This window comes from Microcebus murinus, chromosome 10 (genome assembly GCF_040939455.1).
Source record: "Microcebus murinus isolate Inina chromosome 10, M.murinus_Inina_mat1.0, whole genome shotgun sequence".
In the NCBI taxonomy this organism is placed as follows: Eukaryota; Metazoa; Chordata; class Mammalia; order Primates; family Cheirogaleidae; genus Microcebus; species Microcebus murinus.
The window spans coordinates 7,181,310-7,288,716 of NC_134113.1; the positions used below are offsets into that span (position 1 = coordinate 7,181,310).

At 45.7% G+C, this 107,407-nt stretch overlaps 3 protein-coding genes and 2 pseudogenes across 4 annotated transcripts; all 5 read right to left on the minus strand.

Annotated features, from left to right (window-relative positions):
* Positions 1-617: 617 nt before the first annotated feature.
* CCDC134 (coiled-coil domain containing 134) lies at positions 618-19,494 on the minus strand. 2 transcript variants are annotated; one of them, XM_012741776.3, is made up of 8 exons: positions 19,345-19,494; positions 16,671-16,762; positions 14,296-14,414; positions 12,452-12,573; positions 12,160-12,244; positions 9,785-9,966; positions 9,408-9,479; positions 618-1,214 (listed from the first exon to the last, which is right to left on the minus strand). In XM_012741776.3, exons 3-8 carry the CDS (start codon positions 14,396-14,398, stop codon positions 1,089-1,091), a joined length of 690 nt encoding a protein of 229 aa, XP_012597230.1. In that variant the 5' UTR covers positions 14,399-14,414; positions 16,671-16,762; positions 19,345-19,494; the 3' UTR covers positions 618-1,088. The 2 variants fall into 2 exon arrangements, with proteins under 2 accessions (XP_012597230.1, XP_012597229.1); XM_012741775.3 differs by lacking the exon at positions 16,671-16,762 and having other exon boundaries at positions 19,345-19,493.
* MEI1 (meiotic double-stranded break formation protein 1) lies at positions 18,183-94,359 on the minus strand. The gene is made up of 33 exons (XM_076007829.1): positions 94,192-94,359; positions 90,887-91,010; positions 89,991-90,041; positions 87,090-87,163; positions 84,666-84,771; positions 83,948-84,184; positions 81,598-81,728; positions 75,654-75,853; positions 74,640-74,806; positions 73,683-73,890; positions 73,424-73,594; positions 70,815-70,841; positions 69,143-69,293; positions 68,229-68,320; positions 67,465-67,606; positions 65,357-65,468; positions 61,152-61,212; positions 60,023-60,120; positions 56,920-57,088; positions 54,166-54,313; positions 48,979-49,254; positions 41,010-41,175; positions 39,176-39,280; positions 35,087-35,197; positions 34,620-34,780; positions 30,134-30,215; positions 29,770-29,945; positions 23,964-24,045; positions 23,392-23,498; positions 22,338-22,469; positions 22,031-22,143; positions 19,345-19,449; positions 18,183-18,249 (listed from the first exon to the last, which is right to left on the minus strand). Exons 1-33 carry the CDS (start codon positions 94,357-94,359, stop codon positions 18,183-18,185), a joined length of 4,320 nt encoding a protein of 1,439 aa, XP_075863944.1.
* LOC105858556 (3'-5' exoribonuclease 1 pseudogene) lies at positions 62,031-63,122 on the minus strand (annotated as a pseudogene).
* Positions 94,360-102,275: 7,916 nt separating the features above from the next.
* LOC142873323 (uncharacterized) lies at positions 102,276-103,477 on the minus strand (annotated as a pseudogene).
* On the minus strand, positions 103,403-105,881 carry LOC142873430 (uncharacterized). Its single transcript, XM_076007830.1, has 2 exons — positions 103,554-105,881; positions 103,403-103,486 (listed from the first exon to the last, which is right to left on the minus strand). Exons 1-2 carry the CDS (start codon positions 105,879-105,881, stop codon positions 103,403-103,405), a joined length of 2,412 nt encoding a protein of 803 aa, XP_075863945.1.
* Between the last annotated feature and the right edge of the window lie 1,526 nt (positions 105,882-107,407).

Below are 107,407 nucleotides of genomic sequence, written 5' to 3' on the forward strand. Positions count from 1 at the left end.
CAAGGTCAAAGAGGCAGAGCTAGAATTCCCACTGAAGCCCCCTCCCTCCTCTACTTGGGAGGGGCAGGACTGAAGGGCAGCTGCCCCCACCCAGGGCCACAGAAACCACACCACCCACTCAGAGCTAACTCCCCAGTAGCTTCCATGCCCTGAGGCCATCAGTCTTGCACACCTCCTGGGATGGAAGCTCACTGTCGACCACTCCAGCTCAGAGCAGCCCAGCCATTATAAAGCAGCCTCCTGCAGGGCTGCAGCCCAAACCCCTACAGCCCCCACCTACAGGTCGAGTGTCCTCTAGCACTGCCAGAGAGGACAAGTTGACTCTTTCCTGTGCCTGCTCAATGACTGTCCCCAGATACCTGAGGACAGAGATCACATTGCTCCAAGGTCTTCTTGGGCTAAACACCCTCCCAGGACACTTCCAAGTCCCTTCACAACACTGATCCTTTGTCAAGGACAATGCTGAGGTAGGAATAGGAGGCCTGAGCCAGCCCTGTTTTTCTGCCCTGCTAGGGCCTGAGGCTTCTCCTGATGAGGCAGAAACAGCCTCTAAACTGGTTTCTACATCCCTAAGGGATCCTGGCCCCTCAGTCCCCTCACCAGCCTTGGTCAGTCCAAAGGGTTTGCTGGCTTTTATTGTGTCTCTGTAGAGGGACTGGGACCTGTGCGGGGCAGCTGAGTGACACAGTGGGGCCAGCAGCAGGGGTGGCACTTTTACCCATGGCTCAGAACCTGGTTCTGCTGCTTCCCCACAAAGAGTGACAGCCAGACGGCCAGTGGTCCTAATCCACCAGGAAGGTCCAGGCCAGGATCCCTCCACCGCCCCCAGCAGTCTCTGCAGGGTCCTGTCTGCAGCACAGTGTCCTGGAAGGCCCCTAGGAGGAAATCCAGCTCTCAGGTTCAGTCCCTTCAGCTGGAGCTGACCTGGCTCCAGGGGGCTGAGCAAACAGCCTCCATGTCTGGAAGTGGCTGGTGCTCACCACCACAGCTGACGCTGCTGCACCACAGCCACACCGCCGCCTCCTCTTCCTCCTCTTCCTCCCAACTGGCCTCCTCCTGGTGCCCTTGAGCCCGGAGCTGCTCCAAGGCTACAACTCAGACTGGGATCTTGAGATCCTCGGGCCTTTTCGGATCTCTTTCCGCTTCTCCTCTTTCTTCCGACGTTTCTCTTCTTCTCTCAGGGCCTTCTGGAAAGGGTCGGTACTGGGAATGAACTGAAGGGAAGAACAGAACGGTCTGATTTAGTCTGCCAGCAGCAAAGAGTCTGCTCTGAGCTAGGCTGCTGGCGGGGTGGGGTGACAGCAAGGTTGCTTGGACACAGGCCTTCCTCCACACATGGGGCTAGTAAATGGGCTTGGGGAAAAATGCTGAGTGGGTCTTGAAAGATAAGCAGGAGTTTGCCAAGCAAACAGAGTAAGAGAAGAGAAAGGCATTCCAGGCAGAGGGACAGATGCTGAGGTGTGACTCTTCACAGAGCATCTGAGAAACAATAAGGAGGCAGCCCTTCGTCCTCCATAAGGAAGCACAAGCACGGCCTCCTGCAGGGCTGCAGCCTGCCCCCTACAGGTTGAGTGTCCTCCAGACTCCCCCAAGGTGAGGGGGTAGAGAGAGGGGCTGAGACCATCATAGACCCCAGGGATGCCACCTGCCATAACCTTTAGCGCAGTTGTGGGGGAGGCCAGCGAGAGAGAGTCACAGACAATATGGAAGAGTCACAGACAATAGGCGGGCTGCCACTTGTGAACAATTTGCAGTCTCTGTGAGGAGCCCAGGCAGGCATAGGTGTATCAGAGGTCAAATTGGCAGGCCTGAGCAAGAGGTGGGACAAAGAGACAGGAACACAGGGTGAGCAGGGGTGGCAGGGGTAAGAACTCTGGGGGTGGGGGTGGCATTCTCCAGCTGCAGTCCCAGGCCTTTTGCTCTCCTACACAGCTTGTTAGCCTATGTGGCCACTTACCCCTCAAACTGGCCTCTCCCTATCTAAATAACTGACACCTCCTTTAGGATGTTCCAAATGCACCCCAAACTTGGCATGGTTCTGTCTCCCCAAAGCCCAGTTCCTCTCCGGAGTCTCCATTTTGATGAGCAGCAGTGCCCCATTCTCCTGTCTAGGCGAGAAGGGCAGAGGGAGGAGCCCCCAGCCCAGCTGGCACGCCCTCTCCCTCCGCACGAGTCCACACCAAGGCCTGGCTCGTTTCAAATCCTAAGTCTCTCACAACCTGCCTACTTCTCTCTGTCTCTACCCCCATCACCACCTTCCCTCTCTGCTGCATGACTCTAGGAGCCCCCCAAGGTCTCTCCACATCCACTTTGGTCCCTCTCAAGCCATTCTCCTTACTGCAGTTAGAACTTTTCAAAACGCAAATCTGGTCATGTCACCTTCCAACATCCAAACCTTCCATGGTTCTCCAGGATTCTCAGGACAAAGTTCCACCCAGTGCATCTGCAGGCCCACCCTACCCACCTCTCCGCTCCTGCCTCTCACTCCCCACCTTTCTGCTCTTGGATTCCCAGTTTCCTCCCACTGCCAGGCCTTTGCGCAGCTGTGGCCTAGGTCCAGAATGCACTTTCCAGCCCCCGCCCCTCTGCCGCTCATTAGGTACAGCTCAGCCGTCACTGTTCTGACTCCCAGCCAGGCCGGCCTCCTCTGTGGGGTGCTCTCTCTCTCTCAACTTTGCGCTAATTCCTTCTCAGTGCTGTGATCACCCCAAGACAGCACCTGTGACAGGAGGATCGTCATCAGGTGTTGCTCGCAAGCCCTCAGCTTAGTCGACCTGACTTTTCAAGAGCACCCAGTATGTTTTTTTAATGACTGAGTGAGCCACGTTAGAATATGAAATATAGTACAGCAGATCCAACAACATCATTTCATTCAAGGTTGTGTCACTATCATGTTGATGAGGGAAAAAAAACAATTCCTGGCTGCAGCCACTCTCTGTGGGGAGTTTGCATGTTCTCCTGTCTGCATGGGTTTTCTCTGGGTGCTCTTGTTTCCTCCCACATCCCAAAGATGTGTTTATAGATACACTGGCACGTCTACACTGTCCCAGTCTGAGTGTCTGTGCGTGTGCATGTGTTGTGTAAATGTGCCCTGTGATGGGATGGCGTCCTGCCCAGGGCTGGTTCCCACCTTGTGCTCTGAGCTACTGGGAGAGGCTCTGGCCACTCGTGACCCTGAACTGGAATAATTTGGTAAATAATTATCTTAATTTGCTTTTATTAATCTCTCTTAAGTGTATGTATATTTCACATTTATTTCAATGTTTAATAAGTGTTTGTCTTTATTTAGAAGTGTTTTTTTTGTTGTTGTTTGTTTGTTTGTTTTGAGGCAGAGCCTCACTCTGTTGCCCCGGCTACAGTGCCCTGGTGTCAGCCTGGCTCACAGCAACCTCAGACTCCTGGGCTCAAGCAATCCTCCTGCCTCAGCCTCCCGAGTAGCTGGGACTATAGGCATGTGTCACTATGCCCAGCTAATTTTTTCAATGTATTTTATTTTTATTTATTTTTATTTTTTTGAGACAGAGTTTCACTTTGTTGCCCAGGCTAGAATGAATGCCATGGCATCAGCCTAGCTCACAGCAACCTCAATCTCCTGGACTCAAGCAATCCTCCTGCCTCAGCCTCCCAAGTAGCTGGGACTACAGGCATGTGCCACCACGCCCGGCTAATTTTTTTTCCTATATATATTAGTTGGCCAATTAATTTATTTCTATTTATAGTAGAGACGGGGTCTCGATCTTGCTCAGGCTGGTTTCAAACTCCTGACTTCAAGCAATCCACCCGCCTTGGCCTCCCAGAGTGCTAGGAATACAGGTGTGAGCCACCACGCCCAGCCTCAATGTATTAGTTGGCCAATTAATTTGTTGCTATTTTTAGTAGAGACTCACTACTAGGGGGTCTCACTCTTGCTCAGGCTGGTTTCAAACTCCTGACCTTGAGCAATCCTCCTGCCTCAGCCTCTGAGAGTGCTAGGATTACAGGCATTAGCCACCACACCTGGCCTTATTTAGAAGTTTTTATGACCAGAAATATGCTATAGGAACTTAACTCTTGCTTACATCAATTAGCCAGCCTACAAAAAAATTGGCTTTATTACACATTATTTCGCTTAAAGGCACAGTTTCCGAGAACCTATGAACAACATTAAATGAGGACTTACTGTGCCCAAAACTCAGATTGTTACGTTACAAACATGCTTTTTTTTGTTCTTAGGGCAAATATGACAAATGTTTGACCAAGGTAACCATTAAAAACAAACCAAGAGCTCCACCTTGTGGAGTAATCTACCTGCCGGGTTAGACTGGGTCAAGCCTCTAAAAGATAGGAGGAATCACAGATGTGTGGCCCACAGAGGGTAAGTCACACAGCACTAGGCCCAACTAGGAGCCCTGCCCCCAGGCCTCCCACTTCCCTGCCCAGTGCCTCCCCCACCACACTCTGCTCCTGTCTCTGTGATTGAATCCTGATCCACTGAAGAAGGGGAGCTGGGAGATGCCCCAGGCCACAGAGGACCCCACTCTCTGACTCTGGCTAGGGAAGGGCAGGTCAAGAGATCTCAGCCCTTCCAGCCTTCCCCCAACTAGGTTCAGCCCAAACCTAGTTGGGTCAGAAGAGAAACATGCCCTTTCTTTCCCTGCTCCCTTCCCCACCTAGGCCTGGCAACACCTATTCATCCCTCAAGTCTAGCTTAGATGTCTCCTCCAGAAGTCTCCCCTGGCCATCCCCAACAGTACCTGACTGGCCTGGGCCAGGTCATCATGCTGATGGTCAACACAGCACAGAGGTCAAGAGCATGGCTCAGGAGGCAGACCGCCTGCATTTGAATCCTGGCTCCATCACTCACCAGCTCTGCTGTTGCCACCCTGGTTCAAGCCACCATCGACTCCCTAACAGACGAGCACAGCAGTGTCCTCACCTGTGCCCTGCTTCCACCCTGGCCCCACCATGTTCCTCATGGCATACAGGTGATCCTTTGAAAGTGCTAAGCCAGAGCCCCTCAGCCTGCTCTCCCGGTCTCTCTCAGCAAACGCCACAGCCCTTGCAAAGACCTCTGAGGGTCTCAGGATCTGGCCTACAACTCTGCCCTCTTCTTCTCACCACCCCCTTCACCCTCTGCCATTTGCTCTCAGTTCAGAGCCTTTGCACTTGCTGCTCCTTCAGCCTGGAATGTTCTTCCCTGGGATACACAGCTAGCTCACTTCCTTCAGATCTCTTCAGTAAGGCTACGCCCAAGCCACGTGAAACAGCAACTCTACTCCCACCTTACTGGGCATTCCTTAACCACATTCTCCTGCTTTTTTTCTCCACAGCCCATGTTACCACCTACCATATTAAGTTTTTTAATTGACTCTCTGTCTTCCTCAGTTAGAATGCCACTCCCAGGAGAGCAGGGCAAGACTGCTTCCCCAGGGGCTGGGATTCAACAGATGCTCACTAAATGCTTAGTGAACTCACGTGCTATGCATCTCAGCCTTTGCACAACCTCGTCCCTCTGCTGAAAGGCCCTCCTTCTGCTGGTCCACCAGCAACTTACTCATCCCACAGCCTCCACTGCCTGCCTGCTGAGGCTGGGCTAGGCTCCCCCCTCAGGGGTCCCACAACTCACTATGCTTCCCTCTCCACTGGGACAGTGACCATGCTGGATTGGGACTGCATTTTCCTGCTGCCTCCCCCATCAGACTGTGAGCATCTGAACAGCAGGGACAGGGACAGCCCCCAGGACACAGCCTAATTACCAGTTGGCTCTAGTGATGGCTCCTACAGAAGAGAGGACTCCCAGAACACTCACCGGCATGGACAGAGTGTATGAGGGGAGCTCATACAAACCTGGGCCTGCTGCTACTGGACAGGTCCACAATGAATATAAAAAAGTGACTAAATCTCAGAACTGTCCCCAGCCAATGAGAAGTAAAGGAAGTACACTGTTGCTATGGGTATGTCCAAGTAGAGCACATTATAATGAAACTAGATTCAAGTTGTCCTGGCACCCATGTTCTCACCCTCCTCCTGTGTAAGTGAAGCATGCATGACCTGCAGGGTGAAAAGAGCCAGCCAGCATCATAGGAAAAAATCCTTCTCCGTGGGTGACCCCTTCTTGGGAAAGGCAACCTGCCATGGCCTTGAGTGTACCCCATGTTTTCTTGCTGTGTATACCAAGAATGCAAGGCCCCAACTGTTCTTGACCTGGGTCATTTATCAGGGTTACGATTGCAGCAAGCAAGCTTGAAGGATGTGTCATCTCAGTTCTGCATGAAGGGGTAGCAGCTACCCCAGTGGGGAAAACCATATCCCCCATTCAGCCACATAAATGAAAGCCACTGGCTCAATATGGCCCTTGATTCAGAAGTTTCCCTAAATATTCAGGCCTGGTCCACTGTAGTTCAGCTAAGTTAAAGCTAATGGTGTTACCAAGGATATGTGCACAAGGAAAAAAAAACAAAACAAAACAGAGATTTTATTTAAATAAATAAATAAAGGTAATGGTGTTGTAGAGAAAAGAGTTAGCATAGTCAGCCTGACAACTATCCTTTGAAAGGCCAGCTTCAAAGGCTAGCCTTAGCTTGGTGTCTTGGAACTTGCATTTCAGGAGGGCTCCCACCACCCTAACTGATAAGAGTGGTTCACTGTGCCTAACTGTGCAAACAGTATGGTTTATGCTGAATACCTGCTTTCATTCTGGGAGTTTGCAATGCTGATACAAGTTAGGTAGAAAGTGCCCACATGACCAGCTCCCAGTGAAATCCAGAGCTTTAGGTCTCTAAAGAACTTGGCTGGTATACAACATTTTACGTATGTTGTCTCAACTAGTTCCTGGGAGAATTAAACACATACTGTGTGACTCTACTGGAGAGGACTCTAGAAGCTGTGCCTGGTTTCCCTAGACTTTGTCCTCTGTACCTTTTCCCTTGGATGATTTTGCTTTGTATCCTTTCTCTGTAGTACATCACAGCCATGAATGCGACTGTATACTGAGTCCTGTGAATCCTCCTAGTGAGACATGAAACCTGGCAGTGGTTTTGGGAACACGGGTATCTATGGGCAGCAGCAGCCATCCAGCCCCAGTGACAATGCTGGAAGACTAACAGCCATAAAGGCCAGTTAGATAATGACCTGAATTAAACACCATCACACTTGCCTACACAACACTCCTAACAACCAGGCATGTTATATTCCTCCTGCTCACTGTTGTCGGTGTCCTAGCCACCCGAAGACTACAAACTGGCAGATCAAGACACTCACCCCTCTTTGGGGCCACAAACAGTAGAAACAAATTGTGGCTACAAACCAGACAGTCCAGGTCACTCATTTAGATGCCCGTAGTAAGGCTCATTCTCTGATGGGATCAACTGGAATCAAATTGCTGATCAAGCCTATGCCATCCGCATCACCTAAGTGTATCATTGCACCTAGTGTATCATCGCACATATAGCCACCTAAGTGTATCACTGCACTAGACATGGCAACACACCCACCACCAAGGACTGGCACAGAGTAGAGGACTATTTCTGGTTCCACCACCTGAGCCTCTGAGTGGAGTGGCACGGCCCAAGATCATGAGGATTGCGACCACTTGGTCGAATATACTACTTGCTGATCCCCTTGCAGTGGCCCATGTGGGCAAAGACAGGAGACATAACAGGTCTCTATAAATCCATAAAAATATCCTGGTCCCAATCATACCTCACACTTCTGAATGAAAGGTCCAGGTGAGAGCAGGAAATGACTGGAGAAAAAGTGAAATTATTGGTGATGGGATGGAACACACAGATTTTATAGCAATAATCCTGGCACCTGGACAGGAATGCCTTAGATCCCAGAAAGTGTGGGGAACAATTAGTGTTCTCTTTGCCCTAAGAGCCATCACTGCCAGTTGGCAAAACAATCCTAGTGGTCTACCTAAGCCTCGTGGCAGCTGCGGCGGTCAATGTGGCCAGCTGCTGGGTGTGTCGATCCAGTCCACATGATATGAAAACTCACAAGGAAGTGCCAGCAGTGAACTTTTCTGCTGCGCCTAACGTCAAAGGTGGCTGCCAACAGTGACCCTGTGCACGCTGGCCAGCATGACTTGCTTCAAGCTGACTGATATAAATTCATCAGCTTCTCTTGATGCCTCAGTAGCCTTGGATTATGCCATGTAGGGCAACTAAGGCTTAAGCTAGGACTCAGTCAAAAATTGTTAATTTGGTGACCCAAATCAAGTGCAACACGTGGGAGAGAATGGGCCATGGAATCTCTCCCTGTGGGGGATGAGGGTTGCTTGGGCCCATCTATACCCCTGTAATTAGTGGCAATAACATCAAAGATTGGCAGGTCAATCTAAACTTTCTTATGTAGGTGGTAACAGGTAACAGATTGGTAGTCAGATTAACCAGACTGAATAGCATATTCATGTGAAAATTTGAGTTAAACCAAGTAGGGTAGGCAATCAGCCACAGCCCTGAGCATCCCTGCATGTTCTTGCTGGGTAAACCAAAAAGGTAAAGCCCACTCTTTACCTGGGCCATATCTCAGGATTGTGTTCAGAGTAAGCCGCCTGGAAGGCTGGGTAATGTCTTCTCCCAAACAAAGAGCAAGTTTGCTTCTGTTCACTATAAAAATGGTGAATGTCCCAAGCTCAGCGGTTTCTAGCTGTGATGCAAACAAACCCACTGCACGCACAGCATCCACCTGGGCCCCTCTGTGTTGCTGCTGTGGAACTTGGGCAACAAGGCAAACCAACACAAGTGGGCCACCAGTCCGGCTACCACTTTTGTTGTAATAAAGTCTGATGTCTCTGACCTGTGTCAGTGTCTATGAAACAGTAGCAGGATGGCTTGAGGGCCTGTAAGCACTGTAAAATCCTAGACCCCTCACAGACCAAACACCCCCCTACACACACACCAGGGGCCAGCCTGTGATTTGACAAGGCCAGACCTCCAGCCACCATGCAGCCCTTTCTTCCTGCCCCACCACCTCTGACCCTTTCCCCCTCTACTGTATGTGTCCCTATCTTTCATCCCAAACTGCAGCCTCTAGCCCTCAGAGCCCACTTTAGCCCCTTAGAATGAGAGTGTATGCAAGAGTGCAGGATAGAAGCCCAGAAGGTGCTCAGATGCTCAAGGGCAGGGAAGAGAGTGGACCTCCCCTGGCTGTCCTGACACTACCATGAAGTGGGGTGCCTATTCTGTGCTGGGATGGGTGTGTTCACAGCCTTGTGACTGCTGGGGTCTATACCCCTTGTATAGACAGGGAGCCTGAGGCTAAGTCAAGAAGCAGTGATTTGTTCCAAAGGCTCCAGGGAGTGAGTGATGGTTTCTGGACCCAGACCCAGGCATGTCTGGCTCCAAGCCCAAAGCCACCCAAGGCCTCCAGCCTCCTATGGCCCAGCAGAGACAAAGCAGACATAGGCATAGACCCCGGCAGCTCACCTCTGTGCGGTCTATTTTATATGGGTTCTGGAAGTCGGAATCTTTCTCACTGATCCCCAGCTCCTGGGACATCTGCAGATGAGGAAAAGCTGGTCATCCCCTGCCTTCTCCCACCTCCTGCTCCCCAGAGAGCCACTCCCTCCATGCAGGACCCCAGGTCTTAGGCTTGGGCAGATGTGGGCCAGGGGATGACCCCAAGGGACCCAGGTCAGCACAGAGCCCCTTGAAATGGGGCCTCTATGGTCCATGGTGCCCTGAAACTCAACAAAGAAAACACAACCAAGCACTGGCATTCAGGCCCAACTGAAGGCAGATGTGAGGCTCCTGGCCCACCACCAGACAGAGGGCTCCCGGACTTCCTACGCCCTGGTCCTTACCAGGCTAAGGATGGGCGAGTGGGGTCCCTGGTCGAAGACGCCCGTCTGGTTGCAGAAGCTGATGCCCCAGCGGATGAGGAGGTTCCAGTTGGAGTTGTGGTCAAAGTAGTGGTGCACAATCCTCGGGAAGCGCAGCACCACATCGCCGAAGAAGGCCGTGTTCTCCACCACGTGGGAGAAAGCTGGTGAGAGGACCCTGATGAGTGGCCAGGGCAGATGCCCTGCCCTTGACCTCCTCCAGAGAATAGAAGCACCCACCAAACCCACAAAACAGAGAAGGGAACAGCACCCACTAACCACAGACTGCCAATCACATGTGCAATGTGAGCTAAGGGCCTTATGTCTACCAGCTCACTGAATCCTCATAACTACTTTTAGAGGGAGATGTGACTGCTGTTCCCATTTCACAGATGGGGCACTGAGACTCTAGTGAGTGGCAACTCTGAGCTGCAAACCCAGGTCCACCTGTCCAAAGGCACATTTTGCTGCTTAGCTTCCTTTGCTGGGGGATCAGAGAGCTGTGTGTTGTTTTGCACGCGGATGCTGATGCACCCCATGAGCCTTTCCTGAACTCCCTAGACCTGGGACCCAACTGTGCAGACTGGGCTCAACACAGCCAGAGTGTCTGAGAGGGGTCAGGTCTAACAGGTCTGTTAGAAAACCAGGCCAGGGTTTTTCTTTGATATTTTTTCCATTTTATTTCATTTTAAGTGCTTCTTAAGTTCTTATTTTGAAATTATTTCAGACCTACAGAATACAACACAAAATTCATTGACTTGGCTTCCTCTAATGTTATCATTTTATACAAACAAACTGGGAAATTAACAGCAGTATCATACTATTAACTAATGTACAGATCTTATTGGAATTTCTTCAATTTTCCCACTAATGTGTTTCTGCTGGTCAGCAGGTCAGTGTAGACTGAGTTTTGTCAGCGTGTTGCAGGGAAGCAGCCTGTTGCATAGCAAGAGTGACGCCATCAAGAAGCAAAAATGCCGTGATGACTAATGTCTGACCCCTGCATAACAAGGTATTCTGCAGCAAGGCAATGCTTATAACATAGATAATGCCTCATAAAGATGTTCATCTAACCTCCCCAGTGGTCACACGCTTCACAAGAAAGTCTGAGATGTGACCACCTACACGTTTTAACAAAACAAGCCTGCTATATAAAGGATTATTTTCTGGAGAGTGGGTGTGGAGATCCACTGCTTCACGGCTGCCTGAGATACTGCTTCTGCTTGTAAGTCCCTACTAAATATTTCTTTCTGAGAAACTAGATTTGTCAGCCTCTTTCTTTGGCCTCTAAGCTCCCTCAGCCTTTGGGGTTAGGTTTGCAAATACCTGCTCACCATGGATCATGTGGCCATCATGGTAGCAAGGGCCCCAGACCCAGGTTAACATGAAGACGTAACTGTACACACTAACTGTATACACAGCTCCAGAGGCGGTCCCTGCTGGAGCCAGCCCTTCAGAAGGCCCAGCCAGCCCTCACCAGCACTGGCCAGGCCACCCAGAGAGATAAGCAGACTCCAGAGATATGTCAGGTTGGGTCTGAGACATGTCAGGAAGGGACCCCTGGGCTTCAGAATAATCTTGAACCTCAAAGAAATCAGGAGTCAGCTTGGTTCAGAAGGAAGAATCAGGGCAAATCACTTGTCCTTTTTCATCTGGAAAATGGAGGAAACAGTGCCTTCCCCATAGTTGTCGTGGAGATTAGAGTAGATATGTATAAAGTGTCCACCATTCAATATATGAGGGATGCTGCCATCCTCTCTCAGACAGTGTAATCTAAGAATTGTTAATATTAAAATGTAGCCAGGTAACGGGGGCAGGATTATCACCCCTGAAGAGAGATTCTTGGAAGAGAATGGAGAGACACAAAACATTCTTTCACCTTATTTATATGTGTTATTCCCACCTTGTCTAAAAAAGGACTTAAGACATTAGAAAAGTGGCAAAGAGTGCTGGCAACTGCCGCACTGGCTCAACCATTCTGACAAGCCTCAGTTTTGTTTTTTTCTTTACATGGGAAGAACTCTTGCCTTCTCTACCAGAAGGGTCAGGGGTGGTGACCAACTGACCCTGTCCGGGCCTCTGGAGTGGTAGTGCACAGAGGGTCCTCCTGGTCCCCCTGCCCCAAGCACAGGACAGCACAAGGGAACAACTGTGTCAGAGGCACAGAAACTGGATCTGAAGCCTAGAAAAGTTTGGAGAACCACAGACTAAATGCCCATCCATCTGAGGGGACCACCTGGAAGGTGCCACAAGAGGGTACTTCCAGGGAGGAAAAAAGAGTGACAAGAACAGGAGAATGAGCAGCTAGAGAAGATAAGGGTGGTGGAGAGGAGAGGGTGGGGTGTGGAAGACCATACCATCCTTCAGCTTCTCATCCTGGGGGAAGGGCCCATCTGGGAGCACATTGGCAGCAATGAGCACTGTCCGGGAGTCCTCCAGCACCTGGGGGAACCCCACCTGGGCTGAGTGGCTTTGCAGAGCCCATCATAGACTGGTCCCATCCCATTTACTTAAACCCCACTTCAACTCTTTTGTGCATGCAGCAACCCCCTCATTGAACACCAATCCCCATAGGGAACTCCTACTCATCCATCAGTGCCCAGATCAAGGACCAGGACTGCTGTGAGCTGCCCCCCTGCCTGCACACACCTTAAAGAGCCCCTTGAGCATGACGTCAAGAATCTTGTACTGCTGGTGGACATCATTCAGCTGTACCAGGTTCTTCAGTGCCAACAGCTGCTCCCGCCGCTTCACCTCAAACATCTTCTTGTCTGGACAGCATTAAGTTAAGGGGCTGGCACCAGGCCAGGTGCGGTGGCTCACGCCTGTAATCCTAGCACTCTGGGAGGCCGAGGCGGGCGGATTGCTCAAGGTCAGGAGTTCAAAACCAGCCTGAGCAAGAGCAAGACCCCGTCTCTACTAAAAATAGAAAGAAATTAATTGGACAACTAAAAATATATAGAAAAAAGTAGCCGGGCATGGTGGTGCATGCCCGTAGTCCCAGCTACTTGGGAGGCTGAGGCAGAAGGATCACTTGAGCCCAGGAGTTTGAGGTTGCTGTGAGGTTGCTGTGATGCCACGGCACTCTAGCCCAGGCAACAGAGTGAGACTCTGTCTCAAAAAAAAAAAAGGGGGGGCCGGGCGTGGTGGCTCATGCCTGTAATCCTAGCACTTTGGGAGGCCGAGGCGGGCGGATTGCTCAAGGTCAGGAGTTCGAAACCAGCCTGAGCGAGACCCCGTCTCTACCAAAAATAGAAATAAATTAATTGACCAACTAAAAATATATATACAAAAAATTAGCCGGGCCTGGTGGCGCATGCCTGTAGTCCCAGCTACTCGGGAGGCTGAGGCAGTAGGATCGCTGAGCCCCGGAGTTTGAGGTTGCTGTGAGCCAGGCTGACGCCATGGCACTCACTCTAGCCTGGGCAACAAAGTGAGACTCTGTCTCAAAAAAAAAAAAAAAAAAAAAAAAGGGGGGGGGGCGGGGTCTGGTACAAATAGCCCTGCCTGGACAACCCAGTGGTCCTGATCAGCAAGTATCTGCAAGGGCCATAGATGCCCATGGCTGAGACCTCCCAGAAAAGGACCAAACTATCTGAGAAGTATACAGCCCCTGCAATGAATCATTCGTCCAGTTCACACAGAATCCCACACCTCCAGAATCCCACACCTCCAGAACCTGGCTCCTGCCTTTCCTTCACTGTGGTTTTCTGCCATCTCTCACAAACATTCACTGTTCCAGAACCTCCACCTCTCTGTTCACATTGTACCCTCTGCCTGGTATGTCCCTCACCTACTCTAGGAGTTTCTACTCTTTCAAGACCTGGTTCAAAATCCACAGCACAGTGTTTCCCCTGAGCCCTCCTGGGTCCATCAGAGCACAACCATCATTTGGGCTTTTCCCCCCAGGCGTGTAGACTACTCAAAACCAGGGACTAGTCCTGACTCCTCTTTGCATCCCCAAGGCCTGATAAGGTGGCCCAGTCCAACAGGTAGAGATGAGCCAGTCATCCAGAATTCCTGAGTCTCTGCCCAGGGTCTTGGCCACAAGGTGCTGGCACATGTACAGTCCTCACCAAGCTTTTGAAGCCATAGAGATGTGCCCTGCCATCTCCATTTAACATATGGGGAAACTGAGGCTCAGGAGAGCATTGACATGTTCAAGGTCTTACTAGAAAACCTCACCTTTTTTCCCCCTTTCCCACCAGTTGGGCCTGCCTGTCCCTCGAATCCCTCCAGGCACCAGGGACCGTTTTCATGAAAGACAATTTTTCCATGCACCGGGGAGGGGAAAGATGGTTTTGCGATGATTCAAGTGCATTACATTTATTGTGCACTTTATTTTTATTATTATTACATTGTAATATATAATGAAATAATTATACAACTCACCATAGGTTGGGGACCTCTGCCTCAAGGGGTTTTAGGTATAGACAGACATCATTTATAGACCTCCTCAGAGAAAGCTCATTAACCCCAACCCCAAAGGATACAGATCTCCAGGCTTGGGTCCAGGGAGGTCCTCAGTGTGCCTGTGGCTCCCGTCCCAGAGAGCAGCAGGACAAAGAGGAAGGCCAGGAAGTGAAGAAGGTCCATATCCAAGATGCTGGAGCTAGAGGAGTAACCCAAAGAAAAGGAATGAGACCCAGAGGTTGGTGCGACATGAAATGCAGAGTGCAGGTGAACGGCAACTTCCCCTGGACGGCACCGTCTCCAAATACCAAGAACCCAGCTTTGGGAAGCCCTGCAGCTCCAGCCCCTAGCCCAGGGCATGTGACCAGCAGGCATACAATAAAGACGCACAGGAGGGTAGGAGGGAGGAAGGAAGATAAATGTTTGCAACACAGGGATGCTTAGAGCACAGGAGTCAGCATTCAGAGCTTTGGGCTGAAACCCTGCCCCTGTCCCTGACTGTGGGACCTTGGGCAAATTGCTCAGTCTCTCTGAGCCTCAGCTTCCTCACCTATAAAACCAGGATAAGGAGGTCACCTCCCTGCTGCAAGGAGGGAGGTCTGGGTAAAGCACTGTGACTGGGGAAGGAGGGGAACACCCTATCCTGGCCGCCCAGGAAGGTATTCAGTCAAGGAAGCCCAAGCAGACAAAGCAGATGTGAAACTTCTGGGGTTTCCTCCTTCCCTGACTTCTGTCATCAGAAAGGAAGAAGGTTGAAGGGAAGGGAAGCAGGGCAGTCTTGGGGTAGGAGGAATGCTACGCACTCACTTTGCAACCACGGCACCACATGCAACACCTGTTCCATTCAGGCAACGCTGCACAATTATGTACTGGGTACTGTGAAAGTTCACTTGATTTGAAGGTAATACATCATTGCCTTCTACTCTTCCTCTTTCTCTCCTTGGGAAGGTACATGTTTTTTGCTTGACTGGCGTATGATAATTTTTATTTTTTTTGAGATAGAGTCTCACTGTGTTGCCTGGGCTAGAGTGCCGCGGTGTCAGTCTAGCTCACAGCAACCTCAAACTTTGGGCTCAAGCAATCCTTCTGCCTCAGCCTCCCAAATAGCTGGGACTACAGGCATGCACCACCATGCCCAACTAATTATATACATACATATATACATATATACATATATATATATATATATATATATATTTTAGTTGTCCAGCTAATTTCTTTCTATTTTTTTAGTAGAGAAGGGGTCTCGCTCTTGCTCAGGCTGGTCTTGAACTCCTGAACTCAAGGGACCCGCCTTGGCCTCCCAGAGTGCTAGGATTACAGGCGTGAGCCACCACGCCTGGCCAATAATTCTTTTAATTTTTCCATCAGCTTCTATAACTTTTTTCTCTGGTTTTAACTCTGTCGTTATAGCCTGGCACTGAAATGTTCCATCTGAAGGCCTAGAAAAGCAATGTTTTCCTCTAGTGTAATTTGATTCTGTACTTTTTTTTTTAATCTCTTTTTTGAGACAGGGTCTCACTCTTTTGCCCAGGCTAGAGTGCCATGGCCTCAGCCTAGCTCATAGCAACCTCAAAGTCCTGGGCTCAAGAGATCCTACTGCCTCAGCCTCCTGGGTAGCTGGGACTACAGGCACATGTCACCATGTCTGGCTAATTTTTTCTATATATTTTTAGTTGGCCAATTATTTCTTTCTATTTTTAGTAGAGACGGGGTCTCGCTCTTACTCAGGCTGGTTTGGATCTCCTGACCTTGAGCGATCCTCCCTGGTCGGCCTCCCAGAGTGCTAGTATTACAGGCGTGAGCCACCTTGCCTGGCCTGCTCTCTCTTTATGATAGGATACAACTAACAACATTGGTTGTATTATTGTGGCTTTGACTGGAATATGTATTTGAGAATGTGCATAGAAAGCCTGGCTTCAAGGATTCCCAGCCTTACGGTAAGTAAAAATTGTCACTTCCTGGCAGATCCAGGAACCTTAAGATTATAAGTAAAATCTAAAGTCTGCCTTCTTTTGCTTCCTAGCCTTAAGAGGTTTTTAAATCTGATATTCCTCTGTGATCAATGTAAAGAGAAAATATTACATTCCTAAAGAAAAGCTTTAATACACCTATTATTAGATTGTAGGTCTGTGCATTGTTTTTGAGTTATTATCTATCTGTAGACTGGAGTAGATCTTGAATTATTTTTGACTTCTCTGCTCCAACTTTATTCCATAAAATAAAAATGGGAACTGCTCTGTTCCTGAAGCCCTATAAGCTGAAGCTAGATTAATTTTGAGGGATAAGCCTTGAGTCTAATGTATGAGTCACACAGAAAGTTCACCAAACCTCCCAATTGCACAACCAGAGATATTCAAACTGCAAACCAGGATAAGAAGTTGATGGCTTATCACTGTAGACAGTTTTTTCCAAGATGTCAAAACAAGACTCCATATCATTATAAGACTCTTACCCCTCTCACTGCCTTTCTTCACCTGGCAGGATAATGGTGTAATTGAAACTTCACCATCAGTAGCTTCTGCTGCAAACTTGACAGAACCTGACCTAAGAAAAAGATCCTTTAGTCCACCTACTGCGTGACTTTGGCAACATCCCTAATACAACTTTTGCTCACTCTCTGCTTTAATTCAAAACCCAGTCATGGGCTACCAGATGATAAATTTGTTCTCTATCATTTATTGGTTAAATAAGGAAATGTCTGTGCTATTGCTATTACTACATGCTATACCTGATTAAGTTCCTCTGAAAATGTTGAGACCCACATACACAAAATAAGGAAACAGACCTCAGGGTTACAACAGGTCTCACCTAATTCCTCATGGACACTTGATTTATTCAACTGGTTTCCTTTAAGCTTAGGTTTATAGCTCAAAACTATTATACAAACTGAGATTATCATATTACTATTAATTTTACTTCATATTTTCCTTTTAAAATTTTGCATCTGTTACTTGTTAAATAGCTGCAGAAGTACAACCCCTAACAGAATAATGCTGACTCAGCACTTCGAGATGATAGCCAATGCCTATGGAACAGAGGAAACTTGAACTTAACAGACTCGAGGTAGACTTAGCCTGAGAGCTACTCACTCCAAACCTCCCTTGTTGCTCAAATGTGGCTAAATGAGTTCTGACAATGACTCCTAGTCACCAATCACTTCCTCCAACATGGGACCAGACCAACAACCCAGCATACGTTTATCCCAGTACTGAGGGACAATCAAAATCTAACTATAGGGGGGAGGGGGGGAAATGGTCATTTATTGAAACCTTAAAATCTGTACCCCCATAATATGCCAAAAAAAAAATCTAACTATAGGATGATTGCTTAGTGATGCTTTTGGAGAAAGATACTGACCAAAAGGGAGAAAGAGAGAAATGTAAAAGTTGTCAAGAGTCAAAACAGAGTCACTTATGTTAAACCCTGATAAATAAAGCCAGGGAAGGTTATGAAGGGAGGGTTCTCATGCACAAATGGCTGATAAGAACTATCACAAAAACTGCAAAAGCCACAACCCTGCACAAAGGCCACTGCAATCTTACACTTAAATAAATAAATAAAACTTCTGCAAAGCCCAGCAACTGCGTGTCCAACCTTAGATTGGTACCAGCCTGGTTATTGATCTGTGTAACTATCTCAAAATAATTATGTAATACTCCTCACTTTTCCTTTTAAAATCTTTGTTTTCCTTTACCTCCCCAAATATGTATGTAGCTTACTATGGCATGCATATTCCCATTGCAATGTCTACTCCCCCAGAAAAGTTATATTCTTTTAGTGAGTCTGCCTCTCTGTTGGTTATTTAAGTTGACAGTGCCTACCATGTTCAAGGTACTGTTCTAGAGGTCAGAATACAGCAATAAATAAGACAAACAAAAATCTCTGCACTCAGGGTACTAAGAGATTATCAATAAACTTGTAATGCAAGCACAGAAGGATGAGAAGGAGACTGTCAGATGCAACATTACATAAAGTAGTCAGAGGCGGCCCCACACTCAGATGACAGCTGCTCAATTTTAACAATGTGGAAACTAAGGCACAGAAAAGTGAGGTGACTGCCCAAAGTCATACAGTTATTCCCAGGCTGAACCAACAGTCTGGCTGTAAGTCCAGTGCTCTGTCTCCTGTCTCCTTCTATTTTTTTCTTTTCTTAAGGCAGTGTCTTACTCTGTTGCCCTGGCTAGAGTGCAGCAGCCTCATAATAGCTCACTGCAACCTCACACCCCTGGGCTCAACGGACCCTCCTGCCTCAGCCTCCCCTGCAACTGGAACTACAGGCCTGCGTCACCACACCCAGAGAATCTTTTCTATTTTTAGTAGAGACATGGTCTCAATTTTGTTCAGACTGGTCTCAAACTCCTGAGCTCAAGCGATCCTCATGCCTCGGCCTCCCAGAGTTCTAGGATTACATGCGTGAGCCACCGCGCCCGGCCCCCAGTCTCTTTCTAAATGTGCACAGGCTACCTCAGATCAGGGATGGTCCTGATCTACTACATGTCTACATGTCCCAGTAGAGAGTTGCTCAGTTATAGACAATGGCAGGACACAGAGGTCATCTGGAAAACGCTCCACTTCCCACAAATGAGACAACTGAAGCCTAGAGAAAGAGTAGTTCAAGTTCGCCCAGGATCCCCTACTTTCCACCGTCCTGCTCCAGACTCAAGGGAACCAGAACCTAGTGCAAAACTTGGGAGACAAAGGAGAGCATCAGACAGCCAGCAATGAGTGCAGCAGGGGAGAAGTGGGAAATGAAAGCCAAAAAGCAGATTTTGGGGTGGGGAGTGGGCCCTGTTTTCTCTACTGTTACACCCACTCTTTCAGCCTCTCAATTCCGCTCCCGCCCTGAGCGTCCCCAGAGCTCTTTCCGGCTCAGCATGAAACTCCGAACTTACGCTGCAGAGGTGACTGGGGGTGGCGGGCCCCAAGCCGGCTCCCCAGGGTCGCGGGCCTAGGTTGTTGCCCCGAGCCTTCGGGGCTCCAGGAAGGAGCAAGTCTTTTTTCAAGGAAAAAGAGGCGTTCGCGTCCACGAAACTCCCTTCCCACCCTGTAGCAGGCTGGAGACCCTCGGTCCCCGCACCTCCCTTCCCAGGAGGGACCTGCAGCCCGGCACCTCCGCCACCACCTACCTGGTCCGGCGGTGCGGGAAAGTGTGGACGGGCAGGCTCTGGACGTGCAGCACGGCTCGAGGGTCGACCACCAGGCAAACAGCAAAGGCAGCCAACTCCGGAGCGCTGGGCGAGCGGCAGCCTAGTGACCGCCAAGCGCCGCCCCGCCCACCGCGCGCTCCCGGCCAATGAGCGCGGGCCGCGACCTCCGGGCTCGCCACCTCACTTCCGGCCCCCCCCCACGGGGCCCTGGCGCGTGTCTCGGGAGCTGTGGGCGGAACCTGGTCCCGTTCGCTCTGCGCCGCGGCTCGCATGGGTGCCGGGGTCGTGGCCCGCGACGCAGGTTGGGCTGGAGGAAGCTCAGCCTGCCGGCGGGGTCTGCGCCCCACTTCACTGGCGCGCCAGCGCACTGGGGCCCTCGCTCCTGCCGGCCGACCCGGCCACCTTCCACGCGCCCTCCCCGGAACTGTGTCATCCATGACCGTATTTTTAAAACTTCAGTTAGCAAGATCAGTTAGGTGAGTAGTGACTAGCACTTTTTTTCTTAAGGACCCAGCAGAGCCTGCAGTGCGGAGTTCGGGCACCCCTGCTCGCCCCTCCGATCTACCAACTTCGAAACCAAGTTCGTCGGTTCGTTGGGAGCGAGTTCAGCCCCAGTTTTGCGCAGGGTCAGGACAGCCCGATCCGAGGAGGCGGGCGGCGTGTCCAGTTCGGGGCACGGGGCCCTGCCAGGCGGGAAGGGAGCTGGAGGCCCGGGCTGGGCTGAGCTCCGAACTGAGCAGGCACAGAGGTGGAGCGCAGAATGCGTTCCAGGTGCCGAGCGGAGACGGACATTAAGTAAGAACTGCTCCCGTGGGCATTTAAATGCAGGCTGAGGAGGGCGGTGAGGGAAAGGTACAGAGGGGACCTACTGTAGCCTGGGAAGGGCTGAGGCCGCAAGGGCTGAGAAGAATTTGACCTTCCTTGCCTGGGAACTATACCTCTCCACCTCGACGTGAGGTGAGGCAGCAAAAGTGCCTCCCAGAGCATTTGGATCACAGCAGCCCCAGCCGCGGGCCCTTTCTTTGCCCCTTCAATCCCCTGGACGGCCTGACTGGTGTACAACTGAGGCACCCAGCAGGCACTCCTCCAGTGCTGCCAGAACAAACGCCGTCCCCCCTCTCCTTCTCTGAGGAGGCTGTCAGTCCCTTGCTAAAACAATCTGTTATCCAACTGGCAGAGAAACCAACGCGAGGGAGACAAGATGAATCCAGAGTGAAATGTTTTTGGAGAGCCCACGCTGGCAATGTGAGTGTTCCATTTTATTTACTGATTGCATTTCAACAATGGAGAGTAAATGGCTCCAGATGAATGGCTTCAATTGTCATCCATTTCCCAACTTGTCTCCAGGTTTCAGTTCTCCCTTTCTGGACCTTCAAGTTCTAAGGGTCAGTCTCTGATGTGGGACAGGGATACAGCTACCCCTCCCAGACAGCTGGCAGCAAAATATGAAAGGAGAACAGCAGAGAGGTGGGGCCAACCTTGGGGGAATCACACTTCCAGAGCCCCCAAAAGGCAAGAATGATCAGACAAGCTCAGAAGTGTTCCTAACAATAGTGGGATGAATTCTAAATTGGGACCTGAACAACTGGGCTAGATAGTTGCTATACAATGGGGAACTGTCCCATAGAAGGGGCAAGGAGGAGAGCCAGGGAGGCAGCCCCTGTGGATGGGGAGGAAGCACCTATCCTGCATGCAAGCCTCTTGACTGCTGTGACTCTGGAGCACCACAACAGCCCCCAAGGGAGCCTCTGAACACTGCTGCAGCCTCACGAACACCCCGTGTTGAGCTGAGGAACACTTGTGCCAACTGGGCTTGGGCAACTTCCTCCAAAGTTCTTGGGGAAGGACTAGCTCCTTCCTGAGTTTGGTGACGTGGCTTTGTAGACAGGCAAATCTGGGGTCAAATCCTGATGCTATCACTAGCTGTGTGATCCTGGCATGCCATTTAACTTCTCTGGTCTAAATTTCCTTATCTAGGAAAGAGAGTAGGAATAATAACAAACACTAATATAGCACTCACACCTAGCCAGGTGCTAGTCTCAGCACTTTACACATATTAATTCATTAAGCCCTTGCAACAATCCTAGGAGTTAGGTATAAGTTGAGTATCCCTTATCCAAAATGCTTGGGACCAGAGGTGTTTCAGATTTCATATTTTGCAATATTTGCATATACATAATGAGATATATTGGAGCTATGACCCAAGTCTAGATGTGAAATTCATTTGGTTCATATATCCCTTATAGACATAGCCAGAAGGTAATTTTATACAATATTTTTTAAAAATCTGTGCATGAAACAAAGTTTTGACTATGACCAATCACATGAAGTCAGGTGTGAAATTTCCACTTGTCATGCCAGTGCTCAAAAAATCTCAAATTTTGGAGCTTTTTGGATTAGGGATGTTCAACCTGTACTACAACTACCTTAACACTCCTAACTGCTTTGAGGATTAAATACAATGCATGTAATGTACCTGGCCCTCTGTAGGAACTTAATAAACAGAAAAAGTCATTGCTAACACTGTTAATTCTTCTTACTGACCTCTGCTTACTTCAGAGGGCTGTAGACAGTGCACCTCTCTGTCCTAAAGCATGATGCCACAGCCTTCCATGACCTGGGTGACCTTGCCCAGGCCAAGGCTCCCATATGCAAGAAAGGATACAGCATGTCCTGGAGGGGTGGCTGGCCCAAGGAGACACTAAGGGAAAGGCCCTCCAAGGAGGCCTGCAGGGTCTGGGCCATGCTGTGGTCAGCCAGGAGGCCCATGGTCTGGACCTGAGGGGTGAAGAAGGCAGGGAAGGTAGGCCTTCTCAGTGCCTCCTCCACCCAGGCCCTCTCTAACTGCCTCCCAGCCCCTGCACTCCCGACCTCCCACTGGCTAGTGTAGCCAGAGCTCCCACCCTTCACAGAGAAGATGGTCTTGAGGGTCTATCCTCACAGTGGCTGCATAGCATCCCCTTCCCACCTACCTGTAGGAAGAAGCTGCGCAGAGCCTGGAGTGTGGTGTTTGAGAGGGTAGACAGGTCAGTCAAAGACACACCTTGCAGAACGTGATCCACCTCTTCATGAGAGAGGATGCTGCTGCTCTGGTACCGTACAAACTGGCCCAGGAAGAGAAGCCCCAAACACCCAGTAATTTGGCATCTCCTTCGTTCGTAGACATCTCCTGTGCCCCTACTATGCTCAGCACTGCTCTGGGAACACTGTTCTAAACCCCACAGAACCCTACCTTCCAGGAGCTCAGAGTTGGTAGGAAAGGTGGGGTTGTGTCATGGGGAAGTGGGTTAATAAGGGAAACTGTGAGACCCTCAGAGAGTTGGCTCTACTGACTCATTTGGCTTTATATCTTCCTTGCCCAGCCTTGCTTGCACTGCACACTCATGGCCAAAATTAACTGCATGGTTCCCCTAACACACCACCATGTGCCCTTGTACCTGCTGTTCTCACCACACTACCTGGAATACCTTTCCTCCTCCCTGCCTATTAATCCTTCAAGCCTTAGCTAAAATATTACCTTTACTGCTGAGAGCAATTCCTCTTTTCTGTGATCCCTGACCAACCACTGATTTATTTGTTGATCCACTTCACTATCATTCATAGGCTCACTGCTTATTCAGTGGGCACTTACTATGTGCCAGGCAGTTAGCATCTCCTCTATTGCTCCTAACATCATATTTTAACTATTAATTTATGGCCTATCTCCTTTAGACTGAGGGACCCTAAAGGCAGAGCATTTAGCTTATTGACATCCTCAGGACCTGGCAAATCTGGCATGTAATGGGTAGGCCTTGGTCAACATTTTATGAGAGAAATAAGAGAAAAGGTGTCAGGGTCTCCTAAGGTGAGGATATGTGGGCATTTAGAGGAATCCTCTGAGCAGGTCTCTTGTAGGATGAAGGCCCACTCAGCCCCTCTACCTTCTTTGAGGATTAGGGTTACCTAAAGTAAGGTGTCCCTGGCCTCTTTAGCACCACCCAGCTCATGACATTGTTCAGAGCACAAGATTATCCTTTCTGCACTTACCAGGGTCATAAGCCTCAAGATCTCTGGTCTAAGGAAGGAATTCTCTCCAGCATCCAAGAGGGTAAACAGCAAAAACCGATTCCAGGGCTGGGAGGCCACATGGAGTGCTGCAGGAAATGTCAGTCACCCTAGTTTATTAATGCTGCTTTTCCAAAGGCTTTGCAACATTGCTAAAGAGGACCTTCTCCTATTGGCTTAAAAAGGGGCTGCTCAGCTGGGGGCAGTGCATTGGACAAGCTGACCCCAGAAGGTTGCTTTCTTCCCTGTGCTTCTATCCACTATGCCAACTTGCTCAGTGAAGCTATATACCCCATGATTGTGGGAGGCAGGCAGTAGGAAGGGCTCTGCCACTTAAGAACATTGTGACCCTGGTTGGGCATATCTTTTGACCTCTCTGAACCTCAGTGCCCTCATCTATATAATGGACATGACAGTACCCTTGCAATATTGTTAAAAGAATTAAACAAAATGAATATTCATCACACATAGGATGGAAGCCTGGGATAGGAGGGTGGCAGGGACTGGCTTCAACCTCCCCCGAGGGAACATCAGAGAATGAGGAGAGCTTCTACCGATGTCTGGGCTCCGAGCATGCAGGTAGTCAAGCAAGGCCTCCAGGCAGCCAACACAGGCATGGGACAATAGAGGGTCCTTCTGCAGAAAAAAAGAGAAATTTGGGTCAGGTTTTGCCAACAATGAGTTTTGGTGCCAACCAAGAAAAGACATTTGATTTTCAGAGTTACTTGAATTTCAGAATTTCAGATTTGGGGTTGTAGCCCTGTAGATACTCAAGAAACAGTTGTTGGCTTCATCTCTTACCCACGTACAAAGCAGTGTTTATACTGGGTGGTTTATCTGCATTCAAGAGAGTGTTTTGTTTCATTAAAGGAGATGGACCCTGGGCCTCAGTAAATATTCATAGATTACCGACCCTAGAAGAGTTTCACAGTTTATCTAAGCCAGTGGGCTTCAACCTTTTGTTTTCTTTCTTTCTTTTTTTTTTCTTTTTTTTTCTGTTTTAGAGACACAGTCTCACTCTGTCACCTAGGCTGAAGTACAATGGCACAGTCATAGCTCATTGTAGCCTCTGACTCCTGGGCCCAAGCAGTCCTCCTACCTCAGCCTCCCAAGTAGCTGGGACGAGAGGCACATGCCACCATATCTGAGCAAGTTTTAAATTTTTTGTTGAGATGGTATCTTGCTATGTTCCCCAGGCTGGTGTTGAACTCCTGGCCTCAAGCCATCCTCCCACATCAGCCTCCCAGTTTGCTGGGATTACAGGTGTGAGCCACTGTACCTAGGCCCATTTCAACCTTCTTTTTAAAAGCAGCAGAACCTTTCATTAATCAAAATTTTATGCTGTAATAAGACTGACAGTACCAACTGTTGGTGAGAATATGGAGGAACTGGAACTCTCCTATATTGCTGGTAGGAACATAAAATGGTACAGCCACTTTGGAAAACTATTTGATGGTTTCTTATAAAGTTAAATATATACTTACCATATATAGTATGTAGAATTTTAAGATGGCCTATGGTCTTTGCACCCAGATGTTATTCCTGTGATTATGTTATATGGAAAAGGGAGATTGTTTGGATGGGCCCAGTCTAATCACAGAAGAAGAACCAGAGATATTCAAAGTGTGAGAAAGACTTGATGTGTCATTGCTGGTTTGAAGATGAAGGGGCCATGTGAAAAAGAATTGAGGCAACCTTAAAGAGCTCAAAGAGACCCCTGGGGAAGAATCCACTTCCCCCAGATAAGATGCATCCTGTCTGACATCTTGATTTCAGCCATGTGGGACCCTAAATGGAGAACCTGGTAGATCCCACCCAAACTTCTGACCTACTGAACTGTGAGATAATAAATGGGTGCTGTTTTAAGTCACTAGGTTTGTGCTAACACAGCAATAGAAAACTAATACATCATCCGACCCAACAAGCCTACTCCTAGGTATTTACCCCAAAGAAATGAAAACCTATATCCATACAAAGACTTGTACTTCAGTATTAAGAGCAACTTTAATCTTAAAAAAGAACAACTTTATTCATAATAGGCCCCAAATCTGGAAATCCCAAATGTTTACAAATAGGTGAATAGATAAACAAATTGTGGCACAGCCATATGATGGAATGCCATTTGGCAATAAAAGGAAATGAATTACTGATACACACAATAAGAATGAATTGCAAAAGCATTAAGTGAAAGAAGCTAGACACATGAGACCAAGCATTGTATAATTTATATGAAATTCTAGCAGATCAGTGTTTGCCAAGGATCAGGGATGGGGAGAGGGGATTGACAGCAAAGAAGCACAAGGGAACTTTCTGAGGTGATAGAAATGTTCTGTATCATGATTGTGGTGGTGTTAATAAAACTATATTTGTCAAAATCATCCAACTGTACAGTTAATATTGGTGAATTTTATTGTATTTAAGTTATAGCTCAATAAAACTTATTTTTTAAAATGTAAAAACAAACTACCAAAAATCCTATGCTTTTCTTGTGTTATTCTTTTGAAGGCAGTGCAGCTGGTTAAGGGTTTGGGGCAGATGTGGGTCTGAATCCTTGCTTAGTTATTTACCTTCTGTGTGACTCTGGTCAACTTAACCTTGCTGAGTGATAAAAAGATTACCTAGGTTGCAGACAGGGTCAGATGAGATGGATAGTTAAATATTCTATCCAGAGTATTTAACAGTGCTTGACAGAAAGTACACAAAAATGGTGAATATCCTAGTGAATAACATAAAAGGAGAAACACTCTACCCTCTTTAGCAATCCCAAATCTCCCCTACAGAACTCCTAAGGCCTTCAAGGCACAGGATTTGAAATGGCTGAAGTAATCCACCCACTTCATTCTACAGCTGAGAAAACTGAGGCCCAGAGAGAAAATACTTAACCTGAGGATACCTGGCTGGCAGGACTAGAACCTATACTGAAGTCTCCTGATTCCTGGTCCAATGCCCTTTCTCTGTCTCTAATCTAAAATGAATTCTTAACCAGTGGGCACTTCCAGCCTCTTCCAGGTACCCAGGACCAAATAGCCATGGGCCAGCTATACTACAGCTTCCCCACCTTGTGAGGAACTGTGGGTCTACTGCCATTTTCTGGCCCTGTCTCCATATTACCCCATATACCAGCAAGGGGCCCCTGGATGGTGGGTGAGGAGCTAGGGCCATTGGTTCTCAGGTAACAGTGGCTCCAGGAAGGTCACAAGATATACAATGAAATAACATGTATTTTGTAGCCAAAAAGACTGGTTTGAATCCTGACCTAAAAGCATGTGACCTTAGGCACATTAGTTAATATCTCTGGGACTCTGTTTCCTTGTCTATAAAACTGAGATGAGAACATACTTTAAGAGGAGAACATAATAACATGAATAAATAACATGTCAAGTGCTTTTCAGAGGGTAGGCACTCAGAAGGTTTTGTTTTCTCTTTCCTTCCTCCCCACCTATTCTCACAGACTCTTAACCTGACATTAACACCTACTCTTGTAAGAAGATCCTTGAGATCAAAGCCTCAAGTCTGTAAAACTAAGTAGCTACCTGATTTCCAATCTCCTAACAACACATTCCACTCCCATCCCAATTAGAAAGCCAAGTCTGAGTGCAAAGGATATCTCTTCTCTGCTCAAGCCCACCCTTTTCCCTTCCCCAAGGGTCCCTAGGGATGTGGCAGCTGGGCTCGAATCAGAGATGACTGAAAGAGCACCAAGACCATCTGTCCCTGGTGAGCAAATTATAGAAAGCAAAACCAACCAGCCCAGAGAGCCTCATTCTGAACCTCTGGGTGCAGGGCCAGATGAAGACATGTGACCATGCTGAGCAGGCTAATCCACTGTACTTCAAACCTGAGGCTTGTCAACACCTGTTTGATGCATACTTACAGGTGTGGCTGAGCACTGGGGTTGAGGGGGGTTGAAGGGGAGAGGAAGCAGCTGGTGGGAGTACCCATCTCCCCCACTCAGCACACTCCACTGGACCAGTCCAAAACCCTGCAATCCCACCCTTTCCACAGACAGGGGCCACTGCTGTCACTTCAGAGCATCCCCCTGGACTCAATTTCCACAGGGAGCACCCTCCAGAGTAACACCGACCTCTCCGCTATCAACTCCTCCCCATGAATGGAGGAGTGACTAGTTTAACTGATGACTTTGTGAGAAGAAACACTCAGCTCAGCTGCTATAGCAGACTCTCACCTGAATCCACTTGTCTGCAGAGAGGAATGTTTGGGTCTACTCTTGGACAAAGGGTGGGCTCACCAGGACAGGCTCTGGGGTCAAGAGGTGGGGCAAGGAGTCCTGAGATTGTCCATCTCTGCCTGTGACTGGGTGAATACATTTCATTCTGGAGTGAGGTTATTGGAAGGCCACTGTGGCCATATATAACAGCCATTTCTCCCATCAGCCTTACCAATAAAATGGAAGTTTAGCCCTTTGTTTGGTTCCTGTGTCTACTATCCAAATAGTTTCAGACTAGGAGGTGGTGGGATATGGGACACTCCTCATTAACCCTCTAATCACAACCAGGGGTCTCACCTTCTGCCCCAAATAGTTTATCCAGTATTTCCTTCTAACCAAACATGATTCCTGGAGCTCTAGTCAGTACAATGTTTATCTTCATCATATCCTTAGGGCACCAACACGAAATGCTCGTTGGAATACTTGGGATTTCAGACTTTCAGATTAGGAATGCTCAATTGGTAATAGGTCATTTTGACATTAGTTGTGAATACTTGTGTTTCCTACAATCTGTGAATGCCTAAATGGCTGGAATCATGTCATATTCATATCTGTGTCCTCATTCATTCATTCAACAAACATTTCTGGATGCCAATTTTGTACCAAACTCTACACTGAGTATTGTGTATAAGGGAATCATTCCCCTCTTTCCTATGTTCTGAATGTTATTAATAAAATAGGAACTTCAGCTCTTTCAGAAACAATAGAGAAAAAGCATTTCTCTTGCTGGCCCTCCTCACCCAAGGAGGGATTTACCTAAAAAGCAAGACACTAGCATATCTATATGCCACCAGGGCAGGATTAAGGTATTAAAGATCATGCTCCTATGAACTTACACTCTAAAGATCTTGGCCAGCTGGCTAAGTATCCACAATGCAAACACAAATTTCCCACCTGTGGGCCCCCTGGTCTGGCTAAGGGGAAGAAGGGTTGTTAAAAGCACATTTTGGATAGATACAATAAATAAAGTATATTAAATTTTTATTGGCAGAATCTAGGTGGTGGGTGTGTGAGTGTTCACTATAAAATTTTTTCATCTTTTCTGTATGTTTGAACATTTTCAGACAAAAGAAAAGCCATTCTGACCCTAAGTCCCAGCTGTATTCTACTATGGTATTCACAAGCAATAAAGCTGATGTTTTGGTTCTCATGTGATTTCTGAATTCTCAACTAGTTTTGAACCCATAAGAGGAAGAAGACACAAAGATTAACCAGACTCAGTACCTGCCCTTGAGCCTTTAGGATCTTATAGTATGGTAGGGAAGAGTGATATGAAAATGGAAACTTAAAACAGAGAGAGCTAAGTGCTATGATATGATAGATGTTTGATCACTAAAGAGCACAGAGCCTTGTGCATAGATATGCCACAGGACAAGACTTGGCAACCACCAACCTAGCATAGGACCCACTCCTGGGGCATTCTCCTGAGGTCCCTGACACCCTTCGTAGGCCCTAACACGGAGCTGAGACTTAGTATGTAATGGCTAGATAAATAGTGATCTCTAAGAGTCTTCTGTGCTATAAACACAAACCCCTCTGGGGTTCACATGTTTTTGCTTATCCCAGATCCATCCCTTCTTCTGGTAACAATTTTCCTTTCGGAAGCCATCCTTCTCTTGGGTTCAGCCCATGTGGATTATGGAGAGCTGACAATATGCTCAAAACTCCAGGAGAAGGCACTGACTCAGGCCAAGCCAATCAGACCATCCCATGCCCAAGCCATGGTGCTGGCATATTTCCCAAGCCAAGCTAATGAGACACAATTCTGTGAACTACTGGGAAAGAGAAATATTTTTGTTGAGAGGATATAAGCTAGGAGCTACTGTTGGTCATCCTACCATCCCATGAAAATAAAGCTTGACAGTGAGGAACACAGAGCCAAGAGATGGAAACAGAGTCTAATGACATTGTCTGAGCCTCTGGGATCCAGCTGTGCCTGAAGCCAGTGTTAACTCCTGGACTTCTCAGATATGAGCCAATTTAAGTTTTGTTTGTGTCACTGTAACTTTAAGTCTCAATCAATCCACCCTCTAGGCCCTAGTAGGAATATCAAGCTCTTGACAGGCAGCCACCCCTTCCTGCTGTTGTCCTGGGAGAAGCAGGCTTCACTGCTTCTTGGGCAAGGGCCTTACCTGTACCAGGAGGTTCTGCAGCCCAATAACCAGGGACAGTACTTGTGATGTTCCCAGTGGAGCTAGGACAGTGTCCTCAGGAGCTGGCAGTGGCTGGGCTTCTGAAGGAACCAGGGCCACCAGGGCAGAGGAAAAGCTCTGTTGCAGGGCTGTCCTCAGGAAGCATAAGATGGCAGCTGAAAGCAAGAGACTCATTACACCTAGCTCCTGCCTCCTCCACCTCCCACCCCACTCTGTCATAGGAAGGGGAAATGATGAAGATGAGCTAATTGTAGAGTGACCATAGGCTGATCTGGGTGGTGGTCCTATCTTAGAACCTAAGGAAAAGCTTTTCTTCTGCTGCTGGAGACTCGTGGGACCATACCTGAGAGCAATGCAGTCTTTTTCTTTGGAAAGCTGAGGGCCTTCAAAACTTGGTCCAATTCCACAGACAGTGTCTGGTGAACCTGGCAGGGGCAGTAGGAAAAAGGGTAACATTCTGTGAGCTTGAGCAGAAAATAATCTGCCACCATATCTCTTCTACCACCTCTTGCCACATACCTGCTGCATCAAGAAGGGACATTGGAGGCCACACAGAGTCCTCTGAGCCTCACCAATCCTGGCTTCAGGAGCATGAAAGGGAGAGTCAAGTCCGTACCTGGAGAACTCTTCTCCCAAATATCCCCTGTTCTCAATGGCCTCCTCCACCAGAAAGCCTTCCCTGGCCTCATCTGAGGTTCAGTCTCTGGCTCTGCCCACCATCCACCTAACTCAGAAGATCTGGAGTCAGGCTGAATCAAAATCGTGACTCTGAAGCCAGGCGTGGGGGCTCACGCCTGTAATCCTAGCACTCTGGGAGGCTGAGGGGGGCGGATTGCTCGAGGTCAGGAGTTCGAAACCAGCCTGAGCAAGAGCAAGACCAAGACCCCGTCTCTACTATAAATAGAAAGAAATTAATTGGCCAACTAATATATATAGAAAATTAGCCGGGCATGGTGGCACATGCCTGTAGTCCCAGCTACTCGGGAGGCTGAGGCAGAAGGACTGCTTGAGCCCAGGAGTTTGAGGTTGCTGTGAGCTAGGCTGACGCCACGGCACTCACTCTAGCCTGGTCAACAAGCGAGACTCTGTCTCAAAAAAAAAACAAACAAAAAAAACCAAAATCCTGACTCTGCCCCTTGCCAGCTGTGTGGCCTTGGGCAAGTCACCGCACCTCTCTCAGCATGCTTCTCTTCCTTCATTTATGAAATGGAGACAATGCCACCTGCTCTCACTCCCTCCGGAGATATATTAAGAAACAGTCCCAACTTATTGAGGCTGCAGTAAAAGAAAATCATTTTTTTCATAAAGAAAAAAAATTATTTTATTTTTAAAAAATAATACGTATAAAAAGAAAAAAAAAAGAAACAGTTAAGCATCAGCATTGGTGAACATGCACCTTAATGTCAAGCAATGTCCAAACTGAGGGGCTATTTAGGGTGGCAGGTTCAAAGCTGTGAGTCTATCCTGCTGTCGTCAACTGGAACACAAGCTGTCCAAGAGCAAGAACTACTTCTACTCCGCTTGGCTCTATCACAGTATGGCACCAAGCAGTTCCTTAAAAATCCCTGTTGGTTGTGAAAACAGTAGGTTTTAGGCAAAAGAATCAACTTGTAGGCCGGGCGCAGTGGCTCACGCCTGTAATCCTAGCACTCTGGGAGGCCAAGGTGGGAGGATTGCTCGAGGTCAGGAGTTCAAAACCAACCTGAGCAATAGCGAGACCCCATCTCTACTATAAATAAAAAGAAATTAATTGGCCAACTAATATATATAGAAAAAATTAGCTGGGCATGGTGGCGCATGCCTGTAGTCCCAGCTACTCGGGAGGCTGAGGCAGCAGGATTGCTTGAGCCCAGGAATTTGAGGTTGCTATGAGCTAGGCTGATGCCATGGCACTCACTCTAGCCTGGGCAACAAAGCAAGACTCTGTCTCAAAAAAAAAAAAAAATCAACTTGTAAAATGGTATAGAGATACCATGCTAATGTAAGATGTTAGTTAACAAAGAGGAAACTGTGGAGAGTTTATGTGGGAACTCTTAACACTACCTGCACAATTTTTCTATAGATCTAATATTGTCCTAAAAATAGTCTACTACTAATAAGTAAATAAAAGGAAAAACAAATTTTAAAAAGGAATGGAGACCAGGCGTGGTAGCTCATGCCTGTAATCCTAGCACTCTGGGAGGCCAAGGTGGGCGGATTGCTCAAGGTCAGGAGTTCGAAACCAGCCTGAGCAAGAGCGAGACCCCGTCTCTACTATAAATAGAAAGAAATTAATTGGCCAACTAATATATATAGAAAAAATTAGCTGGGCATGGTGGCGCATGCCTGTAGTCCCAGCTACTCGGGAGGCTGAGGCAGGAGGATCGCTTGAGCCCAGGAGTTTGAGGTTGCTGTGAGCTAGGCTGACGCCACGGCACTCACTCTAGCCTGGGCAACAAAGCAAGACTCTGTCTCAAAAAAAAAAAAAAAAAAAAAAAATAGAAAAGAAATTAATTGGACAGCTAAAAATAAATAGAAAAAAAAATATTAGCTGGGCATGGTGGCACATGCCTGTAGTCCCAGCTACTTGGGAGGCTGAGGCAGAAGGATTGCTTGAGCCCAGGAGTTTGAGGTTGCTGTGAGCCAGGCTAATGCCATGGTACTCTAGCCCAGGCAATAGAGGAGACTCTGACTCAAAAAAAAAAAGGAATGAAAACATTTATCTGGTGTCGGGCGGGTGGGAGGGGGATGGGTATATACAAACATAATGGAGGGGATGGGTATATACAAACATAATGAGTGAGATGTGCAACGTTTGGGGGACGGTCACGCTTGAAGCTCTGACTCGAGGGAGGAGGGGGGGACAGGCAATATGCATAACTTAACATTTGTACCCCCATAAGATGCTGAAATAAAAAAAAAACCATAATGATCCACTTAACGAAGAGTAAATATATTTTCCCTTCCTTATGATCTTCTTAATAACATTTTCTTTTCTCTAGGTTACTATATTGTAAGAATACAATATATAATACATGTAACATGCAAAATATGTGTTAATCCACTGTGTTATTGGTAAGCCTTCTGGTTAACTATAAGCTATTAGTAGATAAATTTGGGGGGAGTCAAAAGTTGTATGCCAATTTTCGACTGCATGGGGGTTGGCTCTCCTAACCCCTGAATTGTTTGAAGATCAACTGTTATTTGGACTGACACACAAACATTTTATTATAATTTTTATAGCAACCCCCCCAAATCAGTTTTCTTTTATCATTAATTTGTGGGAGCCCCATGTACTAAAATTCTAAAGGAATCTTCACTTTGAATGACCTTGTGTTTAGACACCCCAATGTAGCTCTCAGAGCTTTAATTAGAGCTATGTTCAGACTCTTTTTATCTTAATAATCTCTCTGTGAGTAGAGGTAACAGTATAACAAGAATTGATATAAACAACCTAAGAGGAAAAAAAATAATAAAATAAAATAAAAAAGGAATGGAGATGTGAAAGAGCACAGCTGATCGGGATAAAAGCAAACACGCAGCCAGAGGACAGGGAAGGAGCGTGGCAATGGCAAAAAGTAAGGCTGCAGAGGACCTAGGCCAAGAGGAGGACAAAAAGGCTGCCAAAGGAGTCTGGGAAGAGAAGTGAGGACAGACCGTGGCTACAGATTAGGACATGCAGAGGAAGGAAGAGGCTGGCAGCCAGGGGATGGTAAATAGGCCACGTCAGTGGGGAGGATGAGTGAGCAGGTCTGAGTTGGGCAGTGGAGCAGCTAGGGGTAGGTAGCTGGTGAGGCGTGAGCTGAGGGCCTGGGCAGAGCCAAGGACAAGGTGCAGACTTTCTCTTGGGCAGATGACTGCAGAGATGGATGGGTCCAACAGCCTCACACAGAAAAGCAGGGAAGGTTCCTGTCCCAAATCAACAATCTGCTGGATCTGTCACAGCATAGGTTTTCTACTGCTTGTTGCCACCCTAAAGGTCAAAGTTTAAAATTGACTTCACTTCTATACAAACGAACTGTATGCTGTCATTAGATTAGACTGGCACAGTACTGGGCACAGTGCAAGGACATTGTGGAGGATAGGACATGGTTTTTGTCTGGGAGGAGCAGCCAGACCTGGGGAGGAGACACCTGAATGTGAAGCAGCCCACAGAGGAGCTTACACAGGGGACTGTGATGACAAGGTCCTAAAAGAAGGAGAGGCTGAGAGGAAAGGGGGTGCTCTGTGGATATGTCCACTGCTTTTCTGTTCCCTGCATTACCTTCTCAAACAGTAACAAACAGTTAACCATGTGTAGCTGCACAGCTTGCCACACAGCACTTCAAGGTCACAGGCTGACTTCTGCCCCGCTGTCCAGTCTGACCTGCTCCATTCACTCGCCACAATCTAGCCACACAGAACACCTCATCACTCTCCCAATATACACACCATGTCTGAAATTTTTGTAGCTTCCTGCCTTTGCTTATATTGTTCTTTCTACCTGGAATGCTTTTCCCTAATATCTTTGCTGGGTATACAATCTTACTTACCTTTCAAAGCTTTGCTTAAAGACTACAAGTTCCCTAAGGGTAGGGCACATGCTGTATTCATTTTTTATTCCTTTGTGCCAAGAATACAGCCTGGCATGTAGGCAATCCATGTATATTAAATAGATTAATTTAAACCAACATGACAACAACCCTGGGATGTTTTTCCTTCATGGTGTAGGTAAGGAAACTGAAGCTCAGAGGGCTAAATACCTTGCCAAGGTCACATACCCACAGAGCTGGGACCAGAACTCAGGATCTTCAACACTCATTTGAGGGCCATCCTATGCCCCAAAGCCCCCACAGGAGTCAGAGACTAACCTGCAAACTGCCATTGTGCTGCTGGGCAGAGAAGGAGGCAGTGAGCAGCCAGGCGGAGCAGAGGAGTGCAGTCCTAGGAGAATCTGCCTCAGCCAAGGTAAGTGCCAGCACCTTCTCCAGAAGCTGTATCAGGGTCGTGCTGCTCAGGAGCACTGCAGCAGCTGCAGGGGGTAGGGCAGGGCAGGGGCCACATGAGTTACAAAGGAGCTCCAGCTCAGTGCCACCATGGAGCTTAGCACCCCATGGGGGCTGCACGTACACAAAAACAAAAGGATCAGCTTGAGGCTCTAAGGGTCCCAACTTCATTACAGAACCACAGGTTATCAGAACCAGAAAGCACCTTATGATCACTAGCCACGTGAACACCCCTGTTTATTTTTTTAAGATGGAAAAATTGAGGATAGAGAGGGACACAGACACTGCCCAGCAATCCTCCTCTTCACCATCCCGGCCCGGGGCCCATGCACCTCTTTTCTGACTGCTAGGTGTGGTCTGATGAAGGCTCCAGTACAGGAAGTTGAAGGAGGGCTGCAGGATGTCCATGTCAGTGGGGCTGCACTTCCCACACAGTGTGCTCACTGCAAGACAGGAGAGTCCCCAGGTGGCCTATTGGTCAGCACTCCATGGTTTTAATGCATATCAGCACTCACACTTTACACAGACGGTGGCTGATTTCAGATGTTAGTCCTGGGGAGCAAGCACAAACTAAGTGTCCTTGACATTACAGCCAATGGAAAGAAACGCAGTGACAAGCCTGAAGGCATGTTCACATCCTCCATCTGGACAAACATCAGCTAAGCAGCCAACAGCTGCACATTAGCCAGAACAGATTGCAGGAGTTGAGGTGACCAAAGGCATCCTATAGGCCAGGCGTGGTGGCTCACGCCTGTAATCCTAGCACTCTGGGAGGCCGAGGCGGGAGGATTGCTTGAACTCAGGAGTTAGAGACCAGCCTGAGCAAGAGCGAGACCCCGTCTCTACTATAAATAGAAAAATTAATTGGCCAACTAATATATATAGAAAAAATTAGCCGGGCATGGTGGCGCATGCCTGTAGTCCCAGCTACTCGGGAGGCTGAGGCAGCAGGATTGCTTGAGCCCAGGAGTTTGAGGTTGCTGTGAGCTAGGCTGGCGCCACGGCACTCACTCTAGCCTGAGCAACAAAGCAAGACTCTGTTTCAAAAAAAAAAGACATCCTATAACAGTGGGAAATGTCATCACAGACTTCAGCCTGCAAGACTCTGCAGAGGTCATCTAGGCCAACCTGCTTCCCTTAGCAAGAGTCTTAGCTACTCCTTGAGACAATCCAGCCTCTGAATTCTTCCAGCAACAAGGCACTTGCCAACTTCTCAGAGGAACTCTATAACAATCAGACAAGATCAAAGTGCAGTTCCCTGCACTTGCCACATCCTGTCTCTCACATCATCTTGTTTGGCTAACTTCTCAACTCCTAGTCAGCAATCAAGATTCAGCTCAAAGTTCACGTCCCCCTTGAAGCCCTACTTAACCTCTCAAGGCAAGATTAGATGCTGATTCTGCCTCCACCATCCCTCCTGAGAGCAGTGCTACTCTGTAGAGCAGACACAGTAGGCATCTATGGAACATCTGCATCAGCATCCCTCCTGAGAGCAGCGCTACACTGTAGAGCGGACACAGTAGGCATCTATGGAACATCTGCATCCACATCCCTCCTGAGAGCAGCCCTACTCTGTAGAGCAGACACAGTAGGCATCTATGGAACCACTGCATCCGCATCCCTCCTGAGAGCAGCACTACACTGTAGAGCAGACACAGTAGGCATCTATGGAACATCTGCATCCGCATCCCTCCTGACAGCAGCGCTACTCTGTAGAGCAGACACAGTAGGCATCTATGGAACATCTGCATCCGCATCCCTCCTGAGAGCAGCACTACACTGTAGAGCAGACACAGTAGGCATCTATGGAACATCTGCATCCGCATCCCTCCTGACAGCAGCGCTACTCTGTAGAGCAGACACAGTAGGCATCTATGGAACATCTGCATCCGCATCCCTCCTGAGAGCAGCGCTACTCTGTAGAGCAGACACAGTAGGCATCTATGGAACATCTGCATCCGCATCCCTCCTGAGAGCAGCACTACACTGTAGAGCAGACACAGTAGGCATCTATGGAACATCTGTATCCGCATCCCTCCTGAGAGCAGCACTACTCTGTAGAGTAGACACAGTAGGCATCTATGGAACATCTGCATCCGCATCCCTCCTGAGAGCAGCGCTACTCTGTAGAGCAGACACAGTAGGCATCTATGGAACATCTGCATCCGCATCCCTCCTGAGAGCAGCACTACTCTGTAGAGTAGACACAGTAGGCATCTATGGAACATCTGCATCCGCATCCCTCCTGAGAGCAGCGCTACTCTGTAGAGCAGACACAGTAGGCATCTATGGAACATCTGTATCCGCATCCCTCCTGAGAGCAGCACTACTCTGTAGAGTAGACACAGTAGGCATCTATGGAACATCTGCATCCACATCCCTCCTGAGAGCAGCGCTACTCTGTAGAGCAGACACAGTAGGCATCTATGGAACATCTGCATCCGCATCCCTCCTGAGAGCAGCGCTACTCTGTAGAGTAGACACAGTAGGCATCTATGGAACATCTGCATCCGCATCCCTCCTGAGAGCAGCGTTACACTGTAGAGTGGACACAGTAGGCATCTATGGAACATCTGCATCCGCATCCCTCCTGAGAGCAGCACTACTCTGTAGAGTAGACACAGTAGGCATCTATGGAACATCTGCATCCGCATCCCTCCTGAGAGCAGCACTACTCTGTAGAGTAGACACAGTAGGCATCTATGGAACATCTGCATCCGCATCCCTCCTGAGAGCAGCACTACACTGTAGAGCAGACACAGTAGGCATCTATGGAACATCTGCATCCGCATCCCTCCTGAGAGCAGCACTACTCTGTAGAGTAGACACAGTAGGCATCTATGGAACATCTGCATCTGCATCCCTCCTGAGAGCAACACTACTCGATAGAGCAGAGGTCCCCAACTCCCCTATGGAGAGTTGTATAATTATTTCATTATATATTACAATGTAATAATAATAGAAATAATGTGCACAATAAATGTAATGCACTTTAATTGTCCTGAAACCACCCCTGTCACCCCCGGGCCATGGAAAAATTGTCTTCCATGAAAATGGTCCCTGACGCCAAAAAAGTCAGGGACCGCTGCTGTAGGGTAAACAGCTATAGAACATCTGTGCTCCCCATCCCTCCTCAGAGCAGTATTATACTGTAGAGTAGATAGCTATAAAACATATCCCTTTCCTCCTGGGAACTGCCATTCCCTGTCTCTCTACCCCCATTCTAGTATGGAACCTACCTAAGTGTCCGTTCCCTTTTTGGCAGGCACATCACACTCTGACTTCTAATTGGTTTTTGGTCCACGGGACAAGCATGTCTCCTCCTATTGTATTGGTACCTCTGCCCATAAAACACAGCCTTCTTTTCTTGGTGCTCACAAATAGGAATACTCAAGGATTATATATAAATGTCTATTACATTTCATGTATAGGTTTCAGCCTGTTATTCCTCCCTGCCAGAAGCCCCTGTGAAGGCTGACTGTGTCACACACAGATCTCCCTTCCAGCTTAGTGTCAGCCTTGATCTGACAGAGAGACTGGTGATGACTAGCACCAGGCTGAGGCAGGGCTTGCTGTCTGTCCCCAGTGGCCCTTTCTGAGTCTGACACTGATCTTCTCATGAGGAAGACTGAGCTCCAGGAGGGGAGGGAACCCTATCCTCCCCTGTGGCCAGGGGACCTGAGAGCCACAGACACTGAAGACGTGTCATTTTTCCAATTCATTTTAACCTTCTCTCAGCAAATCTTCCTGGGGGTGCTGCCTATGAAGTGATGACAATATTCATATATTTTTTTCTTTTTTTTTTTTCTTCATCATAACCACAATGAATGATGACAATATTCATAAGCCATGAAAAATCCCATGAGGTTTGGGATGTGGGGAGAAAAGATGCCTAGAGAACTGTGAACTAAATCATCAGATCTGAGTCAATTGTGGGATGAGCTGGAGAGTTGTCCTTGTGCCAGGAAAAAGGAATCTACACATATAGTATCTGTTTAAGGCCTACTGTGAGCCAAGCACTGTGTGGCATTCTCCATCTACTAGGTAAGTATTACCTGTCTTAACCCTAGGTCATGGAAGTGCTATTATTTTACCTATGCAGAGCCTAAGGCTCATAGATGATTGCCCAATGTCACACAGCTAATGACGAAGCTGAGAGTCAAACCCAGACCTTCCTGACTCAAGAGCCTGGCCTGTGCCTGTCACGCACTGATTTTGTTTTGTCTCCCAAACACTACCAAGGAACAAGCAGAGGATGCTCTGACAGGTCCCTTAGCAAGAAGCCCCCAGGGGCAGACTGACCTACCAGCTTCTTTCAAAAGGATGAAAGGAGAGAAGTAAAAACATCAGCACTATTGAGTGAGTACCCACTGCATGCCCAGCCTTGGGCTCTTGGGCACTGTCTCCAGTGGCCAAGTCACCTTGGTGAAGGAGCTTCATGGCCATACTGTCCAGTTCTTGCTCTGACTCATTCCTCAGCTGCACTAGGGAGAGGAGGCTCAGCAGCAGTGGCAGGTTCCTTGAGGCTGTGAAGACAAGGAGGGCTGGTCAGGGAATGTGACGCTCAGATCACCCAAATATCAGACATCCCGTCTGGACATCCCTTAATATCGGGCATGTGAGTTCTCTATTTCCAAAGGGGTCAGGTGTTTATTTGGGATTTACCCCTACTTCCTTCTTCATTAGGAATGGGGTGACTAACATACTGAGTGTCGGATACGGATTGGTACCAGGAATTCGTTATTTCACTTATCCCACTAAAAAATATGTGAAGCATGGATTGTTATTCCTATTTTGCACTTAAGAAATTGAAGCTCAGAGAGGCTGAGTAACTTCTCCAAGGTCCCACAGCCAGCATGTGGCAGGGTGCTATGGTCTGAATGTTTGTGTCCCTCCAAAAGTCATATGTTGAAATCTTAACCCCCAATGTGATGGTATTAGGAAGTGAGGCCTTTGGAAGGGAATTGGGTCATGGGGACCCTCATGAATGGGATTAATGCTCTTAAAAAAGAGACTCCAGAGAGCTCCCTCCCTTGCCCTTTCTGCGATGTGAGAACACAGTAAGAAGACAGCCGTCTATGAACCAGGAAGTGTACTTTCACCAGACACTGAATCTACTGGCACCTTGATTTTGGATTTCCTAGCCCCAAGAACTGAGAAGTAAAATTCTATTGTTTATAAGTCACCAAGTCTATAGTTTTCTGTTATAACAGCCCAAACAGAATAAAACACAGGGCCAGAGCTTAAACCCAAATCTGAATCCAATACTATGGCCTTCCCACTAGTGTTCCACTAAATCTTATGGTTCCTAAACAGTATTATCAGTTAAACATGTCTGGTCCTTCCCTGCAAAGAAAGAACTCGTCTCCTTTAGACACACTTAAATCTACTGTTTAACGCCCTCAGTCTTCAGTCCCCGCAGGGCCCAGGATGACAGTGTTAAAAAAGCCAGGTAATCTCTCACTTACCACCCATCATGTACCAAAGGCTCTGCTAGGTACACTGACCCTCACAACCGTCCTGTGGCATAGGTCCATTCTGTTACATCCATCCCAAACAGGAGGGAACAGAGGCTCAAAGAGATTATATAACTTAATATCTTAACCTCCTCAATCCCCCTTAGTCCTCAGTCAGAACTGGACCAAGTGAGTCACAGATATCCTCCCACTTTCTCCTGATTGCTTAGAAATTTATTAATAATTTAAAAATGCAGGCTCACTAAAAATAGGAAAAACAAACCCATCCCAATTTTCAGTCTCTTCACACCATATCAAACATCAAGTTTCTCTGACCCAGGGAGTCCATTCCAGATTTGGAAACTATTCTCCTGGCTCTCACTGGGAGCTTCCGACACATCACTGATCCACCTCCCTCCCCAGTCCCTGCTGGCTGCTGCCACCTCCCAGCCTCCCCCAGAGTTCCCACTTTCTTCTTCCCACTGGGGCCTGTCATTCTGTGACAAATGACTCTGAGCACATGCTGCATAGGGTGGGGACATGCACACATATATCAAACACACCCACTCACATTAAACACACTTACACCACACACACACACACCAAACCAAACATGTTGTGCACCCACTCTCCAGTGAGAGAAAGGAGGGGGAGGTTTCGCTTGATGCCACAGTGGCCTGACTTTTCTTTGGCAGAGAAAACCCCAATTCTCTCTCCTGGAGCAGACCTCACCAAGGCAGAGATGTCCCCTCTTCACTGGCCTTCATGCCAAATGTGCCCACAGCACCTGCAGACTGACCTTCTGAAGGGGAGGCCCCATGTTCCACCAGCAGATGCTGCAGGATCAGCAGGAAGTGGCCTCGGATGAGACCAGCCACTTGGACATCTTTGTTCCTCCTCAGGAAGGTCCTCAGGGTGATCAGTACCTTGCGAGCTGTGTCTACTGGGCTGGAATAGATGAGGTCCTAAACAGAAAAGGAGAAAGCCAGAGCTCAGAGGGCATCACACGTAGGGACAGGTGACAGTGAATAGAGGGGCAAGGAAAGTGCCAAGGATAATGGTGTTACAAAAGCCAGGCAATCTCTCTCTCACTTAGCACCCAGGATGTATCAAAGGCTCTGCAAGGTACACTGACCCTCACAACCATCCTGTAGCATAGGTCCATTCTGTTACATCCATCCCAAACAGGAGGGAACAGAGGCTCAAAGAGATTATATGACTTGCCAAAGATCACATAAGCCAGGAAGTGGTACAGACAGAATAGAACGTAGGTCCCCTAACTCCAAGCCCAAAGCTCTACCTACTTTCCAGGATGCCTCCCTCTTGCAAATGAAAGTATTAGGGTCAAGAGGTTGTTTTCAGGGCAGGGAATCTGAGTGTACATTAAGGGAGAAGAGACGGAAAGAGGGAGGGAAATGTCACAGGGCAGGGAGAGCATAGACTAGGACAGATTCAGGGCATAGGAAGGGAAGCGAGGACCAGGTCAGGCCCTTTCTCTGCCATGGCATCTGGCTATTTCTGTCCCAAGCTGTAAAGGCCACGGGTTTGGAAGATAGGAAAGAACATTGTTTTTTATTTTGTTTTAGAGTTATTTTATGAGTATATGTAAAGGCAAAACCAGTCAGAAACTGCACCAGAGGCTATCTCACTGATAGCTTCTGGCACCTACCAGCTCAAATAAGCCAATTCCTTTGGACAGACTAACATGCTGGGCCAGATAGGATGGGGTGCTGTGAATCCAAGGTCACATACACCCTCCTTCTCCGGGGAGGACATATTCTGACACACAGAGATACATGGCCACAGGGAACTTGGCCAGACAGATCCAGATGTGCTGATCATGGCACAGACAGAGGGATGGGGGCACAGAGGCACCTGGGCTTTTTACAGACCTCCATAGTTGCTGGAGAAACAACTATAATAACAATAACAGGCCAGGTACAGTGGCTCATGCCTGTAATCCTAGCACTTTGGCAAACAGAGGCAGGAGGATTGCTTGAGGCCAGGAGTTCAAGACCAGCCTGGCAATAGGTGAGATTCTGTCTCTACAAACAATTTTCAAAAAATTAGCTGGGCATGCTGGTGTATGCCTGTAGTTCCAGCTACTCTGGAGGCTCAGGCAGGAGGATCGCTTGAGCCCAGGAAATGAGGCTGCAGTGAGCTATGATGACACCACTGCACTCCAGCCTGGGCAATAGAGTGAGACTCTGTCTCAAAACAACAATAACGACAACAAAAAAACCTACTCAGGGCCTAGTAATGTCAGGTACTATGCTGTTTATCAGTATTTGTTTATAACATTATTTATGTCTTCACAATAACTCTGCCAGGTAGGTGTCACTTCAATTTTTCAAATGAGAAATCTGGGGCAGATTAGTCAGGCTGCCTATCAAGAAAGGATGGAGTTGTAGGCCAGGAGCAGTGGCTCATGCCTGTAATCCTAGCACTCTGAGAGGCCGAGGAGGGCGGATCGTTTTAGCTCAGGAGTTCGAGACCAGCCTGAGCAAGAGTGAGACCCCCGTCTCTACAAAAATAAAAAGAAAGTATGGAGTTGTAAATTCTACTACACTGTGAGTTAATGAAGGGGAGGGATGAGTTTCTACTACACTGTGAGTTAATGAAGGGGAGGGATGAGTCCTACCTCATCTTTGTGACCTTGTAGGAACTCAGAAAACATCTCGGGAAAGAAAGGACCACACAATGGGAGGGCTACAGAGAATCTAGATCATTTTGTTCAACTCTTTTACTTTACAGAGTAAGAAGCTAAAGCCCAGAGGAGAGGTACAATTTGCTCAAGGTCACAGAGCCCAAGGCCAAACCAGTTTCCTGGTCCCTTTCCTTCACCAACACATTACTGCCCTATTGTCACAGTGCTTGTCCCTCAGAAATCTAGGTTAATGGGACAGGCATGGTGGCCCATGGTTGTAATCCTAGCACGTGGGGAGGCCAAGGCAGGAGAATCACTTGAGGCCAGGAGTTTGAGACTAGCCTGAGCAACACAGCAAGACCCCATCTCTACAAAAAACAAACAAACAACAACAACAAAAAAAACCCCCAAATTAGCTGGTGTGGTGGTGCACACCTATAGTCCCAGCTACTTAGGAGGATGAGGTGGGAGAATTGCTGGAGCCCAGGAGTTTCAGGTTGCAATGAGCTATGATGATGCCACTACACTCTAGCCCAGAAAAGAGAGCAAGACCCTACCTCAAAAATAAAAACAGGGCCAGGCACGGTGGCTCACGCCTATAATCCTAGCACTCTGGGAGGCTGAGGCGGGCCGATTGCTCGAGGTCAGGAGTTCGAAACCAGCCTGAGCAAGAGCAAGACCCCGTCTCTACTATAAATAGAAAGAAATTAATTGGCCAACTAACATATATAGAAAAAATTAGCCAGGCATGGTGGCACAATGCCTGTAGTCCCAGCTACTCGGGAGGCTGAGGCAGGAGGATTGTTTGAGCCTAGGAGTTTGAGGTTGCTGTGAGCTAGGCTGACACCACGGCACTCACTCTAGCCTGGGCAACAAAGCAAGACTCTGTCTCAAAAAAAATAAAAATAAAAAATAAATAAAATAAAAATAAACAAATCTAGGTTAATGAATTTCATTTATTTACTTATTTATTTATTTGAGACAGTCTCATTCTGTATCCCAGGCTAGAGTGCTGTGGCGTCAGCTTAGCTCACAGCAACCTCAAACTCCTGGGCTCAAGTGATCATCCTGCCTCAGCCTCTTGAGTAGCTGGGACTACAGGCATGTGCCATCATGCCTGGCTAATTTTTTCTATTTTTGGTAGAGACGGGGTCTCAATCTTGCTCAGGCTGGTTTTGAACTCCTGAGCTCAAATGATTGGCCCTCCTTGGCCTCCCAGAGTGCTAGGATTACAGGCGTGAGCCACTGTGCCCAGCCAGGGTTAATGAATTTTAAAGGTCTAAAAGGAAAGGGGCTAGGCAGCTTTTGGTGGCCATGGTAAATGCTGGGGGAAGGTGTGCACCCTACCACGTAGGCCAGTGAAAAGGCTCTGGGCAGAACCATGGCCCACTCTGTAGGTTCTGCTGCCTAGAGCTGTCCAGAACTGTCTGGGAATGGACCGACCAGGATGACTTGGCCAAGCAGGGAACAAACAGAGCTTTTGTGACATCACCGTTTTTCACATCTAAACAACCTACATGAAAGACCACCCATTGATAAGAGTGGCAATTAACAGCTTTGTTTTCAGCTGTTAATTACCCATATCAAAAACAGAAATTGGTACCAACACATATTTTTAGACTCTTTTCCCCTCCTGTGGCTAGATACTAGGGAGAAATGCACGAATTATATATTTGAACAGACAATAAAGTTGTTCCTTGTGTTCTTTTTTACCACTGATGTCTCTAGGATCTAATTTAGTGAAACACTTATTAACTCTGGGTTCAGTCATGGCCATGACCTTTATTAGCCATATGACCTTGGGTAATTCAAACATCCTCTCTGAGATGAACTTTCTTTATCTAGTTCAGAGTAAAAGTCAATGATCAGTGAATGACAGCCTACTGTGTGCAGCATACCAAGAGTGTTCCTACATACTATCTCATCTACCCTCATGTTATCTCCATTGTACAGGTGGGGAAACTGAAGTTCAAAGAAGCCTCTATCTCCCTAGCCCTCTATGTAGCACCCAACCCTGAAGGCAGCTCCTACCTATTAAGCTCTAGGCCAGGTGAAGCATAAAGCTCCCCTCTACCTAACCCCACCTGCTCTAGAAAGGAGACATGAAGAGGATGGTGCACATTCAAGGACAAGGACTGGGTCACTAGGATAAAGGGTAAGGCACCCACTTCATCTTCCCTGGGACATGGACTCTCCAAGGATTTGGTCTCATGAGATTCACTTTCTCATTGGTTTGCTTCTTTTAAGTACTTATGTTCTTTGAAGCTAGTACAGCCTTCAGCTAGGGAGGGATCTTCACCCTAGAAGGACCCAGACTGAGAAAGGGATCTTGGGAGAGGAGATAATGAGCTCATTTTAAACAGAAATGTAAAATAGATGGTTGGCTTCATGGGCTCAGCAGAGAGGTCAGGGGTGGTGGCAGAGATTTGAGTCATCAACATATAGGCAGGAGGCAACCAAAGCCATGGGTATGAATGAGATATCCCAGGGAAAATAGACTGAGTGAAAAGACAGCCTAGGACAGAACTCTCTCATTCGATGGAACACTGAATCAGGGTTGGTTTCTCTCTTGTTGTGAGAGTCACCTTGGTTTACTAGAAAGAACATTAGATAGGAAGTCAAAATCTGGGTTTTCAGGGCTCATGTGGAGGTGTCAGCCATGTGCAGAGGGCTCACAGGGGGTGTTGGGCCGTGTGCAGAGGGCTCATGTGGGGGGTTGTCGGCCTGTATGCAGAGGGCTTACCTGGGGGGTGTTACCCGCTTGCAGAGAATGAGAAGCAGAGAAAGACAGTGAATATTTAGTAATGTGTACAAAAATAAAAAAAAAAATTTAAAAATCTGGGTTTTAATCCCAACTCTTGTGACCACGATCAGTCTCTCTAAACCTATATTTTGTCTGTTTAAAAATGGGCTGGCTACAGTGGCTCATGCCTGTAATCCGAAGCAGGGAGGATCGCTTGAGGTCAGGAGTTTGAGACCAGCCTGAGCAACATAGCAAGACCCCATCTCTACAAAAAGTAGAAAAATTAGCCAGGTGTGGGGGTGCGTGCGTGTAATCCCAGCTACTCAGGAGGCCAAGGCAGGAGGATCACTTGAGTCCAGGAGTATGATGACACCACTGCACTCTAGCCTGGGCAACATAGTGAGACGGAAGGAAGGAAGGAAGGAAGGGAAGGAGGGGGGGAGGGGGGAGAGAGGGAGGAGGGAGGGAGGGAAAGGGAAGGGAAGGGAAGGGAAGGGAAGGGAAGGGAAGGGAAGGGAAGGGAAGGGAAGGGAAGGGAAGGGAAGGGAAGGGAAGGGAAGGGAAGGGAAGGGAAGGGAAGGGAAGGGAAGAAGAAAGGAAGAAAAGAAAGAAAAGAAAGGGAAGGAAGGAAGAAAGGAAGGAAGGAGAAAAAAATAAGATATAGTTATACATCATGTAATGTTTTGTTCAATGATAGACTGCATATATGACAGTAGTCCCATAAGATTATAATACTACTTTGTTTTTTTTTACAGACAAGGTCTTACTATGTTGTCCAGGCAAGAGTGCAGTGACTATTCACAGGCATGATCATAGCTCACTGCAGCCTCAAACTCCTGGCTTCAAGTGATTCTCCCACCTCAGTCTCTCCTGCAGCTGGAACTATAAGCACACACCACCACAACTGGCTCTATAATACCATATTTTTACCATACCTTTTCTATGTTTAAATATGTTTAGATACACAAATACTTACCATTGCGTTACATTCGCCTACAATATTCAATACAGTAACATGCTGTACAGGTTTGTAACCCAGGATAACTAGACCATAACATCTAGCCTAGGTGTGTAGGAGGCTATACCATCTAGGAGTGCCTAAGTACCCTCTATGATATGTTCACATAACGACAAAGTCACCTAATGACTCATTTCTCAAAATATATCCCTGTCATTAAGTAATGCATGACTGTACTATCCTTAGTATCTCTTTCAGAGGATCTGAATTCTTTTTTTTTTCTTTTGAAAGAATGATTTAGATCTGTCCATACTGCTAATTCAATGGGTCAGAAATATTTAAAAGTTCCTACTCTGTGTGAAGAACTGACCCTGAATACTTCATCTGGCAAAGCAAACCTAATATCTTCAACTCCTAACCTCAAGTGATCCTCCCGTCTCTGCCTCCCAGAGTGCTAAGATTACAGGCATAAGCCACCAAGCCCAGCCAGCAAACCTAATATCTTAGTTCTGTTCATTGCTATACTCCTTGGCATCCCATCTTGCCCTCTTTTCCTATGCATGAATATTTTATTTTTTTATTTTTTTTTTTTTTGAGACAGAGTCTCACTTTGTTGCCCAGGCTAGAGTGAGTGCCGTGGCGTCGGCCTGGCTCACAGCAACCTCAATCTCCGGGGCTCAGCGATCCTACTGCCTCAGCCTCCCAAGTAGCTGGGACTACAGGCATGCGCCACCATGCCCGGCTAATTTTTTGTATATATATTTTTTAGTTGGTCAATTAATTTCTTTCTATTTTTGGTAGAGACGGGGTCTCGCTCAGGCTGGTTTCGAACTCCTGACCTTGAGCAATCCGCCCGCCTCGGCCTCCCAAAGTGCTAGGATTACAGGCGTGAGCCACCACGCCCGGCCCTGCATGAATATTTTATTTTTAACCCATTCCTTCTTCTTTCTTCTTCCAATGAAGAATTTGAGCTAAAGCATGAACACAGCCCCCATCAAGACAACATATATGTCAATTCATAAGACAGCAGATCTCAGGTGGGAGGTGAAGAGTGGGAATCATGTGCATGCATGTGTTTGTAGGAGCATGTGTGTGTGCTAGCATGTGTGAATGTGGGCAGTTATAGATGCCAAAGGATGTGTGACATACAACATGCAGGTGTTACTGTTACCATACTCACTCCAATAAAGTCAGAAAATCATGTTTGTTTATGATAAGAACATCAGAGGATCCTCACTCTTCTCTAATGGGCTGTGTTGTCCTCCTTGGACGGGGAGTGCTGAGTAGCATTGAAGGCAGTGATTCTAAATCAAGTGTCTCCAGCTGGTGTGTTGCAATCAATTTAGGACCTGCTAGTAATAATCTCTGACTAAATACGAAGTGTCCAATGTACAAATAATTTTCTTTTAAAAAATACATAAATTATAGCAGTTACTTCTATGATAATGTCACTCTCACTAATTTGTTTTTCAATGTGATTTCCTGAGTGGAAGGGAGAAAAGGTAGAGTTAAAGCCAGTGTGTTAGAAATTGCAGATAATAGGCAGTTTACCTCACCTAATTGATGTAAATTAGTAAATTGATAGGAATTATAGTAATATCTTACTTCATTAAAAAGTATGGAGAGGCCGGTAGTGGTGGCTCATGCCTGTAATCCTAGCTCTCTGGGAGGCCAAGGCGGACGGAGTGCTCAAGGTCAGGAGTTCGAAACCAGCCTGAACAAGAGCGAGACCCCGTCTCTACTATAAATAGAAAGAAATTAATTGGCCAACTAATATATATAGAAAAAATTAGCCGGGCATGGTGGTGCATGCCTGTAGTCCCAGCTACTCAGGAGGCTGAGGCAGCAGGATCGCTTGAGCCCAGGAGTTTGAGGTTGCTGTGAGCTAGGCTGACGCCATGTCACTCACTCTAGCCTGGGCAACAAAGTGAGACTGTGTCTCAAAAAAAAAAAAGGTATTGAGGTTTCTGACAATTCTAGGTATGCCTGAGGAAGTGAGCTGCATGCGTAATATTACCATGTGAGTGAGTCACTGCAGAAAAAAGGCAGAGTCCCTCTGCAATCAGACATCTCCATCTACATGCCCTGGGGGTCTCTTTGACGTTAAACCCTTGTTAGCAGAATCTGCCTGAGAGAGGACAGGGAGGTGAGAACAAATAGTGACTGAGATCCACATTTTATCGTTAGATCCTCTGGTGGGAAGAGAGCCACATGTCTCTCAGTGGGTAGACTTCCATCAGACTTAGGAAAGGGTACAGCTAGAAACTAGGCAGCAGAAAAAGCCTCCCACTCACACGGCGACAGTGATAAGTGCAGAGGCAGCAGATGCAGTGGGGGCTGCCTCCTGACCTCAGTATACCAGCTCCCAGAGAGAGAAGGCCACCATCTCCAAATGCAGAAATGAACGAGTGGGCACCTACTAGCAAAATGAGCAGGATGCTGGGGCTGCTTCTGAGCATCTGAAATAAGGCTGCTAAGCCGGTAGGAAGGGTAGGCTGCCCAGCAGAGGGGGCATCATCCAGTTCCTCATAGCTGCAGTCTTCCCAGGAGAACCAAAGTTCCAGGACATGGTGTCCAAACCTACTCATTAGCTCTGGATATGACAGGAAGAACCTGAGCAGGAGGGGGTGATGGGTATAGACCAGGCGCAGGTCCGGGATGCCCTCTAGGAATTTTCTGATTGCACTGACCACAGCCTGGAGGCAAAAAAAAAAAGGAGATAAATATACCTTGCAGAAGGCCCAAGAAAACCCAACATAGCCAAGTCATGACTGGGAAAGATGTACTGGCATCTCAGCATTCCAAGACAGCTTCACTGACTCATCCCAAGGCACTGTAGTGAGAAAACCCCACTGTGCCTACATGGTAACAGTAGTTCTCAATTGGGGGTGATTTTTCTCCCCATGGGATATTTAGTAAAGTCTGGAGACATTTTGATTATCTTGACTGGGGTATGCTACCGGCATCTAGTAGGGAGAGAGCAGGGATGCTGCTAAATATCCTACAATGCAGAGGAAAGCTTCCCACAGAAAATTATCTGGTGCAAAATGTTAATAGTGCTAAGGTTGAGAACCCCAGCTCCCACAGTGGCTTGTAATTGTCAGTGTGCATGTCTACCTTCCACACTAGACTGAAAGCTGCTTGCAGGTAGGGACTGTGGCAGATTAATCCATGCTCCTAGCACAGGGCCCGGCACAGAAGGGTAAAGGAGAGGTGTGCTCAATCATCTATTAACCCTCAAAAACCATCCTCTTCCCATTGCACATATAACAATGTTCAAATTCCTAAGAGTTTTATAGTGTTGTCTCATTCATTTAGGTATTTGATCCATTTTGAGTTCATTTTTGTGTATGGTATGAAGTAAGAGTCCAACTTCATTCTTTTACATGTGGATATTCAATTGTCCCTGCAAATTTGTTGAAAAGACTATTCTTCCTCCATTGAATTGTTTTGGCATCCTTATCAAAAAGTTAATTGACTATAAATACATGGATTTATTTCTAGACTTTCTATGCCGTTGATCTATGTGTCTACCTTTATGGCAGTACCACACTATCTTTTTTTTTTTTTTTTTTTTTTTTTTACGTAACCTAAACATTTGTATACTATCTTGATTACTCTAGCTTTTTAGTAAGTTTTGAAATCAAGAAATATGCATCCTCCTCCAACTTTGTTCTTTTTAAAGATTTTTTTGGCTATTTTGGGTCCTTTGCATTTCATATGAGTTTTAGGATCAGCTTGTCTATTTCTGCAAATAAGCACAGCTGGGGTTTTGATAGGGATTGCATTGAAACTATAGATAAATTAAGAGAGCATTGCCATTTTAATACTATTAAGTCTTCTAATTCATGAACACAGATGTGTTTATTTAGATCTTTAATTTTTAAAAAATTAAACAAAAACAGTGATTTAAAAAAAAATTTTTTTTTTTTGAGACAGAGTCTCGCTCTGTTGCCCCGGCTAGAGTGCCGTGGCATCAGCCTAGCTCACGGCAACCTCAAACTCCTGGGCTTAAATGATCCTCCTGCCTCAACTTCCCAAGTAGCTGGGATTACAGGCATGCGCCACCATGGCTGGCTAATTTTTTCTATATAGTTTTAGTGTCCAGATAATTTCTTTCTAGTTGTTTTTTTTTTTTTTTTGAGACAGAGTCTCACTTTTGTCTAGAGTGAGTGCCGTGGCGTCAGCCTAGCTCACAGCAACCTCAAACTCCTGGGCTCAAGCGATCCTCCTGCCTCAGCCTCCCAAGTGGCTAGGACTACAGACATGCACCACCATGCCCGGCTAATTTTTTATATATATATTTTTAGTTGGTCAATTAATTTCTTTCTATTTTTAGTAGAGCCGGGGTCTCGCTCAGGATGGTTTCGAACTCCCAACCTCGAGCACTCCATCCGCCTTGGCCTCCCAGAGTGCTAGGATTACAGGCATGAGCCACCGCGCCTGGCCATTTCTTTCTAGTTTTTAAGTAGAGATGGGGTCTCGCTCTTGCTCAGGCTGGTCTCAAACTCCTGAGCTCAAATGATCTGCCTGCCTTGGCCTTCCAGAGTGCTAGAATTACAGGTGTGAGCCACTGCACCGGCCTTAAAAAATTTTTTGAGACAGAGTCTCACTCTGTCATTGTGGGTAGAATGCAGTGGTTGCAGTACTCACTGCAACCTCAAACTCCTGGGCTTAAGCGATCCTCCTCCCTCAGCCTCCGGAGTAGCTGCGACTACAGGTGCATGCTACCATGCCCGGCTAATTTTTCTATTTTTAGTAGAGATAGGGTCTCACTCTTGCTCAATCTGGTCTCGAACTCCTGAGCTCAAGTGATCCTCCTGCTTCTGTCTCCCGAGTGCTAGGATTATAGGCGTGAGACACAATGCCTGGCCAGTGATGCTTGAAATTTTCACTGTATAAGTCCTTATACTTTTCTCCTAACTTTAATCCTAAGTGTTTAATTTCTTGATGCTATTATAAATGGAGTTGTTTTTTAAATTTCATTTTCAAACATGTTATTGAAGACTTAAGTCTACCTTTTCCGCTTCTCCCCACTCTGTCTACCATATGACTTAGCTAAGCACATTAAACTAGGCTTCTTTCCTTTAATGGATAGACTGGGCAACTTCCCACTTCCATATCTTAAATCATGCTCTACTCTCAGCTTCAAAGTTCTCCCTTTTTCCACCATCTCCTCCATGAAGACTCCTGATGCCAGAAGCAGATGCAATCTCTTTCCCCATGAGCTTTGGTAGCTCTTGGCCAGTCCTCCACCTCTAGAAAAGCACTCATTGCTGTAGCTACCTGCCTTGTAGGAGATCTTTTTGTCTCTCCTGACAAACTGGTGCTCTCTGAGGGCAGGGAATTTGTTTGATTGATCCCAAACCCGACATGGCCCCACATGGCACCTAGCTCTCATCAAGTGGTCAGTCCATGTTGGTTGGGTTGCTACAATGTTGAGAAGCAAATAAAAAAATCACGTGTATTGAATAGTGTTCAAGGGCTTAGGAAATGCTGATCAAACTGGAGTGAAGTTGCTGAAAAGGAAGAGCTTCCAGGGGTGGGTAGGGCCTGACACTCTGAAATGTCGATCCCTACAGAGATACCCACACTCCAGCTGTTAGGGGTCCTCAAACACCCCCCCCCCCCACACACACACACCAGTCCATCTTCCCCACTGCTTCCCACAAAGGCTCAAAGACTGTGAGCATCAAAAGAGATCTCAGAGATGACTCTGGCCTAACCCGTTAACTTCTGGATGACATGTCCAGGCCCAGATAGGGAAGGAGACCCCCTCAAGGATGTCCAGAACATTAGTGGCAGAACCAGAATGTGAACCAGGAGTCCTGCCTTTCAGGACATGCATGCACAATGCATGTTTTCAAGGTCACTCTGCTTCTACACAAAGAGCATTCACAGATAGCATCAAGGCAGGAAGGAAGCTGTTTTGGCAGAGGTCAAAGGTCCTCAGTTCCTCCCCGAACCAGATTCTAAGGACTCAGATAAGCCAGCCTCACAAAGAAAGAAAGAAAAGAATACTTGCAACAGCTTCACTGCTGCTTCTGTTGTCAGTCTGCTAAGGGTGTGGGGGGGAGCATTTTTACCTTTTAAAACTCCAAGCAGCTTTTTCTCAGGGCCCAGCATTTCTACTCCATTAATGTGCTGTGGCCACTCCCTCTCTCTCTTTCACTCTCTCTATCTGTCTCTTTCTCAGAAAAATAAACTTTTACTTGTGTGTATCCTAAACTCTGTATGAAAAATCTTTCCCAGGCCGGGCGAGGTGGCTCACGCCTGTAATCCTAGCTCTTGGGAGGCCGAGGCGGGCGGATTGCTCAAGGTCAGGAGTTCAAAACCAGCCTGAGGGCCGGGCACTGTGGCTCACGCCTGTAATCCTAGCTCTTGGGAGGCCGAGGCGGGCGGATTGCTCAAGGTCAGGAGTTCAAAACCAGCCTGAGCAAGAGCGAGACCCCGTCTCTACTATAAATAGAAAGAAATTAATTGGCCAACTGATATATATATAAAAAATTAGCCGGGCATGGTGGCGCATGCCTGTAGTCCCAGCTACTCGGGAGGCTGAGGCAGAAGGATCACTCAAGCCCAGGAGATTGAGGTTGCTGTGAGCTAGGCTAACGCCACGGCACTCACTCTAGCCTGGGCAACAAAGTGAGACTCTGTCTCAAAAAAAAAAAAAAACCAGCCTGAGCAAGAGCGAGACCCCATCTCTACTATAAATAGAAAGAAATTAATTGGCCAACTGATATATATAGAAAAAATTAGCCGGGCATGGTGGCTCATGCCTGTAGTCCCAGCTACTCGGGAGGCTGAGGCAGAAGGATCGCTCGAGCCCAGGAGTTTGAGGTTGCTGTGAGCTAGGCTGACGCCACGGCACTCACTCTAGCCTGGACAACAAAGCGAGACTCTGTAAAAAAAAAAAAAAAAAAAAATCTTTCCCCACCTGTGTACAAATTTCATACCCTTTCAACCCCCCCACAGCAATCTTCTGTGAAATAGGTAAGAGGTTTGGTGATGAATCAGACATAACCTTGGTCCCCAAGAATTTATAAAGAAACTGGAGAGAGAAAACTTGTACACATTCAACCACTATCAAAGAGATCCAAGATCATCCTGATTAACAATTATCTGGGTCCCAGCAAGCCACTTTGTTTGATAAACCATTTCCAGAAAGAGATATAATACCTCACACAGCTCTCTCCTCCTGCACAAACCAGAGGTGATACCAAAGAATGAGCCTTGGGAGTCAGTCAGGTCTGAGTTGGAATCCTGACTCCCCCATCAATTAACTGTGTGACCTAGAGAAAGTTACTTTAACCTCAGTCTCAATTTTCTTATTTGTAAAATTTAAATAATCTTTCCCTAACCATGCCAAGGAGAAAAAAAATAAATTAAAAAAAAAAAAATCTCCACCTCCTAGGATTGTAGAGAATTAGCTAAACCACAGAGAGTCTGTTTTGCCAGTATTCTACTCTTCTCTGCTCCCCTATCACCCACTCTGTCTCTCTCTTCTATCCCCCTCCCCTTGTCTATACATATATCATCATGGTCTTCCAAGGAACATCAATGTAAAAAGGTGCAGGAGGAGGAGCCCCAGGCATTGTGGTCCATACCTCATCTAGTGCATTATCTTTGTCCTGGCAAATTGCAAGAAGATAGATGGAGGCTCTGAAGACCACCAGTGGGGGGCGCTCGCCCTGGTCCTGCAGAGACAGGAGGAAGCTTTGCACAGCCACAGATAACTCTGACTCTGAGACAAACCTGTCAACCAAGGATAGCCTGAGTCAGAAAGGTAGAGTTAACAGGCCAACAGGCTCTTCTGTCCTGCCTGGCCACTGCCTTAGCATTCCCACACCCTAAAGACAACTAGTGTGCTATAACAACTAGTTGTTGTACAACTAGTGTGCTATATATACTTACAAATCATTGTCACATAATACATCACATGATTCAATGCCTTGTGCAAGGCTCTATTAGGAGCCAAAGACTCCTCATTCACTCTTGGGAGGTAAGGTATCTATATGCTGGACCAACACTGTTAAAGAAAAGAGTGCTACTTCTGGGACAGCTGGTCCAACTCTCTCTTCTTATATTTATTATTAAACAGTGGCATGTTCAATGGGCTACTTTCTGTGTTGGGTGGGTAGTCAATGCTTATACATGCAAGGAAAATAGGGAGGGAAGGAGATTGATTTTGTACTGTATACCCTTTTTACTTTTTGAATTTTCTACTATGGATATTTTTTTGCCTATTATAGTAAGTATGGAAAAAAATTAAACATTTCAAAATGGATAATACTAAATGCAATATGGTATCCTAGATTGTGTCCTTGAACAGAAAAGAGCAGTAGAGGAAAAACTGGTGAAATCTGTATAAAGTTTACTTACTAATAATGTACCAATGTTAGTTTCTTATTTTTGATAAGTATGCCATGGTTATGTTAGTATTGGAGGAAAATGGGTAAGGGAAATAAAAGAACCCTCTGTACTCTTTGCAACTTTTCTGTAAATCTAAAATTACTACAAAATAAAATGGTTAAATAAACATTTTAAATAAAATATTTAAATAACATTTTAAACATTTAAATAAAACATTTAATATAAAAATAAAACAGATAACAGTCATACTATAAATATTATGCAGCTACCAAAAGATTAAGGCAAATCTATTAATATATGTACTAACACAGAAGGCTATCCAAGATAAATTGTTATCAAAACAGTTAGATAAAAGGTATAAGCTCTAGTGTTCGGCAATGAGTAAAGCAACTATAGTTAACCATGATGCACTGTATATTCAAAAATAACTAGAACAGAGGATTTGAACTGTTCCCAACTCATAGAAATAATAAATACTCAAAAATGATGGATACCTCAAATACCCTAACTTGATCATTACACATTCTATGCATGTAACAAAATATCACATGTGCCCCATAAGTATGTAAAATATTATGTATCAATTTTTAAAAAGTTAAAAGAATAAAATAAATGGTGCTAGAAAAACTAGATGTTCAATATCCTATTGTTTATATTAAAAACAAGAAATATAGGCCGGGCGCGGTGGCTCACGCCTGTAATCCTAGCACTCTGGGAGGCCGAGGTGGGCAGATTGCTCAAGGTCAGGAGTTCAAAACCAGCCTGAGCAAGAACGAGACCCCATCTCTACTATAAATAGAAATAAATTAATTGGCCAACTAATATATATAGAAAAAATTAGCCGGGCATGGTGGCACATGCCTGTAGTCCCAGGTACTTGGGAGGCTGAGGCAAGAGGATCGCTTGAGCTCAGGAGTTTGAGGTTGCTGTGAGCTAAGCTGACGCCATATCACTTACTCTAGCCTGGGCAACAAAGCGAGACTCTGTCTCAAAAAAAAAAAAAACAAACAAGAAATACATATGTGTTTGTAAATGCACAGATAAGTTCACATAGGAACAACTCTATGGTGGCATGCAAAAGGATGAAGTTAGACCCCTATCTTGCACCATACACAAAAATGAACTTAAAATCAATCATGATTCCATCTATATGAAATGTTCAGAATAGATAAATCCATAGAGACAGCATACAGATTGTTGGATGCCATATAGTTGTTCCAGCATCATTTATTGGAAGATTATTCTTTCCCCCCATTGAATTGTCTTGGAACACTTGTTGAAAATCACTTGACTCGTGATGTTTTTAAAGGATGTTTTCTTATTTGACAAATAGTAATTATTGTAAAAATTAAGTAAAATGGTTGGGTATGAAGTTAAAATAAAAATACACCTACCAGAGTTAACTTGTCCTATGTGAACTTATCTGTGCATATACAAACACATATATGGGGTGAGGGGGAGAGGAGGAATGGGAGTGACTGTTTAACGGGTAAGGGGTTTTACCTTGGAGTGATGGAAATGATTTGGAACTAGATGAAGGTGGTAGTTGCACAACACTGTGAATGTACTGAATGCCACTGAATTGTTTCACCTTAAGACAATTAATTTTGTGCTATGTAAATTCCACCATGATTAATTATTTTTTAAAAGCTTAAGAAAGTTCTTTGATTTTAGAATTTTTAATAAATTATATTTAAAACCAAAATAAACCACTGAAATTTCTTTTCTGTCCACAAAAAATACCCTCAAGGATACCAAAGAACACTCATTAGTATTCCAGGCCTCTGTCTCTCAGCACTGTGTCTGCCTACCTGTTTTATTCCCCTTCCAAGATATGAGCCTCTCAGGAATACTACCTATTTCTCACTTATCCCTGTGTCCACATGCCTAGCACCAGGGTTGGAGAGGATGCCTCTGTGAATCCTCTGAACTGGGCTGCAGATGAGGGTCCCAGGACCTACCACCAGCCTCCAGCTCTAAGCACTGACCTGTCCTCATGGATGTAGGCCAGGTAGAAGAGGAGCACGATGCAGCACTGTTTCTGGCGAGCAGCTCCCTCCACATACTGGCGATCAGACAGGAAGGCAAGGCTTTCGGGGCTCCTGCTGCTTATCTGGGGCAGGCCATGCTGCAGGAGCTCAGACACTTCAGAGAGTTCTGGGGAGGGAACAAGTAGGGTAAAGCCACACAGAGGACACAGGGAGCAGGTAATAAATGCATGTGTATCTACTACATGCAGAGTACTGCATAGGGCAGCACGGGTACATGAGGTATAGAAGGAAATCAAAGGCCGGCACAGCAGCTCACGCCTGTAATCCTAGCACTCTGGATTTGAGTTTGAGGTTGCTGTGAGCTAGGCTGATGCCATGGCACTCTAGCCAGGGCAACAGAGTCAGACTCTGTCTCAAAAAAAATAAAAAATAAAAAATAAAAAAATTTAGATTTTATCCTGAGGGCAGAGATTCCTAGAAATTCCTAAGAAATCCATTTCTTATGAAACCTCTGTTTCATAAAAGAAGGGGTATTTTAATATCATAAGAGTAGGAAAGGAAAGGATCTCAGAACTTAAAATTTTAATAAAGTCAACCTTATGGAAAATTCACTGCATTACCCCTGTGTTCTACATGTTACCATGGACCAGCAAAAACTCTGTCATTGCCTGACAACTGCTCCACAGACTGATGTGTAGGGACCATGGCTGAAGGCCAGGAGCGTTAAGATGTTAAGACATGGTTTTTAGATAATGCTTCCAACAATGAGTAGAGATTGGTTAGAGGTTAAGAGACTGAAAGCAGGGACCTAAGTTGAAGGTCAACTGAAAGAGTCTATCCTGCTAAAGGCAGTAGACCCAGGGCCAAGTTGTGGGCAAGTGGAATTAAGTCATCGGCTCCCAGCCAAGTAAGGATGGAAAATGTCCCACAGCAATTTGGCTGAAGAGGCAGGGCAGCTCTCCTAACTCCAAGTTCATTGCTTTTTCTATCAAAGCACACTATGATCAATATAGTAACAATGAAACAAATATCCTTGAGCCTCACGCATCTCCCTGCCCTTTCTCCTGATAGATGAAAGAAAGAAGCAGTTTGGATGTAAGTGAGAGGTGCTGTGCTTCCGAGAGTTGACAAAATCTCAGAACTAAAGGAGCATATGTGTGGGGCTCCTCTTCTTCTGACAAATGAGGGAGGCCCCAGCAGCAGTGGAGCTGGCATATGTGAGCACAAGAGGTGGCTGTGATGTAGCCGCCAATATAGTTTTAGGCTACCATGGCTGAAGTCCCTGTGCTACTCTCTCTGCATAGCATAGAAGAGGGGGTGACTCTGCAGGCCAGACCATGCTGAAACAGGCAGGTTGCTGGACACCACACAGAGAGGAGTGGCCAGTGTAATGAGAACCAGGAGCCAAGCCACGTAGAAAGTAATAGAAATGCTCACTTGGGCTTCTGTCTCTCTCAGCACAGTGGCTGAGGAAAAAAAAAAGAGAGAAAGTTGGGGAGTGGGAGAAGATGACACAGGGATTTCATAATTATAAAAAGAAGAAACACAACTATCACCAAGTTTTACCCACAAAGAAGGTATATTCATTGAATAAATGAATGAAACCATGATTAAATTGTTTCATGTTATGCCAAGAGAAAGGTCTGGGATGGAGGAACTCCTTAGGGCAGAGAACATATTGTAATCGTTGTTGCATCCATAGCAGTACATAGGCCTCTCCTGGCATGCAGCAAAAGCTCAGTGAATACTCAAGGAAAGGAAAAACTGTTAGCTCTCAGCCCTGCAGCTGCTGTTCCTCCTGCCTAGATTCTGTATGGCCTCCTTACTTCACCCAGGCCTCTGGTCACATGCCACCTCCTCACAGCACCTGCCCTGACTACCCTATCTAACTTGTACCTCCTCCCTCCATCACCCTCTATGCCTTTGCCTAGTTTCAATTTTTCATAGCCCCTATCCATCCTTGACATTGTTGTTTTTTGTTTTGTTTTTGAGACAGAGTTTCTCTCTGTTGCCCAGGCTAGAGTGAGTGCTGTGGCTTCAGCTTAGCTCACAGCAACCTCAAACTCCTGGGCTCAAGCAATCCTGCTGCCTCAGCCTCCCGAGCAGCTGGGACTACAGGCATGCGCCACCATGCCTGGCTAATTTTTTCTATATATATTAATTGGCCAATTAATTTCCTTCTATCTATAGTAGAGACGGGGGTCTCACTCTTGCTCAGGCTGGTTTCGAACTCCTGACCTTGAGCAGGATTACATGCATGAGCCACCACGCCCAGCCCCCATCCTTGACATTGTTTCCATTTGTTTATTGCCTGCCTTTCTCACTCCATTAGAGTAGGGCTTTGTATCCCTGGCTCTTTCACCAGCACCGGAAATAGAGTCTGGCACACAGTAGGTGCTCGAAAAATATTTCTTGCCCAGGTGCAGTGGCTCAAGCCTGTAATCCTAGTATTTTGAGAGGCCAAGCCAGGAAGATTGCTTAAGGTCAGGAGTTTGACGCCAGCCTAAGTAACATAATGAAACTCCATTCCTACAAAAATAGAAAAATTATCTGGGTGTGGTGGCACACACCTGTAGTCCCAGCTACTCAGGAGGCTGAGGCAGGAGGATCGCTTGAGCCCAGGAATTTGAGGTTGCAGTGAGCTATGATGACACCACTGCACTCTAGCCCAGGAGACAGAGACCCTGTCTCAAAAAAACAAACTATTTCTGGAATGAATGAACAAAGAAATAGAACACCTTATTTAAGCTATGGTGAACACTGCACTCTAGAGCTGACAAGAAGAGAGTAATCAGCCTGGTGTAGGGTGTGGCAAAGGAGACGGGAGGGAGAAAAAGAGAGATTGGACTTGATGAGCTATAGGAACGTTCTCAACTCTCAGTCTACAGTGCCAGGCACCTTGCATTCCACCATTTTTGGATTCTATTATTTCACCTCCCTAGGAATCAGCCTATAATTCTATCAATCCATGACTCCTCTGGGTAGCCTATAGCAAAGAAATCGTATTACCATACTGACTCACTATATAGCCAATCGGTAAGGCATCCAGACTCTAAAGACCACCATGGACCTCGTGAGTGGCCAAACTCTAGCATCTTACCTTCTTGGGAGGGTGGTCCTGTCTTCTCTGGAACTGAGAGAAGGTTGAGGCACATGTAGAAAAGGAAACTGGAACACACCTGGTTTAGGGCTGAATGACTGAGAAGAAGAGAGAAATAAAAGAGATGACATTGCTACTTTGGCTCAAATAACATTATCCCTGCCTGGACACCACTGCTTTGTGCCAGAGCCCAGTGAAATTCTAGCCATGCCATGGTAGAGGAGGTCCTAAGGTGCATATGAAAAGTGAATATGGAACCTGCTGCCCTCAGCTATAACTTAGGCACCTGGCCCATCTAGACATTCAGTAAAAATTTACTGATAAAATAAATCAAGGAGGGCTACTATGCTCCAGTTTAATAAAACATACAAACAAAAAAGTACCCCTGGCCAGGAAAGGGCTAGGGAAATACTAAAAAAAAGAAGCTGTTGAGCCCAAGACAGAAAACAAATGGTCTTAGGCTACCATGGCAGAAGTTGTCGTGCTACTCCTTTGGAAGGAGTACTAGAAACTTCCAAAACATTGACTTTGAATCCAGATGGATCTCTGTATTCTCTCCTGAATGTTGGATGTTCTAATTGGAGACATGAAAGGAGAGCTAGAAACTGCACTGTAGTCACCTTGTAGGCTGTGGGCAGGAACAAATGGACCTTTCTAGTACATATAGAGACAGGTGGCAAATCAAAAGTGAGAGGGTGCAAAGTGTGCTCTGGAAACCTCACGAGACAGAAACTGAGGCCGTGACATCTCTACTTTGAACAAGAGAGTTCTTCCTCAAGAATTGCTCATCTGGCAGCAACTAGAACTTGACGGACATTGCATCCCTTCCCCTCTGAGGGCCTCAGTTTCCCCTTTTAAATGAGGAGTTAGACAAATGATCTCTGAGGGTCCTTCCAGTTTTCCTGTGACAGGTGCCCATCCAAGTATCACCTGGAATGAAAGCCTACCATACCAGTTTAAATACAACCCACAGAAGCACATCCAGCTCATATCACCAGTTGCTGAGCAATGCTGACATTATGTCAACCCCACCACGGTCCTGTGACCAAAACGCAGCAGCCAAACATTCCCACTTGTCCATTCAAGATTGGCCCTTTGCCTGTTCAGTCTTACCTGGGACCATACATACCTCAGGCGACTGCAGAACCTGGCCTTCAGCTCCAGGGTCAGTTGTATGAAAGAGGAGGCCGCTTAGCAGAAATGGGAATAAAGCAGAGAACAGTTTAAACCAGACTTGTTACAGAGATTCCCAAGTCGGGTGGTGTCAGAGAGCACTGGTTTCAGTTATATAGACCTGGTTCAAAATGTGCTCCACCACTATCTAGTTATTTAATTTCTCTGAGACTCTGTTTTGGGTTTTTTTTTTAAAGTTATTACTTGACTTTATTAACCTCACCTATAATACTGAATACAAATGTAGAATTAGGTGGCGACCCTTAATTTTGTCTATTTCAAAGCATGATCTCTTAGATTTAATTATTAAGGCAGATACATGTCACATGAGGGAGGGGAACCAAACAACCAAATCTAAAAATCCCCACTGATTTATTTATGTTTTATAAAGTTTGAGCTACAGCCCTTAGGATATTCCTTTAAATAGTATTTCCTTCTGACTTTTCATGAATCTCATCAGTAACTGAATTTTTAACCAGACCCTATACCATCACAAGTCTTCCAATTATGAAGTGAAAAGAAACATACATATATACCAAGTACCTTATGCATCAATAAGGTATGAAATTCAATTGAAGAACCAATAAGATTTTGCATTTTAAAACCAAAAGGAACACATCTTGGACACCTTAAACTATAAAATTCAGTTCTAAGCAGGAACTGTTACTGTGTAACACATACTGCTCATATCAAAAGCGCTGGTGACAAAGAATTCAATATGTCCTCCCACACAATCTGCTCACATACATATATACCTGTATCTATCAATTACTGTAATAAGATCTTACATGTTTAAGGTGCTTAAAATTTGCACTGCAGCACTAATTCAATTCTACTACCTCTTTGTAGCAACTGCAAGTAGAGTGATCCAGACAAAAATGCTGTTAAAAAGTGGCATTTGTGGAGGCAGAGTGCCCTCTACTGGTAAGGAAGAGGACACACTCATTAGCTGTCCTGCATGCATTTCTTTCATTGACCCAGAGTTTACATCCATCCTGAAGCATTTGAATTGCTATTCGGGTGATGTTCTTAGAGTCATCGAGACCACTGTGAGGCCGCCCATCATAATCCATTCCTAATCTTTCAAGCATTATTGTCAGTTTGGTTTGGCTTCTAGGAACCTTGCAAAAGTTTCCATATGACTTTCAAATATTGATCCACTTTTTGGCAAAAGGATATTTCAGCCTGCTGAGTTCCACTGAAAGTTCAGAAACTTACTCATATCCCATGAACCATCTGTTAGTATGCAATATTTATACTTTGTTCCTAATTCCTTCAATTTCATCCAGTAAATTACTTTTTTTAGTACCTGAGGGAAGGTATCAGCCCTGTCTACCTGATCCTGAGTAATTCCAGTAAGATTCATGCAGAAATCAGAAAGTTGTGTGTTAATCTCTGGTCTTACATACTGCTGAAATGTATCTCCTATTTCTAAGGTATGTGTATTCAATAAAACAATAGGAAATTCAATTATGTCATGTATGAAGTCGGGGGGGGTGTTACCCTCTTCACAAGTGGCTTCAAAGTCAATAATATAAATGTAGTCATAATAACTGTCAGCACAATTGCTCTCTTTCAACATCAGCTTCTGCTTCTTGTAATAGTTTTTCAGTCTCTTCTTTAGTACATCCTTTACTCCTCTAGTTTCAAGCTTGAACTCTGAAAGATTAGCTCTGAGCTCTTCCTTACTCATTCTATTAATATGACCATTTGTAATAACAATTTCTTTGTAAACTGGGTCACTGAAATCACTTGCATTGGAGGTAATGAACTTAGATCCTTTTGTTTCTTGGCCATCAAATCTACATCGTTGCTTTTTCTCCAGACTGGGCAGCTGCGGCTCCTCCACGCACCCCGGCCGCGGCGACTCCTGCTGCGCGAGAGACACGGCCTCACTGCCACCCTCTTTGCTCTGTGGAGCCCCCATGACGACTGTCACACCAGAAGATTGCTGCTGGAGCCAGACTCAGGCTCACTCTCACTCTGTCAAGCCCGAAAGCCTCACCTTTCTCCGTTGAAAAAATTACTGGGCTCGAGTTCCCGAGGCGGCGGCCACACAAAAACCTGGGTGTTTTTTTTTTTGGTTTTTTTTTTTTTTAAGAGACAGGGTGTCACTATGTTGGCCTTGAACTCCTGATGTTGGCCTTGAACTCCTGGGCTCAGGCAATCCTCCTGCCTCAGCCTCCTGAGTAGCTGGGACTACAGACGCATATTACCGTGCCTAGCTCCAAGACGGGTTTTGATATGTGTACCTCACAGGTTGTTGTATAGCTAAGTAAGATAAATGTATGTAGAACATCTAACAAGTACTTGGCTCAGAGTAATTGCTGAATAAATACTCCTTTTCTTCCTTTCTTAATTATCTTCCACTATAATTTGCTATATTTGACAAGGAACTAGGAAGAACACATTTGCTCCTTCTTATCCTTTCTCCCAGTTTTGTAGAAAATAATCCAGTTTCAGATTCAGGAAGAATAGGAGTCGTCACTGCTTTATCTCCATCTCTAAATTGTGGGAATAGATTAGTTCGCAGATCGGGGGTCCCATACCAGCATTAGCTGTGTTACTGGTGACCCTGCCGAGGCCCCTGCACTGCCTGGCTCCACCTAGTCTCTGCAGTAAGGCTCTCTGCAGTGCTAACATCTGTTCTGCCTGTCCTGTAAAAGCAGACTCCTAGCCAAGGAAGACATCAGGAGCCCCCACTTCACCAGCTCCAGGGTTAGAGATAATCTGTATTTTATGCTGAGGCTAAAGCATCTGGCAGGGGATTAATCCCTCAAGGTTTCACAGCAACTCTCTGGGACAGCAATTTAACCCATGACTCCCTCAGGGAGAAGGGGCCCAGCTTGCCTTCTGAGACCTAATCCAGGTCTCTGCCCCATCCCAGCTGGCAGTGGCTGCTTCCCTCTTCCCTCTTGCAAGTTGGGTCTCTGATCCTGTTCCCCTTGGCTTCATGCTACACAGATCTCCCTGCAGATCTCACAGCCTTCTTCTACTCCCCTATTCCATCACTGTCCCCAAGAGATCTATACTTGCATCCCATCAGTACCCCAAGACTGGATCCTGAAGTATGGCAGGCAGGACGAATAGTGGAAGGAAGGTAATAAATATTTAATATATGTCATTTGTCACAATAGCTGAAGGGTACAGTCATTCAGGAAATATACATACCTTTCTTGTTTAATTCCCATTACTATCACCATGCTCTAACTGAGGACGTTGGAGATAAGAAAATTTATTTGCCCAATGTCCATAAACAAGTAAGGGAAGGAGCAAGGATTCCAACTCACAATGTGCTAAGAACAACAGTCTCTCTACTTCTCCTTCCTATCAGCAGCTAATTAGATAAGTGTTTCCAATCTTAAGAGATAACTTCCAGGCCCAGTGTGGTGGCTCACGCCTATAATCCTAGCACTCTGGGAGGCCGAAGTGGGCGGATTGTTCGAGGTCAGGAGTTTGAAACCAGCCTGAGCAAGAGTGAGACCCCGTCTTTACTATAAAAATAGAAAGAAATTAATTGGTCAACTAATATATATAGAAAAAATTAGTCAGGCATGGTGGGACATGCCTGTAGTCCCAGCTACTTGGGAGGCTGAGGCAGTAGGATCACTTGAGCTCAGGAGTTTGAGGTTGCCGTGAGCTAGGCTGATGCCACGGCACTCACTCTAGCCTAGGCAACAAAGCGAGACTCTGTCTCAAAAAAAAAAAAAAGCTACTTGGGCTCAATTTTAGGAAGCAACTTCAATGTACAGTTAGACAGTAGCTTTTACACTGAGTGCTACTAGAAGGCACTTGAGTAAGTGGGGAGGTTTTCCAGTTGTTACAGTGACTGGGGGGACTCTAGCATTTAGAGCTCAGGAGTCAGAGATGATAAACATCTTGTAAGGTCTGAGGAACTTGGAAGTATGAAAGGTATGGCAAAGGCGGGGGTAGTGTACGTGCTAAACTAGGGCCTCCTGGACTGAGAAGTATCCACAAACTTGAGAACTGCCGTTAATGATTTTTGATTGCTGCTTGATATTTCCTTCCACTCAACACTGGGCAGAGAATGGATATAGATTCCAAACTAACACATAACGTCCCCCCCGCTTATGCTCTCTGTGAGTACTCTGAGCAGCCACCTATGGTGCTTGCCTCTCTCCTAACTTGCCTGCTGCCTACCGAGCTTCTTGGAGAACTTCTCCTTCATGTGGGGAACGATGACAAAGAGGCTGTGCAGAACTGAGAGGAAAACTTCCATCAAAGCTGGGTGGGTGGCCTGTTCCAAGTGCTTCTGCAAAGAACCAGAAGGGAGAATACAGCCCGCCAGGACTGAGCCTCTGAAGAATAAAAGGAATCAGCAAAAACTGGCATCAAATCTAGCAACAATAGACTAACCTCTTTCATTTGAAAGGCACAAGAAAAGCTATGGAACCTGAAGTCACAAACCTACCTCTAATGTTTGGATCTGCTACTTTATAGATCGTGCCAGATACTTTATCTCTCTGGGCCTCTGTTCCCAAGAGTAAAATAGGAATAACAAGATCTACCTTCCAGAAACAAATGTAGTGTGATGTGTAAAAAGTACTTTCTAAACCATAATGTAGAGTGACACTTTTGTTTCTATTATTACAGTAAAAGGAGTAATAATAATATAGTTTACAAACTGCTTTAACATTTATTATTATTATTTTTAAGGCTAGTCAAATGAAGCAGTAGGAGTAGAGAAGCAACAGAGAAATCTGTAAGTGGTTGTGATCAATTAGTTGTAAACACCACTGCATTCAGATCAGCCTTCATGTAATTCTTGAACAGAGTCGTGAGACAGCCTGATGTAGTGGGCACGGTTCTGAATTAAGAATAAAGAAACTGGGCTCTAGTTCAAGCTCTGTACATAGCCACCACAATGTACCCTTGGGCAGTCATCTCTTCCCTTCTCTGGGTCTCAACTCCCGGCCATAAACAGCTGGGGCCTCAGAGGCATTGTTGTTGTAGACAATTTTCCTTTGGCTTTTAAAGTGAGTATTTTTTTAATTATAAAAGTAATATTTGCTGATTAAAGAAAATGAATAAAATATGGAAAAGTAGAAAGAAGGAATAATACAATAATTCTATGATCTGCTTCTAGATCTATCTCTAACACTTTATAAACCTAGGAGGAAGGCAGAGCAGACAGGGAAACTGACACAAGTCACTCAAGTCTTACTGTTAGTGCAGCTGGTTCAGGGCCACAGTGCAGGACTCCTGACCACTACTCGCCTGCAGACTCCAGCTCAATGGCTTCTTCAAGGAAAAGAGGCTTTCTCTGGCAGAGCCAGAGGGCACCTCCCTGCTGCCACCTACTGTTCCCAGTAGGTGGTTAAGAGGTGCCCTTTCCCCCACTAACAGGGGCTCACAGGATGCCCAATCCTCAAGCAGGAGAAGACTCACCCAAAGTCACCCAGAGAGTGAACAGTTCTGGGCCCTGCTCTTCCTATTATCTCAATATCAATTCAGCTCAAAATGAAGCCCTTCCTAGTATGGCCAACATACCAAGACCTCGCCTCTACAAAAATCAGAAAAATTAGCCAGGTGTGATGGCATGCACCTGTAGTCCTGGCTGCACTGGAGGATGAGGAGGGAGGATCACTTGAACCCAAAAGTTTGAGGCTGCAGTGAGCTATGATCACACCACGCACTCCAGCCTGGGTGACAGAGCAAAACACTGTCTCAAAAAAATTTAAAAATGAAGCTCTTCAGGACCAAGTCTCTCTTCAGAGGGCTCATCTTGCATTTTACAAAACACACGTATGTGTTCCTTCTTAATGCTTGGATAACATATATTCACCACTGCTCATCACTAAACAGAAAGACATAAGAAAAGCTAGGGAAACTGAAGTCACAGGTTTGATCTCAGCACCACTCACGAGCTTGCTTTATAACTGCAGGAGTATGACAACCTCATCTGTAAATTAGGGAAGGTTATGGCACGCATCTCCCAGGATCATTTGGATGATTGAATTAGGTAATGAATATCACCTAATTATTACTTATCACTCCATAAACATTACCCATTTATTATTTTCTCATAACTGCTTTCTAGTTTTTCTTGAGAGCTATTTATTAGTTTTATAATAAAACACTACACTTTATTTTTAAAACCAAAGGAAAGGTGGCTACAAGAATAACATCGCTGAGGCCCTGAGAAGGTTCAGTTAAGTAGTCACTGCCTTGAGCCCCTTAGCTGTGCTCGGCCCTCACAGTCTTCTCTTCCCCAAGCCTCACACTGTGCGTGGCTAAGAAGAACCCACCATCACCATGGGGATACACAAAGAGTCACAGGCACTGAGAAGAAATTCTGAGAAGGCCTCCAAGGTGTCTTCCTTCTCGGCACTGGGAGCTGTGAATGGATTCTCCTGGGCCGAAGGCTCACTCTGGAATTCCACAGCCAACCTATGAAATCAATGTGTGAGTATGTCCACTAACACCCAGGCAACAAAGTTTAGAAGCACCCTCCTAGTGGGTGCCTGGGCTCAGGATCCAGGGAAAGTTATCTTTTATTTGGAGAAAATTCAAGACACCTTCCCTGGATTCTTGACGACCTAAAAAATTCCACATATATATACAAAACTGCCTCTTCTCCAAGAGACTGTGAGCTCCTTGTGGGCAGCAGCCACTCTGAATTCTCTTTCTAACCCCACAGTCTAGCATCAGGCCTGGCACACAGTAGATACAACAAACATTTGTTAATGTAAACGGAATTAAGTTAACAAGCACTCAAGGCTAGTGCTAGGCTAGTGGGGTAGTGGAGACAAACGTAAATGAGACACAACCTCGTGTCTCAGTAGGCACAGTAGCAAAGGCTTCAAGAGGAAAGATTCTTTAGAAATGTTCTACTCCTAGCTACTGTCCTCAAACCTCCTACACTCCCCTAAACTCTGCCCCAGCCAAAGTCCTCTTTGCTATGCAGCAGAGCATCAGAAATCAAGTGTTCCTTCCAGAACTTTGTCCTTTGCCTCAATCCCTTCCACCCCTACCTTGAATGCTATTCCTCAGGCGACAAAAGGCCCCTCACCTGCAGGCATTTCTAAATCCCTCCAGAGTACTCAGGAGAAACTTTCCTCTTCGAAGAATGGCCTTCTCTGAATCTCTACCGGAGGCATGGCCCTGCAGTGAGAAGGACGGAGAGGAACATATTGATGAGGTACCTGCTCTGTGTCTCCATCAATGCTTGGATGACCACAGACCTCTTCCTCTCACACTGCAGTCTGAAACTCCCATATACCTAATTCTCCAGGGATCTTGGTTATATTCTTGAAAATCTAATAGCTCCTTTAAAAAATGGTAGAGGGGGAAACCTTAACCACCAGTCTCCCTGTGAACCACAGAACTGGCTCTTGGTCTATTATATGCAGAAAGCTGTCATTAGCCTCATTGACTGTAATGTCCATATTAGTTGCTCCAAAACAAAAGAAAATGCCTACTGGTGTGAATAGCTTAATTCCCAAGGTTAATCCTGAAAAACATATTCAACGTTCATACTGACAGTATCTTCCCTGCTATCTTAAGTCCACGGACCATTAAAAGCCAACAATTACAACACGTTGCACATTGGTCAGATTCTTTCTAAGATTCTAAGATTCTTTCTAAGATTCTAGGCTTAAATAATTTTGTGAGCATGTTTACCATACCTGCTTAAATGCCATAAAGGGGTGAAATGTGTAATAGGCTTGGGTACAAACACACTGAGATTTACTATCCAGGCTCAGGTACTTGCAAGTTTTGGATCTTAGAGAAAAATTATTTCACCCTGTGGCTTCAGTTTCCTCACCTGTAAAAATGGGGACAGTAATCCTTAAACCTTGTAATTCTGCAGTTAGGGGAAAAAATGACATTTCATTGTAAGTGTGTATGCATGAGAAAAAGCCATAAAATGGCATGCAGTGGTAAGGCAATGTACTAGTTATCCTTCTAAAAACATATTATAGCATGCTCTCCAGAAGAAGCAGGCTGCAGTGCACTGACCAGGGGTCTCCTGTTCAACAGGGTCTGGGAAAACTCTGCACACCGGCTCAGCATGGCTTCAACCAAGGCCCTCAGTTCCCTGTACTGCACAGGTGGAGTGCTCTGATGGTCCTTCCTGCATCCAGAGAGACAAGAGAAGGTTCAGGGTGAGGAAAGGGTACTCCCAAGATACCCCCAGGCTCTCAGGCAATGGAAGGCAGTGCAGTGTTGTTGGATCAGAACACAGGGTTTGATCTGATAAAAATCCTTACTCTAACACTTATCTAGTTGCACAACTTTGTGCACATTCCTCACCATCAGTTTCTTCACCTATTAAATGAGGGTTAATAGTACTCTCCTCATAGAATTATTCTGAGGAGCAAATAGGATAATATTGCCAAGTACTTAGAATAATGCTTAATAATGCATAGCAAGTGCCAGCTATGACTATTATTATTGTTATTAAGGACACAAAGTTTTCTCACTGAGAAGGGCCCCTTGGTGAAGGAAGCACTACCTAGAACTGAAGATTCATCAAGAGATGTAATGGTCACTGTTCTCAAATAAGTGACAAGCTCTCCTGAGAAAGAGATTAAACTTGCTCTTTGTTACCTCAATGGGGAAAACGAGGATCAATAGGTAAATGTTATCAGAACCCAGATTTTATTTCAGCATATGGAAGAACTTTCTAAGAGTCAAAACTCTATATAGGTAGAGGTGACCAAGGAGAAGTGAGTTCCCCATTCTGGGAGATTATAAGCAGAGATTGAAAAACTACTTTTGGAGATTCAGTCATCATGAGTGTGGGGTAAATGTGAACAGGTAACATGTAGGGTCCAGCTGAACTCTCATATTCTGTAGACTCAGAAGAGGCAAGAGTCATTGACTGGCTTAACTGTGAGCTGCAAGAGGCTAGGAACCAGTTTTATCTTTTCACTTTACCTAAGCATAGATAGACGCAGTGTAAATTGATGCTAAACACTAAAAGATGTTAAATGGGCCAGGTGTGGTGGCTCATGCCTGTAATCCCAGTGCATCAAGAGGCCAAGGCAGGACGATCACTTGAGGCCAGGAGATTGAGACCAGCCTGGGCCACATAGTGAGCCCCCATTTTTACAAAAAAAATAAAAAAGAAAAATTAGCCAGGCATGATGGCACATACCTGTAGTCCTGGCTCTTTGGGAGGCTAAGGTGGGAGAATCACTTCAGCCCAGGAGTTCAAGGCTACAGTGAGCTATGATCATACCACTGCACTCCAGCTTAGGTGTTAAATGTAATGAATGAATGAATATTTGACAGGATATTGGTTTCCTAGGACTGCTATAATAAATTACCACAAACTGGTTGGCTTAAAACAACAGAAGTTTATCCTCTCACAGTCCTGGAGGCTAGAAATCTGAAATGAAAGTGTGTCAGCTGGGCCAAGTTTTCTCTAAAAGGGTCTTGGGAAGAATCCTTCCTTGTCTCTTCTTAGCTTCTGGTGGTTGCCAGCAATCCTTGACATTCCTTGGCTGGTAGCTGTATTACTATAATTTCTGCCTCTGTCTTCATATGGCGATCTTCCTTCTGTGTGTATCTGTGTCACTGTATATCCAAATCCCCCTCTCCTTATAAAGAGATCAGTCATTGGATTTAGGGCCCATGCCATATGACTTACCTTAACCCGATTATATCCACAAAGGCCCTATTTCCAAATAAGGCTCATTCACAGGTTCTGGGTAGACATGAATGTTGGTGGACACTATTCAACCCAGCACAGTAGCTAAGAAAAAAAACTTGTTAACCCTCATCCCTGGGTCTTTTTGAACACTAAGTATCATCTGTTGGGCCTTCTAATAGGTTCTCAGTCCCTTATATATAGTTAAAGCTTAATTTTCCCTTTTTTCCTTCATTTCTGGAAGCTCTTTTCAGTAGTTCCTCTTCCTCTAGTTGTGTTTCCCAGAAACTCTATGTGCCACTCCACTTCAGTAAAGGTTCTGGGAAGTTAAAGTCAAAAGTAAAATCATCCAAGGATTAATAACCTGCCCCTTAGCCATCTCTCTCCACAATTCTAGCCCAACCAGCATTCCTGCTTCTTTGGGAATCATCCCCTTTATATAACCTGCCGGCAAACTGACTACTGTACCCTCAGCAATCCTTACACTTTCCCACCCACATGTTTTTGCTAACCCTGGTCCTCCCACAAATCCAAATCTCTCTCATGCTTCACAGCACAACTCAAATACTACTTCCTGCCTGAAAGATGCTACTGGTCCCCCTAGCACCGACCTCCTGGGAGACTTCCAGCTCTGCAAGGGTGACTCTGATGAACACAGCTCTTACTCTCTGCCTTTGTGGCCCTGTTGATTACTCATCTCACCCACTCTGGGATTCATGCTCCATATTTAGAGAACCAAATCCAGGAAAGGACAAAGGGGGAAGGGAGACAGACTGAAGTCATTGTTATATAAATGCTATTTTTTGTTTCAATTTTAATAACTAACCTTCAGTCAAATCACAAAGACTTCAATATGGTTCCAGAAGAGACTATAAATATTAACAACTTTTACAATGTAAAATTAAAGGTACAGCTGACTAACCTTGAGAAGTAGAAAGTAGGGAAGAGATGGGAAAGGAAGAGTTGGGGTGCTGCTACCAAGCAGGAAGTCTGGAGATACTGCTTGAGTTGAGGGAATATCAATACCAGTTTTAGGTATATTATTTAAAGGTTCAAAATCATAAAAATATTAAATACCAAAAAAGTCACGAAGATATAGGGAAGACAAAATGTGTGAGCTCATTAAATCTTTTTTTGTTGTTGTAGAAACGGGGTCTCGTTATTGCCCAAGCTGGTCAACAAATAGAGTCAACAGATACAGTGATCTCTGCTATTCCTTACCAAAATGAAAGTAAAGGGATTTTTTTCCAAGATATAAATCCAGCCGGGCGTGGTGGCTCACGCCTGTAATCCTAGCACTCTGGGAGGCTGAAGCAGGTGGATTGCTCGAGGTCAGGAGTTTGAAACCAGCCTGAGCAAGAGCAAGACCCCATCTCTACTATAAATACAAAGAAATTAGTTGGCCAACTAATGTAAATAGAAAAAATTAGCCAGGCATGGTGGCGCATGCCTGTAGTCCCAGCTACTCGGGAGGCTGAGGCAGTAGGATTGCTTGAGCCCAGGAGTTTGAGGTTGCTATGAGCTAGGCTGACACCATGTCACTCACTCTAGCCTGGGCAACAAAGCGAGACTCTGTCTCAAAAAAAAAAAAAATCCAAAACAACAAAGAAAATATGATAACATAACACTTTGAAAGTATAGTCAGACCTCTGTACCTGTGGGTTCAACATCTGTGGATTCAACCAATCATGGATCAAAAATATTTTAAAGCCGGGTGTGGTGGCTCACGCCTGTAATCCTAGCTCTCTGGAAGGCTGAGGCGGGTGGATTGCTCGAGGTCAGGAGTTCGAAACCAGCCTGAGCAAGAGCGAGACCCCGTCTCTACTATAAATAGAAAAGAAATTAATTGGCTAACTAATATATATATATATATAAAATTAGCCGGGCATGGTGGCGCATGCCTGTAGTCCCAGCTACTTGGGAGGCTGAGGCAGAAGGATTGATTGCTTGAGCCAGGAGACTGAGGTTGCTGTGAGCTAGGCTGACGCCATGGCACTCACTCTAGCCTAGGCAACAAAGCGAGACTCTGTCTCAAAAAAAATAAAAATAAAAAAAAAATATTAAAAAAAATACAACAATAAAAAATAACACAAAATTTTAAAATACAGTATAACAACTATTTACATAGCCTTTACATTGTATAGTCATCCCTTGGTATCCTGAAGGATTGGTTCTAGGACCTCCGTGCATACCAAAATCCATGGATGCTCAAGTCCCTGATATAAAATGCTCAAGTCCCTGATATAAAATGGCATAGTATTGCATATAACCTATGTACATGCTGCAATATACTTTAAATCATCTCTTGGTTACTATAATGTCTCATACAATGTAAATGCTATGTGAATAGTTGTTATACTGTATTGTTTGGGGAATAATGACAAGAAAAAAAAGTCTGTACATGTTCAGTACAGATGCAACCATCCATTTTTTTTAATATTTCCATGGTTGGTTGAATCCAAGGATGTGAAACCCATGGATACAGAGGGATAACTGCATTAGGTATTGTAAGTAACCTAAAAACACTTAAAATTATGAGTTGCCCTGCCCTTAGCAGGCCCTCAGGTACATGCAGGGGTGGAAAAGTTCAGCCTGCCTGGATCTCTCACCTCAGAAAAGCAGAAATGGCCTTCACGGCCTCAGCGGCCACCTCCAGCACAGGGCTGCTAACTGCTTCTTGGAGAGCGTGGCCAGCATCTCTGCACATGGCTGAGCTCGTGAAGAGCTTGATCTCCTCTGGCTGCCTGAGAAATGGTAGATGAGAAATGAGTGAGTGAACTCTTTTCACTGATCCCACCAGGAATAAGAGCTCACTTTTCCTTCTCCAGCCTGGCCCCTACAGACCTGAAGTTCTACCACTTTGCTCACCGAGTCAGGATCTCAGCAAAGAGAAGCAGGCCCTGCTTATGCAGCTCCGTGTTGTTCATCTTCAGGCTCCCCTGTAGGCTCCTCACCACTGCCTCAATCCCTACCTCAGGATAACATGACAGAGGGGAGGCATCAGTGCTCTGTAATTCCTTCACTGCCCACCAGAAAAGGTAACAGGCCTTGGATAGCACATATTGGCTGGCAGCCCCTTGTGAAGGGACCCTGACAAGTTTGAGCTAATGGGACTGGACTGTGAGATCTTTGGGGGCAGGTCCTTATCTGATTCATCTCTGTTTCCCCAACACCCAGCACATGCCATTGCACAGGCCCTGGCACTCAAAGTATTCAGTGAATGCCTACCGACCAAGCCACATCTCTACTTGGCACATTTCTATTCCTCCTTGAAGAATCAGGTAGAAACTGCACTCCACCAGGAAGCCTATGTTACTTGCTATCTGTAAATCTCCAGGTCCTAGCCAAGTGCCTTACATAGACTAAGAACACAGAATATAAAATGAATGATTGAATTTGCCTACTCTAAAAATCCAGACAAGGAAGGGACAGTTTTAAGAAACTGTGAAAGGATAAATCAGCAAAACTTAGGGACTACCTGGATGGGTAGATCTCTAGGGCATGGGAAAGGACTAAATCCAAGGCTGAGTAACACTGTTTAGAGCTGTTGTTAACATGCGACAGGAATTCATTTAGTGGATACCAGGAGTGTCCTTCACTTGCCAAAGAGTCTAAACATACATACTTCTGCTAATCAGTGAACAGCAGGACCATGTGGATATCAATGCTTGCACATGGAATCGGGTAGTGACTGTGCTGATGGAAATGCACAGACCCCAGCACTCCCCTCTGAGGTGGAGGCTAGCCCCCCATCACTGCTGCTCCTACCCACTTCGAACTGCTGTCCACTCAACCCAGAGTTAGTATATGACTCCCACTACCAACCGTATACTGTGTGGCACTTGGAAAAAAAAAGTGGCTCTTCTGCCAGGAGTATCAAGCAGTTGTAGCTGGACCAGATAAGCACTTCACTGGAAGAGGAAAGATGCTCAAAGAGGAACTCTGGCAGGGGAAAGGATGAGAAAACAGTGACAGCCATGTGATCATGATCCCTTTACTAATGTTAGGGCCTTGGATTTACACAGCATCTTACTCCCATTACTTCATCTGTTCACACACCATCTCCATGAGACAGGATCATCAAATCACAAATAAACCTGGAAAGTCCCCTCAAGATTATGGTCTAATCTCTCCTTTTTAACAGATGGGAAAACTGAGGCCTAGAGAACAGGCACTGTTGGTGGCAAACGTGGGACTGGAATTTAGATCTCCTAATTCTCAGGGTGGGGAACAGTGTGATGCAGAAAAAAGAGTTTTAGAGCCAGAGACTTTTTTTTAAGAGACAAGGTCTCACTCTGTTGCCCAAGCTAGGACTGGAGTGCAGTGGCATAATCATGGCTCACTGCAGCCTCAAACTCCCAGGCTCAAGCAATCCTCCTGCCTCAGCCTCCCTGAGTGTTGGGATTTGAGGCTCCAGGACCAGCAAGACTTGATTTTACATCCCATCTCTGCCAATAACTACGCTTGTCAATTTGAACTAGTTATTTCTCTTCTCTGAGCCTCAATTTCCTTATTTATAAAATAGCAAAGGTGAGAACCTAAATGTAGTAACATTTGCAGTATACCCCAGGGCATATTTCCCAGCTCAGAATAAGCTCTTGAGAAACATTAGTTCCCTTTGCCCACCTGGTCCACAGGTCTTTCCACCACACTATACTAGGTTTCTATTCCTAGATGGTCAAATAAATGACAAAAATCAGTAACAAATTGCTCAAGGTCATATAAGAAATCTGTAGGAAAAGGATTCAGATGTTGCAAGGCCCAGTTCCTAGAGTCTGTCATGTACAACCAAACCTGTCACCATTCCATCCCTCTAGTATATATCAAAGATCCTCTGACAGGGCTGCTGCCACTGCTGTGACCCCCAGGACCCTACTTAGAATTCTGGGGTCCTCCAAGGAGAAAGTTAGAAGGGCTTCCCTACCTGGGATGTCAGCATGGATGAAGGCTGGGGCATGCTTCATTGGGGAGTGGACCAGCACGGCAGTTATACAGTGGGCACTGGCCACCTGCAGGGTCTCATCTCTAGAGAGGAGAAGCTAGAGAAACAGACAGAAGAAAGTATCCAGTCACACTACTGGTAGGACCAGAGGAACTGGCCTGAGTGCCTCAGGGCAGAAGCCCAATTCCTCTCTGAACCCTCCTGCACCACAGGGCATCAGGCACAAGGATAGTGCACAGGGAGAGCAGTTATGTATTTTGGAAAAGAGTCTCTGCAAACAGCAGAGAAATATTAATATAATGAAAGAACACAATGTAAAATCCATACACGGCACTCAAAGAGCACTAAAACTGTCACCAGTAAGTGCTCAGGTCTTCATTGATAAAAGTACTTTCACAGCCCTCATTTGTTTTGTTTTGTTTTGTTTTTTTGTTGTTGTTTTAAGAGACAGGGTCTCACTCTGTTACTGGCTGGGACTGGAGTGCAGTGGCACAATCATAGTTCATTACAGCCTTGAGCTCCTGGGCTCAAGCGATCCTCCTGCCTCAGCCTCCCAAGTAGCTGGCACTACAGGCATATGCCACCATACCCAACTAATTTTTCTTATTTTTTTGTAGATATGGGATCTTGCTGTGTTGCCCAGGATGATCTCATCTGGTTTTGATGTTTACAACAATCCTGTAATGTAACAAGGAAAGGTTCCACTATGATCCTCACTTTACTTAGTGTACAGGAAAAAGTTAACATAGTAGCCCTGAGGCTATTATCCTTAGAAAGCCCTGTCTGCAAGGCTGGCTCTTGGCTGGGTTTAGGAACTTGGATTTCAGGAGAGTTCATACCATTCCCAGAACTAATGAGAGAGTGGCTCACTGTGACTATTTGTACAAACAATGAAGAGCTGACCCTTTAATAACATGGGCTTGAACTGTGAGGGTCCACTTATATGCAGCTTTTTTTTCCCACCAGACACCAATGGAAAATGCAGTATTCACATGATTCAAAACCAGCGCATATGGTGGGCCAATTTTTCCTACACTGGGCTTCCAAAGGGCTGACTGTGGCACTTGAGTATATGCAGATTTGGTTACACGCAGGCAGTCCTGGAACCAATCCCCCATGTATATGAGGGATGACTGTGGTTTATGTCCAACAGCTGCTTTCCTTCTGGGAGCCTGGAATTTTAGAATGTGCTAGGTAAAGGGTGCCTACTTAACCAACCAGCCCCCAGTAAAAACCCCTGGGTGCTGAGACTCTAGTGAGCTTCCCCAGTAGGGAATGTTTCACACATGTTGTCACAATTCATTGCTGGAGGAATGAAGTGCATCCTGTGTAACTCCACTGGGAGAGGATTCTGGAAGCTTATGCTGGTTTCCCCTGGACTTTGCCCCATAAGCCTTTCCCTTTGCTGATTTGGGTTTATATCCTTTTGCTTTGATAAAAATCATAGCCATGAGTACAACTATATGCTGAGTCCTGTGAGTTCTCCTAGTCAATCATTGAACCTGGGGGGTGTTCTTGGGGACCTTCAGCAAGGTTAAGTTATTTACTCCAGGCTACACAGCTGATAAGTGGCAAAACTAAGGCAGTAACCCAGGTCAGTCAAGTCCAAATCTAGGAGTCTTCCAACAACTGAGATGCTTCCCCCACCAATATTTTAGATCGGGTTACCCTTCTACTTAAAACATCTAAATGAATTTCCATTGTACTCTGAATAATATTCAAACTCCTACTAGACACCCTAGCTATTAGGAGTGCCTATAACACTTTCAGAAATCAAGAAAAGAGTTAACTGCACCAGTTATCTCTGTGTAAACACAGATTTTAAGTGTAGTAGAAACTGATCTCTCAGGGGAAAATGCCCAATAGAACATACATCATCAGAAAAAGGAAAGTGTACCTAGTTTTAAAGCTTGAAAAAGACAAAGTCACACTCACATCTAGGCGAGATACATCTAAGAACTACAAACTTAAACCGCTATCACCATACTAGACTTACAAATGGATACATAAATAGCCTTTCTGAAAGTATGTAAAAGAGTTCAAATATTAATCTCTATCATGCTCTCTTTTATAAAAGAAATGACATATTGTGTTTTATCCTAAAACATCATTGATGTAAGGTAAACCATCATTTTATGTACCACAAAGAAAAAGTGCTATCAGTTAAAGTATGTTGCACAACTGATGATAAAATGTCTCCCAATTTCAGAGCTATTAAAATGTAAAAAAATATATATCTCAGAATCAAGGAATTATGATATTTATCCATTAAGGAAAACAAAAACTCTTCATTTAAAATGCATGTTCCGGGCCGGTCGCGGTGGCTCACGCCTGTAATCCTAGCTCTCTGGGAGGCCGAGGCGGGCAGATTGCTCGAGGTCAGGAGTTCGAAACCAGCCTGAGCAAGAGCGAGACCCCGTCTCTACTATAAATAGAAAGAAACTAATTGGCCAACTAAGATATATATAGAAAAAATTAGCCGGGCATGGTGGCACATGCCTGTAGTCCCAGCTACTTGGGAGGCTGAGACAGAAGGATCGCTTGAGCCCAGGAGTTTGAGGTTGCTGTGAGCGAGGCTGACGCCACGGCACTCACTCTAGCCTGGGCAACAAAGCGAGACTCTGTCTCAAAAAAAATAAATAAATAAAAAAAATAAAATAAAATGCATGTTCCTTATGATGAAAAAAACACTCCAACCCTATTTTTCCATCACAAACAAAATTAACTATCTTTTAAAAATCCTAATTATGTATCACGACCTACCAGGGCTTGCATGACTTACCCCTGCTTAATTTCTAGCCTTATCTTGGGCCACCTTCCCTCACCTCCCACCCCCCATCCCATCTCACTGGCCTCTATCTGTTTCCAGAACACATCAAGCCCTTCCCTTCCTCCAACCTTTATTTGCTATTCCTTCTGCATGAAATGCTTTTCTGCCTACTCTTCACATCACTTCATACTAATTCTTCAAGTGTCAGTTCAAAGCCCTTCAGAGATGACCTGCCCAACCACTCGACCTGTAAGTGGCTTTCTCCACTAATATCTCATCTCCTTTTTATTTCCTTCATAGTACTTACCACAATCTGTAATTACTTTGCTTATTCATTTATTCATTTGTTTATTTATTTATTTATTTATTTTTTTTTTTTGAGACAGTGTCTCACTTTGTTGCCTAGGCTAGAGTGAGTGCCGTGGCGTCAGCCTGGTTCACAGCAACCTCAATCTCCTGGGCTCAGCGATCCTCCTGCCTCAGCCTCCCGAGTAGCTGGGACTACAGGCATGCGCCACCATGCCCGGCTAATTTTCTTTTGTATATATATTTTTAGTTGGCCAATTAATTTCTTTCTATTTATAGTAGAGATGGGGTCTCACTCTTGCTCAGGCTGGTTTCAAACTCCTGACCTTGAGCAATCCGCCCGCCTTGGCCTCCCAAAGTGCTAGGATTACAGTCGTGAGCCACCGCGCCCGGCCTATTCATTTGTTTATTATCTGCCTTCCCCACCTGACTGTGAGCTATGTAAGGGCAGGAAATTCATCTTTTTACATGCAATGATATTCCCAGTGCCTAACACAGTGACTAACACATCACATTAGGGCTCAGTGGGTATTTGAGTAAATGAATGAATCAGCATTGCAACAGCAGGAACATGAACATTGACAACACATTCCCAGGGATCTGAATTTTGGGGAAATAGGTTGATAATCAGCCAAAAGTGGGAAAGAATAGCATTAGACTCTGGCAATTTAAAAAATTCCTGAATGGAGGCCAATCTTGTCTTTATTTAAAATTTTTATATTTATATTTTATCCATCATTAATTTTTTGCATTAATTTTAATTTTTTTTCCTAATATAGAGTCTCACTCTGTCACCCTGGGTAGAGTGCAGTGGTGTCATCGTAGCTCACTGTAACCTCAAACTCCTGGGCTCCAGTGATCCTCCTGCCTCAGCCTCCCAAGTAGCTGGGACTATGGGTGTGTACCATGATGCTGGCTAATTTTTCTATGTTTAGTAGAGACGGGGTCTCGTTCTTGCTCAGGCTGGTCTCGAACTCCTGAGCTCAAGTAATCCTCTCACCTCAGCCTCCCAGAGTGCTAGGATTACCGTGCCTGGCCTGATTTTTTAAAATATTATTTATCTTGATTGCTGTGGTTTCTTTAACACCCACTTAAATTTTGCACCCAAGGCAAGTGCCTTACTTGCTTCCCCTCGTTCTAATCCTGCTGGTTGCTATAGTAAAATAAAACCCTGACCAGCCAAAATTGCCAATGGAAGAACAGTTTCCACATATGGATGGAAGCCAGGACCTCTAAGCTAAGATTCCTGTCTCTACAAAGTTCTCTTACTATAGGGAAGTGCTCTTTAATCCCTGCCACTGCCATCCATGCTGCCTTGGTGCCTTGTGAGGCCACAAGACCCCTTCTCTAAGTCCTTGTGCCCCTGCTGGGCCCAGGATCAAATGTTCTAATGACATGTTAACATGGACTCCAGGATGGCAGCAGAGATATAGACACAGAAAGTGACCTGATGTGAGATTTTCTGGTTCAGAGATATAGGCATTGCTCGCTAGAGGTCACAGGCTTTGCATGGACCATTCTAGAGGCATCCTAGAGAAACAAGAAGGAGCAGTTTACTCTGGCTTTTTAACCTATCCCCAACTGTCTCCTTCTTAATTCTGACCAGAGCTCCTCCTCCTTCCTGCAGAAGGAGCCCCTCAGTCTGATCAACCAACCCCTGCTATCACGTGAGGATCTTCAGCTCTGCCAGGCCCTGTGCTGAGCACTGGGGAGAGACGCCAGACTCAGAGCCTGCCCTGAAGAAGCTCCCAGTCAGTCAACCACAATATGATGAGGTATGTACTGTGACAGAGGGGCACTTTCTGTCTAAAGGAGCTGGGGTGACAGAGGAGCCCTACAGGTTTGGAGCCTGAATCAGATCAACAGACAAAGAGAGGGGAAATGCCCTACTGGCCAAGGAAGAGCAGATACACAGGCTCAGAGACATGACCTAGCATGTACAAGACAAGGGAGAAGGGGTAGGAGAAGGGGAACAACAACGACAACAAAAATGACCAGGGAGAAGTTGCAAATGGCTGGAGCACTCGGTTATGGGGTAGAAGAGACAGGAAATTGGGGCTGAAGGGATTAGCAAGGTCCAGACAAAGAGAGTTTTCAGTACCAAGCTGAGAAATTTATCCCTAAAACAACTGAGGTGGCTTTGTTTCTGCTGCTGTATGTATTCTCCATTCTTAGGAAGCCCATTTATGAAGGGGAAGATGCAGAGACAAGAATTTACAATAGGCCGGGTGTGGTGGCTCATGCCTATATTCCTAGCACTCCAGGAGGCTGAGGCAGGATGATCATTGAAGTCAGCAGTTCGAGACCAGCCTGAGTAAGAGCGAGACCCTATCTCTACAAAAAATAAAAAGAAATTAGCCAGACAACTAAAAATAGAAAACATAAAATTAGCCGGGCATGGTGGCACATGCCTGTAGTCCCAGATATTCGGGAGGCTGAAGCAGGAGGATCGCTTGAGCCCTGGAGTCTGAGGTTGCTGTGAGCTAGGTTGATGCCACGGCACTCTAGCCGGGGCAACAGAGCAAAACTCTGTCTCAAGAAAATAAATAAGTAAATTTAAATACAATTTAATTAAATAAATACATAAATAAATTACAACTGAAAAGAAACCTGCATTGAGTCTTCTAACAGCATATTGTTTTGGTCAGTAAGAAAACACTTTTGGAAATTCTAGATAGAAGGAGTGGTGAATGAAGACAGGGCCCAGGAAGCACTTGAGTTCTCTTGTTATTGAACCTTGAGAGCAGGAATCACAAGACAACTACCTTTTTGAGCACCAAAGGCAGTGAGGTCTCTCCTGGTGGTCTTGCGATACTCTCTGCACTTTCTGCCAGTGCAGACTTGTTCATGATCATGGACACAAAGAGATCATACTTCAGCAGCTGCCTCAGCAAACCTAGGAAACAAAGGGATTGGGAAGTAAGGAGAGAGGAACACAGGCACCAGAGCACTCCCAAGACAGCCCCTCAGACATCTCCAGAGAAAACTCTTCATGTCTCCATAAAGATGAAGAACGAGTAGACTCCTTAAGCACCAATTTGCTTTCTGCAACCCGGCTCTCTTCCACAAGAATTTAGTGAGAACCTACTAAGTGCTAGGCCTAAGGGTCTAGGGATTGAATAGTAAGCAAGGTAAACACAGCCCTGATTACCACACTGGACTATAAGTTTCATGAGGGCAGGAATACTGTCAGCTTTACCATATCACCCATCACCTCACACAGTTCCAGACACATAGCAGGGATTCAATAAAGATATGTAACAGAATATAAGACCTACAGCACTTGAAGAGTCCAGAGAATGTGACCACACACCTGGCTAGAGGAAAGAGGGGGAAGGAAAGGCTCCAGAGAAGAGGTGGCATTTAAAATGGGAATTCCCAGTACCATCAGCTGGGATTTCCCTCTGCTGTGCCCTGTTCCAAGTTACCACAGACACAGGCTGCTTCATGGCTTACGGTTTGGCCCATGCCTCTGCCTTCCTCCTTTTCCTTGCTCCAATTCCTACTCACACTTCAGGACTCAGTTCAGGCATCCTTTCCTTCTGGAAGCCTCTCCTGTCTCCTGCTCCCACCCTCTGTTATGCACCTCCCTGACAGCACTCACTGCACTGCACTCCAATTGCCCATGTCTGTCTTCTACACTGGCTTGTGAGCCCCCCAGGACAGAGCTTGGGTCTGATCATTTCTGTGACCCCAGAGGCCAGCACAGGACCAGGTACAGAAAAGGAAGGCTGATTATATGTGGCTGGATTGTTCATAACAGAGCTCTTGGCCCAAACCATGAAAAGAAGCTGATGTCACCTATAATCTATGATTTCCCCCATAGCTTCTGTTCATAATAGGCCCTCACCTGGTCACCAATCATAGTGTCCATCTATTCTGTCCAAAACATGAAAGCTCCCTGCTCAGAAGCACTTGATAGACCTTATGTATAAATATGTAAGGAAATTGCAGGAGAAGAGGCTAAAAGGGTATACTGGGGCTCCAAAGAGCCTCAAGCAAAGAAACCCAGTACCATGGTTTGAATGTGTCCCCCAAAGTTCATGTGTTGGAAACTTGGTCCCCGATGTGGCAGTGGTGGGAGGTGGGGCCTGTGAGAGGTGTTTGGATCGTGGGTTTGGGTGTTTGGGTTTGGGCCCTCACGAATGAATTAATGCTGTTATCACTGGAGTGGGATTTTTATCATGGGAATGGGTTCCTCATAAAAGGACAAGTTTGTCTCCCTCTCACTCTTTCTCTTGCCCTCTCTGCCCCACGACATAGCAAGGAGGTTTTTGCCAGATGCTGGCCTCTTTTTTTTTTTTTTTTGAGACAGAGTCTTACTTTTGTTGCCTGGGCTAGAGTGCCATGGCATCAGCCTAGCTCACAGCAACCTCAAACTCCGGGGCTCAAGCGATCCTCCTGCCTCAGCCTCCTGAGTAGCTGGGACTACAGGCATGCACCACCATGCCCAGCTAATATATATGTTTAGTTGGCCAATTAATTTATTTGTATTTATAGTAGAGACAGGGTCTCACTCTTGCTCAGGCTGGTTTTGAACTCCTGACCTTGAGTAATCCACCTGCCTCGGCCTCCCAGAGTGCTAGGATTACAGGCGTGAGCCACTGCGCCTGGCCAGATGCTGGCCTCTTGATCTTGGACTTCCCAGCCTCCACAACCATGAACCAATAAATTTCTACTCCTTATAAATTACCCAGTCTGTGGTATTCTGTTACAGCAGCACAAAATGGACCAAAACACCTGGACTTTACCCCGGAGGACAGAAGAAGCCAAGAAGATTTTCTGCTAGGAAAGTGATAGGATGTGAGCTCTACAGCATGAAGATTAACTTGGCAGCAAGTACAGGATGCACCAGGGCAGGCATTAAAGATTGGAGGCAGAAAAATAGCCATGCCACTTTCCTTCCTCTTTTCTTTCCAAAGGCAATGTTCTTAAGATGCTACACCAATTCTAGACATCTTTCACACGGTCTGTGCATCTCATCTCCCAAAATTGTGGCTTCTACTCTTTGCAAAACAGCAAATTTCCCTACTAGTAAAGAGGCCAATATATCAAGTCTTCTAGCAGAGCCTCAAAAAGCTTACTCTCCCTTTTCTCTCCAGCCCCATGTCTTACCCAAGCAGTTGATCTGTAGCTCCTTAGTCTGGGCACCATCCAGAGTGGAAAGGAAGAGGGGACAAAGCTTCTCTCGGAAATGTCCTGAAAGGATCTCAGCTGCTGTTGGTGAGGAGTATAGCTTCCCATAAAGGTAACAGACAGAAGCTTGCACTCCCTCGTTGGGGTATACTAAGCCTCTCAACAGATGTTCCATCATGTTGCCTGTCCAGAAAAAAACCAAGGAGCCAGGGGAAGTTTCACAATGTCAACTGCTATATCAAACTCCAAACTACTGTCCCCGATGGGGTAGTAATGGTAATTCTCTGTAATCCCCCACAATAAATGCTTTCTGGATACTTAATCAAAAGAGACAGCCAAAGCTTAGAGAAGTTAAGTGATTTACCCTTCAATAAATCCTCTGTAAGATATTTATTTGCCTTTCCCTGGTAGCAAAAAGTACTTCTATATTCCAGAATTAATTCCTCCTTCCATCTAAAAGGAAGGTTCACAGTAGATGCTTCCTTCATTTGTTTTAAGGAATGAATGGAAATAGCCCAAGACTAGAGTCAAGAAACTGACCTTTTTCAAACTGACCTACACAGAGCACATTTTGTAGATGGGGAAACTGAAGGCTAGAACAAGAAAGTAAAGACTTCCCAGTGAATGAGCCTCCCAGATGGCAGTGTGATCAAAACAGGTAAAAGGGTAGTGGCAACTCTTCCCACAGGTCACTCACCATGCTCCATTACAAGTTCATCTGCCAAAGCAGGGATGGCGTCCACCAATTTGCCAAGAAGGGTCAGGGTGGCCAAGCTGCCTCGCACAGAGGGCATGTTACACAGCTACAGAAAGTGAACATATTCCATTCTATCAGCTGGGATCAGGATAGATCTCCTGCCCAAATTGATCTTGCCCTACCAACACCAACCTGTATAGTTCATGTATTGCTCCACAATAAGCAACCAGCTTCTTCAGTGAAGTGTCCAACTCCCCCATTTTACTGGGAACTCCCAGGAGAAAGGGATTGAGTCAAAATCCTGTCAGAGTCCTCAGTACTTAGCTCAGTATGCATTTGTTAAACTGAATTAAAATTAGCATATTTTGCCTCCCATAGAACCAGAAACTAGAGGGTAAAAGTTGGGACTGTCATAAGACAGAATGCTGACTCAATGCAAAAAAACTATATTATTATCATCATTATTACAGCTGTGTGCCAGGTACTATGCTGGATGCTTTACGTGGAGAGGTTAATAGTATATATTTCACCTTTTCTACTGACTAGCTGTACTGCTTTGGGCATGACGTCTTTTTCAGAGTCTCACTCTGTTGCCCGGGCTAGAGTGCCGTGGCATCAGCCTAGCTCACAGCAACCTCAATCTCCTGGGCTCAAGCAATCCTGCTGCCTCAGCCTCCTGAGTAGCTGGGACTATAGGCATGCACCACCATGCCCGGCTAATTTTTTCTATATTTTTTAGTTGGCCAATTAATTTCTATTGTTTCAGTAGAGACGGGGGTCTCGCTCTTGCTCAGGTTGGTTTTGAATTCCTGACCTTGAGCAATCCACCCGCCTCGGCCTCCCAGAGTGCTAGGATTACAGGCGTGAGCCACCGCGCCCGGCCCTGGGCAAGACTCTTAACTCCTCTGGTAGGAAATAATAATTGTACCAGCCTTATAGGGCTGTTGACAGGACTGAATGAGATATTGTATATAAAGCACCTAACACAATAGTACTTAGCATACAGAAAGTGCTCAACAAATGTTAAGGGGCATCATCATAATGATAAGCATTGATATATATAATTATAAACTCAATCTGATATATTAATCACATGCAAAATAATAGTGATATAATTTAAACATAATTTATAATTAAGCATTCCTTTGGATGGCATTAAGATTTGTCTTTCTTGGCCAGGCGCAGTGGCTCACGCCTGTAAACCTAGCACTCTGGGAGGCCGAGGCGGGCAGACTGCTCGAGGTCAGGAGTTCGAAACCACCCTGATCAAGAGCGAGACCCCCGTCTCTACTATAAATAAAAAGAAATAGCCGGGCGAGGTGGCTCACGCCTGTAATCCTAGCTCTCTGGGAGGCCAAGGCAGGCAGATCGCTCGAGGTCAGGAGTTCGAAACCAGCCTGAGCAAGAGCGAGACTCCGTCTCTACTATAAATAGAAATTAATTGGCCAACTAATACATATAGAAAAAATTAGCTGGGCATGGTGGCGCATGCCTGTAGTCCCAGCTACTTGGGAGGCTGAGGCAGTAAGATTGCTTGAGCCCAGGAGTTTGAGGTTGCTGTGAACTAGGCTGACGCCATGGCACTCACTGTAGCCTGGGCGACAAAGCGAGACTCTGTCTCAAAAAAAAAAAAAAAAAAAAGAAATTAATTGGCCAACTAATATATATAGAAAAATATTAGCCGGGCATGGTGGCACATGCCTGTAGTCCCAGCTACTTGGGAGGCTAAGGCAGCAGGATTGCTTGAGCCCAGGAGATTGAGGTTGCTGTGAGCTAGGCTGAAGCCATGGCACTCACTCTAGCCTGGGCAACAAAGCAAGACTCTGTCTCAAAAAAAAGGTTTGTCTTTCTTCTGCAAAATAAATAAAAAGTGATTCTGATATTATTCCTCAATCTTAAATACAATACAAAAGCTACTGTTTGATATTTTTATACATTGAAGATAGCAGGTTAAACAAACCCACTCAATGTTTACCTCAGCTGCTAATAAGAGCAAATGCCTGCCTATGAAAGACTTAGTGGAAAAAAGAAAAAGAAAAAAAAAACAGGATAAAAACAGAATAATGAAAAAAAAAAAATAAGAGCAAATGCTTTCAGTACAATGTAATGTATACAATTCAAAATTAAATGAAATCACCAAAGCGAGACATAGTGAACATATTTCCTTGATAAATTTCTCACAGAAATCTGTATTGTGCTTAGAAAGTCACAGAGAATGGGCCATGGGATGATTATATCAGAAAGATGGGACTTCACTGCATGGATGTAGTGTCTGGGAGATTGAAAGGGCAAGGAAGGAAGCTGCCTCAGGCAAGTTCCTTTTCTCCTCTGTATTTCAATCTCCCCATTTCCTCAGAGCTACTGGCCCAGCTCTGATATCTGAGGATTCCGAGAGGTCTCAAGAACCCACAGCTATTTACTGACCTCTTTGTGGCACTCATCCAGAAGGCAATGGATGGTCTGCTCCAGCTTCGGCTGCATTGTGAGGTGGACAAGAACTGAGTAGATGAAATAGCATTACTAACTAACATAACTAAGACACCCCTGACCCCGAACCCACCTTTCAGAGCCCTTCTACTCCAATCAGTGCAGGACAAAGATGTGCTTGAGTTAATTCATACTATTCTTTGCTATTTCTCCCATTAAACTATGTGTGCATATCCAAACTAAAGGATTTCTGGCTTTCTCATTGTTAACATCAGTGGTTCTCAATTCAGGTTGCACATTAGAATCAATCACCTAGGATGCTTTAAAAAAAAAAAAACAATGCCCAAGTCTCACCTCAAACCAATTGGGAAAGAGTCCAAGCATCTTCATATTTTTTTAAAATATGTTAAAAATTTTATTTCCTTATTTTTTAATTTTTATTATTATAATAAATTAATTACTCACACCTGTAATCCTAGCACTCTGGGAGGATGAGGTGGGGGAATCACTCAAGGTCAGGAGTTTGAAACCAGCCTGAGCAAGAGTGAGACCCCCGTCTCTACTAAAAATAGAAAGAAATTAATTGGCCAACTAAAAATATAGAGAGAAAAAATTAGGCCGGGCTTGGTGGCTCACGCCTGTAATCCTAGCACTCTGGGAGGCTGAGGCAGGCGGATTGCTCGAGCTCAGGAGTTCGAAACCAGCCTGAGCAAGAGCAAGACCCCGTCTCTACTATAAATAGAAAGAAATTAATTGGCTAACTAATATACATAGAAAAAATTAGCTGGGCATGGTGGCGAATGCCTGTAGTCCCAGCTCCTCGGGAAGCTGAGGCAGGAGGATCACTTGAGCCCAGGAGTTTGAGGTTGCTGTGAGCTAGGCTGACGCCACGGCACTCACTCTAGCCTGGGTAACAAAGCGAGACTCTGTCTCAGAAAAAAAAAAAAAAAAAATTAGCCGGGCATGGTGATGCATGCCTGTAGTCCCAGCTACTCGGGAGGCTGAGGCAGGAGGATTGCTTGAGCCCAGGATTTGAGGTTGCTGTGAGCTAGGCTGATGCCATGGCACTCTAGCCCAGGCAACAGAGTGAGAATCTGTCTCAAAAACAATTAATTAATTAAACTTCTATTAGATATCAAGGTATGATATCTTCAGATTTTTAAATGTGAAGAAATACAAATATATTTTAAATATATAAATATATTTTAGACTTAAATATTTAAATATATTAGTAAATATATTTATATCCCATTAAGCTGATAATAGAAACTAGAAAGAGATGGCGAGGCTGTAGGAAGAAGGGATTTGCTCCTTCCTTTTTGTTTCATATGGGTTTCCTGTCTGCTTCCTATTCCTATGAGTATTACCTTAACATTCTTTTTTTTTTCAGAGACAGGGTCTTACTATGTTGCCCAGGTTGGGCTGGAACTCCTGGACTCAAATGATCCACTTTCCTCAGTCTCCCAAGTAGCTGGGACTACAGGTACATGCCACCACACACAGCACTTTATCTCTTTACCCTAACAGTGGCAATGCCTTTCCCTAACAGCAGCTGAATCTAGTTTGCAATTTTCCAGAGCCAGCTGCATTTCACCCTCCTCTCCTAGAGACACCAGTATCATCTAGTCCAGTGGTCCCCAACCTTTTTGGCACCAGAGACCGGTTCCATGGAAGACAATTTTTCCACAGACCGGGGCAGGGAGGGGCAGGGATGGTTTCAGGATGACTCAAGCGCATTACAGTTATTGTGCAGTCAAACCTCTCTCTAACGATAATCTGTATTTGCAGCCACTCCCCAGTGCTAGCATCACTGCCTCAGCTCCGCCTCAGATCATCAGGCATAAGAATCTCATAAGTGCACAACCTAGATCCCTTGCATGCACAGTTTACAGTAGGGCTCGAGCTCCTGTGAGAACCTAATGCTGCTGCTGTTCTGACAGGAGGCAGAGCTCAGGCAGTGATGCTAGCCATGAGGAGTGGCTGTAAATACAGATGAAGCTTCACTTGCTAGCTCACTCCTCACCTCCTGCTGTGTGGCCCAGTTCCTAACAGGCCACAGACCAGTACTGGTCCACAGCCTGGAGGTTGGAGAACACAGATTTACCTAATGCCCATTCTCAGAGGCCTGAGTTCCAGCCCCATGGGATCCCCTCCTCCAGGCTCAGAACCAGCTCTTTCCAATTAGCATCCCCTCCTCAGAGGTCTGAATTTCATATGGGGGACTCTCCTCCAAACTTCTAAGTTTTAACAATTCCAAGCTCCTCTCTTTGTTTCCCCAGCCCCAGGGTGGGAGCTGCTTTCTGTAATTGCTACCTTCATAAAAACGTGGTTGTTCTCTTTTTGCTTCTTCAGTTACCTACTTAATAAGTCTTTAAAGTTTTTTTCTATTCAAATATCTGGTGTGATTTCTATTTCATGACTGGATCCTGACTGGGACAGTTCTCACTCTCTCCACAAGAATCCTCCCATCCCAGTGCTCTTGCCTTCTTTCTCTACAAGCCCTTTGTAGGTAAACTCATGCACTTCAACAGCTTTAACCTCTATTTGTGTACAGATAACTTTCAATGAACCTATATGAAATGTAATAAAAAACAGAGTTTTATACATGCCTTTGAAATAGCACTCATTAATTCTATTTACTAGTCAGTCAATCTCTTCTCCAGATTATAAATTCTTAGAGGACAGGAACTATGTCTTATCCATCTATGTATTCCTGTACAGTACCTAGCATAGAATAGATGCCCAAGAAAGAAATGTACAATTAATTATTGACAATTAATTAAGTTCTGCTTATCTGTCTCTAAATGGACAATTTCACCAAGGCCTCAAGCAACCAGAGCTGTAATTCCAGCTAATACTCCTAGCTTCAAATGCTAGATACACACGGTTTCACCTTACCTTCAATACAAAGATCTGTTACACTCCCATCTTCCACATTGCATAATAGTCCTTGGAGCAGGGGAAGGTAAGAAAGGGATGGTTAAGTTTTTCTTCTAAGAGAAACAGACACACAGAGGCACAATGTGGATTCTAAGACTAATAGCAGCTTTACAGTATCTCAGCTAAATTCTACCCTCAACATCAAACACCTAGACTTTCAATGACCCACCCTGGCTTTTAAAAGATAAGGATTGTCAATGTGATATAGCAGAAAAACCATGTGCTCTGGAGTCTGCGATAGACCTGGGGTGCAATTCTGGCTCTTCCATTTGTTAGCTATGACCTCCCTGAGCCTTGGCAATCATCCTCTCTCCCATAAAGGACTGTCTTAGCAGTTAAAAGCCTAAGAAGTCTCTGGCTCAGAAAAGCACCCACTACATGTTAGCTGCCCTCCTCCCCAAAAGGACTCATTCCATTAGACATTATAGTCATATTAAAAGAAGGGACCTCAGATAAAATTTAATCTATTACACTTTACACATGAAGAAACTAAGGCCCAGGAGAGGGAAAGTAACTTGATCAGGGTGACACCCAAGTCAGCAGACTCCATTCTGGACCTTCTGATCCTGTGCAAAGACCATATAGACTGGACTCTTGGAAGGATCGTGCTTTCCCATATTCATCTTCAAAACTTTACTAACCTTTTCGCTCTAGTAAAGCCAGTTACCATAAAATGCACATGTATCTTACAAAAGGAGCCATATATACATCATCATGACAAAACAATTTGCTAATAAACTGTTACAATACAAAAAGTCTAAATCATCTTTCCAAGACCATTTCTCCTAGACCCCAAAAGCAAATATACTTGCTATACATGCAAAACTCATATCAAGTTTCCTTTTTAATCTCACCAAAAAGCATGCTTATGAAGTGGTTGCAGACTCTCTGGTCCTGAGCCACCAGCTGTGTGACCAAGGAGGCATGCCTCACAAGGGCATCTCGGAAGCAGGACAACACATGCTTCTTGCGCACCACCTTGAAGCAAATGAAGGAAAATATTCAATAGCAACCACGTCTTAACCATTCTGAACCCAAACAATTATAATTTCCAAATACAATTACATGATGGTACTGGAAAGATCATTTCAACTATGGTGAGATCAAGTATGGAAAAGGGCATCATTTACACAAAGGAATCCATGTGTTCATACAGAGGATTATACATAAGCTAAGGTTCCTAATGCCCTGTACCTATATAGCATTTTTTTTTTTTTTTTTGAGACAGAGTCTCACCTTGTTGCCCAGGCTAGAGTGAGTGCTGTGGCGTCAGCCTGGCTCACAGCAACCTCAATCTCCGGGGCTCAGCGATCCTACTGCCTCAGCCTCCCGAGTAGCTGGGACTACAGGCATGCCCGGCTAATTTTTTGTATATATATTTTTAGTTGGTCAATTAATTTATTTCTATTTTTGGTAGAGACGGGGTCTCACTCAGGCTGGTTTCGAACTCCTGACCTTGAGCAATCCGCCCGCCTCGGCCTCCCAAAATGCTAGGATTACAGGCGTGAGCCACCGTGCCGGCCCTTATATAGCATTTTACTCTTCACAAATCATTCACCAGCTCATTTAAGCCCAACAAGTGAGTGAAGCAAGCAAAAATAGATATTATTGTTGCCATTTTGGAGATGAGAGAACTGAGGCTTGGAGATTTTCCCAATGATTCAAATCTAAGTCTCCAACCACATCTTGTCTAAGGTCCATGCTCTTTCCACTTCAATAGTCTGGGGAAGTGATACTGGGGCCCCTTAATGACAGAGGTAAGTAGAGAAAACATATTCTTCTATTCAATGTAGGCGCAAATTCTCACACTTCCCTGTACAGGGAACTGGGTGGTAGTTGTGCAAAGTGCCCAAGACAGTGGCAAAATTAGGTCAAAATAGGGTGAGCACTGAGGATAGGACTGGAACACAGGTACAACTGACTAAACACCTCTTCAATTGGTAAGAGCCAAGGTTAAGAAAAGTATATTCAATAAAAGGCGAAATTGCCTCTCTTATTGCCTCTAACCTGTGCTATTGTAAGTCTTCTGTTTTTCTTTCGCTTATTCATCCTACATAATAAATTAAGCTAACGATCTAAATAAGCTACTCAGAAAATCTGAATAACTCCCCTTCAATTGACAGCTTAGGTTCAAACTCCTTACCTTGGATTCATACTCTACAAGGAACTGACCTCAACCTGCCTCTCCAATTTCATCTCCTTCAATTTCCCTTCACTCTGATTATCCTCCATACTCATCACTCTAATACCTACCTCCTGGGATAAGCTTCCCATCTCCTCTAGTCCAAATCACCCATCTTCTTAAACAGAATTCAAATGCTTTCTCCTCTGAGAAACTTTTCCTAATTTCCCTCCTTACCCCGCACAGCACTTGACCACAAACATGTCCATTCTTCTAAATTCCCAGTATAATGTGCTCCCTTATTTTCTCTCCATATATACTGTCTTATTCATCTCTGATTCACTGTCCAAGAATAGAAGCCCCAGAACTTCTGGCCTCAGTGGAATCTCAGAGGTTATTAGCTAGTTCAGTGTTTCTCAGAGTGTGGTCTGGGGGCCTTTGGGGGTGCCCAAAACCTTTTCTGGAGGTGCACAAGATCAAAATTATTTTCATATATTAAAATGTTCTTGGCCTTTTACAGTCTTATTCTCACACCTGTACAGTGGATTTTTTTCAAAGACTACATGGCATATGATATTGCAACAGATTGAATGCAGAAATACAGCTGTCTTCTTTTAAGCCAGACATTAAAGCAACTTGCAAAAATGTAAAACAATGCCATTTCTTTCACTGTCTTTTTTGTTTTGGGAAAATACAATTATTTTTAAAATTACTTATATGCCACAGAACTGTACATTTAAAAAAGAGCTAAAATGGTAAATTATATGTTGTGTATATTTTACACAATAAAAAATTTCTTATGTTAATATGTAATGGTTTACTATTTTTAAATGAATTAACAAATCTTTACATTTTGTTTTTACTTCTAATACAGTATATATCAGTGGATATAACCCACATAAGTAAGCTTTTGAGAGTTAACTTTTTTTTTTTTGAGACAAGGTCTTGCTCTGTTGCCTGGGCTAGTGTGAGGTGGTCATCACAGGTCGCTGCAACCTCAAACTCCTGGACTCAAGGGATCCTCCTGCCCCAGTCTCCCGAGTAGGTAGGACTAGACACGTGCCATAATAGTCCACTAAGTTTCCTATTTTTTGTAGAGACAGAGTCTCACTATGTTGCTCAGGCTGGTCAAACTCTTGGCCTCAAGCGATCTTCTCGCCTTGGCCTCTCAAAGTGCTAGGATTACAAGCGTGAGCCACCTTGCCTGGCCTGGAGTTAACAATTTTTAAAAGTGTAAAGGAATCCTGAGATCAAAAAATTTGAGAACTGCTAATCTAGCCCATCCTCCGCCAAGACATGCATTCCCCTCGCATGAATTTCAGAGAAAACTGATTTCCCAAACTCTACTTGGATGCCTCCCTCCATAGACAAAAACTCACTGCAAAGGTGGGTATAGGCATTGGAGGAACAGGCCGCTCTGCCTACTAGAAAGGTCTTCCCATTCACCCTGGTTCTGTGTGGCTGCAATCTCCACCTGTCATTCCTGCCATCACTGAGAGTAGGCAGCCCCTCCTCCACATTTACATCCCCAGACAGCTAAAGGGGATGAGAAATGCCCACCGCGCGTGTGCCTGCCCACAGTGTGAGTGGAGACTAAACCGGGAGGATGCCTGAGCTAAGGCTGAATCCTGGAGAAATGGAGACCGGGACAGCAAAGGGCAGGGCGGGTAGAGGGAAGGGGACAAGAAGGCGGGAAGGCACGCAAGTGAGACTTGGTGAGATCCAGATTTAGCGGGGACAGGGAGAGGCCCATTGGAGGCGCACAGCCAGGAGGCCGATTTGGGAAGGGGCTGCCTGGGCTCAGAGCGGGGTGGTCTGCAAGAGGGACTGGGGCTGAGGTGGGACATGAAAGGCCGCCTTGGCAGGGTGAAGGGTTAGGGCCGATGGGGGGAGGAGATTAAATAAGGTGGTGGGCCGGGTTTAGCTTCGGGAAGAGGGTGCGTCGGGTTCACGCGAGCTGGTCTGGCGCGCGCCAGGCCCCGTTTGGTGAGGGAAATACCCGAGCCCGGGTCTTCAGGGTAGGGGTTCCGCCCGCACCGACACGCCGCGCCCCGGCAGCAGCTCCAGCGCGCAGGCCAGGCAGAGGCGTGGGGACACCGGCAGCAGCCAGCGCGCATCGTGCCGGTAATGAGCCCTCTCCAAGAGCAGCACCGCCTCTTCGCCCCTCCCGGGCCCGGGAGGGTCCGCCGGAGGTCTCACAGCCATATCCTCGCTTGTGCTCTGCTGAGGCGACCTCGTTTCCCGCGCAGCTTGCGCGCAAGCGCACTTGGAGAGAGACGCGCGCCTGTGTGCAGTGCGCCCGCGCGGGCCGAGTGCTCCGCAAGCTTTGGTGAGAGGCGGCCCCTCAGGCCAGCGGTGGGCGCGAGGACTCTGGAGCGTGTCGTACCAAACCCAGGGCGGTTTGTTCTTAGAGCCCGCAGGAATTAGTCTTCTCCACCCGGAAGGTAGGAAAGCATTTATAAGGTAGCTATCATTAGCCTTGGAAAAGGAAAGAAAGGAAGCAATCTATTTCTACTATTTTTTACAAAGTAAAATAAATGATTTCAGGGATTTTTATCTAAAAGCAATTAGAATTATTTTATTTATTTATTTATTTATTTTATGATTATTTTTCTTTAGAGGCGGGCTGTTGCTCTGTTGCCCAGACTAGAATGCAGTGGCAGAAATCACAGCCCACTGCAGCCTCTAACTCTTGGGCTCAAGGGATCTTCTCACTTCAGCCTCAGGAGTAGCTGGGCCTACAAATAAATGTAGGCCACCATTCCTGGGTAGAATTATTATTTTTCCTTTTCTCAAAGAATCTAAGACACTCCCTTTAAAATCTCCTTTCACAGAGGGCTGCACGGCACCTGGCACTGTCTAAGTGCACAGGGAATACTGAAAAAGAAAAGATACTTCTTTATTAACAATAAATGTTCATATATTGTATTTACCATAAAATATATTAACAATAACAATCCATCAATCAACAGGGGTTAATTTAGCACCAACGAGCCCAGCAACTGGTTAATGTTGAAGGGGGTAAGTTCAAGAGGTGTGTTCACACTTCCGAGGCACTGTGAGTGAGTGGAAAAAATGCCCTCCATGACAGAATAGTTTGGAAAACAATAGTTTGATATTCAATCAAATATTATGAAATAGTGTTTGGAAAAAGTAGACATTAATGCAGAAAAATGGCCATTAAAATGCTAAGTGTACAAAAGATGCAAGATTATATATATACAATTATATAAAATAAATAAACTTAACATTTATTTCAACATCTCTTAAATATAGATAGCATTAATACCTATTCAAGAAAATAAAAAAATATGATATATGTTCTAGTCTTTCACTATACACTTTTACAACAGCAAAGTGCAAAGGTTTGTAAACTGCTTTCTTTCAGAGAAAAATATATCATGTACACCTTCCACATCATTACTTTCTTTTTTTCTTTTTTTAAGAGACAGGGTCTCGCTGGTACCCAGGCTGGAGTGCAATGGAACAATCACCACACTGCAGCCTTGAACTCCCACCTCAGCCTCCCTAGTAGCTGGGACTACAGGTATGAACCACTGCACCCACCCTAAATATTATTCTATATATTAATACTTTTGAACTGTTGACAGAGTATTATTCTATTTGACAAAAAAGAGCCAGAAACTGTGCTAGGAGCAAGGGGATTCACAAGGAAGCAAGAGGAGATAGTCCTTGCCCTCAAGGAACTTAAGTGCTCACACCTATAATCCTAGCATATAGAAAAAATTAGCTGGGCATGGTGGCGCATGCCTGTAGTCCCAGCTACTCGGGAGGCTGAGGCAGGAGGATCGCTGAGCCCAGGAGTTTGAGGTTGCTGTGAGCTAGGCCGATGCCACGGCACTCTAGCCCAGGCAACAGAGTGAGACTCTGTCTCAAAAAAAAAAAAAAAAAAAAAGGAACTAAAGTTCAGTCAAGAAGACAGACAAGCAAACAATTACAATGGAGTACTCTCTCTCTCTCTCTCTATTAGTTATCTATTGCTACATAACAAATTATCCCATGTAGTGGGTTGAATGGTGACCCTCAAAAAGATACATCCACATCTGCTATAGACTGAATTTGTCCCCCCAAAATTCGTATGTTGAACTCCCAATGTGATTATATTTGGAGATGGGGCCTTTAGGAGGTAATTAAAGTTACATGAGTTCATAAGGGTTGGCCCCTAATCCAAAAAGATTGGTGGCCTTATAAGAAAAGGAAGAGATATCTCTCTTCCTCTCTCTCTCTCTCTGCACATACATCAAGTAAAGACCATGTGAGAACATGGGAGATGATGGCCATTTGCAAGCCAAGAAAAAAAAAACCTTACCAGACACCAAATTGGTTACAATCTTGATCTTGGACTCCTAGTCTCCAGAACTGTGAGAAAATATATTTCTGTTATTTTAAGCCACCAAGTTTATATCAATTAGTTACAGTAGCCATAGGCAACTAATACACCCCAAAATTTTGCACCTTAAAACAATAAATGTTTATTATATCATAGTTCTATGGATCAGGAATCTAGGCACAGCTTAGCTAGGTGACTCTTGCTTGGTCTCTCAGGAGGATGTAGACAAGCTGTGTCAGCTGAGGCTTCAGTCACCTGACGGCTCACCGTGGCTGAAGCTGAAGGATCTGCTTCTAAGCTCGCTCACATGATTGGTGGCAGGATTCAGTTCCTTGCAGGCGGTTAGACTGACAGCCTCAGTTTCTTTTCTTTTCTTGAAACTTCTTTTCTTTTCTTGAAACTTCTTTTCTTTTCTTGAAACTTCTTTTCGTTTCTTTTCTTGAAACTTCTTTTCTTTTCTTTTCTTTTCTTTTCTTTTCTTTTCTTTTCTTTTCTTTTCTTTTCTTTTCTTTTCTTTTCTTTTCTTTTCTTTTCTTTTCTTTTCTTTTCTTTTTTTGAGACAGAGTCTCACTCTGTTGCCCAGGCTAAAATGCCGTGGGGTCAGCCTAGCTCACAGCAACCTCATACTCCTGGGTTCAAGCAATCCTTCTGCCTCAGCCTCCCGAGTAGCTGGACTACAGGCATGCGCCACCATGCCTGGCTAATTTTTCCTATGTATTTTTAGTTGGCCAATTAATCTCTTTCTATTTTTAGTAGAGATAGGCTTTCACTCTTGCTCAGGCTGGTCTCAAACTCCTGACCTTGAGCGATCCTCCTGCCTCGGCCTCCCAGAGTGCTAGTATTACAGGCGTGAGCCACTGTGTCCGGCCCAGCCTCAGTTTCTTGATGGCTGTTGTCCAGTGGCCTCTTCAGTTCCTTGCCACATGTAACTTTCCATAAGGCAGTTCACAACGTGGAGGGTGGTTTCCCTCAGGGAGTAAGTGAGAGTGCAAGACAGGTGCCCAAGATGGAAGCTACAGTCTTTGTAGCCTAATCTTAGACATGACACTCCATGACTTCTGCTGTATCCCATTTGTTAGAAGTGAGTCACTACATCCAGTCCACACTCAATGAGAGATTACACAAGGGCATAAAAACCAGAAGGTAGGGATCACTGGGAACCATCTTAGAGGCTGCCTGTCACAATATAAGTGCCATAGTAAAATAAAACAGGAAAAAAATACATTGGAACATTAACTGGGTGATAGGATTAAGGGTTAATTTTTCTTTTCTGAATTTTCCTAAAGTCTTTTTTTTTTTTTTTTTTGAGACAGATTCTCGTTCTGTTGCCCAGGCTGGAGTGCAGTGGCCTCATCATAGCTCACTGCAACTTCAAACTCCTGGGCTCAAGTGATCTTCCTACCTCAGCATCCTGAGTAACTGAAGATACAGGTGCGTGCCCCCATGCATGCTAATATTTCTGGTTTTTTATAGAGATAGGGTCTCGCTCTTACTCAGGCTGGTCTTTTTTTTTTTTTTTTTTTTTTTTTTGAGACAGAGTCTCGCTTTGTTGCCCAGGCTAGAGTGAGTGCCATGGTGTCAGCCTAGCTCACAGCAACCTCAAACTCCTGGGCTCAAGCAATCCTGCTGCCTCAGCCTCCCAAGTACCTGGGACTACAGGCATGTGCCACCATGCCCTGCTAATTTTTTCTATATATATTAGTTGGCCAATTAATTTCTTTCTATTTATAGTAGAGACAAGGTCTCGCTTTTGCTCAGGCTGGTTTCAAACTCCTGATCTTGAGCAATCCGCCCGCCTTGGCCTCCTAGAGTGCTAGGATTATAGGCATGAGCTACCGCGCCCAGCCCAGGCTGGTCTTGAACTCCTGGCCTTAAGCAATTCTCCTGGCATTAGCCTCCCAAAGTGCTAGGATTACAGGTATGAGCCACCATGCCCAGCCTTCTAAACTCTCTTTAATGTGCATGTATGACTTTTACTTATTATTTTTATTTTTATTTTTTTTGAGACTCTGTTGCCCAGGCTGGAGTGCAGTGGCACAATTATAGCTCACTGCAACATCAAACTTCTGGCCTTAAGGGATCCTCCCATATTGGCCTCCCAAAGTGGTAGGATTACTGGCATGAGCCACCATGACTGGCTGACATGTATAATTAAAAAATAGGAAAGATAAGGCAACAAAAGTAAAAACAGACAAATTTAACTTCACGAAAATTTAAATATTTTGTGCATCAAAAGGTAGTATCAGGCCGGGCGTGGTGGCTCATGCCTGTGATCCTAGCACTCTTGGAGGCTGAGGCGGGAGGATTGCTCAAGGTCAGGAGTTTGAAACCAGCCTGACCAAAAGCAAGACCCCGTCTCTACTAAAAATAGAAAGAAATTAATTGGCCAACTAAAAATATATAGAAAAAATTAGCCGGGCATGGTGGCACATGCCTATAGTCCCAGCTACTCAGGAGGCTGAGGCAGAAGGACTGCTTGAGCCCAGGAGTATGAGGTTGCTGTGAGGTAGGCTGATGCCACAGCACTCTAGCCTGAGCAACAGAATGAGACCCTGTCTCAAAAAAAAAAAAAAAAGGCAGCATCAGCAGGGCATAGTGGCATGTGCCTATAGTCCTAGCTACTCAGGAGGCTGGGATGGGAGGATCACTTGACCCCAGGAATTCAAGTCCAGTCTGGGTAACATGGCAAGACCCCATTTCCGGGGTAGGGGGTGGGGAGAGGGAAGTAATGTAAACAGAGTAAAAAGGCAACCCATGGAATGGGAGAAAATATTTTCAGATCACATATCTGAGAAGGCATTGATATCTAGAATATATACAGAAGTCCCAAAACTCAAAAAAACTCCAAACCTGCTTCGAAAATGAGCAAAGGACTTGAATAGATATTTGTCCAAAGAAGATATATAAATGGCCAATAAGCACATGGAAGGTGCTCAACATCACTAATCATTAGAGAAATGCAAATCAAAACTACAATGAGGCCGGGCGCGGTGGCTCACGCCTGTAATCCTAGCACTCTGGGAGGCCAAGGCGGGCGGATTGCTCAAGGTCAGGAGTTCAAAACCAGCCTGAGCGAGACCCCGTCTCTACCATAAAAATAGAAAGAAATTAATTGGCCAACTAATATATATATATAAAAATCAGCCGGGCATGGTGGCTTGTGCCTGTAGTCCCAGCTACTCGGGAGGCTGAGGCAGGAGGATCGCTTGAGCCCAGGAGTTTGAGGTTGCTGTGAGCTAGGCTGACGCCACGGCACTCACTCTAGCCTAGGCAACAAAGCGAGACTCTGTCTCAAAAAAAAAAAAAAAAAAACTACAATGAGATAGCATCTCCCACCACCTCCTACCCATTAGGATAGCTACCATCCGAAAAACAGAATATAACAAGTGTGGTGAAGATGTGGAGACACTGGAACACTTGTGTACTGTTGGTGGGAATATAAAATGGTGTAAAACAATATGACAGTTGCTCAAAAAATTAAAATAGAACTATCATATAATCCAGCAATTCCACTTCTGGGTATAGCATAGTCACAAAGAGATATTTGTACATCTACATTCATAACAGCATTTTTCACAGTAGCTGAAAGATAGAAACAACTCACATGTCTGTTGATATTAATAGAATAATAGAATTAATAGAATAAATAAGCAAAATATAGTGTAAATATATGCACAATGGAATATTATTCAGCCTTAAAAAGGAAGGAAATTCTGACATATGCTACAACATGGTTGAACCTTAACCCTTTGCACTCAGATGTCAAGTGCGACTCCACATGCTTAGCAAAAATTATAGAGATTAAAATTACTCTTTGAATGTATCAATAATTTGAAATATTAAAAAATCCAAATAAATAAGTTTGTATGAAAAGAAACTCCAGTTTTTTATTCTACTGCCGCGCTTTGTAAAATCTGGTGTATTTAAAAAGTTAAAACGTTAAATCCCGAGTAGAATAAAGGAATCAAGAAAAAAGCAAGCGAGTACAAAGGGTTAAGGATATTATGAAATAAGCCAGTCATGAAAAGACAAATATTGTATGATTACACTTACATTAATATGAGATACATAGAGTAATCAAAATCATAAAGACAGAGAGTAGAATGGTGGTTGAATGGGAAGTTATTGTTTAATGGACACAGTTTGTTTTACGAGACAAAGAGTTATGGAGATGGATGCTAGTGATAGTTGTACAACATTATGAATATATTTAATACCACCGAACTATACTTTTAAAAATGACTAAAATGGTAAATTTTATGTTATGTGTATTTTATCACAATACAAAAATGACTTATTTACTGGGGTTTTTTTAAAGACAGGGTCTCGCTGTATTGCCCAGGCTGCAGTGCAGTGGTGTGATCATAGCTCACTGCAGCCTTGAATTCCTGGGCTCAAGTGATCCTCCTACCTCAGCTCTCGAGTTGCTAGGACTACAGGCACACACTGCCACGACCAGCTAATTCTCCTTTTTTTATTGCTGCTCCTTTTTTATTGCCCAGACTAGTCTCAAAACTCCTGGGCTCAAGTGATCCTCCTACCTCAGCCTCCCAAAGTGCTGGGACTATAGGCAATATTATTATTTTTTAAATAGGAAAGAAGAGTGAAAGGAAAGAATGAAAGAGAGAAGGGGAAAAGGGGAGAGAAGGAGAGAGGAGAGAGGAGGAAGGAGAAAACCTGAATTAAATTTCCAGCCCCAGTACTCACTGATTTAGGCTCTATGAGCTTAAATCAGTTTCTACCAGCTTAAGTGATCTACAGAATTATCATAAGACATAATACTCATTGGCTCAGAAGTTTCAGACTTGACTAAAGTAAATGATTTGCTCTGTGATATCCCACAGTGAACCAGGCAAAGCAACAAATAATTGTGGTTGGCGGTATATGAGAATTGAAGAAGTGGGATGTTTTTTCCATGAAGTCTGCTCTTGGGCAGCAGAACCCCAGCAGGACAGCTGCACAGTGATCATCTCCCTTCTTTGTACCCAAAAGGACCTGAATAATGGTGTCCCATGCAGATCACCACCCCTCCCCAAAAGCAGCTGAGGCTGACTGAGACCGAATATCCTGCTGCAATCAGGATGAACTTGGGACTAGGGCAAGACAGAACCATGATAGAAACCTCAGTGCACCTTACTGTGAGGAACTTAGAGAGGAGGTGTTTAGGAGATGACCTTGAGCTGACCTACATTCCCTAAACCTTCAAAACCACAGGATGGCAGTGGCTTATACCCTACCCACAAAATATCCCAAATCCCAAAAGGCTCAGATTGGGGGCTTACTGCTGGGGCTTGGCCAACTGTGGAGACCAGAAAAGATGTGCCAGAGAAATCAGAACCCCACAGGGCCCAAATAGGCAATTTTATTAGAGGCTTTCAGGGAAGCAGGACACTCTCAAGCCTTCTCTGATGTGTCCTGAGGACTCTGGGCCTGAGGCCTACTTTTTAAAGCCACAATGGAAAAGAAAAAACCTCAAATGCTTCATAAAACCAAACTTTTTGGATGCTGGTAGATTCTGTGGGACCCCACGTGAATTCCTAGGAGCTGTCTGACCCTGGGGGCTCTCTGTCTTGGGAAGACTGGCACCAGCACAGCAGTGACCTGGTGGCTGAAGGTTCCTCTCCAAAGAAGTATGGTCTCCAATGCTGTCCTTCTCTGCTTGTGGGTCACCCAATTTGGGAAGCAGGGTAGGATCAGGTTCCCTCACGCTTAAGTGGGGGTCTGAGTGCTGGGGCTTGGCCAGCTGTGGGGAGCAGGACATCTTGTTCAGAAGGGTCCCATCCCGCCTTGCTGCAGCAGAGTGGAGACTCCCTTGGATGCTGACAGTTTCTGTGGAATCAGATGAAGGCTGCTGCCCAGCACCTCTGCCTTCGGCAGGTTCCAGGCTTTCTCTTCTCCAGTCTGTGGGCTGCTGACATTTGGGTCTGGGAGGCTTAGAGGCCTCCCAAGATGTACACTCCTTCCTCCAGGGGTCATGGCCTGCCATGGAGGATGAAGTCCTCACTCTGCTGGGAGGCCTATCTGCCATCCGTGAGACGCCTGGCCTGACCATTTTCCTGCCCCTTCTGTTCTCACTGGAAGGCTCTCGGAAGCTTTCTGGGCCACACCAGCTCCTGGACTCTGCTGCAGGCCTGGGGTTCCTGGGAGCAGGGAGCTTGGCGCTAGGAGCAGTTTCCTGGATGTCCTGTGAGTCTCTGGCGCCCCCTGGTTGCATGACTCTCCTGGGCTTTTCAGGCTGGGTGGAAATATCCATGGACTCTGACCTGTCTGGTCTATACTTCTCCAGAGCTTGGGCCTGTGTAGGAAGTTTTGAGCTTTTTCTGCTGAGGGGCTGAACCCTCTGGAACTTCTCTGGGGTCTTAGGGCTTGGCATGGAGCCCTGGGGCTCACAATGTCTTTCCTGCTGCCCTTGGAGCTCCTGGCCTGTGTATAATCCGGGGAACCTCACCCCAGCAAGGGGCAATGAACAAGATCCTAAGAAGTTAAACAACAGATAGGACTCCAGGATCCTCCGGGGAAGGCCCCACTGCAGGTGTGCAATTCTCCGCTTCATGAGGGACTCCAGGAGCAGGTGTTTGCTCTTCTTGAGGACTGGTAACTTGGGTGGGACAGTGAAAGCAGTGAGAGCACCCACCAGAGCTGTGTCAGCTTCAGGAGCTTGGCCACACAGAAGAGGGGGGCAGGCAGAGGGCACATGGCTCCAGGGCTGCCCAGTGGGGCTGGAAGCCTTCTCTGCATCCACCCTTTTGTCCCTTTGTCTTCTTCTCTGGGATTTAGATTGGGCCTGAATCCCCTGCTGGGAGGCTGGACTGACCCCCGCTCTGTGCTGCCTGGGAGGGGCTGTGCCCTGGCTGGCCAGAGGCTTCATCTCAGGACAGGGAGCAGGGGCTAAACCGTTCACAGCCACTGTCTGTTCCGGTTCCGTGGACCCATATCCAGAACCAGTGAAGGCTGGAGGCCGTGCTGGGCTGTGCTGCCTACCTGTGGGCCCCTCACTCCCAGAACAGTCAGCCTGGAGACTAGCCCTGGCAATATCCTTTCCTCTCACCTGATCCTTGCTTCCTCCCATTGGTTCTCGAGGCTCTCCAGCATCCTCAGCTCTGCATTTTCTCTGGCTCCCAACATCCTGGAGTTCTGCAGCATCCTCATCTCCACCCTCTTTCTGGTTTCCTTGCCCTTGTGCCTGGATCTCTCCATCAATTTCACTTCTTAACTGTCCCTGGTCCCCTTTCCCAGGAGCCTGGGTCTCTGTACCATCATCACCTGTGGTTCCTCTCGGGTTTATTGTCCCTTGTATTTGACTTTCTTCATCATTCCCACCTCCAATCTGTTCCTGGTTCTTCCACTCTAATGAACAGGCATTTTCATTAACTTTGCTTTTTAAGAGTCTCTGGTTCTTTTCCCTAAGTCTCTGGATCTTTCTACCATCCTCACTTCCAGCCTCTCTCTGGTTTCTCTTCTCTGATGCCTGATTTTCTGTAATGTTCTTCCCTCCAGTCTGCTCCCAGTTCCTCCTCCCTGGTGAGTGGCTTCCTCCATTTTCACTACCTAACTGTCCCTGGTTCTCGCTCTCTGGGCTCTGGGTCTTTACGTGATCCTCATCTCCAGGTTCTCTCTGGTTTCTCTTCTCTGGGGCCTGAGTTTCTGTTTCAGTCTCACCTCCCATCTGCTCCTGGTTCTTCCACTCTGATAAAACGATCTTTCTATCAAGATTTTCTTTCCCAGGTGCCCAGATCTCTGCACCATCCTTACCTATAACTTCACTTAGGTTTCTCTTCCCTTGTATTTGAATTTCTGCACCATTCTCACCTCCAATCTGCTCCTCTTTCTTCAATTCTGCTGAATGGGTTTCTTCATCAATTTTACTTGTTAATTCGCCCCAGTTCTCTGCCTCAGTTGTCTGGGTCTTCCATCCTGCTGAATGGGTTTCTCCATCAATTTTACTTGTTAATTCGCCCCAGTTCTCTGCCTCAGATGTCTGGGTATTTGCACCGTCCTCGCCTTTAAAATGTTCCTGATTCTTCCACTTTGGTATGTGAACCTTTCCATTAAATTCATTTCCTAACTGACCCTGATTTTCTTCCCCAGGTTGCTGGGTCTCTTTATAATCCTCACCTTTAACCCCTTTCAGGTTTCTTGGCCCTAGTGCCTGAATGTCTGTACCACTGTCATCTCCAAACTGCTCCTGGTTCTTCCTCCCTGCTAGATGGGTCTCTGTATGAGTTTCACCTCTTAATTGTTCCTGGTTCTTGGCCTTGGGTGCCAGAGTATTTGTACCATCCTCGTCTCCATCCTTTCTATGGTCTGTCTTCTCTGGTGCCTGAATTTCTGCTCTGTGGTCTCCTCCAATCTGGTTTTGATACGCCCAACATGGTATTTCGAATTGTTTATCAGTTTCACTTGCCACCAGTGTCCGGTTTCCCCAGCATGGTGCCTGGATCACCACCCAATCCTCCTCTCTTATCTCCTTGAGCTTCTTCCTGCTCATTATCTGGGTTTCCTCGGCATTCTTGTCTCTTCCCAGGCCTTGGTTTTCCCAGCCCAGTTGAATGTCATGTTTTAATAATTTCTGGTTCTCTCCTCTAGATGTTTGGGTCTTCCAGGCTTTCTCACTTCCACCCTGATCCTGCTTCTCCCACCCTGGTGTCTGGATCTCTGTAACCTCCTCACTTCCAATGTATTCCTGTTTTCCCCACTCCAGGGCCTGGGCCTCTACACCATCCTCTTTTTTCACTTCTCCCAGGTTCTCCTTCCTGAATGACGGCGTTTGCACAGCATCCTCACCTCCAACCTGATCCTTGTTTCTTCCGTCTTCTGTCTGAATTCCTGCACCAGCATCACCTCCAATCTGGTCTTGTTCCTGCACAGCATCCTCACCTCCAACCTGATCCTTGTTTCTTCCATCTTCTGTCTGAATTCCTGCACCAGCATCACCTCCAATCTGGTCTTGTTCCCCCCACTCTGGCATCTGGGTCTCCCCACCATTCTCACCTCCAGTCTGGTCCTGCTTCCCCAATCCTTGAGCCTGGATCTCTCCCTTATCCTCCCCTCTGGCCTGTTTCTTGTTTTTCCTCTCCACAGCATCCTCACCTCCATTCTTACCCTGGTTCCCCCACTCTGGTGTTTGAGTCTCTGCATCAGTTTTACATCTTAAGTGTTCTTGGTTCTCTCCCTTATGTGCTTGGGTTTCAGGAGGATTCTTACTTCCAGCTTCCCTTGGGTTTCTCTTCCCAAGTTCCTGAATTTTGACTCTATTCTTGACTCCCATCTGGTCCTGCTTCTCCCACCCTGGTGTCAGGATCTCGCCATCAGTTTCACTTATTACTAGTCTCTGGTTTTCATATTCCAGGACCTTAGTCTCTGCATCATCCTCCATACCAAAGGCTATGGGAAGTTGCCTCCCAGATGCCTGAATTTCCCAAGTATCTGCCCCTCTGCTCACTCTCTGGCTCACCCACTCTGGAGCCTGGATCTCTCTACTGTCCCCACTGCCTACGGTCTGTTTTTCACCCCTTGGAGCCCAGGCCTCTTGTGGGCAGTCCCAAGACTTCCAGGTACGCATTCCTAGTAGCTGGTTGGAAAGATCAGGCAGGAACTCTCTGGGGCAGAACTGTAGCCTCTGAGCTGAAGGGAGGTTTGGAAGAGAGGTGGCTAAGGTCATGGAGGTGGGACAGGACCTCATGCTGATGACAGGTTCCAGTGGCACCAACTTTCCCTGGGAGTGAACCAGTAGCTGCTCCATGTTTTGGCACATGTCCAAGGCAGGGTGAGTCCACCCATCACTGAGACACCAGGGTACCTGACATGCTTTCCAGGAACTTCCCTGAGGGAGCAGACAGGTGCTTGAAAAGGAGGTGGTACAAAAGATGGGCTCAGAGTGTGTGTGGGCACCCCAAGATAGGCCCTGACACAGGTGTTGTGGAGAGAGCAGGTACTGGGCCCATGACTCCTGGAGCCTCCTCTGGTATCCCCATCTCTTCTTTTGTGTCCACTGTTGGACATGAGCATCCAGGCCCCTGAACTTGCCAGGACTGAGGAAGAATTCAGGAGTTGGCCTGAAGAAAGTTTCATGTCTCATGGAGGGCACTGCCAACTTCTGTGGTGGCACCTGTAGGTTAGAACCGAGAAGCAAAATCCTTACACACATATTAGCTCGTATAATCCAAACAGATCAGGATTCTAGTCCCCACTATTCAGATGAGGATGGTTGGGCTCAGGAAAGGGGGAGTCACTTAAGTCACCCTTACAGCAAATGGTATTCATTCAAGAAGGACTAAGAGTTTTACTCTGGGCCAGGCACGGTCTATGGGCTGGGGGTACCAACATGAACAAGATACTAATAAAAGACCCTGTTAGGAGCTATACTCTAGAAATAGAAAAAATACAATCAATTATACAACATAATGTTTGGCATCAAAAAGTATTGTTATGGAAATAATAGCAGAGCAGGCAGTGGGATTAGCTCCTTCAAACAGAATTTTCAGGGAAGGCCTCTTGGAAGAGGTGGTGTGTGACTGAAGACCAGAATGAAGTGAGGGGAAAACCAAGTGACATCTGGGGAAAAAGCATTGTAAGCAGAGGAGACATTAAGTGCAAAGGCTTGAGGCTGGAACAAGATCATGTGTACAGGGAACAGCAATGAAGCTCAGGTGATCATAATGGAATCAGTAACAAGGAGAGCCCCAGGAGATGAGGTCAGGGATAAACACAGGATACATTTTATTGGGCCTTGGAGTTGCAGTTAGGAGTTTGCAGTTAGGAATTTTATTCTGAGTTTGACGGGGAGTGTATCGCAGGAGCCATCGCAGGTTTTGAGCAGTGAAGTACCATGATCTTTTCTTAAAAGTTTGTTTTGGGCCGGGCGCGGTGGCTCAAGCCTGTAATCCTAGCACTCTGGGAGGC

Coding starts and splice junctions, on each gene's coding strand:
- CCDC134 (XM_012741776.3), bottom strand. CDS start 14,398: ATGGACCTTCTTCACTTCCTGGCCTTCCTCTTTGTCCTGCTGCTCTCT. Junction 12,574..14,295: donor GGACCCAAGCCTGGAGATCT/GTATCCTTTGGG, acceptor AATGCTGTCCAG/ACAAGAAGATGTTTGAGGTG. Junction 12,245..12,451: donor TGCTCAAGGGGCTCTTTAAG/GTGTGTGCAGGC, acceptor GGGTTCCCCCAG/GTGCTGGAGGACTCCCGGAC.
- MEI1 (XM_076007829.1), bottom strand. CDS start 94,359: ATGGCTGTGAGACCTCCGGCGGACCCTCCCGGGCCCGGGAGGGGCGAA. Junction 74,807..75,653: donor ACAGCAGTGGCAGCAGCCCT/GTCAGAGGATCT, acceptor ACATTAGTAAAG/GGATCATGATCACATGGCTG. Junction 19,450..22,030: donor CCACCCCTCCAGGACATGCT/GTATCCTTTCTT, acceptor CCGCTCGCCCAG/CGCTCCGGAGTTGGCTGCCT.
- LOC142873430 (XM_076007830.1), bottom strand. CDS start 105,881: ATGGAGGATGATGCAGAGACTAAGGTCCTGGAATATGAAAACCAGAGA. Junction 103,487..103,553: donor TGGGAGGAAGCAAGGATCAG/GTGAGAGGAAAG, acceptor AGGGGCCCACAG/GTAGGCAGCACAGCCCAGCA.